Source organism: Pan troglodytes, chromosome 7 (genome assembly GCF_028858775.2).
Source record: "Pan troglodytes isolate AG18354 chromosome 7, NHGRI_mPanTro3-v2.0_pri, whole genome shotgun sequence".
In the NCBI taxonomy this organism is placed as follows: domain Eukaryota; kingdom Metazoa; phylum Chordata; class Mammalia; order Primates; family Hominidae; genus Pan; species Pan troglodytes.
In genome coordinates, this window is record NC_072405.2 from 51,686,576 (window position 1) to 51,830,754 (window position 144,179).

Below are 144,179 nucleotides of genomic sequence, written 5' to 3' on the forward strand. Positions count from 1 at the left end.
TCATTCCATGTGAATCTTAAATTATTTTACTAATTCTTTGAAAAATGATGGTAATAGTTTGACCAGAATGCATTGAATTTGTATATTGCCTTGGACAGTATGGTCGTTTTAATGACATTGATTCTTTCAAATCCATGGTTATAGGATATTTTTTATATGTTTGTTTCATCTATGATTTCTTTCATCAGTGTTTTGTCTTTGCCTGGAGTGTAGTTCTCCTAACACAGATCTTCCACCTCCTTGACTAAAATGAACTTCTAGGTATTTCATGTTTGTGTGGCTATTGTAAATAAGATTGAGTCCTTGATTTGGTTTTCAATTTGAACATTAATGATGTATAGAAATGATACTTCTTTTTGCACATTGATTTTGTATCCTGAAACATTACTGAAGTCATTTATCAAGTCTAGGAGTTTCTTGTAGGAGTCTTTAGGGTTTACCAGGTATAAGATCAATAAGCAAACAGAGATAATCTGACTTTCTCTTTTCCAATTTGGATGCCTTTTATTTCTTTCCCTTGCTTACTTGCTTAGTCTAGGACTTCCAGTAGTATCTTGAATAGGAGTGGTAAAATTTGGTATCCATATCATGTTCCAGTTCTTAGGGAGAATGCTTTTAACTTTTGCCCATAAATATGATGTAGGGTGTGGGTTCAGCATATGTGACTTTTTTTGAGAAATGTTCCTTCAATGGCTTGTTTTTTGAGAATTTTTATCATGAAGGGATATTGGATTTTATCCAATACTTTTTCTGCATCTATTGAGATGATCAGATGATTTTCTTCTTAGTTCTCTGTGTGGTGAATCACATTTATTGATTTGCATATGTTGAACCATCCTTGCATCCCTTTTTTTTAAATTTCTGTGTTAATTTTTTTTTTGTTTACCCAAAGATCATTCAGAAATGGTGTTTAGTTTCCATATATTTGTGTAGTTTTGAGGTTTCCTCTTGGTATTGATTTCTAATTTTATTCAAAATTAGAATAAAATTACTGTGGTCTGAGAAGATATCTGATATGATTTTGGTCTTTTTAAATTTGATTTAAAGTTCATTTTAAGTGAAGACTTTCCTTGTGGATTTTTATCCTCGATGATTTGTCTACTGCTGTCAATGGGTGTTGAAGTGCCCTGCTATTACTGTATTGCTGTCTGTCTTTCCTTCAGTCTATTTGTATTTGGTTAATGAACCTAGGTTTCCAGTTTGGGGTGTATATATTTTAAGAATAGTTATATCTTTTTGTTGAATTGTTGAATTGAATCCTTTATCATTATGTAATAACCACCTTTTTTTCCCACTGTTCTTAATTTAACATCTGTATTATCTGATAAAAGTACAACTGCTTCTGCTCATTTTCATTTTCTGTTTGCATGGTACACCTTTATCCACCCCTTGACTTTCAGTCTAAGTGTGTTTATTCACTAGGTGATTCTCTTCTTGGCAGCAAATGGATGAATCTTGTTGTCTTACATTCAATTTGCCATTCTCTATCTTTTAAGTGGAGCACTTAGGTCATGTACATTCAAGGTTTTCATTGATACTTGAGATTTTGTTCCTGTCATAGTGTTGTTACCTAGTTTCTTCAGAGTCTCAATTGTGTCATCATATTGTTACCTAGTTTCTTTGGAGTCTCAACCACTTCATAGGATTTGTGAGGTTTGTACTGATATGTTTTTTTAAAATTTTAACAATTATTTATTTATATATTTGTGTGAGACATTGTCTCACTCTGTCATCCAGGCTGGAGTGCAGTGGCATGATCTTGGCTCACTGCAACCTCCACCTCCTGGGTTCAAGCAATTCTCCTGCCTCAGTCTCTTGAGTAGCTAAGATTACAGACATGTGCCACCACACCTGGCTAATTTTTTTTTGTATTTTTAGTAGAGATGTGGTTTCATCATGTTGGCCAGACTGGGCTCAAACCCCTGACCTCAAATGATCCACCCACCCCAGCCTCCCAAAGCACTGGGATTACAGGCCACTGCTCCTGGCTAACAATGATTTTTGATGCAGAGGTACATGTGCTTGATCATTGCAAGGGTATATTGCACCCAGTTAGTGAGAATAGTACTCAGTAGGTAGTTTATCAATCCATACTCCTCTTTCTTCCTCCTCACTCTAGTAGTATATATATTTTATTCCCATGTTTATGTCTCAGTGTGGTGAATGTTTAGCTTTCACTCATAAGTGAGAACATGTGGCATTTTATTTTCTGTTTCTGTGTTAATTTGCTTAAGATTATAGCCTCCAGTTTTATCCATGTTGCTGATAAGAACATGATTTTATTCTTTTTATGGTTGTGTAGTATTCCAAGGTGTATATGGACCACAATTTCTTTTTTTTTTGTTTGTTTAATTATGCTTTAAGTTTTAGGGTACATGTGCACATTGTGCAGGTTAGTTACATATGTATACATGTGCCATGCTGGTGCGCTGCACTCACTAACTCGTCATCTAGCATTAGGTACATCCCCGATGCTTTCCCTCCCCCCTCCCCACACCCCACAACAGTCCGCAGAGTGTGATATTCCCCTTCCTGTGTCCATGTGATCTCATTGTTCAATTCCCACCTATGAGTGAGAATATGTGGTGTTTGGTTTTTTGTTCTTGCAATAGTTTACTGAGAATGATGATTTCCAATTTCATCCATGTCCCTACAAAGGACATGAACTCATCATTTTTTATGGCTGCATAGTATTCCATGGTGTATATGTGCCAGATTTTCTTAATCCAGTCTATCATTGTTGGACATTTGGGTTGGTTCCAAGTCTTTGCTATTGTGAATAATGTCGCAATAAACATACGTGTGCATGTGTCTTTATAGCAGCATGATTTATAGTCCTTTGGGTATATACTCAGTAATGGGATGGCTGGGTCAAATGGTATTTCTAGTTCTAGATCCCTGAGGAATTGCCACACTGGCTTCCACAATGGTTGAACTAGTTTACAGTCCCACCAACAGTGTAAAAGTGTTCCTATTACTCCACATCCTCTCCAGCACCTGTTGTGTCCTGACTTTTTAATGATTGCCATTCTAAATGGTGTGAGATGGTATCTCATTGTGGTTTTGATTTGCCTTTCTCTGATGGCCAGTGATGGTGAGCATTTTTTCATGTGTTTTTTGGCTGCATAAATGTCTTCTTTTGAGAAGTGTCTGTTCATGTCCTTCGCCCACTTTTTGATGGGGTTGTTTGTTTTTTTCTTGTAAATTTGTTGGAGTTCATTGTAGATTCTGGATATTAGCCCTTTGTCAGATAAGTAGGTTGTGACAATTTTCTCCCATTTTGTAGGTTGCCTGTTCACTCTGATGGTAGTTTCTTTTGCTGTGCAGAAGCTCTTTAGTTTAATTAGATCCCATTTGTCAATTTTGGCTTTTGTTGCCATTGCTTTTGGTGTTTTAGACATGAAGTCCTTGCCTATGCCTATGTCCTGAATGGTAATGCCTAGGTTTTCTTCTAGGGTTTTTATGGTTTTAGGTCTAATGTTTAAGTCTTTAATCCATCTTGAATTGATTTTTGTATAAGGTGTAAGGAAGGGATCCAGTTTCTGCTTTCTACATATGGCTAGCCAGTTTTCCCAGAACCATTTATTAAATAGGGACTCCTTTCCCCATTGCTTGTTTTTCTCAGGTTTGTCAAAGATCAGATAGTTGTAGATATGCGGCATTATTTCTGAGGGCTCTGTTATGTTCCACTGATGTATATCTCTGTTTTGGTACCAGTACCATGCTGTTTTGGTTACTGTAGCCTTGTAGTATAGTTTGAAGTCAGGTAGTGTGATGCCTCCAGCTTTGTTCTTTTGGCTTAGGATTGACTTGGCAATGTGGGCTCTTCTTTGGTTCCATATGAACTTTAAAGCAGTTTTTTCCAATTCTGTGAAGAAAGTCATTGGTAGCTTGATGGGGGTGGCATTGAATCTGTAAATTACCTTGGGCAGTATGGCCCTTTTCATGATATTGATTCTTCCTACCCATGAGCATGAAATGTTCTTCCATTTGTTTGTATCCTCTTTTATTTCCTTGAGCAGTGGTTTGTAGTTCTCCTTGAAGAGGTCCTTCACATCCCTTGTAAGTTGGATTCCTAGGTATTTTATTCTCTTTGAAGCAATTGTGAATGGGAGTTCACTCATGATTTGGCTCTCTATCTGTCTGTTGTTGGTGTATAAGAATACTTGTGATTTTTGTACATTGATTTTGTATCCTGAGACTTTGCTGAAGTTGCTTATCAGCTTAAGGAGATTTTGGGCTGAGACAATGGGGTTTTCTAGATATACAATCATGTCATCTGCAAACAGGGACAATTTGAATACCCTTTATTTCCTTCTCCTGCCTAATTGCCCTGGCCAGAACTTCCAACACTATGTTGAATAGGAGTGGTGAGAGAGGGCATCCCTGTCTTGTGCCAGTTTTCAAAGGGAATGCTTCCAGTTTTTGCACATTCAGTATGATATCGGCTGTGGGTTTGTCATAGATAGCTCTTATTATTTTGAAATACATCCCATCACTACCTAATTTATTGAGTATGATATTGGCTGTGGGTTTGTCATAGATAGCTCTTATTATTTTGAAATACATCCCATCAATACCTAATTTATTGAGAGTTTTTAGCATGAAGGGTTGTTGAATTTTGTCAAAGGCTTTTTCTGCATCTATTGAGATAATCATGTGGTTTTTGTCTTTGGCTCTGTTTATATGCTGGATTACATTTATTGATTTGCGTATATTGAACCAGCCTTGCATCCCAGGGTTGAAGCCTACTTGATCATGGTGGATAAGCTTTTTGATGTGCTGCTGAATTCGTTTTGCCCATATTTTATTGAGGATTTTTGCATCAATGTTCATCAAGGATATTGGTCTAAAATTCTCTTTTTTGGTTGTGTCTCTGCCTGGCTTTGGTATCAGAATGATGCTGGCCTCATAAAATGAGTTAGGGAGGATTCCCTCTTTTTCTATTGATTGGAATAGTTTCAGAAGGAATGGTACCAGTTCCTCCTTGTACCTCTGGTAGAATTCGGCTGTGAATCCATCTGGTCCTGGACTCTTTTTGGTTGGTAAGCTATTGATTATTGCCACAATTTCAGCTCCTGTTATTGATCTATTCAGAGATTTGACTTCTTCTTGGTTTAGTCTTGGGAGAGTGTATGAGTCGAGGAATTTATCCATTTCTTCTAGATTTTCTTTTTTATTTGCGTAGAGGTGTTTGTAGTATTCTCTGATGGTAGTTTGTATTTCTGTGGGATCGGTGTTGATATCCCCTTTATCATTTTTTATTGCGTCTATTTGATTCTTCTCTCTATTTTTCTTTATTAGTCTTGCTAGCGGTCTATGAATTTTGTTGATCCTTTCAAAAAACCAGCTCCTGGATTCATTAATTTTTGGAAGGGTTTTTTGTGTCTCTATTTCCTTCAGTTCTGCTCTGATTTTAATTATTTCTTGCCTTCTGCTAGCTTTTGAATGTGTTTGCTCTTGCTTTTCTAGTTCTTTTAATTGTGATGTTAGGGTGTGAATTTTGGATCTTTCCTGCTTTCTCTTGTGGGCATTTAGTGCTTTAAATTTCCCTCTACACACTGCTTTGAATGCATCCCAGAGATTCTGGTATGTTGTGTCTTTGTTCTCGTTGGTTTCAAAGAACATCTTTATTTCTGCCTTCATTTCGTTATGTACTCAGCAGTCATTCAGGAGCAGGTTGTTCAGTTTCCATGTAGTTGAGTGGTTTTGAGTGAGATTCTTAATCCTGAGTTCTAGTTTGATTGCACTGTGGTCTGAGAGATAGTTTGTTATAATTTCTGTTCTTTTACATTTGCTGAGGAGAGCTTTACTTCCCAGTATGTGGTCAATTTTGGAATAGGTGTGGTGTGGTGCTGAAAAAGATGTATATTCTGTTGATTTGAGGTGGAGAGTTCTGTAGATGTCTATTAGGTCTGCTTGGTGCAGAGCTGAGTTCAATTCCTGGGTATCCTTGTTAACTTTCTGTCTCATTGATCTGTCTAATGTTGACAGTGGGGTGTTAAAGTCTCCCATTATTAATGTGTGGGAGTCTAAGTCTCTTTGTAGGTCACTCAGGACTTGCTTTATGAATCTTGGTGCTCAAGTATTGGGTGCATATATATTTAGGATAGTTAGCTCTTCTTGTTGAATTGATCCCTTTACCATTATGTAATGGCCTTCTTTGTGTCTTTTGATCTTTGTTGGTTTAAAGTCTGTTTTATCTGAGAATAGGATTGCCACCCCTGCCTTTTTTTATTTTCCATTGGCTTGGTAGATCTTCCTCCATCCTTTTATTTTGAGCCTATGTGTGTCTCTGCACGTGAGATGGGTTTCCTGAATACAGCACACTGATGGGTCTTGACTCTTTATCCAATTTGCCAGTCTGTGTCTTTTAATTGGAGCATTTAGTCCATTTACATTGAAAGTTAATATTGTTATGTGTGAATTTGATCCTGTCATTATGATGTTAGCTGGTTATTTTGCTCGTTAGTTCATGCAGTTTCTTCCTAGTCTCGATGGTCTTTACATTTTGGCATGATTTTGCAGCGGCTGGTACCGGTTGTTGCTTTCCATGTTTAGTGCTTCCTTCAGGAGCTCTTTTAGGGCAGGTCTGGTGGTGACAAAATCTCTCAGCATTTGCTTGTCTATAAAGTATTTTATTTCTCCTTCACTTATGTAGCTTCTTTTGGCTTGATATGAAATTCTGGGTTGAAAATTCTTTTCTTTAAGAATGTTGAATATTGGCCCCCACTCTCTTCTGGCTTGTAGAGTTTCTGCTGAGAGATCCGCTGTTAGTCTGATGGGCTTCCCCTTGAGGGTAACCCGACCTTTCTCTCTGGCTGCCCTTAACATTTTTTCCTTCATTTCAACTTTGGTGAATCTGACAATTATGTGTCTTGGAGTTGCTCTTCTCGAGGTGTATCTCTGTGGCGTTCTCTGTATTTCCTGAATCTGAACGTTGGCCTGCCTTGCTAGACTGGGGAAGTTCTCCTGGATAATATCCTGCAGAGTGTTTTCCAACTTGGTTCCATTCTCCCTTTCACTTTCAGGTACACCAATCAGACGTAGATTTGGTCTTTTCACATAGTCCCATATTTCTTGGAGGCTTTGCTCATTTCTTTTTATTCTTTTTTCTCTAAACTTCCCTTCTCACTTCATTTCATTCATTTCATCTTCCATTGCTGATACCCTTTCTTCCAGTTGATTGCATCGGCTCCTGAGGCTTCTGCATTCTTCACGTGGTTCTTGAGCCTTGGTTTTCGGCTCCATCACCTCCTTTAAGCACTTCTCTGTATTGGTTATTCTAGTTATACATTCTTCTAAATTTTTTTCAAAGTTTTCAACTTCTTTGCCTTTGGTTGAATGTCCTCCCATAGCTCAGAGTAATTTGATCGTCTGAAGCCTTCTTCTCTCAGCTCGTCAAAGTCATTCTCCATCCAGCTTTGTTCTGTTGCTGGTGAGGAACTGCTTTCCTTTGGAGGAGGAGAGGTGCTCTGTTTTTAGAGTTTCCAGTTTTTCTGTTCTGTTTTTTCCCCATCTTTGTGGTTTTATCTACTTTTGGTCTTTGATGATGGTGATGTACAGATGGGTTTTTGGTGTGGATGTCCTTTCTGTTTGTTAGTTTTCCTTCTAACAGACAGGATCCTCAGCTGCAGGTCTGTTGCAGTACCCTGCCGTGTGAGGTGTCAGTGTGCCCCTGCTGGGGGGTGCCTCTCAGTTAGGCTGCTCGGGGGTCAGGGGTCAGGGACCCACTTGAAGAGGCAGTCTGCCCATTCTCAGATCTCCAGCTGCGTGCTGGGAGAACCACTGCTCTCTTCAAAGCTGTCAGACAGGGACATTTAAGTCTGCCGAGGTTACTGCTGTCTTTTTGTTTGTCTGTGCCCTGCCCCCAGAGATGGAGCCTACAGAGGCAGGCAGGCCTCCTTGAGCTGTGGTGGGCTCCACCCAGTTCGAGCTTCCTGGCTGCTTTGTTTACCTAAGCAAGCCTGGGCAATGGTGGGTGCCCCTCCCCCAGCCTCACTGCCGCCTTGCAGTTTGATTTCAGACTGCTGTCCTTGCAATCAGTGAGACTCCGTGGGCGTAGGACCCTCTGAGCCAGGTGCGGGATATAATCTCGTGGTGCGCCGTTTTTTAAGTCCGTGGGAAAAGCACAGTATTCGGGTGGGAGCGACCCGATTTTCCAGGTGCCATCCATCACCCCTTTCTTTGACTCAGAAAGGGAACTCCCTTAACCCTTGCACTTCCCAAGTGAGTCCATGCCTCGCCCTGCTTCAGCTCGTGCATGGTGTGTGCACCCACTGACCTGCGCCCACTGTCTGGCACTCCCTAGTGAGATGAACCCGGTACCTCAGATGGAAATGCAGAAATCACCCGTCCTCTGCGTCACTCACGCTGGGAGCTGTAGACCGGAGCTGTTCTTATTTGGCCATCTTGGCTCCTTGGATCCACATTTTGTTTATCCAATCTACTGTTGTTGGGTACCTGGTTTGATTTTCCATGGCTTTGCTATTGTGAATAGCACAGTAATAAACATATGAGCACAAGTAGGTTTTGGTATAATAACTTATTTTCTTTTGGGTATATTCCCAGTAATGGGATTCCTGGGTCTAATGGTCTCTCTGTTTTAAATTCTTTGAGATATCTCAAAACTGCCTTTCCCACCAACAGTGCATAAACATTCCCTTTTCTCCACAGCCCCACCAGCATCTGTTGTTTTTTGAGTTTTTGGTAATAGCCATACTGACTGGTGTGTGATGGTATTTATTGTGGTTTTGATTTGGATTTGTCTTATGATTACTGATGCTGAGCAGTTTTTTATATATTTTTGGCCACTTGTATGTGCTTTATGATGTTATGATTCTTTTGTTTCCATGTTTAGAATTATTTTGAGCATTTCTTGTAGGGTTGGTGTAGTGGTGACACATTCACTTAGCATTTGCCTGACTTTGAAATACTTTATCTCTCCTTCATTTGGCAGGATATAAAATTTGGGGCTGGCATTTTTGCTTTAAGAAGGCTTAAATAGGTCTTTAATTTACTGGTCTGTAGACTATCTGCTGAGAAATCTGCTGTTAGTCCAATGGGATTTACTTTATAGATGATTTGATGCTTTTTTCTATGTGCTCTTAAGATTTTTTTCATGTTGACTTTGGATAGGCTGATGACTGCATGCCTTGGTGATGTTCACCTTGTAAAGTATCTTCTAGTTATTCTCTGAGCATCTTGCATTTGCATGCCTACATCTTTATCAAGACCATGAAAACTTTCCTAAAGTGTCTCCTCAAATACGTTTTCCAAGCCTTTAACATTTTCTCCCTGAGGCATGCTTATAACTGGTGGGTTTGGTCACTTTACGTAATCCCATATTTTTCAAAGGCTTTGTTCACTTTTGAAAATTCTTCTCTTATTTTTATGTGAGTAGGTGAATTTGAAAGACCACTCTTTATGTTCTAAAATTCTTTCTTGTGCTTGATCCTAGGACAGTGTGAAAACTTTTGACTGTATTTAACTTTTCATTTTCAGAATTTCTGCTTTTTCAAATTTGTCTTTCCTTTTACATTTTAAACTGTTTTTGGTGTTTTGATTTTTTAAAAAATTTTAACTTTTATTTTAAATTCAGGGGTACATGTGCAGGATGTGCAGGTTTGTTATATAGATAAACGTATACCATGTTGGTTTGCTGCACAGATCATCCCACCACTCAGGTATTAAGCCCAGCATCCATTAGCTATTTTTCCTAATCCTCTCCCTTTTTCCACCCCCTGCCCTCCTACAGGTTCCAGTGTGTCCCCCTGGCCAGTGTGTTTCCATGTGTTCTCATAATCTATCTCCCACTTAGAAGTGAGAACATGCAGTATTTGGTTTTCTGTTCCCACATTAGATTGCTAAGGACACTCACCTCCAGTTCCATCCATGTCTCTGCAAAGGACATGATCTCATTCCTTTTATGGCTGCATAGTATGCCATGGTGCATACTTAACATATTTTCTTCATTTAATCTGTCATTGATGGGCATATATGTTTCTTCCACACCTTTGCTATTGTGAATAGTGCTTCAATGAATGTATGCGTGCATGTGTTTTTATAATAGAACAATTTATATTCCTTTGGGTATATACCTAGTAATGGGATTGCTGGGTTGAATGGTATTTTTGCCTCTAGACCTTTGAGGAATCCCCATACTGTCTTTTAAAATGGTTGAACTAATTCATACTCCCACCATCAGTGGAAAATCATGCCTTTTTCTTCACAACCTCACCAGCATCTGTTGTTTTTTTGACTTTTAAATCATAGCCATTCTGACTGGTGTGAGATTGTATCTCACTGTGGTTTTGATTTGCATTTCTCTAATAATTAGTGATTTTTTTCCATATGTTTGTTGGCCACATGTATGTTTTCTTTTGAGAAGTGTCTTTGCCCACTTTTGAGTGGGGTTGTATGGTTTTTTTCTGATAAATTTGTTTAAGTTTCTTATAGATCCTGGATATTAGACCTTTGTCAGATGGGTAGATTGCAAAATTTTTTTTCCCATTCTGTAGGTTTCCTGTTTACTCTGCTGATAGTTTCTTTTGTTGTGCAGAAGCTCTTTAGTTTAATTAGATCCCATTTTTCAATTTTGCTTTTGTTGCAATTGCTTTTTTGTCTTCATCCTGAAGTCTTTGCCCATGCCTATTTCCTGAATGATATTGCCTAGGTTTTCTTCTGGAGTTTTTACAGTGTTTGGTTTTTCATTTAAGTCTTTAATATTGAGTTGAATTTGTATATGGTGGAAGGAAATATTCCAGTTTCAATTATCTGCATATGGCTAGCCATTTCTTCTAGCACTATTTGTTAAATAGGGAATTCTTTCCCCATTGCACATTCTTGTTAAGTTTGTCAAAGATCAGATGGTGGTAGGTGTGTGGTCTTATTTCTGGGTTCTTTATTCTGTTCTTTTGGTCTGTGTGTCTGTTCTTGTACTAGTACCGTGCTATTTTGGTTACTGTAGCTCTGTAGTACAGTTTGCATTCAGGTAGTTTGATGCCTCGAGCTCTTTTTTTTTTCTTTTTACTTGGGATTGCCTTGGTTATTCAGGCTCCTTTTTGGTTTCATATTAATTTTAAAATAGTTTTTTCTAATTCTGTGAAGAATGTCAGTAGTAGTTTAATGGGAATAGCATTGAATCTGTAAATTGCTTTGGGCAGCATATTAGTCTGTTTACACACTGCCATATAGAACTACCTGAGACATAGTAATTTATAAAAAAAGAGGTTTAATTGATTCACAGTTATGCATGGCTGGGGAGGCCTTAGGAGACTTATGATTATGGCAGAAGCTGAAGGGGAAGCAAGGCACATCTTATCTAGTGGCAGGAGGTAGATAGCAAGGGGGGGAATGGCCATACACTTTTAAACCATTAGACCTTGTTAGAACTCACTATCATGAGAACAGCATGGGAAAAACCACTCTCATGATCCAGTTACTTCCTACTAGGTCCCTTTCTTGGCATGTGGGAATTACAACTGGACATGAGATTTGGGTGGGGACATAGAGCCAAACCTTATTATTTAACTCCTGGATTCTCCTAAATCTCATGTCCTTCTCACGTTTTGAAACCAATCACACCTTCCAAACAGTCCCCCAGCCTCTTAATTTATTCCAACATTAACTCAAACGTTCAAGCCCAAAGTCTCATGTGACACTATGCAAGTTCCTATCACCTATGAGCCTGTAAAATAAAAAAAAACAAGTTAGTGATTTCTTAGATACAATGGGAGTACAAGCATTGGGTAAATGCTCCCATTCCAAATGCAAGAAATTGGCCAAAACAAAGAAGTTACAGGCCCCATGCAATCCAGAACCCAGCAGGGCAGTCATTAAATCTTAAAACTCCAAAATAATCTCCTTCAACTCCATGTCTCACATGCAGGCCACACTGACACAATGCACGGCCTTCTAAGGCCTTGGGCAGATCCTCCCCAGTGATTCCACAGGGTAGAGCCCCTGTGGCTGCTTTCTTGGGCTAGCATTGAGTGCCTGTGGCTTTTCCAGGTGCATGGTGCAAGCTGTCAGTGGATCTATCATCCTAGGTTCTGGAGCATGGTGGCCCTCTTCTCATGGCTCCACCAGGCAGTGCCCCAGTGGGCACTCTGTGTGGGGCCTTCAACCCCACATTTCCCCTCTGCACTGCCCTAGTAGAGGTTCTCCATGAGGGTTTTGCCCCTGCAGCAGACTTCTGCCTGGATGTCCAGGCGTTTCCATACACCCTCTGAATTCTAGGCATAGGCTCCCAAACTGTTGCCTTCTGTGCACCCACAGGCTCAACAGCATGTAGAAGCCACCAAGACTTGGGACTTGCATCCTCTGAAACTACTGTCTGAGCTGTACCTTGGCCCCTTTTAGTCACAGCTGGAGCTGGAGCAGCTGGTACACAGGGCACCATATCCCAAAGCTGCACAGAGCAGCAAGGTCCTCGGCCCAGCCCACAAAAGTATTTTTCTCTCCTAAGCCTTCAGGCCTTTGATGGGAGTGGCTGCCATAAAGATCTTTGAAATGCCCTGGAGACATTTTTCCCATTTTCTTGGTTATTAACATTCACCTTCTCTTTTCTTATGGAAATTTCTACAGGCAACAGCTTGAATATTTCCCCAGAAAATCCATTTTTGTTTTCTAACACATGGTCAGGTTGCAAGTTTTCCAAACTTTTATGCTGTTTTCCTTTAAAACATAAGTTCCAATTTCAGACCATCCCTGTGAACACACATGACTGTACACATTCAGAAACAGCCAGGTAATGTCTTGAATGATTTGCTGAGCTGCTTAGAAATTTCTTCTTCAATGGGTACCGTGGATCATGCCTGTAATTTCAGCACTTTGGGAGGCCAAGGTGGGGATGACTTGAGGTCAGGAATTTGAGAACAGCCTGATCAACATGGTGAAACCCCATCTTTACAAATCATACAAAAATTAGCTGGGTGTGGTTTCATGTGCCTGTATTTCCAGCTACTCAGGAGGCTGAGACATGAGAATTGCTTGAATCCAGGAAGCAGAGGTTGCAGTGGGCCATGATCACACCACTGTACTCTAGCCTGGGTGACAGAGCAGAACTCTCTCAGAAAAAAAATTTGTTCTGCAAGATACCCTAAATCATCTCTCTGAAGTTCAAAGTTCCACAGTTCTCTAGTTTAGGGGCAAAATGCTGCCAGTCTCTTTGCTTAAGCATAGCAAGAGTGACCTTTACTTTACATCCCAATAAGCTCCTCACTTCCATCTGAGTTCACCTCAGCCTGGACTTCATTGTCCATATCACTATCAGTATTTTGGTCAAATCCATTCAAAAGTTTGTAGGAAGTCCCAAACTTTCCCCAATATTCCTGTCTTCTTTTGAGCCTTCCAAACTGCTCCAACCTCTGCTCATTACCCAGTTTCTATGTTGCTTCCACATGTTCAGGTACCTTTATAGCAGTGCCTTACTCCCAGTATCACTTTTTTGTATTAGTCTGCTTTCACACAGCTATAAAGAACTACCTGAGCCTGGGTAATTCATAAAGAAAAGATGTTTTGTTGACTCACAGTGACACATATCTGGGGAAGCCTCAAGAAATGTACAATCGTGGCAGAAGGTGAAGAGAAGCAAGGCACATTTTACACAGTGGCAAGAGAGTGAGGGGGGAACTGCCACACACGTTTAATCCATCAGATCTCATGAGAACTCAGTATCATGCAAACAGCATGCGGGGGTGGGGGTTGCTCCCATGATAAAATTACCTTGCACCAAGTTCCAATCTCCATGTAGGGATTACAATTCGACTTGAGATTTGGGCGTGAACCTAGAGCCAAACCATATCAGGTAGTATGGCCATTTTGATGATATTGATTCTTTATCCATGAGCATGGAATGTTTTTCCATTCGTTTGTGTCATCTCTGGTTTTCTTGAGTAGTGTTTTGTAGTTCCTGAAGAGGTTCTTCACTTTTCTTGTTAGCTGTATTCTTAGGTATTTTCTTGTATGGCAGTTGTGAAGGAGAATTCATTTACTATTTGGCTCTTGGCTTGCCTGTTGGTGTATAGGAATGCTGGTGATTTTTGTACATTGATTTTGAGTTCTGAGACTCTGCTGAAGTGGCTTTTCAGTTTCTTCTGTGAAGTTATTGGGCTGATATGATGGGGTTCTGTGAAATAGGAATAGAATCATGTCATCTGCAAACAAAGATAGTTTGACTTCTTCTCTTTTTATTTGAATATGCTTAATTTCTTTCTTTTGCTTGATTGCCCTGGCCAGAACTTCCAATACTGTGTTGAATAGGAGTGGTGAGAGAGGGAAACTTTCTCTTATGCCAGTTTTCAAGGGAAATGCTTCTTCTTCTTCTTCTTTTTTTTGAGACAGAGATTTGTTCTTGTTGCCCAGGCTGGAGTACAATGGTGCTATCTCAGCTCACTGAAACCTCTGCCTCCAGGGTTCAGGAGATTCTCCTGCCCCAGCATCCTGGTGTTTTGGGTAGCTGGGATTACAGGCATGAGGCATCATGCCTGGCTAATTTTGTATTTTTAGTACAGATGGGGTTTCTCCATGTTGGTCAGGCTGGTCTCAAACTCCTGACCTCAGGTGATCCACCCACCTCGGCCTCCCAAAGTGGTGGGATTACAGGCCCGAGCCACTGCACCTGGCCCTCAAGGGGTCAAGATAGATTAAGCTTCTATCTTTTGCTTATTCAATATGATATTTGCTGTGTGTTTGTCATATATGGCTTTTATTATTTTGAGGTTTGTTCTTTCAATACCTGTTTATTGAGAGTTTTTAAAATGAAAGGATGTTGAATTTTGTCAATGGCATTTTATGCCCCTATTGAGATAATCATGTGGTTTTGTCTCTAGTTCTGTTTATGTGATGAATCACATTTGATTTGCATGTGTTGAGCCAGCCTTGCATCCTGGGAATAACTTCTGCCTGATTATGTGTTGCGGGAAGTCAGGGACCCCAAACAGAGAGACAGGCTGAAGCCATGGCAGAAGAACATAAATTGTGAATATTTCATGGACATTTATTAGTTCCTCAAATTAATACTTTTATAATTTCTTACACCTGTCTTTACTGCAATCTCTGACATAAATTGTGAAGATTTCATGGACATTTATCCCTTCCCCAATCCATACTCTTGTGATTTCCTATGCCTGTCTTTACTTTAATCTCTTAATCCTGACATCTTTGTAAGCTGAGTATGAATGATGCCTCAGGACCCTGTGATGATTGCGTTAACTGCACAAATTGTTTGTAGAGCATGTGTATTTGAATGATATGAAATCTGTGCACCTTAAGAACAGGATAACCGTGATTTTCAGGGAACAAGGGAGATAACCTTAAAGTCTGGCTGCCTGTGGGCAGGAAGGACAGAGCCATATTTCTCTTACTACCAAAAATGGGTAAGATAAATATCACTGAACTCTTTCCCCAGTAAGGAATATTAATAATTAACAGCCCTGGGAAAAGAATGCATTCACAGAGGAGGCCGCTGAAGTGGCCGCTCTGGGGGTGTCTGCTTTATGCAGATGTAGATAGGGATGAAACATGCCCTCGTCTCCTGCAGTGCCCCCAGGCTTGCTAGGATTAGGAAATTCCAGCCTGGTGAATTCTAGTCAGACCAGTTCTCTGCTCTTGAAGCCTGACAATGCGTGCACAGTGGGACATAGAAGTTCATTAGTGATTCTAGTTTCACCCTGACCTTCTGCCTTGTGATCTTTTGTTGCCCTTGAAGCATGTGATCTCTGTGACCCACACCCTATTTGTGCACTCCCTCCCCTTTGAAAATTCCTAATAAAAACTTGCTGGTTTTACAGCTCAGGGGCATCATGGAACCTGCCGACATGTGATGTCTCCCTGGGCACCCAGCTTTAAAATTTCTCCTTTTGTACTCTGTCCCTTTATTTCTCAGACTGGCTGACAATTAGGGAAAATAGAATAGAACCTACATGAAATATTGGGGGTGAATTTTGCCCAATAATTATGGTGGATAGGCTTTTTGCTGTGGTGGATAAGCTTTTTGCTGTGGTGATGGATTCAGTTTGCCAGTATTTTGTTGGGGATTTTTGCATTGATGTTCATCAAGAATATTGGACTGAAGTTTTCTTTTCTTGCTATATCTCTGCCAGGGTTTGGTATGTTGGCCTCATAGAATGAGTTATGGAATTTTTTTTTAATGTTTTTTTTTTGGAATAGTTTTGGAATAGTTTTTTTTTTAATGTTTTGGAATAGTTTCAGTAGGAATGGTACCAGCTCTTCTTTGTACCTCTGGTAGTATTAAGCTGTGAATTCATCTGTTCCTGGGCTTTGTTTTTGGTTTGTAGAGTATTTTTTACTGTCTCAAGTTCATAACTCATTATTGGTCTATTCAGGATTCAGTTTCTCCGTGCTTCAGTCTTCAGAGCATGTATGTGTCCAGCATTTTATCCATTTCTTCTCAATTTTCTAGTTTATGTGCATAGAGGTTTTTGTAGTATTCTCTGATATTTGTATTTCTTTGGGGTCAGTGGTGATACACTTCTTATTATTTCTGGTTTTGTCTACTTGAATTTTCTCTCTTTTCTTCATTAGTCTAGCTAGTAGTCTCTATTTTAATAATTTTTTTCAAAAAGCCAACTCCTGGATATGCTGATTTTTGTTAAGGGTTTTTTGTGTCTCTATCTCTTTCCGTTCTGCCCTGATCTTGACTACTTCTTGCCTTCTGCTAGCTGAGGGGTTTGTTTGTTCTTGGTTCTCTAGTTCTTTTAGTTGTTATTTACATTATTAACTTGAGATCTTTCTAGCTGTTTGATGTGGGCATTTTAGTGCTACAATTTTCCCTTTTAACACTGCTTTAGCTGCATCAAGGAGATTCCCAGATGTGTTGTATATTCTCATTAGTTTGAAAGAACTTCTTGATTTCTGCCTTAAGTTTATTATTTACTCATTCAGAAACAGGTGGTTCAACTTCCATGTAGTTATATGGTTTTGCATGTATTTCTTAATCTTGAGTTCTAATTTGATTGTGCTGTTCTCTGAGAGACTGTTTATTATTATTTCAGTTCTTTTGCATTTGCTGAGGAGTGTTTTACTTTCAATTATGTGGTCAATTTTATACTAAGTGCCATGTGGTGATGAGAAGGCTGTATATTCTGTTGTTTGGGTGTGGCGAGTTCTGTACCTATCAGGTTCACTTGATTCAGAGCTGAGTTCAGGCCCTGAATATGTTTCTTAATTTTCTGTCTTGATGATCTGTCTAATATTGTCAGTGGGGTGTTAAAGTCTCTCACTATTATTGCCTAGGAGTCTAAGTCTGTTTGTAGGTCTCTAAGAACTTGTTTTATGAATCTGGGTGCTCCTGTACTGGGTTCATAGATATTCCAGATAGTTAGCTCTTCTTGTTGAATTGAGCCCTTTACCATTATGTGATGCCCTTCTTTGCCTTTTGGATCTTTGTTTGTTTAAAGTCTGTTTTTTCAGAAACTAGGATTGCAACACCTGCTTTTTGTTTGGTAAATTTTCCTCCATCCCTTTATTTTGAGCTTATGTGTGTCTTTGCACATGGGATGGGTCTCTTGAAGGCAGCATACCATTTGTTCTTGGTTTTTTATACAGCTTGCTATTCTGTGTGTTTTAATTGGGGCATTTAGCCCATTTACATTTAAGGTTAGAATTATTATTTGTGGATTTGATCCTGTCATCATGATCCTACCTGGTTATTTTGTAGACCTGTTTATGTGGTCTACAGTGTCACTTCATAGTGACACTGGTCTGTGTACTTCAGTGTGTTTTTATAGTGGCTGGTAATGGTTTTTCCTTTCCATATTCAGTGCTTTCTTCAGGAGCTCTTGTAAGTCAGGTCTGCTGGTAACCAATTACCTCAGCATTAGTTTGTCTGAAAAGGATCTTATATCTTATTTGCTTATAAAGCTTAGTTTGGCCAGATATGAAATTCTGGGTTGGAAATTCTTTTAAGAATGCTGAATAGTGGCCTTCAATCTATTCTGGCCTTTAGGGTTTCTGCTGAGAAGTCCACTATTTGTCTGCTGGGCTTCCCTCTGTAGGCAATGTGGCCTTTCTCTCTGGCTGCCCTGAGCATTTTTTCCTTCATGTGGACCTTGGAGAATCTGCTGATTATGTGTCTTGAGGATGATTTTTTTTGTGGATTATCTTACTGGGGTTCTCTGCATTTTTGAAATTTGAATGTTGGCCTGTCTAGGTAGATCAGGGAAGTTCTCCTCGATGGTATCCCAAAATGTTTTCCAAATTGGTTTTATTCTCCTCATCTCTTTCATGTACCTCAGTCAGTTGTAGATTCAGTCTCTACATAACCCCATATTTCTGTGAGGTTTTGTTCATTCCTTTGTTCTTTGTTTTTATTCTTGCCTGCCTGTCTTATTTCAGGTCAGTCTTCAAGCTCTGAGATTCTTCCCTTTGCATGGTGTATTCTGCTACTAGTACTTGTGATTGCATTATGAAGTTTGTTAGTGTGTTTTTCCGCTCTATCAGGTCAGTTATGTTTCTCTCTATGCTGGCTATCAGCTCTTGCATTGTTTTATCATGATTCCTATCTTCCTTACAAGGGGTTGCAAGTGGCTTTTTTAGCTCAGTGCAGTTCATTTTTACCCACATTGGAAGCCTACTTGTGTCATTTCAGCTATTTCTAGCCTCAGTCCAGTTCTGAATCCTTGCTGGAGAGGTGGTGTTGTGGCTATTTGGAGAAAAGGGGGCACTCTGGGTTTTTGAATTTTTATATTTTTGCACTGATTCTTTCTCATCTTTGTGGACTTATCTACCTTTGATCTTTGAGGTTCCTGATCTTAGGTTTTTTTTTTTTTTTGGATGTTTATTTGCTTGGGTGCTTTTCTTTCAGCAGTCTGGCCACTGTTTCATAGGGGTGCTGCAGTTTGTTGGGGTTCCATTCTAGACCCTTGTTGCCTCAGTTTTTCCAGTACCTGGAAGTATCACCGGAGAAGGCTGTGAAACAGCAAAGATGGCATCCTGCTTCTTCCTCTGGTAGCTTCATTCCAGGGAGCCTGAATGCACCTATAGGAGTGGGCTGGAGGCCTGGGTTGGAATACCTCACCCAGTCAGAGGGAAAGGGATCAGGGACAAACTTGAAGATGCAGTCTGGCTGAATTTTGTAGAGCAGCTATGCTGTATTGGGGATCCCTTCAGCCTCCCAGTTGGTTTGGATCCTTTAAGGTTCACAGGTTGGATCAGCTCAGATGCCCAAATAGGAAAGGTGGTGGCCTGCTTCACCCATCAGGCACTCCATCCCAGGGAGAAATTAGAACTTTGTTTGCAATAGAACATGAGCAGTGGTGACCAGAGGCTTTGGCTGGGAGAGCCAGCAAGGAGGAATGGATCTGAGTCCTGTTTAAAGAAGCAGTCTGGCCACTTCTCAACAAAACAGCTATATCATGCTGTGGAATTGCTTTTTGCCTTGTCTGCTTATACTCTCCAAAGCCCACAGGCTTGAATGGCTGAGTCATCCAAACAGCAAAGATGATGACCCACCCTTCCCCACAAGCACTTTTTGGCAGAAAGATATCAGAACGCTGTCCATAGTATACAGGTGAGGGTGGCCAGAGGCCTTGGCTAGGAGGACTGACCTTGTGAGAAGGAGTAGATCAGGGACCCATTTAAAGAAGCAGTCTGGCCATGCCTCAACAAAACAGTCATGACAGGCTGTGGAACCACCTTTGCCCTGTTGGTGTTGGACTCTCCCTAGGCCTAAGGCTGGAATGGCTGAGTTGTCCAAACAACCAAGGTGGCAGCCCATCCCAAGGAGAGATCAGAACTCTGTCTATAGAATATGAGTGGGAGGGGGTGGCTGGAGACCCAAGTTGGGAGGTCTCACCCAGTGAGGAAGAATGGATTGAGGTTTCACTTAAGCAGTCTGGCCACGTTCTGGCAAAGCAGCTGTGCTGCACTGTGAGGACCTTTTCTCATTTGTACCATCTGGACTCTCCAAATCCTGCTGGCTGGAACAGCTGGGTTGACCAAACAGCAAAGATGATAGTGTGCCCCTTGTCTTGGGGGTTCCATCCCATCTCAGGCAGGCTCCACCCTGTTTTTAGTGGCTGGCTGGAATTCCAAGCCAATGGGTCTTATCTTGTGACATGCCATGGAAGTGGGGCCCGCAGACTGCTGCTGCTCAGCTCCTTCAATTCTGCCCCCTTCCTAGGGGTATGTACGGACCTTTGACCTTGCCTGAGTTGCAGTCACCTTTGTCAGGGATCCTGGGCTCAGAGTCTATAAAGCTCCTGGGTTTCTGTGCATGCCTGAGCAGTTGCTCTGCCAAGACTCCACACAGCTGTGTGTTGGACCCAAGGCCCCTGTAGTGTGGGCTCACAAGGTAATCTGCTGATTGGAGGGTTGCAAAGATCTGGGGGAGAAGTGTAGTTTCCCTGGGGTTGCACATTGACTCACTGCTTTTCTTGGCTGGGGGTGAGGGGCTCCCTTTCCAAATTGTTAATCTGATTTCTTTGTGGTGGTTTTCAACTCTCTTGGATCTCATTGGGCTTTCTTACAAGCCATAGTTTGCCATTTGTGGAATTGGTGGAATTTGTCCTTTCAGAATTTTAATTTTGTTTAGGACCCATGTCTAGACCGCTAGTGTGATCCTTATGGGTGCTGCAACACTCTGTTTTTTGTGATGCCAGAGTTCTTATTCTGATTTTTTTTCATCTGGAGAAGCTGTCATTTATTGTTTTTGAATTTACTTCTGTTCAGATGGGGATTTTACCCCCTCGAGGGTTTATTTCATATTTTGAGTAGCATTTTTTTTGGCTTTGCTTCTTTATGCTATTAGGGGGCAAAGCTTTGTTTGAATTCCTTGGTAGTAGATAGGCTTTGTGTAGTGGTGTTCTCAGATGCTGGTTGTTTTGTAGCATGTAGTAGTGGTGTACTGTGCATGTGAGTAGGCTTGCTGTCTTCTGCAGAGATGGATAGGAGGCTCATCATTTTTTATAGCAGTGTGAACTTCTGTCAGCAGGAATTATTTTAAATTCTGCCGTCCATCCTATAGACCAGTAGGTGGCACTTGTAAGAGCTAGCCGAATGCTGCACAGATGTGTCAGCATAAGCTGTAATCACTTCTGCAGACTGGCATCAAAGTCAGTAGGTTGTACTTGCAAGAAAGAGGCAGCTTCAGTGGTGGCAGTGAGATTTTTACTTGGCCATTTAAAACCAGGAGAAGTGCCAGGGTATCTCAGTGATGGGCAGGGCTGTGGAGCTCCTGGGGATCCCTGTCCAGTTCTTTGCTACCAAGGTGACTAGAGTGGGCAATGCTGCTCATGGCTGGGTTGGTATGTCAGTGAGCAGGCTCTTGAAGGCAGGCATAAGTATCAACCTTTGCAGCAGTCTAGGCACAGCTCCCAGGCTGCTGGAGCAACTCTTAAGGGAGGAATAGAGGTGTCTGTCCACCACAGAGCCTACTGAGGGGAAGAAGGGCATGGCCCAGAGTGTTCAGCATAGTAGGTGGCTGTGGGATCCACCTAATTCCCACACCCCTGACCTGAAAGTTCTCCCTCCAGGCGCTAGCTGCCAGAATGCTTAGACTGGTTCCAAAGAGTCTACATTCAGATTGTTGAACAGTTCCAGAAACTGTAGCTATGAGGCCACACCCTCTCAGGACTAGTCTTGTGATGAAAGGCGGGCCCAGCTCCTATGCCACAGCATACATTCACACAACAGTCTTCTCTGTGTTCTGTCAGTGGGAATTCCTCCCCTGCTGGAGGTCACATCACAAATCTCATCTTCATGCACCTGAGTGATTGTGTTGAGTCCTGGGGAACTGGGATAAAGTCAGTAGGTTTTTCCCCTGGCCACACAGGCTGTAGCACCTGCTGTGATCAGAAGGGGTAAACAGCTTCCAGGCCACCAAAAGAACACTCAGGTGTGGCAACAGCAACTGTGCCACATATCTCAACTTCCTGTGAGAATGGGAAGGCAGGCAGTCTTGGGATGAACTGGCAGGCATGGGATGTGTGGCTTGAATGTACTTCAGTCCCACCACAATGGTGGTGGAACCTGTTTAGGGAGCAAGAGAGTGCCTTGGGCCCCACTCATTCCCTGGCCTGACAGGCAACAGCAGCATCACCTCAAAGTAGGATGCAAAGCCTTCAGGGATGGGCACCAAAATTGTGCTTTGCTACAGCAGCCCAGCACATGGAAGTCCTTCATGTTTTGTTTAAATGCATACATTTGTAAACATTGCCAGCAGGAGTTTGAGGGATGGAGAAGGTGTACTTATATACCTCAGCATGTTTCATTTTTCTTTTTATCATGCAAGGAGTTGATTTGGTTCAGGCAAATATTCATTGAAGTTTAAAATGTACATACCTCACCATGCAGTAAACACCTGTTTAATGTCTGACCTGCTCAGATTTCATTTACTTGCACTGATAATGCTTTTTTGTTTTATTTATTCATAACATTTTACATATTTATCAGGTACCTGTGATTGTTACATTCATAGAATGTATTATAAAGCCAGGAGTATTTGAGGTATCCATCAACTTGAGTGTTTGTCATTTTTTGTGTTGGTACCATTTCAAGTCTTCTAGCTACTTTGAAATATACTCTGCTATCTGAAGTCACCCAACTCTGCTATCAAACATTAGAATTTATTTCTTCTAACTGTATGTTTGTATCCATTAACCAGCCTCTCTTCATCCTCCCTTCTACCCTCACATCTTCCCAGCCTCAGGTAGTTATCATTCTCTGTCTTCATGAGATCAACATTTTTAGCTCCTCCAAATGAGTGAGAACATACAAGATTTGTCTTTCTCTGCCTGGCATGTTTCACTTAGCATGGTAACCTCCAGCTACATCCATGTCATTGTAAATGACATCTTATTTTTTCAATTACTGAATAATAATCCATAATGCATATATACCACATTTTCTTTATCTGTTTTATTGATACTTCTGTTGATTTCATAGCTTTGCTGTTGTGAAGAGTGCTATAAACAATTGAGTGCTGGTATCTCTTGGATATACTGTTTTCTTCTCTTATGGATAAATACCCCATAGTGGGATTGCTAGATTGTATGATAGTTCTACTTATAGCTTTTAAATAAATGTTTACGCTGTTTTTCATAGTAGTTGTACTAATTTACATTCCCACAAACAGTGTATAAGCATTCCCTTTTTCCGCATCCTTGCCAGTATCTGTTTTTGTTAGTTGTTGTTTTTGCTTGTTTTGTCTTTCTAATCATTTTAGCTGGGGTAAGATGATGTCTCATTGTGGTTTCAATTTGCATTTCCCTGATGATTAGTGATGTTGAGCGTTTTCTATGTAACTATTGGTCATTAGTTTATTTATTTATTTATTTATTACTTTTGATTATGAATCCTCCTGGAACTTGATTTTTTTTAAATTTATTATTATTATACTTTAAGTTTTAGGGTACATGTGCACAATGTGCAGGTTAGTTACGTATGCATACATAGTCATGCTGGTGCACTGCACTCACTAACTCGTCATCTAGCATTAGGTATATCTCCCAATGCTACCCCTCCCCCCTCCCCCCACCCCACAACAGTCCCCAGAGTGTGATGTTCCCCTTCCTGTGTCCATGTGTTCTCATTGTTCAATTCCCACCTATGAGTGAGAATATGTGGTGTTTGGTTTTTTGTTCTTGCGATAGTTTACTGAGAATGATGTTTTCCAATTTCATCCATGTCCCTACAAAGGACATGAACTCATCATTTTTTATGGCTGCATAGTATTCCATGGTGTATTGTGCCACATTTTCCTAATCCAGTCTTTCATTGTTGGACATTTGGGTTGCTTCCAAGTCTTTGCTATTGTGAATAATGCCACAATAAACATACGTGTGCATGTGTCTTTATAGCAGCATGATTTATAGTCCTTTAGGTACATACCCAGGAATGGGATGGCTGGGTCAAATGGTATTTCTAGTTCTAGATCCCTAAGGAATCACCACACTGACTTCCACAAGGGTTGAACTAGTTTACAGTCCCACCAACAGTGTAAAAGTGTTCCTATTTCTCCGCATCCTCTCCAGCACCTGTTGTTTCCTGACTTTTTAATGATTGCCATTCTAACTGGTGTGAGATGGTATCTCATTGTGGTTTTGATTTGCATTTCTCTGATGGCCAGTGATGGTGAGCATTTTTTCATGTGTTTTTTGGCTGCATAAATGTCTTCTTTTGAGAAGTGTCTGTTCATGTCCTTCACCCACTTTTTGATGGGGTTGTTTGTTTTTTTCTTGTAAATTTGTTTGAGTTCATTGTAGATTCTGGATATTAGCCCTTTGTCAGATAAGTAGGTTGTGACAATTTTCTCCCATTTTGTAGGTTGCCTGTTCACTCTGATGGTAGTTTCTTTTGCTGTGCAGAAGCTCTTTAGTTTAATTAGATCCCATTTGTCAATTTTGGCTTTTGTTGCCATTGCTTTTGGTGTTTTAGACATGAAGTCCTTGCCTATGCCTATGTCCTGAATGGTAATGCCTAGGTTTTCTTCTAGGGTTTTTATGGTTTTAGGTCTAACGTTTAAGTCTTTAATCCATCTTGAATTGATTTTTGTATAAGGTGTAAGGAAGGGATCCAGTTTCAGCTTTCTACATATGACTAGCCAGTTTTCCCAGCACCATTTATTAAATAGGGAATCCTTTCCCTATTGCTTGTTTTTCTCAGGTTTGTCAAAGATCAGATAGCTGTAGATATGCAATGTTATTTCTGAGGGCTCTGTTCTGTTCCATTGATCTATATCTCTGTTTTGGTACCAGTACCATGCTGTTTTGGTTACTGTAGCCTTGTAGTATAGTTTGAAGTGAGGTAGTGTGTTGCCTCCAGCTTTGTTCTTTTGGCTTAGGATTGACTTGGCGATGTGGGCTCTTTTTTGGTTTCATATGAACTTTAAAGTAGTTTTTTTCCAATTCTGTGAAGAAAGTCATTGGTAGCTTGATGGGGATGGCATTGAATCTGTAAATTACCTTGGGCAGTATGGCCATTTTCATGATATTGATTCTTCCTACCCATGAGCATGGAATGTTCTTCCATTTGTTTGTATCCTCTTTTATTTCCTTGAGCAGTGGTTTGTAGTTCTCCCTGAAGAGGTCCTTCACATCCCTTGTAAGTTGGATTCCTAGGTATTTTATTCTCTTTGAAGCAATTGTGAATGGGAGTTCACTCATGATTTGGCTCTCTGTCTGTCTGTTGTTGGTGTATAAGAATGCTTGTGATTTCTGTACATTGATTTTGTATCCTGAGACTTTGCTGAAGTTGCTTATCAGCTTAAGGAGATTTTGAGCTGAGACAATGGGGTTTTCTAGATATACAATCATGTCGTCTGCAAACAGGGAGAATTTGACTCCCTCTTTTCCTAATTGAATACCCTTTATTTGCTTTTCCTGCCTAATTGCCCTGGCCAGAACTTCCAACACTATGTTGAATAGGGGTGGTGAGAGAGGGCATTCCTGTCTTGTACCAGTTTTCAAAGGGAATGCTTCCAGTTTTTGCCCATTCAGTATGATATCGGCTGTGGGTTTGTCACAGACAGCTCTTATTATTTTGAGATATGTCCCATCAATACCTAATTTATTGAGAGTTTTTAGCATGAAGCGTTGTTGAATTTTGTCAAAGGCTTTTTCTGCATCTATTGAGATAATCATGTGGTTTTTGTCTTTGGTTCTGTTTATATGCTGGATTACATTTATTGATTTGTGTATATTGAACCAGTCTTGCATCCCAGGGATGAAGCCCACTTGATCACGGTGGATAAGCTTTTTGATGTGCTGCTGGATTTGGTTTGCCAGTATTTTAGTGAGGATTTTTACATCAATATTCATCAAGGATATTGGTCTAAAATTCTGTTTTTTGGTTGTGTCTCCACCTGGCTTTGGTATGAGGATGATGCTGGCCTCATAAAATGAGTCAGGGAGGATTCCCTCTTTTTCTATTGATTGGAATAGTTTCAGAAGGAATGGTACCAGTTCCTCCGTGTACCTCTGGTAGAATTCGGCTGTGAATCCATCTGGTCCTGGACTCTTTTTCGTTGGTAAGCTATTGATTATTGCCACAATTTCAGCTCCTGTTATTGGTCTATTCAGAGATTCAACTTCTTCCTGGTTTAGTCTTGGGAGAGTGTATGTGTCAAGGAATTTATCCATTTCTTCTAGGTTTTCTATTTTATTTGCGTAGAGGTGTTTGTAGTATTCTCTGATGGTAGTTTGTATTTCTGTGGGATCAGTGTTGATATCCCCTTTATCATTTTTTATTGCGTCTATTTGATTCTTCTCTCTTTTCTTATTAGTCTTGCTAGCGGTCTATGAATTTTGTTGATCCTTTCAAAAAACCAGCTCCTGGATTCATTAATTTTTTGGAGGGTTTTTTGTGTCTCTATTTCCTTCAGTTCTGCTCTGATTTTAGTTATTTCTTGCCTTCTGCTAGCTTTCGAACGTGTTGGCTCTTGCTTTTCTAGTTCTTTTAATTGTGATGTTAGGGTGTCAATTTTGGATCTTTCCTGCTTTCTCTTGTGGGCATTTAGTGCTTTAAATTTCCCTCTATACACTGCTTTGAGTGGGTCCCGGAGATTCTGGTATGTTGTGTCTTTGTTCTTGTTGGTTTCAAAGAACATCTTTATTTCTGCCTTTATTTCGTTATGTACCCAGCAGTCATTCAGGAGCAGGTTGTTCAGTTTCCATGTAGTTGAGTGGTTTTGAGTGAGATTCTTAATCCTGAGTTCTAGTTTTACTGCACTGTGGTCTGAGAGATAGTTTGTTATAATTTCTGTTCTTTTACATTTGCTGAGGAGAGCTTTACTTCCAAGTATGTGGTCAATTTTGTAATAGGTGTGGTGTGGTGCTGAAAAAAATGTATATTCTGTTGATGTGGGGTGGAGAGTTCTGTAGATGTCTATTAATTCCACTTGGTGCAGAGCTGAGTTCAATTCCTGCATATCCTTGTTGACTTTCTGTCTCATTGATCTGTCTAATGTTGACAGTGGGGTGTTAAAGTCTCCCATTATTAATGTGTGGGAGTCTAAGTGTCTTTGTATGTCACTCAAGACTTGCTTTACGAATCTGGGTGCTCCAGTATTGGGTTCATATATATTTAGGATAGTTAGCTCTTCTTGTTGAATGGATCCCTTTACCATTATGTAATGGCCTTCTTTGTGTCTTTTGATCTTTGTTGGTTTAAAGTCTGTTTTATCTGAGACTAGGATTGCCACCCCTGCCTTTTTTTGTTTTCCATTTGCTTGGTAGATCTTCCTCCATCCTTTTATTTTGAGCCTATGTGTGTCTCTGCATGTGAGATGGGTTTCCTGAATACAGCACACTGATGGGTCTTGACTCCTTATCCAATTTGCCAGTCTGTGTCTTTTAATTGGAGCATTTAGTCCATTTACATTTAAAATTAATATTGTTATGTGTGAATTTGATCCTGTCATTATGATGTTAGCTGGTGATTTTGCTCATTAGTTCATGCAGTTTCTTCCTAGTCTCGATGGTCTTTACATTTTGGCATGATTTTGCAGCGGCGTGTACCGGTTGTTCCTTTCCATGTTTAGCGCTTCCTTCAGGAGCTCTTTTAGGGCAGGCCTGGTGGTGACAAAATCTCTCAGCATTTGCTTGTCTGTAAAGTATTTTATTTCTCCTTCACTTATGAAGCTTAGTTTGGCTGGATATGAAATTCTGGGTTGAAAATTCTTTTCTTTAAGAATGTTGAATATTGGCCCCCACTGTCTTCTGGCTTGTAGAGTTTCTGCTGAGAGATCCACTGTTAGTCTGATGGGCTTCCCTTTGTGGGTAACCCAACCTTTCTCTTTGGCTGCCCTTAACATTTTTTCCTTCATTTCAACTTTGGTGAATCTGACAATTATGTGTCTTGGAGTTGCTCTTCTCGAGGAGTATCTTTGTGGTGATCTCTGTATTTCCTGAATGTGAATGTTGGCCTTCCTTGCTAGATTGGGGAAGTTCTCCTGGATAATATCCTTCAGAGTGTTTTCCAACTTGGTTCCATTCTCCACATCAATTTCAGTTACACCAATCAGACGTAGATTTGGTCTTTTCACATAGTCCCATATTTCTTGAAGTCTTTGCTCATTTCTTTTTATTCTTTTTTCTCTAAACTTCCCTTCTCACTTCATTTCATTCATTTCATCTTCCATTACTGATATCCTTTCTTCCAGTTGATCACATTGGCTCCTGAGGCTTCTGCATTCTTCACGTAGTTCTCAAGCCTTGGTTTTCTGCTCCATCAGCTCCTTTAAGGCCTTCTCTGTATTGGTTATTCTAGTTATACATTCTTCTAAAGTTTTTTCAAAGTTTTCAACTTCTTTGCCTTTGGTTTGAATTTCCTCCCATAGCTCGGAGTAATTTGATCATCTGAAGCCTTCTCTCAGCTCGTCAAAGTCATTCTGCGTCCAGCTTTGTTCTGTTACTGGTGAGGAACTGCGTTCCTTTGGAGGAGGAGAGGCGCTCTGCTTTCTAGAGTTTCCAGTTTTTCTGCTCTGTTTTTTCCCCATCTTTGTGGTTTTATCTACTTTTGGTCCTTGATGATGGTGATGTACAGATGGGTTTTTGGTGTGGATGTCCTTTCTGTTTGTTAGTTTTCCTCTAACAGAGAGGACCCTCAGCTGCAGGTCTGTTGAAGTATCTGGCCATGTGAGGTGTCAGTCTGCCCCTGCTGGGGGGTGCCTCCCAGTTAGGCTGCTCGGTGGTCTGGGGTCAGGGACCCACTTGAGGAGGCAGTCTGCCCATTCTCAGATCTCCAGCTGTGTGCTGGGAGAACCACTGCTCTCTTCAAAGCTGTCAGATAGGGACATTTAATTCTGCAGAGGTTACTGCTGTCTTTTTGTTTGTCTGTGCCCTGCCCCCAGAGGTCGATAATTATTTATTAATATCCTTAGCCCACTTTTAGATAGGGTTTTTTAAAATTGTTGAGTTCCTTGTATATTCTGGATATTAGTGCCTTATTTGATGAATAGTTTTTAAATATTTTCTTCCATTCAACAGGCTGTCTCTTCCATCTATTGATTTTTTTTTGCTGTGCTGTGATTGTTTCTTTTCCATTTCTTTGTATCATCTATAATTTCTTTCATCAATGTTTTATAGTGTTTTCTTGTAGAGATCTTTCACGTCCTTCACTAAATATAGTCCTCGGTATTTTATGTTTTGTTTCTATTGTAAAGAGGATTGAGTTATTGACTTGGTTTTCAGTTTGACCATTATTGGTGTATAGAAATGGTACTGATTTTTTGTATTTTTGTATGTTAATTTTGCTGTACCTTGTAACTTTACTGAATTTGCTCTCAGCTCTTAGAGGGTTCTTTTTGGTGAAGTTCTTTGGTTTTTCTAAATATAAGTTTATGTCATCTACAAAGAGGTATGAGAAAGGTTTAATTGAAAAAGCTTATCCACATCTTGGAAATTTATGGAGCCATTAGCGGTGGGCTTTTTGCAGCTGTGACATGTTAGCTACAACTCTCATTGTAAAATGGGAAAGGCTTTTCTGACCCATAAGGGCTGTCTGATACATGAAGATAAAAACCTAATGTTTGGCCACTTTGTTGTTGTTTCTTGTTCTGTTGTTAATTTTAGGGAATTTATTAAGCCTCATATATTTATGGGATAAATGGAGGCTCCTAGGTTAGGGGTGATGCCACTGTGAGATTCAGAGTCACTTCAGTGTAAGGAGGCTGCAGCAGTGTTTAGAAAGTGTGTCATAATTATAGCCATATTTTGACTTCTGGAGGCAAGGGGAGGAAGTGTGGCTTTTCCCTGACATACAGTTGCCAGGTAGGCAGTTATTTGGTTGCATAAATAATTGTAATTTTATGGAAAAATTTTGGAGATTGAAAATAGAAATTAAAATTACTCCACCACTCAAAAGCAATTGTTATTACCATGTTTGTATAATTTACTTTAGAGTTTAAAATTTTCATGTGTATATATTTTTAACTTACAATGTAGATTAAATAAATAGAGATGAGGTTTTGCCACATTGCCCAGGCTGGTCTTGAACTCCTGGGCTGAAGCTATCCTCCCACCTCAGCCTCCCAAAGTGCTAGGATTAAAGGCATGATTTATTGTGCCTGGCCTCATGTATATTATGGAAACTGTTAAGATTATTTTACATGAGAGCTTTATATTTGCTTAAGGTTTGAAAGGCTTCAGAGTTTATGTAGGAAGTTACAGACAATGTTTCTGTTCATGTATCAAAAGAAAAATAATATTCAGAGACTGAAGTTTTTGTAGGGCAGTGCCACAAGGGTTCATGTCCTTAGAAGTTAGCAGTGGCCTATCTAGGGCAGTGTAATTGTGGTGATTGTTTTTTGTTTTGTTTTCCCTATTATCTCTTATCCCTGGAAAACATCTTTCAGCATTAGGCAATGTGCTATTTGACATTGATCAGTCCCTTAATTTATGGCCACTTTTCCTGCAGGTTTTTATGCAGCCAGTGTTAAACAGCTGCTGGTCTTAAGCTAAAGGTGGGCAGGTCATGGCACGCAGTGTGGGCTGGATTTAGAATATGAATTGCTACAGTTTTATTTTGAAGAACATAGAGCATCAGTAGATGATGGGCATTTAGGGCCTCCATAAAGAGTGCAGCTGAGGAAAAGATTCACTTATAAGTACAGGAGCATCATGTTGGGAGGGGTCAAGGTAATTATTGACCACAGCTTTTACAATCTGCTTTATCAACCAGGGCTGCAGGCTGGGAACTTAGTACAGCTAAATTTTATGTATAAAGAACTAGTGTGTAAGTGGGATTTATATTATGTGTGCAGAGGTAGGCTGGCACTCACTTTTTGCACTATTTTTGGCTGAATTAAGGGCCTAAAGATGGGCTAATTCATGGATATACATGGCTTCCACATAGGCTTTTAAAAGCCACTCCCCACTCTGTAGTTTCAAGTTGGCCATGGATTTGTTAATCAAAGTCAACTGTGATCTTAGTACTAGACCATTCTGAGACCTACAATGCACCCTTGTCCACAGAAGGGTGGTAGAATTTTATTAACAATCTTGCAAAAAGACATGAGACTTATTATTAAAAATGGTCCCTTTTTGGGTTGAAGTAGAAAAACACCTCAGTGAAGCCATTACCACACCAAAGTCTAGAAAGCCGGTGCCTGGAGGACTACATCTCAAGAATCAGCTTTGCTGAGGAAGCCAGAGATGAGTTTGAAGAGTATGCTTCAACCCTTCTATAAGAACAAGTGCAACAGAATACTGAGAATAACAGAATAAAGACATTTAGGAATATTTAACTGAAGGAAGCAAAGGATTTCCTTATGAGAAAGGTTGAGGTTTTATTGGTTAAAATCAACAGATGTGAAGGGGAAGCAAGAACTGTAAGGACAGACAGATCTAGATGTTCTAGATGTTCTCAGAAGGTTTCAGAAAATGCGTTGTGCTTTCATTGTTGCTATATCAGAAAGAAAGACCGGAGCCTGACAAAATTTAGAGAGGAAGCAAGGCAGGATCTCATAAAGTAGAGTGATCCCTGAGAGGGTGTGCCCAAATGCTGCAGACTGTCTCATAAGTGTTAGGAGAAACCAATTCTCCAAGCATATATTGGGACAACTGTATGACTTGATCCAGAATGTTAGGACAAATTTGAGGGGGGGAAGGTGGGGCAGAGCAGAGAAAAACTCAAAACGTAAGAGGTGACTTAACTATTATGTACCGTATTAACAGTATTATATGCTGTTCCTTGAAGAAATATCCCCAAGCAATTTTTGGTTAGGACTCAAGGTAAAGCACAGAAAAGATGAGTTATATTGGAGGGATGTAGACAGAAGAACTATAATATGTACTGAGCCCATTATAGATGTTGAGTGATGGAAGGGTATCTTCTGGGATGGATAATCTTCCTAGGAGCTTGAATGTACACAAAATATGTTTAAACAGCAGGTATTTTTGGCAGACCCAGACCTGATGTTTTCATGTATCTCACCATGGAAAACTCTATAACCACAATCTAACAGAATACACTAGTAAAATGTCTGGGCCTGAGAGCAATGCCAAGGTAAAAAGAAAGAACTCGGATCTTACAAACATTGTGATCCTACTTGGCAGAAGAAAAGAAACCTCTGAGGTAGGTTAATCAGCTAAGTCTTCTTGAAACTACTAGAGGGGAAAATGAAAACACTTGAGGCATATAGCATAAAAGACATAGCATACAGAAATATTCAGAGCTGGTAGCATCCTAAACCAGAGGAAATGTCATTTCTTGGGGAGTAATCATGAGGGAAATTTTTTCCGTGAGGGTGCTAGGGGTGCAATTCACCAGAAACAGCTTTATTTAAGGAAGTTGCTGAAGGTGATTCTCCAGCTGGAACACTTTTAGGGACTGAGGGACAGGAGGATCTTCACTGGGAGGCAGGTTTCACAGGTCCAAACAATTCTGTAGTGAGTGACAGCAGCCACTGTGGCTCAGGACCAAAACTACCAGTTCCTGGGATACAGTGTTAGCTACCTGGCCAGATGGAGTCCACTCTTAATATAGCATTAGAAGGGTACTCAGTGGGGAGATTGAGACTAAAAGGCTGAGAAAATACTGAATGGGAAGAACTTCTCAGTAGGACCTGATGCCCAGTGGGTGGGGTGGGGGGTGATTTCATTGCAAATTTTAGAGATTAAAAAGCCAGGAGTATCTCAGATGACAATAATTGGGAAAGAAGATAAGCGAATAAGCCTTTAACCCACTCTGGTGCCATAGTTATGATAAATCCCATATGGTCAAATTTAATCTCTTATGACAGGTTTCTCTCAATGTAAGTGTTTTTTTTAATGTGATATAATCTATATAACGTAAAATTCACTGTTTAAAAGTGTAGAATTCAGTGATTTCCAGCATATTAACTATGTAGTGCAACCATCACTATTGTCTCACTCTAGAATATTTCTGCCACCCCCCCAAAAAAACCCTGTACCAATTAGCAGTGAGTCCCAATTCTTCCCTTCTCTCATCTCCTAATGACCAGAAATCTGCTTTTTGCATCTACAAATTTACATAGTCTGGATAGTTCATGTCAATTGAATCACGTTATATGTAGCCTTTTGTGACTGGCTTCTTTCCATTAGCACAGTGTTTTCAAGATTCATCTATATTGTATCACATAGCAATATTCATTTCTTTTTATAGCTGAATATGTTTTGGATATATACCACATTTTATTCATTTATGCATCAGTTGATGGGCATTACATTGTTTCAGTTTTTTAGCAATTATACATAATGCTGCTGTGAACTTTTCTGTACAACTCTAATGGAGTTTTAGGGTAATGCTCATATACCCCAGACAAGCATCTCCTATAGAGATCTTTTACCTCCTTGGGCAGATGTATTCCTAGGTTTTTATTTGTTTTATTGTTTGTTTTGGCTATAAGTGGGATTGCATTCTTGATTTGGTTCTCAGCTTGAATGTTGATGGTGTATGGAAATAATACTGATTTTTATATGTAGATTTTGTATCCTGAAACTTCACCACATCATTTGTCAAGCCTAGGAGTCTTTTGGAGAAATCCTTTGGGTTTTCTATGTACAGAATTATATGTTCAGTGAAGAGAGATAGTTTGACTTCTTTTTCTATTTGGATGCCTTTTATTTCTTTCTCTTGGCTGATTGCTGTGGTTAGGATTTCCAGTACTACATTGAATAGGAGTGGTGTAAGTGGACATTCTTGTTTATTCCATTTCTAAGGGGGAATGTTTCTAAATTTGTCTCTTCAGTATGATGTCAGCTGCAGGTCTGTCACAGATGGCTCTTAATATTTTGAGGTATGATGCCTAGTTCATTGAGGGGTTGTATTATAAAGGGGTGAGTTGATCAGCTAATTAGTAAAGTTGAAACTAATATTTCTTTTTCAGATACTTTTGAGTTTCTATAATGACCTTCACAACAGTATATACTAGGTTCTAGAACATAATTATGTTTACGATAACATTACTAGCAAATGGGATTGCTTTATTTTCTAAAACGTGTGGGTGCAGAAAACATGATATTCAGTTTTGTATGTTCTAGTAATGCATTTGATCCTTAAAAATGAGGCTTCTGTGTTGACTTAGGAGTGAACAAACACAATTTCTGAGGTCCTGAAGAAACTGCAGCCACTCCTGAGAAAGAGTCAGGCTGTAGCTGCTGAAAGAATGCAGATATGGAGAAAATTCATCTAACTGAAACTGAAGAGAATGAGAAGTTGGAGAGAATAAGTTTAGAATTTAAGTTGGGATTTGAGACTTTAATTTCTTTGGATTCATACTGCACAACAAAGACAGCAGGAATTTTTCAGACTTTAGCTTTTATGGATTTTAAGGTTAAGAATTTGAATTTTTTAAAGCTTTTAATATTTGAATTTAATTATAATTCCTGGGAAACTATTAATGAGAGGGAAATTATATTTAATTTTGGAGTATCAATATGTGGTGACATAAGATTATTGGACTATCTTACGGTCATTATTTAATATCATTTCAGAAGCTTTGAAAGGATATATTAGGTAACATGGCTGGATACAATTTAAGATAGGAAATAGAACAGAAGTGAAGTTCCAGATTTACTGATCTCTCAGCAGAAACTCTACAAGCCAGAAGAGAGTGGGGGCCAATATTCAACAACATTCTTAAAGAAAAGAATTTTCAACCAAGAATTTCATATCCAGCTAAACTAAGCCTCATAAGTGAAGGAGAAATAAAATACTTTACAGACAAGCAAATGGTGAGAGATTTTGTCACCACCAGGCCTGCCCTAAAAGATCTCCTGAAGGAAGCACCAAACATGGAATAGAACAACCTGTACCAGCCACTGCAAAAACATGCCAAATTGTAAAGACCATCAAAGGCTAGGAAGAAACTGCATCAACTAATGACCAAAATAAACAGCTAACATCATAATGACAGGATCAAATTCACACATAACAATACTAACCTTAAACGTAAATGGGCTAAATACTCCAATTAAAAGACACAGATTGGCAAATTAGATAAAGAGTCAAGACCCATCAGTGTGCTGTATTCAGGAAACCCATCTCACGTGCTCAAGACACACATAGGCTCAAAACAAAGGGATGGAGGAAGATCTACCAAACAAATGGAAAACAAAAAGAGGCAGGAGTTGCAATCCTAGTCTCAGATAAAACAGACTTTAACCAACAAAGATCAAAAGAGACAAGGCCATTACATAATGGTAAAGGGATCGATTCAACAAGAAGAGCTAACTATCCTAAATATATATATGCACCCAATACAGGAGCACCCAGATTCAAAAAGCAAGTCCTTAGTGACCTACAAAGAGACTTAGACTCCCACACAATAATAATGGGAGACTTTAACACCCTATTGTCAACATTAGACAGATCAACAAGACAGAAAGTTAACAAGGATATCCAGGAATTGAATTCAGCTCTGCACCTAGCAGACCTAATAGACATCTACAGAACTCTCCACCCCACATCAACAGAATATACATTCTTTTCAGCATCACACTGCACCTATTCCAAAATTGACCACATAGTTGGAAGTAAAGCACCCCTCAGCAAATGTAAAAGAACAGAAATTATAACAAACTGTCTCTCAGATGACAGTGCAATCAAACTACAACTCAGGATTAAGAAACTCACTCAAAACTGCTCAACTACATGGAAACTCAACAACCTGCTCCTGAATGACTACTGGGTACATAACACAATGAAGGCAGAAATAAAGATGTTCTTTGAAACCAACGAGAACAAAGACACAACATACCAGAATCTCTGGGACACATTTAAAGCAGTGTGTAGAGGGAAATTTATAGCACTAAATGCCCAAAAAAGAAAGCAGGAAAGATCTAAAATTGACACCCTAACATCATCATTGAACGAACTAGAGAAGCAAGAGCAAACGTATTCAAAAGCTAGCAGAAGGCAAGAAATAACTAAGATCAGAGCAGAACTGAAGGAGTTAGAGACACAAAAATCCCTTCAAAAAATCAAGGATTCCAGGAGCTGGTTTTTTGAAAAGATCAACAAAATTGATAGACCTCTAGCAAGACTAATAAAGAAGAAAAGAGAGAAGAATCAAATAGATGCAATAAAAAATGATAAAGGGGATATCACCACCGATCCCACAGATATACAAACTACCATCAGAGAATACTATAAACACCTGTACATAAATAAACTAGAAAATCTAGAAGAAATGGATAAATTCCTCGATACATACACCCTCCCAAGTCTAAACCGAAGAAGTTGAATCTCTAAATAGGCCAATAACAGGCTATGAAATTGAAGCAATCATTAATAGCTTAGCAACCAAAAAAAGTCCAGGACCAGATGGAATCACAGCCAAATTCCACCAGAGATACAAGGAGGAGCTGATACCATTCCTTCTGAAACTATTCCAATCAATAGAAAAAGAGGGAATCCTCCCTAACACATTTTATGAGGCCAGCATCATCCTCATACCAAAGCCTGGTAGAGACACAACCAAAAAAGAGAATTTTAGACCAATGTTCCTGATGAACATCGATGCAAAAATCTTCAATAAAATATTGGCAAACTGAATCCAGCAACATATCAAAAAGCTTATCCACCATGATCAAGTGGGCTTCATCCCTGGGATGCAAGGCTGGTTCAATATATGCAAATCAATAAATGTAATCCAGCATATAAACAGAACCAAAGACAAAAACCACGTGATTATCTCAATAGATGCAGAAAAGGCCTTTGACAAACTTCACAGTGCCTCATGCTAAAAACCTCTCAATAAATTAGGTATTGATGGGACATAACTCAAAATAATAAGAGCTATTTATGACACACCCACAGCCGATATCATACTGAATGGGCAAAAACTTGAAGCATTCCCTTTGAAAACGGTCAAAAGACAGGGATGCCCCTCTCACCACTCCTATTCAACATAGTGTTGGAAGTTGTGGCCAGGGCACTCAGGCAGAAGAAAGAAATAAAGGGTATTCAATTAGGAAAAGAGGAAGTCAAGTTTTCCTGTTTGCAGATGACATGATTATATATCTAGAAAACGCCATCATCTCAGCCCAAAATCTCCTTAATCTGATAAGCAACTTCAGCAAAGTCCCAGGATACAAAATCAATGTGCAAAAATGACAAGCATTCTTATACACCAATAACAGACAGACAGAGAGCCAAATCATGAGTGAAGTCCCATTCACATTTGCTTCAAAGAGAATAAAATACCTAGGAATCCAACTTAAAAGGGATGTGAAGGACCTCTTCAAGGAGAACTACAAACCACTGCTCAAGGAAATAAAAGAGGATACAAACAAATGGAAGAACATTCCATGCTCATGGGTAGGAAGAATCAATATCATGAAAATGGCCATACTGCCCAAGGTAATTTACAGATTCAATGCCATCCCCATCAAGCTACCAATGACTTTCTTCACAGAATTGGAAAAAAACTACTTTAAAGTTCATATGAAACCAAAAAAGAGCCCACATCGCCAAGTCAATCTTAAGCCAAAAGAACAAAGCTGGAGGCATCACACTACCTGACTTCAAACTATACTACAAGGCTACAGTAACCAAAACAGCATGGTACTGGTAGTAAAACAGAGATATAGATCAATGGAACAGAACAGAGCCCTCAGAAATAACGCTGCATATCTACAAATATCTGATCTTTGACAAACCTGAGAAAAACAAGCAATGGGGAAAGGATTCCCTATTTAATAAATGGTGCTGGGAAAACTGGATAGCCATATGTAGAAAGCTGAAACTGGATCCCTTCCTTATACCTTATACAAAAATTAATTCAGGATGGATTGAAGACTTACATGTTAGACCTAAAACCATAAAAACCCTAGAAGAAAACCTAGGCAATACCATTCAGGACAGAGGCATGGGAAGGACTTCATGTCTAAAACAACAAAAGCAATGGCAATGAAAGTCAAAATTGACAAATGGGATCTAATTAAACTAAGAGCTTTTGCACAGCAAAAGAAACTACCATCAGAGTGAACAGGCAACCTACAGAATGGGAGAAAAGTTTTGCAATCTACTCATCTGACAAAGGGCTAATATCCAAAATCTACAATGAACTCCAATAAATTTACAAGATAAAAACAAAGAACCCCATCAAAAAGTGGGTAAAGGACATGAACAGACACTTCTCAAAAGAAGACATTTATGCAGCCAACAGACATATGAAAAAATGCTCATCGTTACTGGCCATCAGAGAAATGCAAATCAAAACCACAATGTGATATCATCTCACACCAGTTAGAATGGCAATCATTAAAAAGTCAGGAAACAACAGGTGCTGGAGAGGATGTGGAGAAATAGGAACACTTTTACACTGTTGGTGGGACTACAAACTAGTTAAACCATTGTGGAAGACAATGTGGCGATTCCTCAGTGATCTAGAACTAGAAATACCATTTGACCCAGCCACCCCATTACTTGGTATAAACCCAAAGGAATATCAGTCATGCTGCTATAAAGACACATGCACACGTATGTTTATTGCAGCACTATTCACAATAGCAAAGACTTGGAACCAACCCAAATGTCCAACAATGATAGACTGCATTAAGAAAATGGGGCACACATACACCGTGGAATACTATGCAGCCATAAAAAAGGATGTGTTAATGTCCTTTGTAGGGACATGGATGAAGCTGGAAACCATCATTCTCAGCAAACTATCACAAGGACAAAAAGCCAAACACTGCATATTCTTACTCTTAGGTGGTAAATGAACAATGAGAACACATGGACACAGGAAGGGGAACATCACACACTGGGGCCTGTTGTGGGGTGGGGGAATGGGGGAGGGATAGCATTAGCAGATATACCTAATTTAAATGAGGAGTTAATGGGTACAGCACACCAATGTGGCACATGTATACATATGTAGCAAACCTGCACGTTGTGCTCATGTACCCTAGAACTTAAAGTATAATAAAAAGAAAAAAAAGTATGTGTATGTATATATACATATATATAAAAGAAGGCAACATAGTGACAGCCTGTTAGAGACCCAATTTGCATAATAAAAGATCAGGGTGGGGTGGCCAGCCTCTTCACGTACTATATAAAGGGCACACCTGGTTTAACCAATCCTCTGTGCCCTATGTAAGGCAGACAGGACTTCCTCAAGCTCATCTATAAACCAACTGCATCTTGCTATGAACCTGGAAACCATTTGGGATCTCTTCCTCTGCACCAGAAAGCTCTCTTCTTTGTTTCACTTATTAAACTTCTGCTCTTAAACCCACTCCTTTTGTCTGTGTCTGTGTCCTTGATTTCCTCGGTGTGAGGCAATGAACCTTGTGTATTACCCCAGACAAATGAGGCAGCTTCATTGTGGGGGCTTGTCCAGGATTATCAAAAGGGTGAGTATAGGAGTGGACCTCAACTCTGTCCTTTTATTTCAGGGCTCTCAGCCTCCATTTTAATTATTTAATTATTTTATTTTTTTGAGACAGAGTCTCACTGTGTCACTCAGGCTGGAGTGCAGTGGCATTATCTTGGTTCACTGCAACCACCATCTCCCAGGTTTAGGTGATTCTCATTTCTCAGCCTCCTAAGTAGCTGGAATTATGACACATGCCACCACACCTGGCTAATTTTTGTATTTTTAGTAGAGATGGGGTTTTGCCATATTGGGCAGGCTGGCACCAAAGTTCTGGGATGAGGTGTGAGCCACCACACCTGGCCCTTAACCTCCATTTTAAAGTCAAATCAAACCATATACTGTGTGTCTGATGGCCACCTAGATACCTCTAGTGTGAGCCATGCTTCTCAAGGCTCAGATGACAGGCTTGTTGGGCTGTCATGATAGTGAATCCACTAGTGCCCTCAGGTTGCTGGGCTTGTTGGTTATGTTTCAAACCAGTTTTCCTTCATGGAGGAACTAGCCATCTCACGGGGCTTGAAGAAGTCCTAGGGCAACTGACGATTTCTGGCCAGGGCTAAACCTTGATGTTATTCAAAAGCTTTGGGACTGTACTCAGCCTCCAGCTGCTCAATCGGATCAGCAACAGAATCTCCAGCTTTTCTATTGCAAATGTTCTCCTTTCCTATCCACCACCATCATGTCTCCTATCCTCTCTCTGTATGCAATATCATGGGAATTTTTACAGTTCAGAGACATAGTCCTGTTAGGAAAGATCAGAAAATGCTATAGTAACTACAAATATAGCTCAAGGGAATGCCACTTTTGTAACTTTCTAGAAGCAGAGGTCTCCCCCAGCAAGTGTTTCTACCCTTCCTCTGGCAAGCATATGGTATTTCTAGGTCAGCAGCGTCAACTAGTGGAGTATCCTTACCATGAGTCTCATTGTTGGTCCTTTGCTGAGACACTCCAGCTTCCCAATTCTCCCTTTTTGTGCCCCTCTACCAGATTCCAGGGTTTATGGCTTTCTGTAAATGGGAAAAACTGTGCCATGAAAGATCAAGAGGAAAATGTCCTCTGAAACCGTTTTAGTCTGAACACTGTCCCATCAGCAGGAAAACCACCATTTGATCCCTATGTTCTTTTAAGACACCAATCCTGCTTGCAGTTAAAACAATACTTAAATAGTAAGGGAATTTTAAGTCCAGAAGTTAACCACTACCATTCTCTAGGGGTAAATCCTTTAGCACGACCCACAATAGCAGGATATAGAGTTCAATCTTGTACACCCCCTCCATTAAAGGGGCCATGCCCAAATTCAACTATTACATAGTCTTTCCTGAGATCCACTTTTCAGGGAGCCATGAAGATCATACAAGTCTAGGAAGTCAGGGTAATCAAAAACAGAGAACTAGGGCTGCATGGGTACACATGACTAAACTCATCACTTAATTCCTCTGGTTCCATGGCTGGGGAATCATGCCTGCAACCATGGATAGCATGTTTAACAAGGTGCCAGGAGCCCAGGAACCAAAGAGAGAAAACAGTAGGGGGAATGCCCCCACTGTCTTCCCCTCCACCCTGGGCCATCCCAAGGAAAGGATCCTTTTTTTCTCAGTTCTCTTTCTAGATGGGTAACAGACCATCTTTGGCCTGTACTCCTCTCAAGTGTATTCTAAAGCACTGGGACTCATTTAACCCCAAAACTTTGAAGAAAAAAGCAGCTCATTTTTCTTTGCACAAGGGGATGGCATTCTTTCTAGACCTTTGCAAGCATTGCAAAATCAACCCAGCTTTTTTAGCAGTCATATCAGTCAGGTCTGTAGAGAATGATTTCCCACAGTAAGAGAAGAAACTTTTGAGGGAACCATCTGAGAATTCCCCTTATCTGAGGCCCCTTTATGTTCCCTTCTCATTACGGAACCTTAGGCAGATTAAGGGAGTCTTAGGCCATGCTGCTCCTAAGCCAAACCCTCACTGCTACTCAAAAACAGGCAGCTCTGTAGGCAGTAGAACATTTTGGAGATGAACAATATATCTCCTATAATAGGCCAAAAAGGAAAAAAGGAGATAGGGAAGGTGATATGGTTTGGTTCTGTGTTCCCACCCAAATCTCATCTTGAATTGTACTCCCATAATTTTCATGTGTTGTGGGAGGGACACAGTGGGAGATAATTTGAATCATGGGGGTGGTTTCCCCTATACCGTTCTCATAATAGTGAAGGAGTCTTAAGAGATCTGATTGTGCTATCAGGGGTTTCTGCTTTAGCATCTTCCTCATTTTTTCTAGCCACCACCATGTAAGAAGTATCTTTCACCTCCTGTCATAATTCTGAGGCCTTCCCAGCCATGTGAAACTGTAAGTCCAATTAAACCTCTTTTTCTTCCCAGTCTTAGGTATGTCTTTATCAGCAGGATGAAAACATGGTACATCCTACATCAGCAAGATGTAAATTGGTACCAGTAGAGTTGGCGTTGCTGAAAAGATACCCAAAAATGTGGAAGTGACTTTGAAATTGGGTAACAGTTTGCAGGGCTCAGAAGAAGACAGGAAAATGTGGGAAAGTCTGGAAATTTTGTAAAGACTTGCTAAATGGCTGTGACCAAATGCCTGATAGCAATATGGACAATAAGGTCCAGGCTGAGGTTGTCTGAGATGGAAGTGAGAAACTTGGGAACTGGAGCAAAGGTGACTCTCATTATGTTTTAGCAAAGAGACTGGTGGCATTTGGCCCCTGCCTTAGAGATTTGTGGAGCTTTGAACTTGAGAGAGATGATCTAGGGTATCTGGCAGAAGAAATTTCTAAGCAGCAAAGCATTCAAGAGGTGACTTGGGTGCTGATAAAGGCATTCAGTTTTATAAGGAAAACAGAGCATAAATGTTTGGAAAATTTGCAGCCTGACAATGTGATAGAAAAGAAAAACCCACTTTCTCAGGAGAAATTCAAGCCAGCTGCAGAAATTTGCATAAGTAATGAGGAGCCAAATGTTAATCCCCAAGCCAATGGGGAAAATGTCTCCAGGGCATGTTAGAGGTCTTCCTGGCAGCCGCTCCCATCACAGGCCCAGAGGCCTAGGATAAAATGGTTTTGTGGCCTGGGTCCCAGGGTCCTTGTGCTGTGTGCAGCCTAGGGACTTGGTGCCCTGCATCCCAGCCACTCCAGCTGTGGCTGAAAGGGGCCAACATAGAGCTTCAGCCATGGATTCAGAGGGTGCAAGCACCAAGCCTTGGCAGCTTCCATGTGGTGTTGAGCCTGTGAGTGCACAGAAGTCAAGAATTGGCTGGGCATGGTGGCTCATGCCTGTAATCCCAGCACTTTGGGAGGCCGAGGCAGGCAGATCATGAGGTCAGGAGATCGAGACCATCCTGGCTAACACAGTGAAACCCCATCTTTACTAAAAATACAAAAAAATTAGCTGGGCATGGTGGCGGATGCCTGTAGTCCCAGCTACTTGGGAGGCTGAGGCAGGAGAATGGCGTGAACCTGGGAGGCAGAGGTTGCAGTGAGCAGAGATCGTGCCACTGCACTCCAGCCTGGGCGACCTTCACCTAGATTTCAGAAGATGTATGGAAACACCTGGATGCTCAGGCAGAAGTTTGCTGCAGGGGCAGGGTGATCATGGAGAACCTCTGCTAGGGCAGTACAGAAGGGAAATGTGGGGTCCCATACAGAGTCCCTACTGGGGCACCACCTATTGGAGCTGTGAGAAGAGGGCCACCATCCTCCAGACCCCAGAATGGTAGATCCACTGACAGCTTGCACTGTTTGCCTGGAAAAGCCGCAGACACTCAATGCCAGCCCGTTAAAGCATCTGGGAGGTAGGCTGTACTCTGCAATGCCCCAAGGATAGAGCTGCCCATGACCATGGGAACCCACCTCTTGCATCAGCGTGACCTGGAAGTGAGACCTGGCGACAAAGGAGATTATTTTGGAGCTTTAAAATTTGACTGCCCCTCTAGATTTCAGACTTGCCTGGGCCCTGTAATCCCTTTGTTTTGGCCAATTTCTCCCATTTGGAATGGCTATATTTACTCAATACCTGTACCCCATTGTATCTAGGAAGTAACTCACTTACTTTTGATTTTACAGGCTCATAGGCAGAAGGGACTTGCCTTGTCTCAGATGACATTTTGGACTGTGGACTTTCGGGTTAATGCAGAAATGAGTTAAGACTTTGGGGGACTGTTGTTGGAAAGGCATGACTGGTTTTGAAATGTGAGGACATGAGATTTGGAGGGGCCAGGGGCAGAATGATATGGTTTGGCTCTGTGGCTCCACCCAAATCTCATCTTGAATTGTACTCCAATAATTTCTGCGTGTTGTGAGAGGGACTCGGTGGGAGATCATTTGAATCATGGGTGCGGTTTCCCCCATGCTGTTCTAGTGGTAGTGAATAAGTCTCATGAGATCTGATGGTTTTATCAGGGGTTTCTCTTTTTGCATCTTCCTCATTTTCTCTTGTCGCTGCCATGTAAGAAGTGCCTTTCACCTTCCACCATGATTCTTAGGCCTCCCCAGCCATGTGGAACTATAAGTCCATTCAAACGTATTTTTTCCCCCTTGTCTCAGGTATGTCTTTATCAGCAGTGTGAAAACACACTAATACAAAACACAAAGAAATAATGGAAACACCTTTCCCAATAGGAAGGGAAACAGTCCCTCCTGACAATCCCTATTGAAACTCTGGTAGCTCTGCAAAAGAATGGAAAAGGCAACACTTTTTTTTTTTTTTTTTGAGACGGAGTCTCCCTCTGTCGCCCAGGCTGGAGTGCAGTGGCGCAATCTTGGCTCGCTGCAAGCTCCACCTCCCAGGTTCATGCCGTTCTCCTGCCTCAGCCTCCCAAGTAGCTGGGACTACAGGCACCCGCCATGACGCCCAGCTAATGTTTTGTATTAAAGGCAACATTTTTTAATGTGCTTATGAGAGGGCTTACAAAGAACTACGGCTAAACCTATTAATTACTCTAAGCTGTCCTTGATAGACAAATAGCCAGATAAGAATTACACAGCCTTTATGGAAAGGCTGAGAGAGCTACTAACAAACCACCCCTCCTTATCCCTTGATTCAGTTGAGGGACAGCTCATCCTAAAGGACAAGTTTATCACACAGGCTGCTCCTGATATTAGAAGGAAACTGTGAAAGGAGGCTATAGGAGGATATACCACCTTGGAAAACCTCCTGAGGGTGGCCACTTCAGTCTTTTATAATAGATGTCAGGAGGAGGCCCAGCAGCAGAAAGAGAAGAAGCACAAGAAAATGACAGAGGCTGTAGTATCTACCTGCTTTGCAGGCTTGCAAAATTCAGGATCCCCAAGGTACATCTGCTAGTGGCTATCAATGTGGCAAGTCAGGGCACTTTAAGAAGGAGTGCTCAGGCAGCAAGGAAAAGCCACCTCAATCTTGTCCGGCTTGTGGCAAAGACCACTAGAGATCAGACTGCCCCCAGTGATGGAGGTCACTGTGTTCAGAACCAGTCTCACAGATGGTCCAACAGGACTGATGGGTTCTGGGGCTCAAACCCGTGGCTCCAGTGGCTCAAACTGCCATTACAGCACAGAAACCCCAGGTGATTCTGGAAATTGAAGAAAGGAAGGAAGACCTCCTCCTGGACACTGGAGCCAGCCTCTCTCTCTCTCTCTCTCTAATCCAGGCCTTCCCACTTCTTGTAGCACCACCATAAGGGACATCTTAGGAAAAACTCTAATATTTTTCTCGACCCCTTAGTTGCAGCTAGAGGGACCTATTATTTACAAATACCTCCAAGCCATTGTCACAGTGACCCTACTGGTCCTAGATGCCATAAATTAACCTCGGAAATGACTTAAATGTTTACACCTCACATAATGTGGAAGGATTACTGTCCTCTAGGGGGAGCCTTTGGCTAATAGTCGGCTCCTTAAATATTAGGCTCTGCTCTTAGAGGGTTCCACAATCCAGTTAAAAACTTGTTCTCACCTAAACCTAGCCACTTTCCTCCCCAAGGAAAGTGGGGAAAATGAACATGACTGTGAACAAGTTATAATACAGACCTATGCAGCCAGGGAAGATCTCAGGGAAAATCCCCTAGAAAATCCAGACTGGATCCTCTTCAAAGATGGGAGCTCCTTTGTAGAGAAAGTAATCAGTATGGCAGGATTATGCAGTAGTCACTCTAAATGGCATCATTGAAAATGTGTCTCTCTCTCCAGGCACAAGCGCTCAATTAGCTGCACTGACAGATCTTAAAAGACCACTTGAATTAAGCAATTGAAAGGTAGGTAACATTTACACTAATTTGAAGTATGCTTTCTTAGTTCTCCATGCTCATGCTGTCATTTGATAAGGAAAGACATTGTCTTACAGATAATTTATGGCCTATAAAATACCACCCCAAAATTAACTGGTTATTATCCTCAGTTTTCCTTCCATGAGAAATAGCAGTAATGCATTATAAAGGGACATCAAAAGAGAGCAGATGAAGTAGATGAAGAAAATAGGTTTACTGATCAGGTAGCTAAGTCAGTGGCAAGGAAGCCTTAGCACATCAATATACTTCAAGCCCCTCTAATCTGGAAAGGCTCCATAAGAAAAATTAAACCTCAGTACTCCCTTGCAGAAATATAATGCATCACTTCTCAAACGTATACTTTCCAGCCTTCAGGGCGGCTACACTCAGAGGATGGCAAACTCAACCTGCCAGCCTCCAGCCAATGGAAAGTCCTTAAATCCACCAAGCATTTCACTTAGGAAAGGATAAAATTTATCAGTGTGTCCAGAAATTATTTTCAAGAGAGAATTTATTAAGAACAGTGAAACTGGTTGTTAACACTTGTGAAGGTGGCTTTTTTCTTCTCAAACCCAAAGGATGGGAAGCTTTCCAGGGGAGGACTGGCAGACTTCACCCACATGCCAGAGATGAAGTGTAGTCATACCTCCTGGCATGTGTAGAAACTTTCACTAACTGCATAGAAATCTTTCCATGCCATACAGAAAAGGCCTCTGAGGCAATAAAATTGTTAACGAAATAAGTCCTCACTTTGGTCTACTTAAGTACCTCCAAAGAGGCAATGGCCCCCCATTTAAGGCAGGTGTCATGGGCGGGGAGGTGGGGTGGATCTCAAACACACTAGGCATACAGTGTCATCTCTGTTGTGCTTGGAGACCCCAGTCCTAAGGAAAGTTAGAGAAGACAAATGATACTATCAAAAGACACCTCAGAAAATTGTCCCAAGAAACTCACTTTCCTTGCACTACTCTTCTTCCCATGGTCTTACTGTGGGCAAGAAATACCCCTTCAAAGTTAGGTCTGAGCCCTTTTAAGATGCTGTATGGATGCCCTTTTCTTACCAATTATTTTCTGTTAGATCAGGAAATATCTGAGTTAGTTAAGCATGTAACCTCTATGGCTCACTTTCAACAGGAATTAACACAGTTAGCAAAAGCCCAACCCCAAGAAATAGGACCACCTTTATTTAACCCTGGAGATTTGGTATTGGTGAAGGCTCTCCCTTCTCTTTCTTTCTCCCTGAGCCCAAGCTGGGAAGGGCTCTACACTGTTCTTCTTTCAACCCCCTCAGTGGTAAAAGTTACAGGTATCAACTCCTGGATACATCACACTGGAGTCGAAGCCTGGAAAGCTGTGGGAGCAACCCCTGACAGCCCTGAGGAACATCCTGAATATCAATGTGAATAAATAGGAGATCTGAAGCTACAAACCATAAAAGGTAAGTGAGGGCTACCCATCTTACTCAGTCCCACCTTTATCTCATGAAATACTTTCAGTCATTTCTACTTTTCTGTTTAGATTTGCCACCAGATATTAGAACTTCTTTTTAATGCATATTTGCAGAAAGATTTTAATTATCCTTGGGATTACATGTACAACTTCATAGACCCCCAGACAGAAGTTCTATGTCTTGGCAAGTAAAAATTTTCGATGGAAATTATCTACTACACCACCTTTGCAGAACTGTATACTCACTCTATTTGCAGTAGGACTATATACTGTAGCATGCCCAGAGTGGAATGCTGGATAAAGAGTCTTAACTACTGTAATATTTTGCTGAATTATTATCCTTATAGCAGGCATAATAGTTACCTGACAGGAAGTAAACATAAAAGTTTTACTATCACTAAGTCTGCTAGGATGTTTTATTGGGTTTGTCAATATGTCACACCCTAGTTATTCAAAGAAGGTTATAAAGAAAGGTGATTTTATATAAGAAAGGATCTTCTATGGTAAATTATTGTCCTAAAAGGAAATAACTGGTAGTTCAAAGAGGGATGTTTAGCACAAATCAGAAAGTTTAAGCATGTCATAGGTAGTCTGTGGAGGTTGTGAAAGTATTAATAGTTGCTGGAAAATTTAGCCAAAGTTAACACTAAAGTTACTCTAGCCACCCAAATCCAATGCCACTTATCCTAAAAAGAATGTTCCTTTTTTTTTTTTTTTTTTGAGACAGAGTCTTGCTCTGTTGCCCAGCCTGGAGTTCAATGGCGTGATCTTGGCTCACTGCAACCTCCACCTCCCAGGTTCAAGAGATTCTCCTGCCTCAGCCTCCCAAGTAGCTGGGATTACAGGCACCTGCCATCATGCCCAGCTAATTTTTGTATTGTTGTAGAGACAGGGTTTCACCATGTTGGCCAGGCTGATCTTGAACTTCTAACCTCAGGTGATTGGCCTGCCTAAGCCTCCCAAAGTGCTGGGATTGCAGGTGTGAGCCACTGCACCTGGCCAAAGAATGTTACTTTTATATTAACATTTCTGCTAAGGTACAGCAACATTAGGTGGAGGCAAACTAGTATTACAATCCATTAGAATAGCTAACAGATATCAAACTCTACTGCCATGGTTATCACCTATAGTACCTCCACTAATAATGGTAATCTCAATACTTATATTCAAACCCTATATTCTAAATCTTCTTGTAAAATTTATCTCTTTTCATCTAGAAGTAATCAAACTCCAAATGGTGCTGCAGACAGAACCATCCATGGACACGCCTTTCTTTTGAGGACCCTTAGATTGACCCCAGGAGGAGCCCTAACTGCTGTTCCCTACACAACACTCCTTTTCAGCAGTAAGTACCAGAAAGACTCATCATCCAACACCCCCTAACAGCAGTTAGGGATACCACTCCTGAGGGGGAAATGATACAGGAGCTAAACATAAATTATTTAGGCAGATTGCGAGGACAAAAGAGTCCTCAGTAAGGTTTCCTTTTAACAAATAGCAGCCCCAAAATTATTTCTAACAAAAAGCAGCCTGAAAAATCAAGCTGCAAGCATACATAAGCAAGCTGGAAGCTTGCGCTGGCAGCTCTTCCAATAGAAAAGGGATAGCTGGAAGCCGGCTATAGTCAGCATGGAGGTTCCTTTTCCCCTTTTTCACCACATGTGCAGTAAAAAGCAGACAACATGGTACCAGTCCAGTAGAGACCCCATTTGCATAATAAAAGATTACAGTGGGGTGGCCAGTCTCTTTATCTGCTATGTAAATAGCACACTTGATCCAATGAATCCTCTGTGCCCTACATAAATCAGACAACACTTCCTCAAGCTCATATATAAAACCAACCCAGAAACCTGTTTGGGACCCCCTTCTCTGAATGAAGAAGCTCTCTTCTTTCTTTCAACTATTAAACTTCTGCTCTTTAACCCACTCCTTGCATGTCTGCATCCTTGATTTTCTTGGCATGAGGCAACGAACCTCAGTTATTACCCTAAACAATGCTGTGTCAACTCCTCTCGTAATGCTAGTTTGCACAGCTCATGGCTCCAAAAGAGACCCCTTCCTTTTGAGGAAAGGAAGAGAGAAGAGCACGGAGAAGTTTGTCTTACATCTTGGATATCAGCTTAGCCACAGCAGGACAGGAACTGGTCAGTCATAAGACCCCAATTCCAGGCCCTAGCTTCCAGATGACATTTCTAGACACACCCTGAGCCAGAAGGTAACCCACTGCCTTGAAAGAAAGAATCAAGTTTTGGCAGCATTTATCACCTGGTAACTGAGGAGCTCTTGGGCCATGAATAATCAGCAGTAATACCCAGGTACTCTGTTGAGGACATTTGGTGATTCTCTGAGACTTACTGGCTTCAGGTGAGATCCAGCACATTGCCAACTGTGTTGACTACGAGGCAAAACTCCCGCTTGAGAAAAGCAGCAGAAAAAATAAAAGGGATTTTGGCTCACACCTTAGGTACTAGCATGGCCACAGGGTTGTAGAGCACCAAGAAGGCTCATGGGGTCCCTATTCCATGACTTCACTTTTGAATTACATTTCTGGATCTGCCCTGGGCCAGAGGGGAGCCCACTGTCCTGAAGGGTGAGTCCCAGACCAGGAAACATTTACCACAAGCTGACTGAAGAGCCCATGGGCCTTGAGGGAACACTGATGGTAGTCTGTCAGTACTCCGTGTGGCCTGGTGTGGTGGTGGCAATGAGGTGAAACTTTTCTTCCTTTGGAAAGGGGAAGGGAGAGTGAGAAGAACTGCCTCTTGTGCTTTGAGTGCCACCTCAGCTGCAGTATAATAGAACACCAGGCAGACCTCTAAGGTTTTTTACTTTAGTCTCTGACACCCACATGGCAACTCTGGACCCACATGGGGCCTGGGGGAGCTGGCTGTCCTGAAGGGAAGAACACTGGCCTGGCTGGCTTGCCATAAGCTGATTATAGAGCCCTAGGGCCTTGAGTGAGCATAAGTAGTAGCCAGAAAGTGGTCACAGCAGACCTTGGGTGAGACCCAGTACTCTGTGGGCTTCAGTTCTGACCCAGGACAGTCACAGTAACAGCAGGGAGAGTCATAGTGTTGGTGGCCATAGGGGTGCTTGTGTCACTCCACCTTCAGCATTAGGTGGCTCAGAACAGAGAGAGATTGTTTGATTAGCAGAAAGTAAGAAAAGCTAACAAAAGCCTCTGCCTGGTAATCCAAAGAATTCCCACAGATTGTGTTTAAGACCATCAAGGTGGTACCTCTCTGAGTCTACAAGAACCATAGTGTTACTGTGCTTGGGGTGTCCCCTAAAGCAGATACAGCTTAGATCACAACACCCAAGTTCTTTCTAATATCTGGAAGGCCTTCCAAAGTAAAATGGCTACAAATAAGCCCAGACAGTGAAGACTACAATAGATACCTAACTCTTCAATGCCCAGACACAAACTAACATCTACTTGCATCAGTATCATTTAGGAAAACATTACTTCATCAAACGAACTAAATAGGGCACCAGGGACCAATTTGCCTTAGTATCTGTTTTCTTTTGGTTACTCTTTAGTGCCTTCAGGAAGGTTTATTTTTGTTGGTTTGTCCAGAGTTTATAGTTGTTACCTGTGTGTATGTGTTGAGAACAAGGGACAGAGAGGTCAGTCACTTTTAGAAATGGAAACTTAAAGAGCTTTTTTTGTGTCATATCATGTGCAAACCTGTTAGAATTCATGTTAAAATTAGACATGAATGATACCAAAAACATTTCAGCACTGTGGTATAAAACCATACCTTACTGTTGACCTTTCTTTTGCCTATTTTGTTCATACTTACTATTTATTTACTTAAATCCCTCCTCAGTTTTAATTATTGTTTTCTAATGAGTTACTGAGTACTTACCAGATGGAAAGCACTATGCTAGATTCTCCATCTGTTGAAATATTGCTCATTCAAAATCCAAATCAAATGCAAACACCCTCCAAGGATCACTCCCTTGCCTCCTCCTAAGCAGACGTGATTTACTTTTATCTGAATGCCTTTGGTACTTTGTTTTTACCTTATGACATTAGATTTATTAATACACTTGCTTTCTCCCCACCACTATCAGTTCTTTGTCCCTATTAGATCATACACTTCATCAGTAAGGGCAAGTCTCACTCATATTTGCATCCATCCATGCTGCCTTAAACATGCTTTCTAAAGTCAGGAACTAAAAAATAAAAAGAAAGAATATCTTTGCAGCTGCTCAGAAAGAAAAGAAAATAGGACATTAGTTTCCTGTCTGTGTTCTCAATAGTAGGATCGGACATCAGTTAACAATGCATTCTTTATTTTTAGCGAACATCTAGACAGAGAAAACTCTCTTTTCCCTTCTCCTCGTTATTTTTCCTCTTTCTTCTTCCTCCTCTTCCTTCTTCCTTTTTCTTCCTCCTTTTTTTCATCTTGTCCTCTTCCTCCTACTTACCCTTCCCCCTTTATCTTCCTTTCTCCCTCCTCTCTTCTCACTTTCTTTTTCTCACTAATTATAGTCTCATTTAAACTTTTTTTGTATGCTTAGTCTCATCTTTAAAATGGGGAAACATATATGTGTCATTATGAAATTTTTTTTGCTTTAAATTGTTAAAGATCAGTAAGGGAGTCTTTTTTCTTCACCTTTGAAATTGTAGTGCCAAAACTCAGACAAACCAGTGATGTTCCAAAAGTTGATGGGAGAAGAACCCAAACATTTGATTCTTCCTTCATTGATTTTTCTTTCATTGGTAAGATATTTTAGTGAAATATTATATGTTGAATTGTCAATAACAAAAGCCATCTACAAGCATTCTTTTTCCTCTTTTAGCCATAGCAACAAACATGCCATAAAATGGAAGTTATAGAAATAAGGTTAAGTGAATTAAACTAGGTTTTGTAATAAGCTCACTTTTTCCTTAGACTCAGGTCAGAAGACATTTAAAAGAAGAGGATCTATCATAAACTGGGGCTGTTGCTGGGGTTCTAGCACTTGCCTGGACAATGTGTCTGCACCATCAACATCACCTATGACTGGACAGCTCTCTGGAGTTTCTCTGCCAAATATTTGTGAGAATGACAATCTGCTCAAACCTGTTCTGGTAAGGCTCACTTGACCTGTTAGCTAATGGGAAAGGGGGTTTGGGAAAGGAGAGCTCTGAGACGTAAATATGTCACCAAATGGAAAAATTATAGACACCACTGCCTTTGGCTAAAAATCTGATTTAACTACTGTAGAATCATAAGGAAGACATATAGGGAGAGATCATGTAGTTTCCTGATTTCAGGAAAGACCCACATAAACCTACTCAGATAAATTAGAATTTTCTCTTTAGACAGAGAATTCACATTCTCTCACACAAATCCTTTCTTCAACTCCACATTGTTATGAAAGTCCTCTTTTATCAGTGTAGCAGCAGAGACTACTCAATGTTATGCTTAAGTTTTAAAAACTTTTATTATTTATATGTCAAGTACTTAAAGCATAAAGGTACGTTCCCTGGCATTCATTTATCTTTTGTCTGTAGAATGGGTCAGATGAAAGCCACTGAGTTATTTCCAGTTGACATATTAAAGAATCACTACTAAGCAGCATTTATTGAGTATTCATTATCCTTCAGGTGTTATACTAGATGTGTGGCATTTAATGCTATATTGTTCATCTATAAGTGCCAGACACTCATCTAGCCACCTTATTATTTATCCTTCACAGCAAACGTAGGAGGTGGTTCTTACTATGTCACCATCTCTACTTCATGGTCTGTGTTTTCAAAAGCCTCAGTACTTTACTCAAGGATACACAGTAGCTAAGTGGCCTAACTAGGTTTTAAATCCTACAGATTGCTTGTCTCCAAAACCCATTCTCTTCCTGCACTGTAAGTAGAGGACATACTGATAGAAAGAAAGCAAAATTAGAGAACACTTAAAATCCACTCTCTTAGCCATTTTTAGAAATGCAGTACCTTGTTATTGAGTATAGTAATCATGTTATTTAATAGAGCACCTGACCTTACTTCTGCTATCTAACTGAACTTTTGTATCCTTTGACCAATATCTCCCCAACCTCACCACCACCCCAGCCCCTGGTAACCACCATTGCGCTCCCCCCAAAAATTGACTTGAATCTTTCTAGCTGTTCTTTTAGTCCCAATCTTTTAGTACTTTTACCCTAGCAAAACCCCATAGCCTCTGGTAGCCAAAGGGGGTAAGTATGTGCCAAAAAGGATAAGTATTCCCTTGTCTGTATGTGTGAAATGCCATTTTGCTTATCTCCTTTGTTTCCCTATTGGATGTACTTTTCTTTCTTAATCAAAAAGGACCCCTCACCAAAGGTGTCTTCAGGAAAGCAGCCAGTTTAAAATCCTGCAGAAAATGAGAAATTAAATTCTGGAAGTGAAGTAAACCTAGTTTGTGAATCTATTTTTGAGATAGCCTCTGTATTGAAAGTAAGAAAAATTTTCTTTTAATCTACCTGATGGTATAGCTCTGGAGCAAGAAAAAGGTGTTTTTATTTTTTTTATGAACATTATTTATATTTGCAAAGACCCATAATCAATTTATAACTTTAACACTAAAAGAGTGTTACAAACACTTTTATAAAGTCAACATTGGACTTTAAAAACTACCACCAATGATATGACATATCAAATATGTTTAAAAATTTTTTTTCCCACACTAACCTCATCTTTACTTCTGCAACCCCATGTAAAAAATAAAACTTTGTTAAAATAATAAAAAGACACACACATTTACCAAAACAAACATCATGCCTATTAGTATTTTCTGTCTTGGCCAGGCATGGTGGCTCACACCTGTAATCCCAGCACTTTAGGGGGCTGAGGAGGGGCAGATCAGTTGAGGTCAGGAGTTTGAGAACAGCCTGGCCAATAATGGTGAAACCCCATCTCTGCTAAATATACAAAAATTTGCATGGTATGGTGGCTCACGCCAGTAATCCCAGCTACTTGGGAGTCTGAGGCCTGGGAATCGCTTGATTCTTGGAGAGGAAGGTAACAATGAGCCGAGGTCACACCACTGTACTCCAGCCTGGGTGACAGAGCAAGACTCCGTCCCAAAAAAAAAAAAAAAAAATTCTGTCTCACTACCTTCATAATAAAGGCAGTTTTCAAAACTAAACTTTTGTTACATGCTTGAAAATAGTTACAGAGGTTTGCCATAATAAACATTTGCCTCACAACTGAAACAAAAAAAATTGCTGAGATCACTGAAATTTTTGTTTACATAACCATTACGCCTGAAAATACTCTTTTCCTTGTTCCCTAATGCCTTTTACTCTAAAAGCGGAGTGGGAACAATCTCAGCATCTGAGTTCCTTTTACCTTTACCACATTTGATATTCTTTGTGGTTCTTACCCTTTAGCCATGGCTACAAAAGTCACATATATAGTTACAGAGATAGAGTTCTAATTTTTTTTCTGCCCCACATTCTTGCAAATGCCCTAACTTTTTGGAAAACCTCAAGTCAAAACTAGCTTAAAGCAGAGATTTTGACCCTACAGTATCTTCTGCAGACCTGCCTCAGGCTCCCACCTTCCAAAGGGCTGAAATGCACCAGAGCCCGGAGTAGAGACAAGGCCCTAGCCCATATCTCAGGGCCTGCAGCATAAAAACAAAATTAAGGAAAATGTGGTGAAGAAGACTCTTGCATACCCCTACTTCAGCTGAGTGGCTAGATGCCGATAGAATCTTATGTCATGACTTCATGTACAATCAGACATTTTTTGATAAACGAGCCATGTCTTTTCTTAAACCCAGCCATAGACTTTTGCAATTAAATATTAGGCAAGAGAACTGAAGGGCTTGAGCTAAGGTCATTTAACCTGTTTGCAGAGGGTTTGTGATTACTCTTCAATCCTGCAAAACAATAAAGACTTTTTTTTTTTTTTTTTTTTTTGAGACGGAGTCTGTCTCTGTCGCCCAGGCTGGAGTGCCTTGGCGCGATCTCTGCTCACTGCAAGCTCCGCCTCCCGCATTCACGCCATTCTCCTGCCTCAGCCTCCGCAGCATCTGGGACTACAGGCTCCCGCCACCACGCCCGGCTATTTTTTTTTTTTTTTTGTATTTTTAGTAGAGACCGGGTTTCACCGTGTTAGCCAGGGTGGTCTCGATCTCCTGACCTCGTGATCCACCCACCTCGGCCTCCCAAAGTGCTGGGATTACAGGCATGAGCCACCACGCCCGGCCAATAAAGACATGTTTGATTTATTTAGCCCCAGATATATATGCCAAGGATTTTTATGCATAATGAATTTTTTTTTCTTTCCATATAATTAGGTTTTCTTCTACTTCTTAGTTTACAAAGGTAAAGCCTGTGTTTCATGGAATAATTTTTTGAAAACCAAAAATGTCTGCAAAAATTTATCTTACTATGCTATTTTTCATAGCACCATACTTCTTAAAATTTTGTGCTATTGATGCTGTTGTAAAGAAGCATGATTCTTGAAGGTTAAATGTGTTACAAATTGGAGAAATATTTGTCCAAAAATAATGAAAAGACAAAAAATGATCCACATGATTGAAGAGTCTGTTTAAATGGGTTCCAAGTAAATGACATTTTATCATATAAGTAGGTTTTACTCACTTTTCTTCCAAGTGGTTGCAGGAAGGGACATAATTTTTGCCAAAGTTTTTGAGTTTTTGTTTTGTTTCTTGTTTTAAAGTCTATTTTGAAGTGGCACTTAAGTTTTCTTGTAATTTTTCACTTATGCACTGGTTATGCTTAGATATAAGTTTAGTTTAAGCCTCACCTTGACTTTTCAAACTATAATTGGACAAAAATGCTTGAGATACTATAGCTTGGATCCATCAGATTTTGAGAAAAAGTTCATATTTAATCCTGCACTATCTCAACTCATGAGTTTGGGAATTCTGCCGATGATCTGGGCTCTGGTTTTGGAGGAGAGGAGACTTTTAGTTACATGCTGTGAGTTGGTGATTGCAATTCAGAACCAGCTTTCACATCCTTCTCAGCTGTGATGGTGGCTGAATTTCAAAACTTGTTATTTCACCTGTGGGAGAGTTCATTGAGATGTTATGAGTTATTTTCTTTCAAGTGTAGGTTTAAGATTTAGTGGTGTTTTTCTTTAAGACAGATCATAAGTATATTTTTCACTGAGATTTAAAAGGAAAGCTATTGTCACTATCCCGTTTTGAAATAACAGATTTTGCTGCTTCTAAACTGGACTTCTAATGTGCATACAGCAGCTAAAATTAGTTTGGAATTATGAAAATTTAATAGCTGTATCCCCAAAGAGGTAACTTTTGTAATTATATCCCTGAATCACAAATATTCAGGTACATTTCTACTACCGGAAGATATAATAGAACAAAGGAAGAGTTTGAATCAGTCTTCTTTCTTTCTAAAAAAGGTATAGCAATAAATTGATACCACTACAAAGAGGTTCTTCAAATTGTTTTAGAATCTCAGTTCCAGTTGATTGGCTTTTTCTTGGCTCTCATTAATATTTGGCCATATGACATATGACAGCAGTTCACTAATGACCTCCACTATGGCTGGGACTGTGCTTGACATTGACATGTACAAAGAAGGTTAAGAGTCTGCTCCTACCCTGGAGGAGCTCATAAGCAAGTGGGAAAGATGCCCACACAATCAGCCAACTGTAACAATAAGTTATCACAGCTTCCATATTAGTGTTAGAAACATGATATCTAAGTAAAACGTGGTGTGTTGTCTTTCATAAGACATATAGAGAAAGTTATTGATTTGGTTTTCCAGCAAGAGTTAAAAGTGCCCAATTGAAGACTTTTACCTGTCCCCATGTTGTAATCAGGAAATTGCAAGAAGGTAAACAACCATGGGTACAGTGCTTAAATATGATATTGAGTTCACTCTGCCTAAAGTTTACTGAGGTGGAGAACAGACTGCGAGCTTGATCTTGGTAATGTCATGCCAACAGCAACAGAGAGAGTTGGCCTAAAATCAACTCTCTAGGATCAGGACAAGAATTGAATTTAGTTATTTTTAAGCTTTTTGTAAACAAAAGCCAAACAACAAATGCCATTGGTCATATCCTTTTGTGTCATAGTGTGGTTTCATCACACTCAGCCCTGCCAGTGGTCTCAGCATAATAGAATCTCCAAGAAAAGAATATACTGTGGACATGTTATTTAGTGTACATCAAGCGTGAGAATGCTGCCCCCATGCTTCCAAATACAGCCATCACGTGGAATGCTTTCTCTCTCCAAATGTAAGAGAACTTTTCTATGGGGAATATAGGGAAAAAGCTTACATACCTCATGATGCAACCATGGAATACTGCTGGATATAAAGTTCTAAGATAATAGGGACTGTGTTTTATTTACTACTCTATCCCTAGTGACTCAAATAGTGGTTGGCACAAAAGAATAAATGCACATAGAATGATTGACTGAATGACCACCAAATTATTAACCTCATAGATACCTTAGTGCATTTCCATGAACTAGCCATCTAAGGAAAGAGAAAAAAAATGATTTAGGATAGTTTACTGCCAGACCCTGTCAGATTTGACTAGTTTGCTAAAATGTATGCAAACAGGAGGTTTCAGCCAAATTGGTTGTTCTTTGCCTTTCCCATCATAATGCAGACTTCAATTATTTCTATAATTTTTTTTAGAAGAAAACAAAAAATACTTCTGTTTCCACAAGTCAGCGGAGAGTTGGCACAGAGGTCTGTGTAGTTCCCTGAAGAGAGTACTTAAGTGAACTTTTCAAGAAAATACTTTCTGATTTATCTAACACATACTTGGCATGAGAATAATAATTTAAAATACCTGTTTTTCCATCAATGTAAAGATTTTCTGCGAAGTATTCCAGGAAGTGTTTTTTGTCAGATCTCTGTGATCACTGGGTCTGGGTAATGGATGAGGAAAATGATGAAAAGAAAATAAATTCTGTTCAAATGTAATTAGTCTAATTTGGTCGTGTCTCAAAAATACTATTAAAAAGATTTTATAAGCTTGTTTATTGAAATAATGACAAATATCAAAGTCACATCCATGGGGACCAGATTACAATATATTTATGCTGGCTTATCATTGTTATTGTTTTTCTCCTTTAGCTTATTAACATGAAATATTTAAGCATTGTATACCTTCTGTATATCCGAATCTGATAGGAGTTGATATTCATTAGTCTACTAGCTAATACTGTAGGCCCAATCTACAGTTTATTATTGTAATTTTGGTAAATATTTAACCAGACAACTCATCATATATTTCATTCACCAGGTGAAGTCATAGAGATTATGACTTATTCTCTCTTCTCAGGGAACTCACACTCTGGTAAAGTAGATAGATGACCAAGAATTACAATTACGATGCAGTATAATCAGTGCTGTAAGAGATATTTGGAGAGTGCTGTGGAAGCATGGTAGAGAGGCAGTTAGCTACTTAAAAAGTGTCAAGGAAAAGGGGGATTGCTACTCTCTCTACTCATGCAAAAAAACAAAAATGCTGGTAGAACTCAGGACCCCATGCCTAAATATTTCCTGCATTATAAAAGAATAGGAAAGAAATATCCATTAACAAAAAGCAATACTTCTAGTTCTATGAAAACTCAATATTTTTCACTTGCATGTTCTTATTTAGTACTGTGTGTTTTTTTTCTTGAGCAATTTTCAAATATGAATTATCTACATCTTTCACCAATAGGAGAACATAGTACAGCTGCTGAGGACACCAGAAACCAAGGGCATTTATCAAAACACTATCTTCACTTACATTATAGTTTGGTGTAAATCATTCAGATAGTGAGCATCAAATTCTATACTTTATTTCTAATTGTCTAAAACCTTATATATCCTATAAGCTGTTAAAGGATTTTTTAAAGTAAAATTATGACTCTCATGTAAAATAAACACATGAAAGATTTTATTTAAGTCATTTATGAGGGAACCAGTAAGATGTTACAACCAGTTCAAAGGAGACTTCAAAGTTGAAATATTATATATATAGTTGAATCAGAAGTGCTAAAATGTGGGGCCAGGCATGGTGGCTCACGCCTGTAATCCCAGCACTTTGGGAGGCTGAGGTGGGCTGATCACCTGAGGTCAGGAGTTCAAGACTAGCCTGGCCTACATGGAGAAACCCTATCTCTACAAAAAATACAAAAATTAGCTGGGCATGGCAGTGCCTGCCTGTATTCTCAGCTACTTGGGAAGCTGAGGTTAGAGAATTGCTTGGACCCGGGAGGCTGCAGTGAGTCAACATCATGCCACTGCACTCCAGCCTGGGTGATAGAGTGAAATTCCATCTCAAAAAAAAAAAAAAAAAAAAAAAAAAAAAACACTCCCCAAACAAACAAACAAACAAACAAAATGCTAAAGTAAATTTACAAATTGATACAAACAAAACTGGCCTTTTCTACCAGGGCAGGGGTACATGCGGCTAAATCACTTGTCTCTCCACCAGACATACTTTTCACATCATTAGACCAGTGTTAGATGGGCTGCTGTCGTTATTTATAACTTGTAAAGTTACAAAATAACTCTTCTTGTGAAGAAGCTTAGGGCCCCGTAGAAGCAGATAACCCAGACGCTTATGCTAGATGTCTTATTTTCCATTGAATACACCCAGTAATTTTTTTGTTCTATTTCAAAGTCTTTCATAATTTATCCTTACAAAAACTATATTCATTGTTAGTCCATTGTATTGGAAAAGACCTGCCTGCTATTTGTGGAGCATTATTCAGACTACCTTGTTTGCCCTAGCTTGCAGGTTTTTATTGAAAAAAAGAACAGCCATCAATATCAGCATGCACACACACACATACACACACAAGCATCTATATATATACACACACACACGCACGTATACATATATATGTTTAAATAGTAGTAATCATTTTTGGTGAGTGACCATTTCAAAATCCCTTATCAACTACAAAATGAGAACTGTAGAAAATATAATACTATAAGCAACTCATATGTGAAAATGGTACAATGAGACAGATTTAGGACAAAATTGACCTTAAGGTTTCGATTCTTTCCAAGACAGCATTTCTGGGTTACTGCTTGGAAATAAAGATACACTTTAAATTTCATTGCTGTCTAATTTGATCAGAAAGCTTTTTGTGGGTTTTAGTTGTTAATATTCTGAAATGTTAAAGGGTTGACCTAAGTTTAAATGCATTGTACTAGTTTCAGGGAAATATTTCAGGCATCATTTTTATGAGGCATTTTCTGCATTATTTTACATTTTTGAGTTGTGAAGACAGTGTACAAAAACAAAAAAATTCCCAGTGCTTATTTTTTCTTTCTGTCCAGACAGTCCTCACTTGTGTGGTATCATGTTAACTGAAACTTCTGCATATATGAACCATGTTGTTGATTTGCACTCTTCCCCATGCAAAGTGAAAATTGCATGCCTTTGCAAGTTTTTAAATACAATGTCTTGCTTAAAGAGTGCATTTTTCTTTCTTTACGCTATGAGACCAGCTTCTGAGTGCCAATGTTGTTAGCCTAAGGTATCTCTTTGGTATATTACACAATACTGAGCAACAATCCTCAATCAATCACATGAATGCATATAATTTAGTGGTATGTGTCACTTCAAGCATTATTTAGTCTCCTACCTCCCCCATCCAAGAACTAAAAGATGAATTTAAAAGAAAGGTAATAAAGTTTTTCACTTTTATGCCTTGGGGGACTGAGCCCCCATTTTGAAACTGAAATCCAGAGTATCAATTCTGAAAGATGATTTCTTACATAACTTAAGTACACATACTTCTTATAAATTTGATTTTACTGATAAACTATAGGAAAGTGATTTGTTAAGTAGAAAAGTGATCACAATCAGGTTGCTTCTTTCTTCCCTTTAAGGAGTCTAAACACTAAGAGTAAATTAATCATAAAGTGATAAAACAGTTGATATGAGTTTTCAGATTCAAAAAACAAGAGAACTTTGGAGTTAGGCCAGCCCAGATTCAATTCTCAGTCCCACTTCTTGCCAGGCGTACAATCTTGGGCATCATTCGTTACATTGACCTAAAGTGTTATCTGAAAAAAAAAATGGGGTTGGTGATAATAGAGTAGTTACTTGAAATCACAGTTTTGCAGTGCCTGACAGTTAATAAGGGGCTTGGAGATATCAGTTGCCTTTGCTCTCAACGTTTCTCCTGCCCCTTGGCCCCAGTCCTGGAGCACAGAAACTACAGAAAGGTTCCAGTGCATCTCAGTGGAGGCACACAATGTCCCTAGTAATCTCTGACCTCTCCCCCAAGTGCCACTAGTTAGGGAGTCTAGTGAAATGCCACACAGGGGTAGACCAGTCAGTCCAATGCATGCATGGGTAGAGACTAGACAGGGAAAATACAAGTTTTTTTCCTAGCTGTCTTTCTTTTTCACGATGCACCCACAGATGAGCCCTCCTCCCAAGTTTATGACAACCTGCCCTTTATATAAGGAATACTTTTCATAAGCCTTTGTCTAATGTTGCTTTATAAACATTAATAACACAGTATATTTGTTTACCCCAAACACCCTATGGAGAACACTTATATCCAAATTTTAAAGACAGAGTCACTGGTATAAAATTGTAGCATTAAGCCAAGGCCAGAAGTAAAAACTTTAGTCCACTAATTAAATTTCTATGCGCAAACTACCTTTGAGAGTATCAAAGATTTTTTTGGGGAAAGTGTTTCATGTACTTTTAAACAGATATAATTTTTTTCTGAGTACATTTGCTTTTTTTGCTGTTAAAATTAGGATTCATAAATGAAAAGGGATTTATAAACCTAATGTGAAAAGTAATACTTCATTTGTTCTTTTTTTATACAGTATTGCTGATTATACAATTTCCGATTGAAAATTGTTGTATAATACTCGGAGAAAAAATCACTTTTCTCTTGGGAGAGGTTTCAGTGAGATGTGACACTGGGGAGAATGCCTCAGGTATTGTGAATAATTGGATTGGTTTTTGTGAATAATTAGGTTGGTTTTCAAGAGAAACAGACACATGTCTGTGAAGATGCTGGGGCAAGAGTGTTCCTGAAGCCCATAGCAGCTAAAGTAAAAGTAGCCTCTGACCTGGGTCACTGGGGCCCAGGGCTTCTGATCCTTTCTTAGAAAATCTGCTAATAGGTCAATGTATATGAACAATATAGTGGCAATAAGAAATGTATAAGACCGGGTTCCAGCTTTAAAGTCGTTAGTGGCAGCATGCTATAGTACTAAGGTTTGATGCTTTTTTTGAACAAAACATTACGAGTAACCCTAATACATATAATAATAGAAATGCTGTGGTTGAAACTCAAGTAGAAAACCCAGAGCTAGAGGGGCAGGTATGTTTTTTTCTTTCTCTCCTTCCTTGTACTGGTCCCTGAGACACATCAGAATTCTAGTGTGCTATGAAACAGTTTGACAACTACTGGCATCATTTGGTTGGTGGGGGTAGACAGAAATTTCAGATATACAACCTTCCAGAAAACGACTTCTTGTATCAGCCATTCCTAAATATGTTATCTTTGGCCAGGAACATCACTGTTTTCAACCCTAAAATATGAGTAAAAATAATGTCGAATTTTTATGGTTGTTGTAAAGATTAAATTAATTAAATAAAAAATTATTAAAGAACTTTTTAGAAGAGATATTGATAGGGTAGTAAATAATTTTTTTTAACAACAGTTAATATTAGTGTGTAACCACAAGCAATTGATGTTGGAAGCCAGAGGCTTACTTAGAATCTGGGTATACTTGGCCTTAATTCTTTCATATTTTACACTATTTCTTGGTTATATGACATGTTCATTGCTTTAAGAAATTCTTACTTATGGAAAGCCCATTGATCAGAAACTGAGATAAATCTCTTGTATCCTAACAGTTTTATTTTTATTCTGCACTAACAATTGGGAAAATTATAAAATATTTTCTCTTTCTTTTCTTTTTTTTTTTACTATGCTTTAAGTTTTAGGGTACATGTGCACAATGTGCAGGTTAGTTACATATGTATACATGTGCCATGCTGGTGTGCTGCACCAATTAACTTGTCATTTAACATTAGGTATATTTCCTAATGCTATCACTCCCCCCTCCCCCCACCCCACAACAGGCCCCAGTGTGTGATGTTCCCCTTCCTGTGTCCAGGTGTTCTCATTGTTCAATTCCCCCCTATGAGTGAGCACATGCGGTGCTTGGTTTTTTGTCCTTGCGATAGTTTGCTGAGAATGATGGTTTCCAGCTTCATCCATGTCCCTACAAAGGACATGAACTCATCCTTTTTTATGGCTGCATAGTATTCCTTGGTGCATATGTGCCACATTTTCTTAATCCAGTCTATCATTGTTGGACATTTGGGTTGGTTCCAAGTCTTTGCTATTGTGAATAGTGTTGCAATAAACATACGTGTGCATGTGTCTTTATAGCAGCATGTTTTATAATCCTTTGGGTATACACCCAGTAATGGGATGGCTGGGTCAAATGGTATTTCTAGTTCTAGATCCTTGAGGAATCACCACACTGTCTCCCAAAATGGTTGAACTAGTTTACAGTCCCACCAACAGTGTAAAAGTGTTCCTATTTCTCCACATCCTCTCCAGCACCTGTTGTTTCCGGACTTTTTGATGATTGCCATTCTAACTGGTGTGAGATGGTATCTCATTGTGGTTTTGATTTGCATTTCTCTGATGGCCAGTGATGATGAGCATTTTTTCATGTGTCTTTTGGCTGCATAAATGTCTTCGTTTGGAAGTGTCTGTTCATATCCTTCGCCCACTTTTTGATGGGGTTCTTTGTTTTTTTCTTATAAATTTGTTTGAGTTCATTGTAGATTCTGGATATTAGCCCTTTGTCAGATGAGTAGATTGCAAAACTTTTCTCCCATTCTGTAGGTTGCCTGTTCACTCTGATGGTAGTTTCTTTTGCTGTGCAGAAGCTCTTTAGTTTAATTAGATCCCATTTGTCAATTTTGGCTTTTGTTGCCATTGCTTTTGTTGTTTTAGTCATGAAGTCCTTGCCCATGCCTCTATCCTGAATGGTATTGCCTAGGTTTTCTTCTAGGGTTTTTATGGTTTTAGGTCTAACATTTAAGTCTTCAATCCATCTTGAATTAATTTTCGTATAAGGTGTAAGGAAGGGATCCAGTTTCAGCTTTCTACATATGGCTATCCAGTTTTCCCAGCACCATTTATTAAATAGGGAATCCTTTCCCCATTTCTTGTTTTTGTCAGGTTTGTCAAATATCAGATGGTTGTAGATATGTGGTATTATTTCTGAGAGCTCTGTTCTGTTCCATTGGTCTATATCTCTGTTTTGATACCAGTACCATGCTGTTTTGGTACCAGTACCATGCTGTTTTGGTTACTATAGCCTTGTAGTATAGTTTGAAGTCAGGTAGCATGATGCCTCCAGCTTTGTTCTTTTGGCTTAGGATTGTCTTGGCAATGCGGGCCCTTTTTTGTTTCCATATGAGCTTTAAAGTAGTTTTTTCCAATTCTGTGAAGAAAGTCATTGGTAGCTTCATGGTGATGGCATTGAATCTATGAATTGCCTTGGGCAGTATGGCCATTTTCACGATATTGATTCTTCCTAACCATGAGCAAGGAATATTCTTCCATTTGTTTGTGTCCTCTTTTATTTTGTTGAGCAGTGGTTTGCAGTTCTTCTTGAAGAGGTCCTTCACATCCCTTGTAAGTTGTATTCCTAGGTATTTTATTCTCTTTGAAGCAATAGTGAATGGGAGTTCACTCATGATTTGGCTCTGTTTGTCTGTTATTGGTGTATAAGAATGCTTGTGATTTTTGCACATTGATTTTGTATCCTGAGCCTTTCCTGAAGTTGCTTATCAGCTTAAGGAGATTTTGGGTTGAGATGATGGGGTTTTCTAAATATGCAATCATGTCATCTGCAAGTAGGAACAATTTGACTTCCTCTTTTCCTAATTGAATACCTTTTATTTCTTTCTCCTGCCTGATTGCCCTGGCCAGAGCTTCCAACACTATGTTGAATAGGAGTGGTGAGAGAGGGCATCCCTGTCTTGTGCCAGTTTTCAAAGGGAATGCTTCCAGTTTTTGCCCATTCAGTATGATATTGGCTGTGGGTTTGTCATAAATAGCTCTTAGTATTTTGAGATACGTCCCATGAATACCTAATTTACTGAGAGTTTTTAGTATGAATGGCTGTAGAATATTGTCAAAGGCCTTTTCTGCATCTATTGATATAATCATGTGATTTTTTTCTTTGTTTCTGTTTATATGCTGGATTACATTTATTGATTTGCATATGTTGAACCAGCCTTGTATCCCAAGGATGAAGCCCACTTGATCATGGTGGATAAGCTTCTTAATGTGCTGCTGGATTCGGTTTGCCAGTATTGTATTGAGGATATTCTCATCAATGTTCATCAGGGATATTGGTCTAAAATTCTCTTTTTTTGTTGTGTCTCTGTCAGGCTTTGGTATCAGGATGATGCTGGCCTCATAAAATGAGTTAGGGAGGATTCCCTCTTTTTCTATTGATTGGAGTAGTTTCAGAAGGAATGGTACCAGCTCCTTCTTGTACCTCTGGTAGAATTTGGCTTTGAATCTGTCTGGTCCTGGACTTTTTTTGGTTGGTAAGCTATTAATTATAGCCTCACTTTCAGAGCCTGTTAGTGGTCTATTCAGGGATTCAACTTCTTCCTCTTTAGTCTTGGGAGGGTGTATGTGTCCAGGAATTTATCATTTTCTTCTAGATTTTCTAGTTCATTTGTGTAGAGGTGTTTATAGTATTCTCTGATGGTAGTTTGTATTTCTGTGGGATTGGTGGTGATATCCTCTTTATCATTTTTTTATTACATCTATTTGATTCTTCTCTCTTTTCTTATTAGTCTTGCTAGTGGTGTATCAATTTTGTTGATCTTTTCAAAAAACCAGCTCCGGGATTCCCTGATTTTTTGAAGGGTTTTTTGTGTCTCTATCTCCTTCTTTTCTGCTGTGATCTAGTTATTTCTTGCCTTCTGCCAGCTTTTTCTCCTGTTTCTCCTGCTTCTCTAGCTCTCTATGTTTGCTCCTGCTTCTCTAGTTCTTTTAATGGTGATGTTAGGGTGTCAATTTTAGATCTTTCCTGCTTTCTCTTGTGGGCATGTAGTGCTATAAATTTCCCTCTATACACTGCTTTAAATGTGTCCCAGAGATTCTGGTATGTTGTGTCTTTGTTCTCGTTGGTTTCAAAGAACATCTTTATTTCTGCCTTTATTTCGTTATGTACCCAGTAGTCATTCAGGAGCAGGTTGTTGAGTTTCCATGTAGTTGAGCGGTTTTGAGTGAGTTTCTTAATCCTGAGTTCTAGTTTGACTGCACTGTGGTCTGAGAGACAGTTTGTTTTAATTTCTGTTCTTTTACATTTGCTGAGGAGTGCTTTACTTCCAACTATTTGGTTAGTTTTGGAATAAGAGTGATGTGGTGCTCAGAAGAATGTGTATTCTGTTGATTTGGGGTGGAGAGCTCTGTAGATGTCTATTAGGTCCACTTGGTGCAGAGCTGAGTTCAATTACTGGATATCCTTGTTAACTTTCTGTCTCGTTGATCTGTCTAATGTTGACAGTGGGTTGTTAAAGTCTCCCATTATTATTGTATGGGAGTCTGTCTCTTTGCAGGTCTCTAAGGACTTGTTTTATGAATCTGGGTGCTTCTGTATTGGGTACATATATGTCTAGGATAGTTAGTTCTTCTTGTTGAATTGATCCCTTTACCATTATGTAATGGCCTTCTTTGTCTCTTTTGATCTTTGTTGGTTTAAAGTCTGTTTTATGAGAGACTAGGATTGCAACCCCTGCCTTTTTTTGTTTTCCATTTGCTTGGTAGATCTTCCTCCATCCCTTTATTTTGAGCCTATGTGTGTCTCTGCATGTGAGATGGGTTTCCTGAATACAGCACACTGATGGGTCTTGACTGTTTATCCAATTTGCCAGTCTGTGTCATTTAATTGGAGCATTTAGCCCATTTACATTTTTAATATTGTTTTGTGTGAATTTGATCCTGTCATTATGATGTTAGCTGGTTATTTTGCTCGTTAGTTCATGCAGTTTCTTCCTAGCATCGATGGTCTTTACATTTTGGCATGATTTTGCAGCGGCTGGTACCGGTTGTTCCTTTCCATGTTTAGCGCTTCCTTCAGGAGCTCTTTTAGGGCAGGCCTGGTGGTGACAAAATCTCTCAGCATTTGCTTGCCTGTAAAGAATTTTATTTCTCCTTCACTTATGAAGCTTAGTTTGGCTGGATATGAAATTCTGGGTTGAAAATTCTTTTCTTTAAGAATGTTGAATATTGGCCCCCACTCTCTTCTGGCTTGTAGAGTTTCTGCTGAGAGATCTGCTGTTAGTCTGATGGTATTCCCTTTGTGGGTAACCCGACCTTTCTCTCTGGCTGCCCTTAACATTTTTTCCTTCATTTCAACTTTGGTGAATCTGGCAATTATGTGTCTTGGAGTTGTTCTTCTCAAGGATTATCTTTGTGGCATTCTCTGTATTTCCTGAATTTGAATATTGGCCTGCCTTGCTAGATTGGGGAAGTTCTCCTGGATAACATCCTGCAGAGTGTTTTCCAACTTGGTTCCATTCTTCCCGTCACTTTCAGGTACACCAATCAGATGTAGATTTGGTCTTTTCACATAGTCCCATATTTCTTGGAGGCTTTGTTCATTTCTTTGTATTCTTTTTTTCCTAAACTTCTCTTCTTGCTTCATTTCATTCATGTGATCTTCCATCACTGATACCCTTTCTTCCAGCTGATGGAATCAAGTACTGAGGCTTGTGCTTTCATCATGTAGTTCTCTTGCCTTGCTTTTCACCTCCATCAGGTCCTTTCAGGAGTTCTCTGCATTGGTTATTCTAGTTAACCATTTGTCTATTTTTTTTCAAGGTTTTTAACTTCTTTGCCATGGGTTCAGACTTCGTCCTTTAGCTCAGATTAGTTTGATCATCTGAAGCCTTCTTCTCTCAACTCATCGAAGTCATTCTCCATCCAGCTTTGTTCCATTGCTGGTGAGGAGCTGCATTCCTTTGGAGGAGGAGAGGCACTCTGATTTTTAGTTTCCAATTTTTCTGCTCTGTTTTTTCCCCATCTTTGTGGTTTTATCTACCTTTGGTCTTTGATGATGGTGACATACAGATGGGGTTTTGGTGTGGATGTCCTTTCTGTTTGTTAGTTTTCCTTCTAACTGTCAGGACCCTCAGCTGCAGGTCTCTTGGAGTTTGCTGGAGGTCCACTCCAGACCCTGTTTGCACGGAGGCTGCAGAACAGTGGATATTGGTGAACAGCAAATGTTGCTGCCTGATCGTTCCTCTGGAAGTTTTGTCTCAGAGGAGTACCTGGCCGTGTGAGGTGTCAGTCTGCTCCTACTGGGGGGTTCCTCCCAGTTAGGCTACTCGGGGGTCAGGGACCCACTTGAGGAGGCAGTCTGTCCATTCTCAGATCTCCAGCTGCATGCTGGGAGAACCACTACTCTCTTCAAAGCTGTCAGAGAGGGACATTTATATCTGCAGAGGTTTCTGCTGCCTTTTGTTTGGCAATGCCCTGTCCCCAGAGGTGGAATCTACAGAGGCAGGCAGGCCTCCTTGAGCTGCTGTGGGCTCCACCCAGTTCGAGCTTCCCAGCCACTTTGTTAACCTACTTAAGCCTTGGCAATGGCGGGCACCCCTCCCCCAGCCTCACTGCCACCTTGCAGTTTGATCTCAGACTGCTGTGCTTGCAATGAGCCAGGCACTGTGGGCATAGGACCCTCTGAGCTATGCATGGGATATAATCTCCTGGTGTGTCACTTGCCAGGACTGTTGGAAAAGCGCAGTATTCGGGTGGGAGTGACCCAATTTTCCAGGTGCTGTCCATCACCACTTCCCTTGGCTAGGAAAGGGAATTCCCTGACCCCTTTTGCTTCCTGGATGAGGTGATGGCTTACCCTGCTTCGCCTCATGCTCAGTGGGCTGCACCCACTGTCCTGCTGTCTGACAAGCCCGAGTGAGATGTACCCAGTACCTCAGTTGGAAATGCAGAAATCACTCATCTTCTGCGTCGCTCATGCTGGGATCTGTAGACTGGAGCTGTTCCTATTCGGCCATCTTGGAACCCAGAGCCCCAGGAAATTTTTTTATTTTCTGGATTCAGGTGAATAATGACAAGACCCCACAATTTGAAAAGACGATTACTGTTGTTCCTTGCACCAACTTTTTTCACCCATGAATTATTCTTGACCTCGACTAAAAGGGCATAATGCATTCAATAAGAATGCTTTTTAATGAATGCCAGGTGCCCAGCACTATGATGGACATCATGGCACACACCAAAAAAGTGCAAAAGAAAATCTTATTTATTCTGAAATTAAAAGTATATAGGAATGGAGGACATACATGTGTGAAATAATTTGATAAGACATGTCTGTGATTCTCAACCATGTTATTTACTCTACATAAAAATACATATTTCTGCACCTCCCATTTTACCTCTCCACTTTATCCTTATTTAACTTTAAACTAGATTTTCAACTTTAGGCTTGAAACATCATTTTTTCTGGAAGACCTTATCTAGTTCCTCAGGGTAGATGTTACAACAGTATGTTAAAATACCTCTCTGAATTTTTATATTTTTTTATTTTTGCAATTTTTTCAATGTCCATCTTCTGGTATGAGTGTATTCTACACAGCGACAGGGACTGTATTGACCTTTGGAATACACCAGTGAATAGCACTTGTCATTAGTGAGTACATGAAGGATTAAGAGATCATTTATGCCATTCCCCTTATTTAAGGGAGTCAACAAAAGTTAAATGATGTGTTGCACAGACAGGTGTAACAGACCCACCACTACAATCACAGCTACAGACCTTCTCCAGCTGTCCTTTCCACTCCAACATGATGCTTCCCCTGCATTATACAAGAGGATATACGACAGAATGAGCAAAGGAGGATGTTTTCCAGGGGAGAAAAGAGTGAATAGGCAGGACTTATTTGGGAATGGTGGGAGATCTGTGCTCTTTTTTAAAGCACTCAACATTTACACCAACAGATTAGCAAAGTACATTAAGTATAGTATGAAATGTACCAGTCATTTCCCACTAACATCTTCAATCAGAGTGTTCACAATCTTCCTTTAATACTTAAATCAGACTCCATTTTTCATGGGAACACAATCTTGTTTCCCATTTATAAACAATTTTTTTCTCTAGACCTTGTGTTAAAATGATCCAAAAATTTCTCCATTACATATTTTTAAGCTCATTTAATACTTACATTTTATTCTACTTAAGAATAAAGAAACATATATTTGGTCAGATTTTTCTGGAAAAAATCAAGTTCTGTTTTAGAAAACAGACTTAATATATGTGAAAATTTAGATCATTTAAAAGTTGGAAATAACTAGAAGTTAATAAAGAGAAAAATATGTGTTAAAATATTGCAACTTCAAAGCAAACAGAAATTTTAGTTTTTCTTCTCAGCAGATCTGAATATTGCAAAAATATTTCAAGTTTGTAGAAATAATTAAAACATTCAAAAAGAAGTAACACAAATATTAATATCAGTTAATGAAGAGAATTTCAAAGAACTTCAAGGAAAAATTTCAAGAGCATACAATTTATGTAAATCATTGTCTTCTAAATACAGAAACAGTGTGTGAATATCCTAAAACATTGTGAAAAGAAGTTATCTAAAAAGCAATTTGGAGGAAAGAGACTATTCCAATGAACATTTTGCAAACTGGGGAGATGCAACCTTCTGTGTAAAATAAAGATGTGTTCCAAAGGACAAATGAAGGGTTTGGCTTTTATAGAGAAAGTTCCCACTCAGATTCCAAATTAGGTCCTTTTAAGCAAATAAAGGGTCCAGATTTACTTAATTCTGGTTGTTCAGCACAGTTGGGTTCTGATTGGAGGATGCAGGCCACAGCCTATCTGTTGGTTTAGGTGACGTAAACAGGAATAGTAAGGTATAAAATTCTCAAAGTTAGGCAAGTGTGTGGATTTTCTGGTAACTCAGAGTAATGTGTGACCTCTATTTAGCAAATGGCCATTGGCTTCTTTTTAAAGTTATGCCCAGTTAGCCACCCAGGCTTTCTCATGAAGGATGGGTTCTTTCCAGTTCTCTGCTTTCAGGGACTCTCCATATCTTGCATAACTTTTCTTTTTGCTTGTTTTCTTTCTTCTCTTCTCAAAAACCTTTCATTAATGGCAATGCTTCATCCCTTAGGAAGAATGTCACATCACCGAGCACAGAAATTTCAGGCAGGAAGAGATTTGGAATTTTAAATCATCAACAAGGAAATTTACATAACAGGAGAAGGAAGAAATTTAAGAGTCTAGTACTAAAAAGCTTCTCCTTCTAAACCCATAAAACGTTCACACCTATTTGCTATTTTGACCCAGAAGGGCTAAAAGAAACTAAATAAAACAACTCTACATATGGAGTTAATCTAACAAAGTAATACATATCTATTCTGAGTTTTCAAGATAACCTTTTAGGTGATTTGATTTTCTGTTGGATAAATAAAACAAGCATGCTCCAATGTCACACAACACACAAAAGTGAATAAAAGGGAAAGTTAACATAGGCTGGAGATGAGTACTGGTGAGCGCTCTTGACAAGAGAAGCTCTTGATGAATTTTAATGTATGGATGGCACATTTTATTATTTTATGATGTCACTTAGACAAAAAATTAAAGCAGAATGGAGAGCTGAATTTGTGCTTGTTATGATGGAAATCAGAGAGATATGTTGGGGTGTAACTGTATATCATGAGAAGATTGCAATTATAGATGATGCAATGAAAGATGAAGCCGAAGCATGATTGCTACATCTAACCTGAAGTGCATGATGACAATGCTAATTTTGTGGCTTCAAACATAATAAAAACCAGTGCATCCCTCACCTGCATGTTTACTCAGAAATCATTTAGTGAAGGCTTACCATACTCAAAGCACTATAAAAATCTTCCTAGGAGAAACAGATATGGCACCAAGGGACAGTGACTGATTTCAGATTCATGATATATTAGCTGCACCCTGGTTAGCATTATTCACTCTCCACAACCAGGAAATGTAGTTTGACAGTGGCCTTTCTGTTCAGTTTATTTATGCTTTCTCATGTTCAATTTTTATTTTAATCAGTACAATTTTTTAAAGAAGCCTAACCAAAACTAAGAAAGAAGGGTATGGCTTTTTAGAAAGCAAAGACAAATAGCATGTTAGGAATTAAAATGTCCATGTAGAATTTACTGATATATAAATCACTGTATTAGCCAAGATTCTTTTCATTGCAAATGACAAACCTTTGAATACATTTACTTTAGACCAAATGGAAAGTTTACTTGTCTGTAGGGTCCACAGGAATGGTTAAATAATATGAGCAGGGAAACCATGATAAAAAGAAATTTTGTGGCCAGGCGTGGTGGCTCATGCCTGGAATCCCAGCACTTTGGGAGGCCAAGGTGGGCAGATCACAAGGTCAGGAGATCGAGATCATCCTGGCAAACATGGTGAAACCCCATCTCTACTAAAAATACAAACTACAAAAGAAATTAGCCGGGAATGGTGGTGGGTGCCTGTAGTCCCAGGTACTTGGGAGGCTGAGGCAGGAGAATGGCATGAACCCAAGAGGCAGAGCTCGCAGTGAGCTGAGATCGTGCCATTGCATTCTAGCCTGGGCGACTGAGTGAGACTCCATCTCCAAAAAAAAAAGAAAGAAAGAAATTTTGTAAGGATTTGAACTGTGGACTCAAATGCCAACAATGCTGTCTGTATCTCTCTTTGATTGGTTTCTGTCAGAATACCAGCTCAATTTTTATCACACTCAGTATATTTATATTGTGGAAAATATAAACATTTATTGTTCACAATTTTATAGTCTATGACTTGAACAACCAAATAGATTTCTTCATTGGCCTCATGGATACTACACTTGCTAAAATAATCCCCTCTAGTAAATGTCATGGGCCACTTAGTGTATCGCAAAAATTCTCCAATAATAAAATACATAAATAAAAGTAATATTTTGGTTGTCATCTTAGTCCATTTGCACTGCCATACCAAAATACCATGGACTAGGTGACTTATAAACAAGTTTAAAAACTCAAAATAAGTGACCAGATTTTTTTCTCTTAGACCAATGACTTGCAACCAAGTAAGAATGCAGTGTCTTTCACTGGAGCCTCTTGGTTGGAGCTGAGGGAGAAGCATTTTCTTAAAGAAGGGGTTGGAAGTGTTAAAAATAAAAACAACCTACTAGATTATGTGTTTGCAGAACAATATTCACCATGTTATTCAGTTCCTCTCATAAAAAGATTCAAATGATAAATGCTCATAATTTAAAACTGAAAAAGGACTTTTTTCCCCAAAGCTATTTTTATTGGGCAATAAAATGACAGAGCCCATTATTTTTCCTATTTTTGCTGTTGCTACCAAAAGCTTCAGAATTAAATCATAATATAACATCAATAACCAACTTGCATCAGGTTTATGGAAACCATTTCCACTATTTTCTATAAGGTTTTTAAATTTTTCTAATTTTTAAATTATTTCTGTGCCTTAAAAATGCTTTTGGATTACTTTCAGAAACAGATGAAGAAAAATAAGCAAGTAATTGACAAAGAACTCACAACAATGGCCTCATGGGTACTACACTTGCTAAAATAATCCCCTCTAGTAAATGTCATGGGCCACTTAGTGTATGGCAAAAATTCTCCAATAATAAAATACATAAATAAAAAGAATATTTTGGTTGTCATCTTAGTCCATTTGGACTTCCATACCAAAATACCATGGACTAGGTGACTTATAAACAACATAAATTTATTTCTCACAGTTCATGATTTAAAATACAAATGTCATTAGGTTGTAAACACAGTAGAATACCTTCAACCACTCAAGCTTAATTGGTATGTTCCATCTCACAGACAACATGCTTAAATATATTATTTAATATTAATTATTGCAGACTGGTTTAAAATATAAAATCTTCAAGAAATACTTTAATTTCCCTTGGTGATGGAAAGTCTATCCCTCTGAAATATAACACCTTGCAATTTCCTGTCTCTCTACACAATGCAGCTGTGCGGATTTTTGAGAAAGTGACAAGAAATGTCTTCTTGCCCTTGTTGACAGGGTTTTATGGTGATTGAATAATATTTTCAGTTTAAATATGTAAAACACATATTACTTCAGTAAAATGCTTAGTACTTGAAACCTACCAGAAAAAAATGAAGGTAATGTAAATCAGTGCATAGCAGTTTGAGTTGAATTGTGATTTAAATCCTCCTGCTCTCTTATAGAGGAAAAACTGTGTAGACAGTAGTTTTATATGGACCTCATCCCAGTTTCACCATGTCTGATAACAAAACTAATGCAAAGATGCTTCTAGTCATAGGCTTGTGTCCTCTAAAAATAAGAAAAGTTAATTGTGACTGTTCATCTTTCCAAGACACCCCACTCCTATGCTTCTGATATGGGTAAATATTTGTAAGAGTATTAGCAACAAAACATGAATAAGCCCCACCTCCACTCTCAAAGGTCTAAAGCTGGAAAGGAGTAGTGAAATTGAAAAGAGACTAAAATCTATTAAACATTTACTATAAACAAAACACTGTGTTAAGTGTTTGGATTATATATAATTCCTGAGTTTATAGAGACTGATTCTTGTAAAGAACATCATTATTTAAATTTAAAAATAAGTATAATAAATGTATAAATAAGAAATAAATATTATTATAAGTTTTTCTATCTGGGGCCAGTGAACTAAAGCTCATAAACAATCTCATCTACAACCCATTTTCATGTAGACCACAAACTAAGAATGGTTTATTAAATTTTTAAGAATTGCATTAAATGGTTATATGGGTACCTGCATAATATATTTGATTTTGCCTATTGGCTCACAAAGGCTAAAATACGTTCTATCTGGCCCTTTACAAAAATAGTTTATAGATCCTATTCTATAGAGATTTGACCTAGTCAGAATAGTAAATATTATAGATGAATGACAAATTAAGAATATAAATAAAACATTTTATTAATATATTTTTATCAGTAATTTCATAGAAAAGTATACACTCAGAATTAATGTGAAAATAGATTACTTAGTTATTTGGCATATGCAACTAAGTGGAAGGCCATATAGTATGCTGGATTCTTGTCGTGCGTGACATGGGGTCTTGGATATTAGGCTTTTTGACATATATCTATTGCAGAAGCAATTTTTATGGAAATGAAGTATATTAGTCTGTGCTCACACTGTTATAAAGAAATACCTGAGACTGGGTAATTGATCAAGAAAATAGGTTTAATTAGTTCACAGTTCTGCAGGCTATACAGGAAGCATGGCAGCATCTTCAGGGCGGTGGGACTCTGGGCCTGGCCCACAAAACCATTCTTTCCTCCTAGGCCTCTGGGCCTATGATGGAAGGGGTTGCCAAAAAGTTCTCTGAAATGCCTTTGAAACTTTCCCCCCATTGTCTTGGCTACTATAATTGGGTTCCTCTTTACTTATGCCAATTTCTGCAGGCTGCTTGAATTCCTTCTTGAAAAATCGGCTTTTATTTGCTACCATATGGCCAGGTTGCAAATTTTTCAAACTTTTATGTTCTGCTTCTCTTTTAAATATAAGTTCCAGTTTCAGATCATTTCTTTACTTCTGCATATGATCATAGGCTGTTAAAGGCAGCTAAGGCAAACCTTGATTGCTCTGTAAATTAGAAATATCTTCTGCCAGGTATCCTAAATTATTAATCTCAAGTTGTAAGTTTCACAGATCTCTAGAGCAGGGTACATTACTTCCAAGATTTTGCTAAAGAATAACAAAAGTGATGTTTGTTCCAGTTTCCAGTAAGTTCTTCATCTCCATCTGAGACCCCCTCAGCCTGGACTTCATTGTTCATATCACTATCAGTATTTTTGTCATAACAATTGAACAAGTCCTAGGAATTCCCAAGCTTTCTCTCATCTTCCTGCCTTTTTCTGAGCCCTTCACACACTATCAACCTCTGCCCACTAACCAGTTCCAAAGTCACTTTCACATTTTTACATATCTTTATAATTATGACCCACTCCTGATACTAATGTTCTGTATTAATCTGTATAAAAAATACCTGAAATAGGGTAATTTAAATAAAAGAGGTTTAATTGGTGCATGGTTCCACAGGTTATACAGGAAGCATGGCAGCATCTGTTTCTAGGGAGGCATCAGGGAGTTTTTACTTATAGCAGAAGGCAAAGCTAAAGCAGGCATTTACACATGGCTGGAGCAGGAGAAAGAGAGAGTGGGGAGGGGCCACATACTTTAAAAAAAAAAAGATCTTATGAGAACTGACTCACTATACAGTACCAAGGGGGAATGGTGCTAAACCATTCAGGAAAACTGCTCCCATGATCCAATCATCTACCACTAAGCCCCACCTCCAGCATTGGGATTCCAACTCAGCATGAGATTTGGGCAGGAACACATATCCAAACCATATCATAGAGTTTTTCATAGAAAGCATCCCTGTAGCATGGGATGAAGTTCAATTTAAAAAAAAAAGGTTGAAATTATTGTAGGAAGCAAAATAACTTACTTACTGTCTTATTAGAGAATCAGCAAAGCTCACAATGTCCTTGGAGGTTGGAATAGGAGACTGAGTTTTTGGATAGGCCTGCTGAAACATGACAGCAGGAGTGGTGGAGGAAGAACAGAGGTCTCTAGGTTTGCAATGAAAGAGATGTTTTGCTTTCTCTATATATCTTCTGATATAAAATAAAAATTTTGTCAGTGTAAAAAGAATCATATTATTAAGACTATCAATCACTAAAATAACAAAGAACAAAATCAACTATTGTGATATCACTGATGATGTTTGGGAAAGTTTGTGTTTCTCTTTCACTTTTGAAGATAACTTGATGAGTATGGAATTGTAGGTTGATGTTTGCTTTTACCTCTCAGTAAATTCATTTACTTTGAATATTTTCCTTCTCTCTAGTCTTACTCACATGATTTCTGAGCAGAAGTCAAATGCAGTTATTATATTTACATCACTATAGATAACATGTGTTTTATTCCTCTGTGTCCTTTCAGAATTGTCCTAAATCTCTGATTTTTCCTTAATTTGAAAATGATATGCTGAGGTGAACTTTTTTAGCATTAATCCTGGTTGGTGTTCTTTGAGCTTCTTAGATCTGTAGTTTGGTGTCTGACATTAATTTAGGAAAATTCTGTCATCATTATTTCAAATTTTTTTTCTGCTTTTTTTCTCTCATGTCTGTCTGGAATTCCCATTATGCATATTTACAATTTCTGTAGTTGTCCCACTGATTTTGGATAATATATTCTGTTTTTTTTTCAACCTTTGTTCCCTTTGCTTTTCAGTTTTGGAGGTTTCTATTGACAAATCTTCAACTCAGAGAGTCTTTCCCCAACTGTGTCCAGTCTAGTATTAAGCCCATCAGGGACATTCACAGTGTTTGTATCTCTAGTATTTCTCATTGGTTCTTTCTTGGGATTTCAATCTCTCTGCTTATATTTCCCATCTGTTCTTGCATACTATCTGCTTTATCCATCAGATCCCTTAATATATTAAACATAGTTCTTTTAGATTTCCTATCTGATAATTCTAAAATCCAGGCCATCTAGTTCTGGTGTTAGCTCTTTCTCTTTAAAGTGTTTTGTGTCTGGGAGTATGCCTTATAATTTTTCTTGATAGCTGGACATGATGTAGTGTATTAAGTAAACCACAGTAAATAGTTCTTTAGTATTGTGACAGTAAGGTTTTAGGAGATGAAACATTTTCTGTAGTTCTACAATTAGATCTCAGTCTTATAGTGAGCCTGTGCTTCTGGACTGTAAGCCTTACAACTTTTTCCGTTTTTTTTTCTCCCATCTTAGGTGAGGCAAGATGGTTAGAGTGGGCTGAAGTTTGGTATTTCCATTCTCCCTCATGACAAGGTAGAGCAGCCTGGAGTTGAGTATTTTATTCCCCCAGTTTAGTTAGCCTTTGATAAAACTGCAGTAGGTTAGTATCTGGTTAACTAATTTATCCTGACAAGAGATTAAAACAACAACAACAACAACAGAGTGTTCTAGTATATTTCAAAATGGTCTCTTTTTTTTCTTCCCCTGCTGGAAGCATGAGGAAATTTTTCTGCTATATTTACTGTGGCTAAGCTCCTGGAGGTAAAACTTAGAAAAGGGTGGTGTCTGTTCTGACTAGGTCACCTTGGATGTATTAACAGAGACATGTTCACACCTAGTGTCCAGCGAGTTATCAATCATAGTTCAGGGTTTCCTACCTTGACACTGGTTCCCATTAAGGCCTCTGTTCTAATATGTGGTGATTCTCTGTATTTGCCTGCTTGTGTCTTCTATTCTGGGCACAGTGGTTTGGTCTGTGGATCTAAGAAGAGTTGTTATTTATTTATTTTTTTGTTTGTTCAGTTTTTTACTTTGTTTTTACAACATAGTGGTGGCTTCCAAGCTTTTTAAATGTAGAATTGGACACCAGAAGTCCCATATTCTTTTCAAGTGCCCATGTAATAGATATCCAATTGAGCCATATTCTTATCATAGCACAAACTTTAATACATTTAAGGAATTGCAATCTTGCAGAATAATGTATATTGTAACAACAGTGGAATCTAACTAGAAATGAATAATAGAAGATTACAGAAAAATCTGAAGTACTTGGAAGCAGAACAGCACATCCTAAATAATCCATGAGTTTAAAAGGAAGCTTCCAAGGAAATCTAAAATCACACTGAACTGAATGAAAATGAAAATACAAATTATAAATTGTGAGATAGAGCTAAAACAGTGTTGAGAGAGAAATTTATAGCATTGAGTACATCTTTAATGAAAGAGAAAATGTATTCAATCAATTATCCAAGCTCCCATCTCAAGATCCTAGGGAAAAATAAACCACATGACACAGAACAAAAATAAAAAAGTTAAGAGAGAAAATTAAGAAAACATAAATACTAAAACAATAAAGAAACATGATGAAAAAATCTGATACAAATATCACTAAAACTTCCAAACCTCTAGAAAAACATAATAAAAAAGAGAGAAGACACAATATCAGAAATTAAAGAGAGGATATCACTACTGGCTCTATAGGCATCAAAAGAATAATACTAAGGATAGTAATGAACACATAAATACAAAAACTTAGTCAAAATAGATACCTACATTACACCTACTATGATGTAGATTATTTCAACAGGGCTATGATTATTAAGAAAATTGAATTTATAATTTTGAATTTTTAAAGAAGTATCCAGACCAAGTTGGATTTGCTGGAAAATTCTATCAAACATTTAAAGAATTAACAATGTTACACAATTTCTACTAGAAAATAGAAGACTAAACACTTCACAATTTTAGGAATTTAATATTACTCTGATACCAACATCAGACAAAGACAGTACAAAGATAGAAAACACATATCAGTATGCCTTATAAGAATGGACTCAACAGTCTCTCACAAAATATTACTAAATGGAATTAGTAATATATAAAAAGACATTCACCATGAACAAGCAGGGATTTTTCCATGAATGTAAGCTTAGTTCCATATTTGAAAATCAATCAATATAATCCATAGTATAAACCAAAAAAGAGAAATTACATTACCATAAGAAATAATGTAGAAAAAAATTGACAAATTTAACACAAATTTGTGATAACTCTCAGAAAATAGAAATTGAGGGGAGCTACCTTAACATGATGAACAGTATCTACAGAAAGCCTGGAGCTTATGTTATGCTTGATGATATAACACTGTTTTTCCCCTAAGATATGGAATGTAGCAAGGATGTCTACTGTGAAATTCTTATTCATAATAGTGTTGGACAATCAATACAAAAGATAAGGAAATAAAAGTCTTACAGATGGGAAAAAAAGAAACAAAACTGTTCTCAATTTCAGATGGCATGTGTTTCTAGGAAGAAAATCTCAAGGAATATACAAATATAAATTATAGAACTAATATCTTATCTCCTGCAACCTTCAGTAAAGTCACCAGATATAAGATAAACATTTAGACATCATATTTAAATATATTAGCAATAAATACATGACATCAGTATTTAAAATGTGATATTACTTACAATCACTAAACAAAATTTGAAATAACTATAAATCTAACAAACCATGTACAGGGCTTGTATGCAGATAAATACAAAATACTGATGAAGCAAGCAAGGAAGAACTACATAAATGGAAAGATATATGTGTTTAGAGATTGAAGGAATCAACATATTGAAGATGTAAATTCTCCCTCAAGTTAACATACTGATTTAGCACAGTTCTCATCAAAATCCCAGCAATACTTTTTGACATATAGGTAATATTATTGTAAAATATATCTGTATAAGACAAAATATTAGAACAGCTGAAACAATTTTGGTGTGTAAAAATAAAGTGGGAGGGATCAGTCTATCTGGTGTTAAGACTGATTAGATAGTTGTAGTATCCAAGGCTGCATGAAATTTTTGAAGAGAGAGACACACAGATCAAGAGAAAGGATAGAAAACCAGAAATAGACTTATGCAAATTCTGCTCAAGTGATTTTTTTTTTTTGCAAAAGTGAAAAGGAATTCAAAGGAAAAAAGATAACATTTTAAACAGATAGTGTAGGGGTGATTGGACATTCATGATGAAATAAATAAAATAATTAATTTTTAGAAATTTTGCCTCACATTTTATACAGAATTAAAACAAAATGTATCATAGACTTAAATGTAAAATGTAACATTATAACATTTTAGATAAAAATTCATCTTCATGATATGAGATTAGGTGATGAGTTTTTAAATTTGACAACAAAAACAGGATTCATAAAGGAAAACTGATTATAATTTGACCTTATCAAAATTAAGCAAATTTTATGTGAAAAATCCTGGCAAGAGGATGAAAATACAAGCCAGAGATGCGTAGAAATACTTAAAAAACACATATCTAACAAATGGGCTAGTTTATAGCATATGTAAATAACTCTCAAACTCCCTAGCATAAAAAGAAACAATTCCTGCAGGGTGCAGTGGTTCACGCCTGTAATCCCAACACTCTGAGAGTCTGAAGCAGGCCGATCACTTGAGGTGAGGAGTTTAAGAGCAGTCTAGCCAACATGGCAAAAACCCTTCTCTACTAAAAATACAAAAATTAGCCAGGCATGGTGGCACATGCCTGTAATCCCAGCTATTCGGGATGCTGAGGGAGGAGAATCATTTGAACCCGGGAGGCGGGGGTCGCAGTGAGTCGAGATCGTGTCACAACACTCCAGCCTGGGCAACAGAATAAGTAGCTGGTGGAAGTAAATTGTCAATCTTCTCCTAGTAAGAAAGTGATTGAAGGTGGTAACAGAAGAAATAATCTTGGGAGATAAACTGAAAATATTAACTGCTTTATGTTCTTAGTCAAAAATTCAGAATTTACGCAGCATGCTAATCCCTATAGCTTTTCTGTTTGAACAAAAGTGACAATGATCTAATCTTTAACAATACTCAAAAATGTCACAAAACTCCTTTTATTCAAAAATCTACTTTGCAATTGTTTCTAAATGATTTCCAAAAACCCTGTCAGTCATTAACAAGAGTAAATCTTAAATACACATAACTTTATACTATCTCCTTGCATTATGTTCTTTCGATTTGACATTCTGAGTGTCAGAATGATTTAACTTAACATAAATTACATCAGGAATATTTTTATATTGTACTTGGTTGTTTACATATTAATGACATTGACACAAAAAAATACTTGTTTTAATTCAATCTTTGTGAAAAGACATTACTCCAAAAGGATATTGACCTTCCACTTGCTATCTAGGGTGACGTCTGCAGTAAAAATTTGGGGAATGGCCATTTCCTTAAATGCTGGCTGGCCTTAATGCACCCTCAGATATTCTATGTCCCATCATAATAGCCAAGGTATGGGAATGGTATTTCTAATATGTAGGGTAAGAAAGGATGACAGGTCTGCTTTACTAGTAGGAGAATCTCATTTTGGGTAGTGGAGGATATAAAAGGAAAATTAGTCCAGACATTAGAAACTTGGAAGATTTCATTATTGTAATGAAGCCAACATAGGAAATGTGCTACCTTAATCCTGCTGAGGTTAAATATTTCTGAGAAAATGTGTGTATTTCAGGAAAAAATCTTCACTGAAAATACTTTAGAGTCATTTCTTAATTGTGCCTCTTCTCATCCATTAGATGGGAGTGAATATTTAATTCCTTTAATGGATTAAAGTACCAATACCAGTAAAATACCAATAATCTATATTAGGGATTTTAAAAAGTAGATAGTAAAGTTCATATGTAAAAACAGATAAGAAAAGCTCAGAAAACACTGTAAGAGAAATCTGTGAAGGGGGATTTGCCCTAAAAGGTAAAAACAAATCAATATAAAATCTGTATAATAAAGCCAGTGTGATATCAGAGCAGAAATAAACAGACCAGTGGAATAGAATAGGAAGTCCGTAAATAGGCTTATGTGCATATGTCACTTTTTAAATAAGGGATAAGTGGCATTTCAAATCACTAACATACAGATGAGCATTTAATAAAGGGTGCTGGAGCAACTGGGTAGCCATGTAGAAAATGATAAGGTTAGATGTACATCTAACATCATAGAAAACAATAAGCTCCAAATGGATTAGGAATAAAATGTAAATTAAAATCATAAAAGTGTGAGAAAAAAAGATGGGTGGATTTGTCTCTGAACTTGGTATAGGGAAAACGTTCCTAAGGATAACTCAAAATCAGAAGCAATCAAATAAAAGATTAATATATTTTACTACATAAAACTATTTAAAATGCATGCCCCAAAGACCGCAAGAACAGTCAAAAGATAACTGAAAAACAGAAAGTATATGTAACATACACCATGGTTGAAGGGCTAACATCCCCATTATATAAGGAACTCCTAAATGTTAAGGGACAGAGTAGTAAAACTTAGATAGAAAAATGGAAAACCAAACATTATCAGACAACTGATAAATAAATATTTTAAAATAACCTTCAAAAAGGTAAAAAGTAAAAACTAAATCATAGTAAGGAAAATGTTATTTAAAACAAACTAAGATACTGTTTTCTATTTATTATATAGGTGAAAATTTAAAGTGTCCTGTTGGTGAGTCTGGAGAAACAGGTACTCTCACATATTGCTGGTAGAAATGATCATCAGTCTAAAAGTGTAAAAGGGACATTTGAATACACACACATACATGTATTTCTCTCTTCTCTCTTTCTCTCGATGATAGATAGATAGATAGATAGATAGATAGACAGACAGATGAATGATAGATCTATATCCTTGCTTTCTGACCAGGAATCCCACTTCTAGGAATCTACCTTAAAGACATACCCCAGTAATATGGAAATACATATGCCTAAGATCATTTGTGTTTTATTCACAATCACAAAATATTAGAGACAACCTAAATGACCATACTTAGGAGAGTGGTTGAATAAATTATGGCACATCTACACAAAAGAGTTTTTGGCATGAGGGCAAGCTCTATGCACTGAGCCGGGTTCATGTATAGGATATATTATTAAGTGAAAAAAGTAAAATGCAAAAGAATGTTTGCAGTATGCTACCTCTCATGTAAAAAAAGCAGTTTATATATTTATATGGTTCCATTTATGTGAAGTGTTCAAATTAGTCACACTGATAGAATAAGTAGATTTGTAGTTACCTAGAGCTGGAGTGGAGGGGATGGGGAGTGGCTGTTAAATGGCTACAAGGCCATTTTGGGGGAAGATGAAAATGTTCTAATTAGATCATAGGGATGCTTAGACAACTCTGCTAATACACCAAAACCCACTGAATTGTATAGACTTTGCAGAAGTAAAGCTCATGACATGTAGATTATATAGTACTAATAAATGTTCTAAAATTTAGAAAAAACAGAGGATTTAAGAAAACATACATGTATCAGATTTTTTGTGCCAAAAAATATAGGGAGGAAAAATCACACTTTAAAGAGATTGGTTACCTATTGAGGGGATGGAAATATAGGAGAAGAGTGAAAACAAAGGGAGAAATAAATATAGAATATTAGTGATGAAAAGAAACTATCACATTTCTGAATATACATGGGATATGGGATATAGTTTGGATCTTTGTCTTCATCCAAATTTCACGTTGAATTTTCACCCCTAATGCTGGAGTTAGGACCTGGTGGGAGGTGTCTGGATCATGGAAGTGGAGCCCTCATGGCGTGATGCTGTCTTCATGATAGTGACTGAGTTCTCATTGGAATCTAGTGGTTCAAAAGTGTGTGGCACTGTCTTCCCTACCACACTCTCTCTCTCTTGCTCTTGCTCCTGCTCTTTCCATGTGACATGCCTGTTCCCGCTTTGCTTTCTGCCATGATTGTACGCCTCCTGAGGCCTCCCAGAAGCAGATGCCACTATGCATCCAGTGGGGCTTGTAGAACCATGAGTCAATCAAACCTCTTTTCTTATAATTTACTCAGTCTCAGGCATTTCTTTATAGCAATACGGTAATAGACTAGTACAATATGTTTGTATATTTTTGATTTGTAGAACTATAGTAGTTGTTCACATACTTGAAAAATAAAAGAATAAATAAAATCAACCACAATGTGTGGGAAGTACAAAATCAAATACAAATATTAAAAATGAACTAGCTGTATTACAAATGAAAAACATAAGGAAACAAAAATTTGGGAAAAAGTGAACTAACCTAAATAATTTCAGGAAGCAATAGTTTTTGACTGGATATTATAATGCTAAAGATGAAAATAATTATAAATAAATATTGAGCTCTAGTTAGTAAAGTTGTTTCTCACGGGTTATGTGTAGGTGATTCTGAAACCATGTGTAGACTAGGATTAATCAAAGAATAAATGTATTGGAAGTAATTAGAGCTAGGTGTCTCAATATTGAAGAAAGAATTAAAAGAAAGGGAAGGTTAGATAAAACACTATTTTGGTGGAATGGAATTAGAGTTGTCAGTATGAACTCTTGGTTTATAATATACACATACATAGGTAGATATAGAAATAAATATAGCTGTATAACAATGTGTGGATTAGTATTTATATCTCTGTTTCTATCTACTGAATCTATTTATCTATCTCTATATCTATCTTTCTATCTATCTACATATAATCTATCTATTTCCTAGGTCTATATGCTAAAAGGGCCTAGGAAAATGATGTCCTGGTAGCAATGAGGACACCAAACAGAGAGCTCTTTGTTTCTAAGTATCATTCTCCAATTCAAAACGAAGAAACAACAACAATAAACCAGAGATTTGTGGAGAAGTGGTTGATCTAGACCTAGCGCTAGGAAAGTATGAGATGAGCCTGGAAATTAAGTGTTCATAAAAAATAAGGAAATGTCAAAACCTGACAGAGATCCCATTGGCCAAACCAAGCACAATCTGAGCAACAAAATAAGTAATGACAGTGTTGGATTATAACTCATAAAATAGAGGTCCATGGATTGGTCCTAACTTAAATAAATAATGGAATAAATGAATAATTCATCCTACAAAAGAATTCTAACTAATACATATAGAAGGCACAAGGGAGATACAGAAGTCATCATTAAGTAATCATTAATGCAGGCAAGATCCACTGCTGAATGCTAATGTGAGTAAACAGAAGTATGAGGAAAATCAAAATATTTGAATAGTCTCAAAGTACCTATCTCAAGATATGCATTAGTTACACAAGGGAAAAAATAGTAACTTTAGGCTGGGCATGGTGGCTCATGCCTGTAATCCCAGCACTTTGGGAGGCCAAGGTGGACAGATCACCTGAGGCCAGGAGTTTGAGACCAGCCTGGCAAAGATGGTGAAACCCCGTCTCTACTAAAAAAGTGAAAATTGGCAGGGCATGGTGGTGCACAACTGTAATCCCAGGTACTTGAGAGGGTGAGGTAGGCGAATCACTCAAACCCAGGAGGTGAAGGCTGCAGTGAGCTGAGATCATGCCACTGCACTCCAGCCTGGGTGACACAGTGAGACTCCATCTCAAAAAACAAAGTAACTTTATAGTAGAGAAATACAGCAAACAAAACTATAAGCAAGTAATGATGCTTAACATCACCAGTAACAAAACATATATTTCACAAATCCTAATATGATACACTGAAAAGGGAATACCTCTGTTGTATTCTCATATCATCATCCCAACCACAAGTAAATAAATAAAAGCAAGAAGCATAACCTCAATATAATCATGAGAAAACATCAGAGAAACCCAAATTGAGAGACATTTTACAAAATAACTGAGGAGTACTCATAAAATGAGTCAAGTCATAAAAAGACAAGAAAAAACCTGGAGATTGTGTCAGAAATTGGACAAGACTAAGGAGACACAACTAAACACAACATGGGGTATTGATTTATATCCTGGAACATGAGAAGATCTTAGTGGAAAAAGTGGTAAAATTCAAATAAGACATTGCAGTGGGATAATTAAGGAATCAGAGAGACCGAGGGGTTGAGGAGGAATTATTTAATTATATATGTGCAACAACTCAGTTGGATTAACATCCAAAGGACTGAGCCCGAAACAAAGAGTCTGGTTACCTTTTAAGCATTTTGGGGTGGTGGTGGTGGGAGATCTGTGCAGGGGGAAGTATATTACAGAAGCGAGAAACAAAGACAGTTATTCAATTAAGACATGCATTACATCATTTCTTACTTTTCAAGGAACAGCATGTTTTACGACTTGAGTTTATCTACCTAGTGACCTTGCAGCTGCACAACTAGAGAAACAAGGTCTTACAATGCCTGGGAAAGGGAGAGATAAGGCTCACTAGCCACAGAAAAGCAGGCAGTTAATTTTAAAGGACTCCAGCTCTTTCTCTTCTTCAGGGGGAATTGGGTTTTCTTACATACCACTGAGTTATTGCTTACACATTCTTTAATTTGTTTTAATTCCTGTTCCAACATGTTACTTGGTCAATAGTGCTGAACCAATTTAATTTTCCTAAATGTATCTTGGTTATGTAAGTTGCTACCATGAGGAGCAATGAGGTGAGGGGTACACATGAATTCTCCTTATTAACTTTGCAACTTTTCTGTAAACATAATATTATTTCAAAACAATAAGTAGAAAAAGAATGAGGTGCTTTTTACATTTTGGAGATTCAAAAGTTGAGCAAAGAAAAGGGAATGCAAACTGCCCAAGCTGAAACAGTTGTTCATCCGTGATTTAAAATCCAAAAGCCTGAATTCAAAAGCCATTGTCCTAAAACATTCACACAATGTTTAGAATGATGAAGGCACTCAATAACTGAAGGCATTTATAAATTCCAATACCTCAAACTACATAGAAATTTCATATGAACCAGAGAGCAGTTTTCACTGGGTGTCAGTGGAAATGCAGTGAGAGGTTTTTTGGTGGCCCAAAATTACTTGAAGCATTGGCAGTGGGAAAGGGTCAAGAATGTGAATAGCTCTTCAGAGCATGGAAAGATGAGCATAACAACAATAAACACATCTAAAGACCAATTGTGAATTGTGAATCATCAACTGGGGAACACTGAGGAACCAAGAAAGGCATTCTAAATCTGAAAAAGTTGAGTTTGTTTATTAGATCAACACAGACAAATATGTGTAGTGTTTCCAAAGGTAGACTAGCAAGGTGCTGTCTTCTTGCTGAACTTTAAAGCTAATTGTCAGATGCTAAAGTTTGGAGTATATAATTTGTATTCAATTTAGTTACATGTTTGGAGAAAAGATTGTCAATTATTATGATTATTCCTTAGTATTTAATAAAATAATAGGTGATACTTTTATTTGGCCCATATTTGTATATTAAAATTAGACATCTATAATTGAATCAGACCTCAAACCTATATTTTGATTATTTAATCTAAATGTTTTCCAATAGAAAAATGTTACTTTTTCTTCTCATCTTATAGCACATGGAAAAAGCACCACACTACCCTGAGAAGAGATGAGAAAAGGAACTCAAGGTGCCTCAGTGATTCAGAATGTTATCTTCATGCAATCAGGTTCCCTTTGTAGGTGTGTTGTTTGTGTGATTCACTGTCAGCTCCCATTAATTGTATCTCCTATATTCCTTGTAGATGCTTCCCTCAATGGTGACAGCTTGTTTTAGCAGTAGTCCTATTAACAGCGACTCTCACAAGAAATATCATCTTCAATTGAAATGGCTTCCATTCAGAACAACTCTTAGTTTTGGCATTCTGTTCTATCCATAATGAATATAGCTTTCCCCAACTAGCACTCCAAGCAACATGTGTCATATCTCCAGTGTCTCTCACCTCCTTACACATGCCTAATTTCTTCACAGTTAACTCTTGCTACTCCAAATGGATACTGTAGAGTCTTTTAGAAATGCAGAATCTCAGGCTCTATGCTAGATCTACTAAATCAGAGACTGCATTTTAACAAGATCCCCACATGATTTATTTGACCATTAGTTTAAGATGCACTGACCTAGGTGAATCAGTGTGGCAGTTTTAGTACCATATTCAAAGGCCAACTCATATTGGGGTCCCTAAAAGTTTTTCAGCGACAGCCTGCTGCAAAACTTCTACAAACTATGCAGAAAGACTCTAGACTAACCAGATATTCAAAAAAATGTTCTAATCAAAATTCCTTATATGTCATTTAAAACTTGATTTTTAGGCCATTATGTAAATACCTATGATTTTACTTTTTGTAAAAAAATTCTGAAAGATGCCATCACAAAATGTGTTTGCTTGCACTAGTCAATAAGCTCTTTCAAGACCAGTGTACATGAGTTACTGAGATAGCTGAATATAAAATACTGATTTGGAAGGACCTTCAAAGATTTTGTTATATATTGCTTCCACTTTCTGAAGAAGTTTTAATACTTAGTATGCATTTGGAAAAGACCTTCAAATAGTCACCTCACTCAATTATTAATTATTTAATGTACACAATAGATTTACTTCCAGTCAGCCATGCTTTTATTATCTCCTTAAAAATATTATTCTATATTATCCAGAATATTTGATTCTTCTCATAGACATATTTTAAATCTTTAAGATTGTGAATTCAATTGAAGTCTATCCAATTGGAATAATAATTAGGATTTCTCCTTAAGAAACTTACCCATGAGAGGTGGAGCCAAGATGGCCGAATAGGAACAACTCTAGTCTATAACTCCCAGCGAGAGCGACACAGAAGACGGGTGATTTCTGCATTTCCAATTGAGGTACTAGGTTCATCTCACCGGGGAGTGTTGGAAAGTGGGTGCTGGATATTGGGTGGAGTGCACTGAGCATGAGCCAAAGGAGGGCAAGGCATTGCCTCACCCGGGAAGTGCAAGGGGTCAGGGAATTCCCATTCCTATTCAAAGAAAGGGTGACAGATGGCATCTGGAAAATTGGGTCACTCCGATCCCAATATTACACTTTTCCAACAGTCTTAGCAAATGGCACACCAGGAGATTATATCCTGTGCCTGGCTCAGAGGGTCCTACACCCATGGAGCCTCATTCATTGAGAGCACAGCAGTCTGAGATCAAACTACAAGGTGGCAGTGATGCTGGGGGAGGGGTGACCACAATTGCTGAGGCTTGAGTACGTAAACAAAGGGCCAGGAAATTCAAATTGGCTGGAGCCCATCACAGCTCAAGGAGGCCAGCCTGCCTCTGTAGACTCCACCTCTGGGGACAGGGCATTGCCAAACAAAAGGCAGCAGAATCCTCTGCAACTTAAATGTCCCTGTCTGACAGCTTTGAAGAGAGTAGTGGTTCTCCCAGCATGCAGCTGGAAATCTGAGAATGGACAGACTGCCTCCTCAAGTGGGTCCCTGACCCCCAAGTAACCTAACTGGGAAGCACCCCCCAGTAGGGGCAGATGGACACTTCACACAGCCGGGTACTCCTCTGAGACAAAACTTCCAGAGGAACGATCAGGCAGCAACATTTGCTGTTCACCAATATCCGCTGTTCTGCAGCCTCTGCTACTGATATCCAGGCAAACAGGGTCTGGAGTGGACGTCCAGCAAACTCCAAGAGACCTGCAGCTGAGGGTCCTGACTGTTAGAAGGAAAACCAACAAACAGAAAGGACATCCACACCAAAACCCCATCTGTATGTCACCGTCATCAAAGACCAAAGGTAGATAAAAGCACAAAGATGGGGAAAAAACAGAGCAGAAAAACTGGAAACTCTAAAAATCGAGTGCCTCTCCTCCTCCAAAGGAATGCAGCTCCTCACCAGCAACAGAACAAAGTTAGATGGAGAATGACTTTGACGAGTTGAGAGAAGAAGGCTTCAGATGATCAAACTACTTTGAGCAAAAGAAGGAAGTTCAAACCCACTGGAAAGAAGTTAAAAACCTTGAAAAAAAATTAGACAAATGGCTAACTAGAATAACCAAGGCAGAGATGTCCTTAAATGACCTGATGGAGCTGAAAACCAAGGCAAGAGAACTACGTGATGAATGCACAAGCCTCAGTAGCCAATTCGATCAACTGGAAGAAAGGGTATCAGTGATGAAAGATCAAATGAATGAAATGAAGCAAGAAGAGAAGTTTAGAGAAAAAAGAATAAAAAGAAATGAACAAAGCCTCCAAGAAATATGGGACTATGTGAAAAGACCAAATCTACATCTGATTGGTGTACCTGAAAGTGATGGGGAGAATGGAACCAAGTTGGAAAACACTCTGCAGGATATTGTCCAGGAGAACTTCCCCAATCTAGCAAGGCAGGCCAACATTCAAATTCAGGAAATACAGAGAATGCCACAAAGATACTCCTCGAGAAGAGCAACTCCAAGACACATAATTGTCAGATTCACCAAAGTTGAAATGAAGGAAAAAATGTTAAAGGCAGACAGAGGGAAAGGTCAGGTTACCCACAAAGGGAAGACCATCAGACTAACAGCTGATCTCTCGGCAGAAACTCTACAAGCCAGAAGAGAGTGGGGGCCAATATTCAACATTCTTAAAGAAAAGAATTTTCAACCCAGAATTTCATATCCAGCCAAACTAAGCTTCATAAGTGAAGGAGAAATAAAATCCTTTACAGACAAGCAAATGCTGAGACATTTTGCACCACCAGGCCTGCCCTAAAAGAGCTCATGAAGGAAGCACTAAACATGCAAAGGAACAACTGGTACCAGCCACTGCAAAAACATGCCAAATTGTAAAGACCGTCAAGGCCAGGAAGAAACTGCATCAACTAATGAGCAAAATAACCAGCTAACATCATAATGGCAGGATCAAATTCACACATAACCATATTAACCTTAAATGTAAATGGGCTAAATGCTCCAATGAAAAGGCACAGACTGGCAAATTGGATAAAGAGTCAAGACCCATCAGTGTGCTGTATTCAGGAAATGCAACTCACATGCAGAGATACACATAGGCTCAAAATAAAGGGATGGAGGAAGATCTACCAAGCAAGTGGAAAACAAAAAAAGGCAGGGGTTGCAATCCTAGTCTCTGATAAAACAGACTTTAAACCAACAAAGATCAAAAGAGACAAAGAAGGCCATTACATAATGGTAAAGGGATCAATTCAACAAGAAGACCTAACTATCCTAAATATATATGCACCCAATACAGGAGCACCCAGATTCATAAAGCAAGTCCTTAGAGACTTAGACTCCCACACAATAATAATGGGAGACTTTAACACTCACTGTCAACATTAGACAGATCAATGAGACAGAAAGTTAACAAGGATATCCAGTAATTGAACTCAGCTCTGCACCAAGTGGACCTAATAGACATCTACAGAACTCTCCACCCCAAATCAATAGACTATACATTCATCTCAGCACCACTTCACACTTATTCCAAAATTGACCACATAGTTGGAAGTAAAGCACCCCTCAGCAAATGTAAAAGAACAGAAATTATAACAAACTGTCTCTCAGACCACAGTGCAATCAAATTAGAACTCAGGATGAAGAAAGTCACTCAAAACCACTCAACTACATGGAAACTGAACAACCTGCTCCTGAATGACTACTGGGTACATAATGAAATGAAGGCAGAAATTAAGATGTTCTTTGAAACCAAGGAGAACAAAGACACAACATACCAGAATCTCTGGGACACATTCAAAGCAGTGTGTAGAGGGAAATTTATAGCACTAAATGTCCAAAAGAGAAAGCAGGAAAGATCTAAAATTGACACCCTAACAACATCATTAAATGAACTAGAGAAGCAAGAGCAAACACATTCAAAAGCTAGCAGAAGGCAAGAAATAACTAAGATCAGAGCAGAACTGAAAGAAATACAGATGCAAAAAACCCTTCAAAAAATCAGGGAATCCCGGAGCTGGTTTTTTGAAAGGATCAACAAAATTGATAGACCACTAGCAAGACTAATAAAGAAGAAAAGAGAGAAGAATCAAATAGATGCATTACAAAATGATAAAGGGGATATCACCACCAATCCCACAGAAATACAAACTACCATCAGAGAATACTATAAACACCTCTATGCAAATAAACTAGAAAATCTAGAAGAAATGGATAAATTCCTCAAAACATACACCCTCCCAAGTCTAAACCAGCACGAAGTTGAATCCCTGAATAGACCAATAACAGGCTCTCAAATTGAGGCAATAATTAATAGCTTACCAACCAGAAAAAGTCCAGGACTAGATGGATTCACAGCTGACTTCTACCAGAGGTACAAGGAGGAGCTGGTAGCATTCCTTCTGAAACTATTCCAATCAATAGAAAAAGAGGGAATCCTCCCTAACTCATTTTATGAGGCCAGCATCATCCTGATACCAAAGCCTGATAGAGACACAACAAAAAAAGAGAATTTTAGACCAATATCCCTGATGAACATCAATGCAAAAATCCTCAATAAAATACAGGAAAGTGAATCCAGCAGCACATCAAAAAGCTTACCAACCATGATCAAATGGGCTTCATCCCTGCGATGCAAGGCTGGTTCAATATATGAAAATCAATAAACATAATCCAGCATATAAACAGAACCAATGACAAAAACCATATGATTATCTCAATAGATGCAGAAAAGGCATTTGACAAAATTCAACAACTCTTCATGCTAAAAACTCTCAATAAATTAGGTATTGATGGGACATATCTCAAAATAATAAGAGCTATCCATGACAAACCCACAGCCAATATCATACTGAATGGGCAAAAACTGGAAGCATTCCCTTTGAAAACTGGCACAAGACAGGGATGCCCTCTCTCACCACTCCTATTCAACATAGTGTTGGAAGTTCTGGCCAGGGCAATCACGCAGGAGAAGGAAATAAAGGGTATTCAATTTGGAAAGAGGAAGTCAAATTGTCCCTGTTTGCAGATGACATGATTGTATATCTAGAAAACCCCTTCATCTCTGACCAAAATCTCCTTAAGCTGATAGGCAACTTCAGCAATGTCTCAGGATACAAAATCAATGTGCAAAAATCACAAGCATTCTTATACACCAACAACAGACAAACAGAGAGCCAAATCATGAGTGAACTCCCATTCACAATTGCTCCATAGAGAATAAAATTCTTAGGAATCCAACTTACAAGGGAAGTGAAGGACCTCTTCAAGGAGAACTATAAACCACTGCTCAATGAAATGAAAGAGGATACAAACAAATGGAAGAACATTCCATGCTCATGGGTAGGAAGAATCAAAATCCTGAAAATGGCCATACTGCCCAAGGTAATTTATAGATTCAATGCCATCCCCATCAAGCTACCAATGACTTTCTTCACAGAATTGGAAAAATCTATTTTAAAGTTCATATGGAACCAAAAAAGAGCGCACATTGCTAAGTCAATCCAAAGCCAAAAGAACAAAGCTGGAGGCATCACACTACCTGACTTCAAACTATACTACAAGGCTACAGTAACCAAAATAGCATGGTACTGGTACCAAAACAGAGATACAGACCAATGGAACAGAACAGAGCCCTCAGAAATAATGCTGCATATCTACAACTATGTGATCTTTGACAAACCTCAGAAAAACAAGCAATGGGGAAAGGATTCCCTATTTAATAAATGGTGCCGGGAAAACTGGATAGCCATATGTAGAAAGCTGAAACTGGATCCCTTCCTTACACCTTATACAAAAATCAATTCAAGATGGATTAAAGACTTAAGTGTTAGACCTAAAACCATAAAAACCCTAGAAGAAAATGTAGACAATACCATTCAGGACATAGGCATGGGCAAGAACTTTATGTCTAAAACACCAAAAGCAATGACAACACAAGCCAAAATTGATGAATGGGATGTAATTAAACTAAAGAGCTTCTGCACAGCAAAAGAAACTACCATCAGAGTGAACAGGCAACCAACGGAATGGGAGAAAATTTTTGGCATCTACTCCTCTGACAAAGGGCTAATATCCAAAATATGCAATGAACTCAAACAAATTTACAGGAAAAAACAACCGTATCAAAAAGTGAGCGAAGGATATTAACAGCCACCTCTCAAAAGAAGACATTTATGGAGCCAATAGACTCATGAAAAAATGCTCATCATCACTGGCCATCAGAGAAATGCAAATCAAAACCACAATGAGATACCATCTCACACCAGTTAGAATGGCAATCATTAAAAAGTCAGGAAACAACAGGTGCTGGAGAGGATGTGGAGAAATGGGAACACTTTTACACTGTTGGTGGGACTGTAAACTAGTTCAACCATTGTGGAAGTCAGTGTGGTGATTCCTCAGGGATCTAGAACTAGAAATACCATTTGACCCAGCCATCCCATTACTGGGCATATACCCAAAGGACTATAAATCATGCTGCTGTAACGACACATGCACACGTATGTTTATCGAGGCACTATTCACAATAGCAAAGACTTGGAACCAACCCAAATATCCAACAATGCTAGACTGGATTAAGAAACTGTGGCACATATACACTATGGAATACTATGCAGCCATAAAAAATGGGGAGTTCATGTCCTTTTAGGGCATGGATGAAGCTGGAAACCATCATCCTCAGCAAACTATTGCAAGGACAATAAACCAAACACTGCATGTTCTCACTCATAGGTGGGAATCGAACAATGAGAACACATGGACACAGGAAGGGGAACATCACACACCATGGCCTGTTGTGGGGTGGGGGGAGGGGGAGGGATAGCATAAGGAGATATACCTAATATTAAATGATGAATTACTGGGTGCAGCACATCAACATGGCACATGTATACATATGTAACTAACCTGCACGTTATGCACATGTACCCTAAAACTGAAAGTATAATAAAAAAAATTATCCACCAGGCGTGGTGGCTCATGCCTGTAATCCCAGCACTTTGGGAGGCCAAGGCAGGTGGATCATGAGGTCAGGAGTTTGAGACCAGCCTGTCCAATATGATGAAACCCCGTCTCTTCTAAAAATACAAAAATTAGTTGGGCATCATGGCAATTGCCTGTAATTCCAGCTATTCAGGAGGCTGAGTCAGGAGAATCACTTGAACCCAGGAGGCAGAGATTGTAGTGAAATTAGATTGTGCCACTGCACTCCAGCCTGGGTGACAGAATGACACTCTGTCTCAAAAAAAAATTGTTAAATTTTCATAACAACCTATTGAAATAAGGCAGCAAAATCCTCACTTTGTAGAAGAAGACATTGAGCCTATGAGAAGTAGGTTCTCCAAGAACAAATAGCTGTTCATTATGGAGCTAGGCCTTATGCAGAGAAGGAACACTTTCTATTATGTCAAGCTAATGCAAGTTAATTTACTGAGTCACAGTGCCCTCGATTTATGAGTATTTCACCTTTTTTTCTCTTTAATTAGAAGCTTATTGAGAAGTTTGTGGAATATAAGTGTAAGTGTATTGGATAATTAAAGTTTTGATATTCTGATATTGTTGGAACTACTTGAAGAATTTAACATTTGGTAAGTATTTTTCATATGAGTATTAAAATAGTAATTTTACTTATTATATGTTTATACATAGAATTTGTCAATTACTTTCTGACTACAAAGACAAACAGATACAAAAAAGCCATTCTCTCAACAGCAATCCAGGTAAGACTTCTGACAGTGAATTACTTTAGGTCAGTGGTTCCCACTCTTTTTGGCACCAGGGACCAGTTTTGTGGAAGACAATTTTTCCATGGACTGGAGGAAGGAGAGGATGGTCTTGGGATGATTCCAGCACATTACATTTATTGTGCTACTTTATATTATTATACTGTAATATATAATGAAATAATGATACAACTCTCCATAATGTAGAATTAGTGAGATCCCTGAACTTGTTTTCCTGTCACTGGATGTTCTCATCTTGAGGCAATGGGAGAAAGTGACAGATCATCAGGCATTGGATTCTCATAAGAAGCACACAACCTAGATCCCTAGCATGTACAGTTTATAGCAGGGTTCATGCTCCAATGAGTATCTAATTCTACCTCTGATCTGACAGGAGGTGAAGCTCAAGTGGGAATAGGAGAAATGGGGTGTGGCTGTACATACAGATAAAGCTTTGCTGGCTTACCTGCCACTCACCTCTTGCTGTGTGGCCTGGTTCCTAACAGACCATGGTCTGGTACCAGTTTGTTGCCCAGGAGTTGTGGACCCCTGCGCTAGGTGGTCCTACCATAGATAAGAAAGTAAAAGTAAGGAAGTTTTTATCACAAAAAAAAAAAACAGTTTGAAAAATCACTGTGTATAAATTGCATGTATATATTTTACAATTTTTTTTGAGAGTAGGTTTGATTTCAGAATTATTTAAAAATTTCATTTTAGGTGATTTATAATTTCAAATATCTGAAAAATTTAATTATGGTCTCTAAAATCTTGTACAATATTTTTATATAAATAAGAAAAACACAAGTTAGTGCATGGTATATCTTTTTTACAGTCACATGATAAACTGGACTTGTTATACAATTGAATCTTCTATTTAATTATTTAAATAAATGGTTTGCTTTGAGCAAATGAATGTTAATTACAGTTGACCCTTGAACAGTGTAGGACTTAGGGGTACCAATCCTCCATGCAGCCAAAAATCTATGTATAACTTTTGACTTCCCTCATAACTTAACTACTAATAGCCTACTGTTGACCAGAAGCCTTATTGGTAACACAGTCAGTTAAGATGATATTTGGTGTGTTATAAGTATTGTATATAGTATTTGTACAATAAACCAGAGAAAAGAAACTGTCAGGAAGAAAAAATATAATTAATATCAAGTGGAAGTGGATCATCATAAATGTCTTCATCCTTATTCTTCAAGTTGAATAGGCTGAAGAGGAGAAAGAGGGACGTTGGGCTTGCTGTCTGAGGTGACAGAGGTAGAAGAAAATCTGCATATGAGTAGTAGACCCCCACAGTTCAAGCCTGTGTTGGTCAAAGGTTAGCTATATTACACTGTGGTTTGTGTCACTAAAAAAGTAACTATCTTTAAAAGTGGAAACTCAGCAATACCTTTCTAATACCATAAGCAAATGAGAATGAGAACTGCAAGACTTAGTCAGTGTGCAGCAACACCAATGGGAAATTATTTTTTTAAAAGATACCTACAGAAATGTCCCTGTCTGACAGCTTTGAAGAGAGCAGTTGTTCTCCCAGCATGCAGCTGGAGATCTGAGAATGGGCAGACTGCCTCCTCAAGTGGGTCCCTGACCCCTGAACCCTAAGCAGCCTAACTGGGAGGCACCCCTCAGCAGGGGCGGACTGACACCTCACATTGCTGGCCAGGTACTCCAACAGACCTGCAGCTGAGGGTCCTGTCTGTTAGAAGGAAAACTAATGAACAGAAAGGACATCCACACCAAAAACCCATCTGTACATCACCATCGTCAAAGACCAAAAGTAGATAAAACCACAAAGATGGGGAAAAAACAGAGCAGAAAAACTGGAAACTCTAAAAAGCAGAGTGCCTCTCCTCCTCCAAAGGAACACAGTTCCTCACCAGCAATGGAACAAAGCTGGACGGAGAATGACTTTGACGAGCTGAGAGAAGAAGGCTTCAGATGATCAAATTACTCCGAGCTACGGGAGGACATTCAAACCAAAGGCAAAGAAGTTGAAAACTTTGAAAAAAATTTAGAAGAATGTATAACTAGAATAACCAATACAGAGAAGTGCTTAAAGGAGCTGATGGAGCTGAAAACCAAGGCTCGAGAACTACGTGAACAATGCAGAAGCTTCAGGAGCTAAAGCATTCAACTGGAAGAAAGGGTATCAGCGATGGAAGATGAAATGAATGAGATGAAGTGAGAAGGGAAGTTTAGAGAAAAAAGAATAAAAAGAAACGAGCGAAGCCTCCAAGAAATATGGGACTATGTGAAAAGACCAAATCTACATCTGATTGGTGTACCTGAAAGTGATGGGGAGAATGGAACCAAGTTGGAAAACACTCTGAAGAATATTATCCAGGAGAACTTCCCCAATATAGCAAGGCAGGCCAACATTCACATTCAGGAAATACAGAGAACGCCACAAAGATACTCCTCGAGAAGAGCAACTCCAAGACACATAATTGTCAGATTCACCAAAGTTGAAATGAAGGAAAAAATGTTAAGGGCAGACAGAGAGAAAGGTCAGGTTACGCACAAAGGGAAGCCCATCAGACTAACAGCAGATCTCTCAGCAGAAACTCTATAAGCCAGAAGAGAGTGGGGGCCAATATTCAACACTCTTAAAGAAAAGAATTTTCAACCCAGAATTTCATATCCAGCCAAACTAATCTTCATAAGTGAAGGAGAAATAAAATACTTTACAGACAAGCAAATGCTGAGAGATTTTGTCACCACCAGGCCTGCCCTAAAAGTGCTCTTGAAGGAAGCGCTAAACATGGAAAGGAACAACCGGTACCAGCCACTGCAAAATCATGCCAAAATGTAAAGACCATCAAGACTAGGAAGAAACTGCATGAACTAATGAGCAAAATAACCAGCTAACATCATAATGACAGGATCAAATTCACACATAACAATATTAGCTTTCAATGTAAATGGACTAAATGCTCCAATTAAAAGACACAGACTGGCAAATTGGGTAAGGAGTCAAGACCCATCAGTGTGCTGTATTCAGGAAACCCATCTCACATGCAGAGACACACATAGACTCAAAATAAAAGGATGGAGGAAGATCTACCAAGCAAATGGAAAACAAAAAAAGGCAGGGGTTGCAATCCTAGTCTCTCATAAAACAGACATTAAACCAACAAAGATCAAAAGAGACAAAGAAGGCCATTACATAATGGTAAAGGGATCAATTCAACAAGAAGAACTAACTATCCTAAATATATAAGCACCCAATACAGGAGCACCCCAATTCATAAAGCAAGTCCTGAGGGACCTACAAAGAGACTTACACTCCCACACATTAATAATGGGAGACTTTAACATCCCACTGTCAACATTAGACAGATCAACGAGACAGAAAGTCAATAAGGATACCCAGGAATTAAACTCAGCTCTGCACCAAGTGGACCTAATAGACATCTACAGAACTCTCCACCCCAAATCAACAGAATATACATTTTTTTTCAGCACCACACCACACCTATTCCAAAATTGACCACATACTTGGAAGTAAAACTCTCCTCAGCAAATGTAAAAGAACAGAAATTATAACAAACTATCTCTCTGACCACAGTGCAATCAAACTAGAACTCAGGATTAAGAATCTCATTCAAAAACGCTCAACTACATGGAAACTGAACAACCTGCTCCTGAATGACTACTGGGTACATAACGAAATAAAGGCAGAAATAAAGATGTTCTTTGAAACCAATGAGAACAAAGAAAGAACATACCAGAATCTCTGGGACGCACTCAAAGCAGTGTGTAGAGGGAAATTTATAGCACTAAATGCCCACAAGAGAAAGCAGGAAAGATCCAAAATTGACACCCTAACATCACAATTAAAAGAACTAGAAAAGCAAGAGCAAACACGTTCAAAAGCTAGCAGAAGGCAAGAAATAACTAAAATCAGAGCAGAACTGAAGGAAATAGAGACACAAAAAACCCTTCAAAAATTAATGAATCCAGGAGCTGGTTTTTTGAAAGGATGAACCAAATTGATAGACTGCTAGCAAGATTAATAAAGAAGAAAAGAGAGAAGAATCAAATAGATGCAATAAAAAATGATAAAGGGGATATCAACACTGATCCCACAGAAATACAAACTACCATCAGAGAATACTACAAACACCTCTACACAAATAAATTAGAAAATCTAGAAGAAATGGATAAATTCCTTGACACATACACTCTCCCAAGACTAAACCAGGAAGAAGTTGAATCTCTGAATAGACCAATAACAGGAGCTGAAATTGTGGCAATAATCAATAGCTAACCAACCAAAAAGAGTCCAGGACCAGATAGATTCACAGCCGAATTCTACCAGAGGTACAAGGTGGAATTGGTACCATTCATTCTGAAACTATTCCAATCAATAGAAAAAGAGGGAATCCTCCCTAACTCATTTTATGAGGCCAGCATCATCCTGATACCAAAGCCGGGCAGAGAAACAACCAAAAAAGAGAATTTTAGACCAATATCCTTGATGAACATTGATGCAAAAATCCTCAATAAAATACTGGCAAACCAAATCCAGCAGCACATCAAAAAGCTTATCCATCATGATCAAGTGGGCTTCATCCCTGGGATGCAAGGCTGGTTCAATATACGCAAATGAATAAATGTAATCCAACATATAAACAGAACCAAAGACAAAAACCACATGATTATCTCAATAGATGCAGAAAAGGCCTTTGACAAAATTCAACAACCTTCATGCTAAAAACTCTCAATAAATTAGGTATTGATGGGACGTATCTCAAAATAATAAGAGCTATCTATGACAAACCCACAGCCAATATCATACTGAATGGGCAAAAACTGGAAGCATTCCCTTTGAAAACTGGCACAAGACAGGGATGCCCTCTCTCACCACTCCTATTCAACATAGTGTTGGAAGTTCTGGCCAGGGCAATTAGGCAGGAGAAGGAAATAAAGGGTATTCAATTAGGAAAAGAGGAAGTCAAATTGTCCCTGTTTGCAGACGACATGATTGTATATCTAGAAAACCCCATTGTCTCAGCCCAAAATCTCCTTAAGCTGATAAGCAACTTCAGGAAAGGCTCAGGAGACAAAATCACTGTACGAAAATCACAAGCATTCTTATACACCAACAACAGACAAACAGAGAGCCAAATCATGATTGAACTCCCATTCACAATTGCTTCAAAGAGAATAAAATACCTAGGAATCCAACTTACAAGGGATGTGAAGGACCTCTTCAAGGAGAACTACAAACCACTGCTCAAGGAAATAAAAGAGGATACAAACAAATGGAAGAACATTCCATGCTCATGGGTAGGAAGAATCAATATCATGAAAATGGCCATACTGCCCAAGGTAATTTACAGATTCAATGCCATCCCTATCAAGCTACCAAAGACTTTCTTCACAGAATTGGAAAAAGCTACTTTAAAGTTCATATGGAACCAAAAAAGAGCCCACATCACCAAGTCAATCCTAAGCCAAAAGAACAAAGCTGGAGGCATCACACTACCTGACTTCAAACTATACTACAAGGCTACAGTAACCAAAACAGCATGGTACTGGTACCAAAACAGAGATATAGATCAATGGAACAGAACAGAGCCCTCAGAAATAACACCACATCTCTACAACTATCTGATCTTTGACAAAACTGACAAAAACAAGCAATGGGGAAAGGATTCCCTATTTAATAAATGGTGCTGGGAAAACTGGCTAGCCATATGTAGAAAGCTGAAACTGGATCCCTTCCTTACACCTTATACAAAAATCAATTCAAGATGGATTAAAGACTTAAACATTAGAGCTAAAACCATAAAAACCCTAGAAGAAAACCTAGGCATTACCATTCAGTACATAGGCATGGGCAAGGACTTCATGTCTAAAACACCAAAAGCAATGGCAACAAAAGCCAAAATTGACAAATGGGATCTAAGTAAACTAAAGAGCTTCTGCACAGCAAAAGAACCTACCATCAGAGTGAACAGGCAACCTACGAAATGGGAGAAAATTTTCGCAACCTACTCCTCTGACAAAGGGCTAATATCCAGAATCTACAATGAACTCAAACAAATTTACAAGAAAAAAATAAAGAACTCCATCAAAAATGGGTAAAGGATATGAACAGACACTTCTCAAAAGAAGAAATTTATGCAGCCAACAGACACATGAAAAAATGCTCATCGTTACTGGCCATCAGAGAAATGCAAATCAAAACCACAATGTGATATCATCTCGCACCAGTTAGAATGGCAATCATTAAAAAGTCAGGAAACAACAGGTGCTGGAGAGGATGTGGAAAAATAGGAACACTTTTACACTGTTGGTGGGACTGTAAACTAGTTCAACCATTTTGGAAGACAATGTGGCGATTCCTCAGGAATCTAGAACTAGAAATACCATTTGACCCAGCCATCCCATTACTGGGTATATACCCAAAGGAATATCAATCATGCTGCTATAAAGACACATGCACACGTATGTTTATTGCAGCACTATTCCCAATAGCAAAGACTTGGAACCAACCCAAATGTCCAATGATAGACTCGATTAAGACAATGTGGCACATATATACCATGGAATACTAGCAGCCATAAAAAATGATGAGTTCATGTCCTTTGTAGGGACATGGATGAAATTGGAAATCATCATTCTCAGCAAACTTTCGCAAGAACAAAAAACCAAACACCGCATATTCTCACTCATAGGTGGGAATTGAACAATGAGAACACTTGGACACAGGAAGGGGAACATCACACTCTGAGGACTGTTGTGGGGTGGGGGAAGGGGGGAGGGATAGCATTGGGAGATATACCTAATGCTAGATGATGAGTTAGTGGGTGCAGCGCACCAGTATGGCACATGTATACATATGTAACTAACCTGCACATTGTGCACATGTACCCTAAAACTTAAAGTATAATAATAATTAAAAAAACCAGCTAAAGGAAAAGAAATATTTTGAGAGCATTGAAAATATCAAAAAAAGAATGATAATCTTCTAAAAGCTATAAAACTGAATGAGGAAACTTTAACAAAAGAGGTATTTCACTACAATGAACAGCTTAGCATTTTGACAACTGAGAATAAAATGCTTGGTTTTAAACTGGGGGATGTAAAGCCCCACAAGGAAAGACTGGAAGCAGAAATTCAATCATATAATTGTAGACTGGCCACTGCTGTATATTATTGTGACCAAAGTGAGAAAGCAAAAAGAGACCTCTTTCCAGAGAATAAGACATAAATAGGTTCATTTACAGGAGAAAATGAAGTTTGATATGCCTACCCTAAAAGGTAACAGTGAGGTTCTTTCTGAACAACTCTCTAATGCTGACAGTAAAATTAACAGCTTAAAAATTAAGCTCCATCACACAAGATAAACGCTCAGAGAAAGGACTTCAGTTTTAGAACATTTCCAAAGAGATCTATGCCAAACACAGACAGTGTCAAAAGAAAGAAATTGAACAAATGTGTCAAAATGAACAAAGCAGAGTAAATAAATATACTGGAGAGCAGAAACCTATGAAGACAGATTTTCTCAACTACAAAGTGAAAATAATTTGCTTTGGCAGCAACTGGATGATGCTGACAAGAAAGCTGAGAGTTAAGAAAAGACAATCAGTACTATCCAAGAGCAATTCCATGCTGTTCTCAGAAATCTTCTAGCTGAGAGTATAAAGTCTTCTGCTGGAAGAGGAAAACGAGGAGATAATCAATGTACGTAATCCCTTGAAAGAAAGAATATATCAATGTGAAAAAGAGAAAGTGGGAAAAAAGTAAGTATTAACAAAGATATTTTTCAAACTTCCTGAAAGAAAATTTAAAGTAATATTTGGTTATGGTAAATGTTATATGTATTTGAATATAAAAATATGTAGACCATAAAATATATTTGCTGTATGGCCTAGAAACATACCAGCAAAAAAAGGTAGACCTGAAATTTGCCTTATTTTGAACAATGAAATTGTATCACCTTTGAAATTTTAAGACTTTAATTTACAAATTGTTACTATATATAGACTAATAGTTCTAATGTAGACTTCTGCTGAAATAATTTTAATATCTCTCTGTGGACTAATTTTAAGACCATGATGAGACAGATAAACAGAAATGCTTTTTACCTGAAATGAACTTTTTGAAATTAAGATTCAATCATGTGGGTTACTTTGACAGTTATTTCCAGGTTTCCCAGGTGAACTGAAATATACTGCTGTATCTCATAGTACTTTTTTAAAGTAGCTTTTTATGTATTTATGTTGGTGTAGTTTTATTTTTATTTTTACTGTTTTGACTTAAATCTGAGACTTTAAGTCTCACATTATTGTTATGACCTCTCAATTATTTGAAGGCATTTACTTTTTATAAAATCGTTATTTGGAACAGATGTGAATTTCCAGCAAAACCATATTTGATTTAATCTTACCTCTGGTGTTTATTTTAATGTTCTTAAAAGTAATTTGCTCATGATTTTTATCTTATGGCTCAATGACTGTCATTTGGATATAACCTTGTCCAGTACAAAGATAATTGTGGTTGTCTGCAGTTGCTGTGTTTAGCATTGGGTTTTCATTTTCAAACTAATGAGGGATGGCAGAATTCACATATAGTTGGAATGGAGTGAGTAGGGGAGAGAGTTATAGGAACTGAGGTAAGGGAGGGAGGTGGAGGCCAGGTTACCTAGGGCCTCCAAATGTCATTGGAATTTTACTTTTATTCTGAGGTAGAAAGCTATTACAAGGATCTGAGCAGGCAATTGAATATGTGAGGAGTGGGGAGGTTTATTTGAGGTTCTGATAAAAATGAGGAAAGACATTTTACACTCCAGCATTTTCCACCACTAATCCCACCCACATACCGAATTTTTGGGACTTCAGTAGGTTGTTAAGCATTGTAAATGTATCAGGGATTAATGAATAGTGGGCTGATTCTGTCATCTAGCAGAATACTGATTTGGAAGGAATATAACACCTGTGTCCTTAACTGAATTCAGTAATAAGAATGTATACACATGAGGAAAAGAAGGTGAATCCATGTATGTGGTGCTGTTTTTCAAAGTATATGTTGAATGTTATGATCATGATTTAATAATAAGGTGATATATGAAATCAGTAACAAAAATATCTTAACACGTAATTATGAGACAACTTCTACAAGAACCGGCTGATACCCTGAAAAAACACCTGTCAGAGCCTTCCCTAGAGGCTACACCACATTGTCACATTAATTTAGAAGAGACACAAGATTCAAAGAAGGAATTAGGTAAAATCAGAGTCAAGTATGTATGAAATGTAACATGTCAACAGTTAATCTGTAGGTGGTGGAGGAATACATAATGTTGTAGGATGCTAATTGCAGTGGATAGATTTCTTTTGTATTTTCATTACAATTAATTTTATTATCTTTATCATGCACTTATTTCTTCTGACTTTTCAGTCTGTCATGTTTTTCTCATAAGTATGTACATTTTAAAGATAATATTTACCCTTAAGAAAGCTAGGAATTATACATCATTCCTCACAGAAGTTGAGAGACGTTTTTTTTGTGTGTGAAACAGTATTTTTCAGGGATTTCTGTTGCCATGTTGAGGCAAGCCAGATTACATCAGAGGATAATGTTTAATAGAATGTTCCAGAAAAGCATCTTATTGCTTATCTTACTTTCTTGAATGGGTGCAGAATCTTTGTATATTTATTGCATGAATTTTAGGATAACTTGTACAGAAAGGCCATTATACTTTTCTCCAAAATGCAGATGTTTTAGGTTAATTTACAAAGTACTTGAAATGTTAGGCATTCCCTTCTTTTTTCTTTCATTTTAAGTATATTGTAAAAGCATGGAAATGCTCAGTTTGTGTAGAGTATATACATCCAAATTAGAGGATTAAGAAACGTATCTAGATCCTACCACTGGGATTTTAAAAGACAATTGTATTGATGTATAATTTGAACACCATACAGTTCACATGGTCTCTTAGTATATTCACAGAGTTGTATAGCCATCACCACCATCAATTTTAGAACATTTTCATGATCCTAAAAAGAAACAGTGCATCATTTTGCTATTATCCACCAGTTTGCCCTTCCTCAGCTCTGGGGAACCACCAGCCTACTTTGTCTTTATAGAGTTGCCTATTCTGGACATTTCATATCAGTTGAACCACACAATATGTGGTGGTCTTTTGTGATTGGGTTCTTTCACATAGGATAAGGTTTTAAGGTTCATCTGTGTTGTAACATATGTCAGTACTCAATTCCCTCTTATTGCTGAGTAATATTCCACTGTATGGATATATCAGTCATTTTATTTACTCATTCCTCAGTTGTGGACCTTTGAATTGTTTCCATTCTTTGGCTGTTAATCATGTCTGCTTTTATGTACAAGTTTTTGTGTTTTCATTTCTCTTGGGTGTATACATACAAGTGGAATTGCTGGGTCATATTGTAACTCTATATGTAACCTTTTGAGGAGCTGCCAGTCTGTTTTCCAGAGTGGCTGTATCATTTTACATTCCTATCAGAATTGTGTAAGGGTTCTAACTTCTCTATATCTTTGCCAACATTTTCCACATTTTTGATTAAGAAAAGATTTCCTCTTAGTGGAGTGAAATGATACCTCATTCTGGTTCGATTTGCATTTCCATAATTCCCTATGTTACCTCATTTTGGTTCAATTTGCATTTCCCTAATGATTAATTACTTTAATCATCTTTTTACATGCTTCAGAGTGACTTGTGTATCTTCTTTGGAGAAATGTCTATTAAAATGCAGCCTATTTTTAAATGTGGTTGCCTTTTTGTTTGTGAATCCATAAGATCCTTAACAGATATGATTCTCAAGTATTTTCTTTCACTCAATAGGCTTTTTTAAAACTTTCTTGATGATGTCTGTTCACGTGCAGGCATTTCAAATTTTGATAGTCATTAATCTTTTTTTGCAGTCACAAAGATTTATGTCTATGTTTTCTTCTAAAAATTTTATAGTTTTAACTCTTATATTTAGTGATTCTATTTTGAGTTAATTTTAGATACAGCATATGCCAGGAGTCTATTTTTATTCTTTTGCATGTAGATAGCCAGTTTTCCCAGCACCATTTGTGGAAAAGACTATTCTTTTAAACAAATTAATATTCTTTTTTAAGTGTTGTTCTTTTTGGCACCCTTGTTGAAAATCAATTGACCATAAATGTGAGTTTATTTTTGGATTCTCAATTCTAATATGTTGATTTATGTCTACTGTTATGCCATTACCAAAGCAAATTTTAGAATTGCTTTCCAATCGTGTTACTTATTATTACCAATTGCCTAAAGTAAGAATAGAAATTCAAGTACTAGGTTGCCTTTAATTTCACTGTTTGCTTCTTGAAGGAACATGTGGTCAGCTTATATTATGGTAACTTCATGCTTAACCTTTTGAGGAGCTGCCAGTTTGTTTTCCAAAGTGGCTGCACCACTTTACATTTCCAGCAGCATTGTATAAGGGCTTTAATTTCTTTACATTTTTGCTAACACTTATTTTCTATCTTTTTTATTGAACAAATATTTCATTCTGTGGTGTGAAGTGACACCACATGGTGGATTTTATTTATATTTTCCTAATGACATTAAGCATCGATTAATGTGCTTATATCCATCTTTTCTTCTTTGCAAAATTTCTATTCAAAATCTTTGCCCATTTTTAATTGGGTCATCTTTTTATTTATGAATTGAAAGGTTCTTTATATATCCTAGATATAAATCCCTTATCAGATATATGCTTTCCAAATATTTTCTTCTACTCGTTGACTTGACTTTTCACTTTCTTGACTGTTTTCTCACACACAGCATTTTTCAGTTTTGAAGTCCATTGAATCCATTTTTCCTTTGGAGTCAGAGCTAAGAAAACACTGCCAAATGTAGTTACAAAGACTTATGCCAGTGTTTTCTTCTGAAAGTTTTAGAGTTTTAGCTGTTACAGTTAGCTGTTTTATTTTGAGTTAATTATTAAATATGGTATTTAGTGAGAGTCCAAATTTATTATGTTTTTGCATATGGATACCCAGTTGTCCCAACACCATTTGTCTAAAAGACTATTCTTTTCCCATTTCATTGTTTTGTTAACCTTGTAAAAAATCAATTGACTGTGAATACGCAGGTTTATTTTTTAATGATCAGTTCTTTGTTTATGTCTATTCTTATGCCAGGGCCAAATTGAATTTAATAAGTTTTTTTCAATCATGTTGCATATTACCAGTTGTCTTATGTCATAATAAATATTAAATATAGTGGAACATCTTTAACTTCACCTTATGCATCTCCAGAGAGTCTGTGGTCAGCTTATACTTTACTTATCCTAAGACATGATGAGAAGTCAGGCTTACAAGACACAATTCATTTCTTTTTTTTCCTCCATTCAAGCCTTTAGTCTCTTATCCAGTGCCTCCCTCTGTAGTTTCATTTTCAGTAAATTTTGGTCACAGGATCCACTGACATAGCCTACTATTTAGTGCATTATGTCTTATTAACTCATTATAATTCATAGAATCATCCATAGATGCTTACCATCTAGAAAGGAGAAGTTAAAGTCTGAGCTGCCAGCTTTCCTCAGTGGAAATCAAGTGAAGTTATCATCTTTCAATTCGCAGATCCTTTTCCCACCTGGTAGCTGGTTCTCTTGTGTAGCACTGTGGCTGATCCTTTTCTTGGTGCAGATCCTGCATTCTCAGAAACCACAGTTCCCTGTATTGACCTCATTTTACTGAAACAGAGATGCACAGCTGTGCTTTCTAGCTTAGTAGAAGATTCTTGGAATAAAAAGTTTAACTCATTGCAAGAAAAATATTTAGGAGTTGCAGCGCTTAAAAATCTGGTAATGTTCAGGAAATTTATCAGTAGTAGATTAGTAATATGAATTTTAAAATTTCAGAGTCAACTTGTGTGCTATAGAGAAGCGTTGTGGTATAACATAGAGTTGGGATGGTCTTAACCTCTCCATACAATCAAGCTTGAAGTAAGGATGAAGGAGAAATCGCATTTGATTTCTTAACACTCAAGGCACACTACATTTATTTTACTTCTGTGAAGATTAAAAATAATTCCATCGTGTTCTCCTTGTTTCCCCACTGAGTAAAGGAAAATGAAAATGGAATACTAGATTGATTAATAAATACTCAAAGCTGCTTACTTTTAGAATTTTTAGTTAATTGAAATCAGGTAAACTGTCTGATTTTGGTTATTTAACCAAGTAGTTCTAGTTGTTTTTCCAAATCACGTCTTCTTGCTTTCCAGTCTTATTTCCTAACTTGAGGGGAAATTCTAAGGAGACACCCTTGCCTTGTTTTCAGAGTTCATAATTGAAGGGAGTTTTAGGAAAAGTTCATCCTCAGGAACTTATGTCTCTCTCCTAGTTATCTGCTGCTTCTCAATAATGCTTGTCATCAATAAATTAATCTCAACATTTATTTGATTCTACTTTAAAAGAGACTCTTTTCTGCTGCGTAAGTTATGTTTCCTGTTGTCTCTTTTTTAAAATCATTTTTTTCTAACAATTACCCAGAGTTTAGTGGCTTAAAAGAGAAACATTTAGGGCTGGGCATGGTGGCTCATGCTTGTAATCCCAGCACTTTGTGAGGCAGAGGTGGGTGGATCATGAGGTCAGGAGTTCAAGACCAGCCTGGCCAAGATGGTGAAACCCCGTCTCTAATAAAAATACTAAAAAAAGAACAACATTTATTTTGCTCATGAATCTGTGGCTTGGAAAAAGCTTGGCCAGTACAGCTTGTCTCTGCTTCCCTCAGCTTCCCTAGGAACAGCTGAATGACTGGGGAAATGGAATCATCAGATGCTTTGTTCAACCATGTGTTTGATGGTTGATGCTGGCCATTGGCTGGAACCTTGGTTTGGGCAGGCAGCATGAACACTGACACTGGCACTCCCAGGCTCTCTTTGTGGCCTGAGCTCTCTCTTGGTCTGGGGGCTGGGTTTGAAGGGAAAGCAGTTGGAGATAGAGAAGCCACATGGAATCCCTTATTACTGCATTCTTTTCATTAGAAGGAAGTCAGTAAGGTTGGCCCATATTCTGTTTTTTTAGTGGGATGAATTTATCTTCTCTTTTGTTTTTAATTGACATGTATATACAAAATTATGAGCTATAAAGTTATATTTTGATACATGTATATAGTGTGTAATGATCAAGTTATTACTAGCATATTTATTACCTCAATCATTTTTCAAAAAGTCTTCCAGCTTTTTGAAAATATACAATAAATCATAGTTAAGCATATTCACCCTACAATGCTACAGGACACCAGAACTCATTCCTTTTTTATAACTGTAATTCTGTATCTATTAACCAGCCTCCCCTCCCTTACTTCCTTGAGCTTTTTTGTTGTTGTTAAGAGAGAGGGTCTTGCTAGTCTAGTCTGGGCTCTGGGCAACTGCAGTCACCCAGGCTATAGGCAATGATTTGATCATAGCTCACTGCAGCCTCAAACTCTTGGGCTCATGTGATCACCCCACCTTAGCCTCCTGAGCAGCCAGGATTATGGGTGTGCACCACTGCACCTGTCTGATTTTTTACTTTGTAGAGATGAGGTCTCATGATGTTGCCAAGGCTGGTCTGGAACCTTTGGCCTCAAGCAGTTCTCCTGCCTTGGTCTTTTAAAGTGCTAGGAAATTGCAGGCATGAGCCATGTTGTCCAGCCTTCAATTTTTCTTTAGCTCCCACACATGAGTGAGAGTGTGCAGTATTTTTCTTTCTGTGCCTGCACTTAACATTCTCCAGACTCATCCACGTGGCCACAAATAACAAGATTTCATTCCTCTATGTGTGGAATACTATTCCATTTTGTATGTATACTACATTTTTTTGTCCATTTGTTGATGGACATATAGGTTGATTCCATACATTAGCTGTTGTAAACAGTGCTACAATAAATGTACGAGTACAGTTATCCTTTTGATCTTTTGTTTTCGATTGGCTGAATACTCAGTAGTGGGTTTGCTGGATCCCTCAGCAGTTCCAATACTAGTTTTTTGAGAAATACTCATGTTGTTTTGTGTAGTGGCTGCACTAATTTACCTTCCTACCACCAGCATATAAGAGTTTACTGTTCTCTGAAACCTTAACTGCATTTGTTATTTTTTGTCTTTTCAATGATAGTCATTTATTTGAACTGGAGTGAGATTATACCTCGTTGTAGGTTTGATTTGTGTTTCCCTGAGGATTAGTGATACTGAGCATTTTAAAATGTATTTATTTGCCATGTGTATTTCTTTTTTTAAAAAAGAAATGTGTATTCAGATCTTTTGCCTTATTTTGAATTCAGATTTTTTTTTAATGTCAAGTGTTTGCATTCTTCTATATTTTGGATATTAGTCCTTTATTAGATGAATAGTTTGAAAGTATTTTCTCCCATTCTACAGGTTTTCTGTTTACTCAGTTGTTTTCTGGGCAAAAGCTCTTTAGCTTAATGTGGTACCATTTGTCTATCATTTGTTTTTTGCCTATGCTTCTGATGTCTTATCCATAAAAATCTTTGTGCAGACTAATGTCCTGAAGCATTTTTCCTATATTTACTACTAGTAGTTTGATAATTTTGGGCCTGACATTTAAGTCTTCAATTCATTCTGAGTTTATTTTGGTATTGGTGTTAGATAGGAATCTATTATCATTGTTCTCCATATGTATATTCAGTTTTCCCAGTGGCATTCATTTGAAGAGGGTGTCCTTTCTCCATTGTATGTTCTTGGCATCTTAGTCCAAAATCAGCTGGCTGTAAATATGTGGATTTATTTCTGGGTGGTGTATGCCATAGACTTTACCCCAAGAATCATTACTTCTTAAAATGCAATTCAAATTAGCATAAAACATTTGCATTTTAGGGAAAGGCTTATGACATTAGAATCCTTATTTACAGGATTCATTATTTTGTCTCTTTTTTTTTTTGAGATATGGTCTTTGTCTGTTATCCAGGCAGAAGTGCAGTGGTGTGGTCATAATTCACTGCAGCCCTGAACTCTGTGTCCAAGCCACCCTTTTGCCTCATTCTCCCAATGAGCTGGATGTACAGGCATGAACCACCATGGCTGGATAATTAAAAATAATTTTTTTGTAGAGATGTGGAGTCTCACTATGTTTCTGTGGCTGCTCTCAAATTCCTGGCCTCAAGTGATCTTTCTGCCACAGACTCCTAAACTGCTAGGATTACAGGCATGAGCCACCATGCTTAGCATAGAGTGTTATATTATTTTCAGTGTCTTATTCTGAGAGCCATTTTTTGACTTTGGCCTAAATATCTTAATATGATATCTCTGAAACTGTTTTTGACAAATTATGGGGAATGATGATGAGGGAAGAGGTTTATAAACTTTCTCCTAAGAGATAACTTAGAGCCATTTAAGGAGGAACAAAAAGAAACAATCAGAATAATAAAAGATCAAGTGCAAAAGTTCTGCATCAAAGATGATGATAGTAAAGAATATATTTTTGTGACTCATGGTGGTCTAATTTTGTTCTTGAATTTCTGAGTAATTTAAGGGTTAACATTTGAGGAATCTGCTACATTACTGGTAATATTTTATTCCAAGTAAATGTATTTCAAAAATTTTATTGGTTTATTATTAAACCAAAATTTTTATTGGTTTTATTATTCTCAGCTACTTAATTATCAAGCTGTATTATTTCATTCATGCAGTTTGATGATCTCACAGCAGAATTGGAAGCTGTATCTTTACAATGTGTCTATTTGGCTGAAAACAATCAAGTTACTCAACAGGAGTTATCTATGAAAAAAGTACAACAGGAATGTGAAAAACTTGAGGAAAATAAAAAGATGTTGGAAGAGGGAATAGTAAATCTTATGACACATATGGAAAAATATGGTAGAACTTGGTAAAGTACAAGAATATAAATTGGAGCTAGAAGAAAAAGCAATGCCAGCAATAGAAAAAAAATAGAAGAAATCCATTAACAGGTTAGTTTTTAAAGTCAGGTAAGTTCATCTGTAATGTGCTTTCATTTATTTCACTGCAAATTACATTTGAGATATTATATGTATTGTGTTTACTCTGCCTCTCATAGCAATTTGTAGAGTTCTAGAAACAGGTGGCATCTGTGTTTTTCTTTTAAATATTTAAATTTCCATCATTATTATAACAAAATTGATCTTTCAGAGTAATGATTCTCACTATAGACTCACTTGATTGTTAAGACCTGTAGGCATAAGACTATTAGGAAAAGAGAAGATTGTGATTTAGAAATTAAATGATACTTTTGAATTGGTCTTAAGCTACATTGTTCATTGTTCAGTTTTTAAAATTATAAATAGATTCTATTACTTTTTAAATGACCAGATTGCATTAATACTAACACTACTAAACATACACTCATAGAAAATGGAATAAGCTTATTAATTTGTTTTGAAAGCATAATTTAGTGAGATGCCTTCAGGAGATTAGTAGGAAGTGAATGCTAACTTGACAATATAATTTTGGAAAATAATGTCAGTAAATAATCTTACCTTTAAAATGTTAGTCAGGGAGAGTTTCTGTGTCTCCTTCCTTTCTCTCTCTCTCTCTTTCTTTTGTATGGCTTTTTTTTCCTGAAAAAATCTCATGTAGTTAACTTGATCTATTAGTTTTTTTCACTAAGTATTTTTGAATCGTTATAATTAATAAAATGATCTTGTTATAAAATTACTTGTCAGAATTTCCCTAAGTAGAAATATTAATGAGTTTAATTTACTTTTTGGTACATCACAACCTAAACCCAAAGTGTCAAGTACTACTGCTACTCTGGGTATATCCTGGCCCTCAGGCATGGAACTGTCCTTGATTGTGATCTTTAGTATTATCACTATAGGGCACCTTAAGAAAGACTATTCTGTGTAACATTTTCAAACTACAGAAAGGCGTTCTTGTGAAATAGGGAATAATTATTACAGGAATGAAAGGAAGTGTGATTCACAAAGTGGTTTCAAAATAACACCTTGTTCAGCCTGAAGGGGTGTGTGGAAGACAGAAAGAAAAAACCCCATCTCCAGTGCCTTGGTCACAATGTTAGGGGCTAATTGTCTTCAGAGATGCTTTAGTTCTTTTTGATCACCAACCAAGCCATCTACTTCTCTACTATGAGTTGTTGCTCAGAATTATTCATCATTGCCAAATGCTTAATTGTTCCTAGATAATGGTTGAAATGTACAAGGGTGAAACGTGAAACTGGTTTACTAAACACAAGTATTTCTAGCGGTTTTTTTTTTGGTTCATTTTAGATTTCTTAAATGTATATTATTTAAGGAGTACAACAAGAAGTTTTGATATAATTATTTATAGTGAATTGGTTCTTATAGTCAAACAACTTAACATATTCATTTTGTCACATAGTTACCCTTTAAATACAAGTATTTCTAATAGAAATCTTCCAAATCTTACAAGTAGAGTCATTTTAGAAAGCAGCAAGTGTTACCTGTTCAGCCCCACATTACTGATAGCCATTTCTCTTCCCTCTCTACTTTGTTTGAATTGCTTATTCAGTAGAAATCACCCTAGAAACACATGTACTTCTTTTGAACCACTTTAAAATTATAATTGGTTACAACAGATATGCTCTCACACATCTTCGGTGAGAAAACACTTTAGTGGGTAATTTGGTTTACTCTCTCAGCAACTTTTAAAAAAGTTGAAGTCATTAAGACTCATTTAAGGAAAAATGAAATACTAAGCATTTGTCTTTGCTATCTTCACAGATCAAATAAGAAAATAACAGTGATCAGCACCAAGCTCCATATGGAGAAAGAGTGGATGAAAGCTTTTCTCAGTGCTCTATGAGGCCAGGCTCAGAGCCACCTTGTGTTGAAAATCTTAATAGTATAGGACTCAACAAAATGTATTCCCAAAACACCTGTAAGAATTCCTACTTCAAGCCCACAGACTTCAAATTACCTTTTCTCTTTTGGGTTTTATTTCACTAATAATATTCTTGTTTTTAATTTGGTGAAATACTGAGTTGTTCAGTTGACCTATGCATGTTAAGTAAAGATTATAGTTAGCCGTATTAACACAGAAAGGAAATGGGAACTTTCCTTTTTTTTAAAATTCCCCAGAGCTCTAATTTTCAAGAGACACCCATTTGCTAACTTTATTCAGTAAATGTAAATAAACTGACACATTTCAAGTTTCTTTAAAGGCTGCATTTAAGTTAGATTTTGGAAATTGCATGTTATTGCCTAATAACTGAAGGTATACTTTGAGATGCTTTGGCTTACGCTCTAATTGATTGTAGTTTGGCTGTGGTTCATGCCACTTTTAAGGTTTCTTTGTACCATCTCAACTCTTCCCACCCATACTCACAAGGGAATGATTGGCATCCAAACACTTAATCACACACGGGTATTTACTATTTAATAGAATCCAAAATAAGTGCATTTTATGAATTAAATAAACATAAAATACTAAAAGATTCATTTCCATTTTTATTTTAAAAGCCTTGTGCTCTTCTTACATAAGAGTACATACTCTGACTATAAAAATCCTGGAAGTAAACCTAGGAAATATTCTTCTGGCCATAGTGCTTGGCAATGAATGTATGGCTAAGTCCTGAAAAGCAATTGCAAGGATAACAAAAATTGACAAGTGTGATCAAATTAAACTAAAGAGCTTCTACACAGCAAGAGAAACTATCAAGGGATTGAACAGGCAGCCTACAGAATGGAAGAAAATATTCACAAACTATGCATACAGCAAAGGCCTATTATCCAGAATCCATAAGGGACCTAAACAAATAAACAAACAAAAAATAACTCCATTAAAAAATGGGCAAAGGACATGAACAGACACTTTTCAAAAGAACACATATAAGTAGCCAACAAATGTATTAACAATTGCTTATCACTAATCATCAGAGAAATGCAAAACAAAACATCAATAAGATACCATCTCACACCAATCAGAATGAATATTGTTAAAAAGTAAAAAAAAAACTGGTGTTGGGAGGATTGGAGAAAAGGGAACAATTACACACTGTTGGTGGCAATAAAAAATCAGTTCAGCTGCTATGGAGAGCAGTTTGGAAATTAAGAACTAAGAATGATCATTGGATGCAGCAACCCCATTACTATGCTGGGGGTATACCTAAAGGAACAGAAATCATCGTAACAAAAAGATGCATGCACATGTATGTTCCTTGCAGCACTATTCACAATAGCAAAGACATGGAGTCAACCAAGGTGCATCTAAGGTAGACCGAACATCCAAAGTAGATTGGAAAATTTCACATACACCGTGGATTACTATGCAGCCATAGAAACAACAAAATCATGTCCAACATGGATACAGCTGGAATCCATTATCCTAAGCAAACTATCATAGAAACAGAAAACCAAATATCTCATATTCTTACTCATAATGTGGGAGATAGGCATTGGGTTCACACTGTCATAAACATGGGAATAGTAGACACTGGGAAATAAGAACGGGGAGGGACAGAGTAGGCCAGGGTTGAAAAACTACTTATTGGGTCCTATGCTCACTACATGGGTGATGGGTTCAGTTGGACCCCAAACCTCAGCATTCCTCAATATACCTTTGGAAGAAACCTACACAGGTACCACCTTGATTTAGAATACAATCTAGAAAAAAATTTACTATAAAAAAGGTTACTGTAAGTGGAGAATAGAAATTTCTTTTTAAGGAAAAGTTTACTGAAGTGAAAAATGGATTAAACTTTTATAAAGGGCAGAATTTTGCTAAGAGTTTTGAAGCAATGTATTCATTGCAAAACATGACTTTAATTGTTTAACGTTTGTACTAATAAAACACCACCTTTCTAAAATTATTTATATACAATAGATCAATATTAATTTTATTTTTATCAGATAAATCTAAACAGCATTACACAGATATATCCTCTATTATCTAAACTTAAAATAAGTAGAAATTTTATTTTATTTATGTGATTATTTTTCTATTTAAACAAGTGTTCAAGTTATGTGTAGTCACTAAATATACTAAAGGCCACATTTTGTAAGTGATATATTATTCTCATGATAATGTCTCTTGTTTAACTTAAACATTATTATTATTTTTACTTTAGATGGAGTTGGACTGTGTAGAACAAATAATTAGAGAAACAAAGAAAAGTATGTTGCCAAAATTTATTAATTAAATTTAGACTTATTTTAGAAATAAACTGTAAATAGCAAATGGCATTCCTTTTCATTGTTGGGTTAGTAGATACTATGTTATTCTTTTGTTACATACATCTAATGACAGATGTGAAAACGAAAACTTTCACAATGAAGAGTATACTTATGCACCATTAATTCATCATGTTCCATAGCTTAAAAAATTCCCAAGAAGTCTATGCATCCCTTTTTTACTGGCTCTACACTTTATTCACTTTTGCCATTCTCATGGAACTGTCAGCCAGCACACTCAAACAATTCTCAGCAAACAAAGGCATCATCAGGTGCTCAGGGTTCTGGTAGAGATTTAAGACCAACAGACCTCATGCTCATTTAGAAATACTCAGCTGAGCCATAATCATTCATAAGCAGTCACTTGACAGGTGACATTTTAAATTTTCTGTCATTTACTTTGTCATTGGCTTACTTTTGTTCTCAGGAAAAGTTCCAAATTTTTCACCATGGAATAAAAACACCTACATCAATGTGATTCTTGTCAAGTTACTCAGCCTTGTCTCTAGCCACTTACCACACTCTGCCCTTTGCTCTAGCACCAAACTGGATGGAGTGGAACTCCACAGGGTTCTTCCTCACCTCAGGCTCTTTGCCTTCATCTCTTCCCTCTATCTGGCAATCTTTTCCTCGTCCTTCAGGCATCAACCTACCTATCTTCTCCACCAGAAAGCCTATGATATTGACACAAAACTGGGATAGATGACCCTTCTGTGTGTTCCAGTAGTGCCCTGCTATATACCTGTCATGGCATCTATGACTCTATGTGGACATTGCCTGCCTGTCTGTTTTTTCAGATTACAGCATATGATTGTTGAGAGGTGGACCATACTATCTTCATCTTGTAATTCCAGTGCTGGTTCTAGTACCTTAGCACATGGCTGTTGAGTATGTGAATGAAGACTAAAAAGCTCTCGTATTTAACCACAATTGTAATTAATTCCATGTGTAAATACAAGCAAATTCTATTTAATAGTAATTTTGTATTATAATTGTACATACATATTTCTCATTCTTATTAACCCTGATAAAGTTCTGAACTATTTATTTATTTATTTATTTATTTATTTTGAGATGGAGTTTTGCTGTTTTTGTCTAGGCTAGAGTACAATGGTATGATCTCAGTTCACCGCAACCTCCTCCTCCCAGGTTCAAATGATTCTCCTGCCTAAGCCCTCCGAGTAGCTGGGATTACAGGAATGTGCCACCATGCCTGGCTAATTTTGTATTTTTAGTAGAGATGGGGTTTCTGCATGTTGGTCAGGCTGGTCTCGAACTCCTAACCTCAGGTGATCTGCCCACCTCAGCCTTCCCAAGTGTGGGGATTACAGGTGTGAGTGACTGCACCTGGCCAACTCTTTAGTTTTTAAACTTACACATAGTTAACTGAAATGTTTTAGGTAAAGAACATAATTCTTTATTTTTCTTTCCAGCTGTTGCTGTGTTGGACATTTTCTCCCATCTGGTTTCTTCTTTAGAATCCACTGATGAGCAACAACTAATGAAGAGAATATCTAAACCATAAAATCTTAAGGAAAAAGTTTATGATTTAAAAGACCTAAAACATCTTAAAACTTTATTACTGATCTGTGTACATGACATTTTAATTGTTTCTCATAAAATATGTAACATCATGATCTTCACTAAAGTAGAATATGTTTGTATCATATGTGTGATGAAAATGTATATGGTATTTTAAATGATTTTTTAGCCTCTTTAAGTTTTAAGTTGATCTTGTAAATGAAAACCAGTATTGTTGAGTTTGACATACTCAAATTGCCCAGATTTCAGCTGTTTAAACAGCCAAACAATCAAGTCATCATTGATACTTCAGTAGAGGTCATTGATGGCTTATTGGCATTTTATAGCTTTTACTACTATATATAATAGGAGACTTGAGGAGTACCAGCCTGGTGTGTTCGTGCTAATGTTACTATTTCCTTTTTTTCTTTTTTTGAGATGAAGTTTTGCTCTTGTCACCCAGGCTGGAGTGTAATGGCGTGATCTCGGTCACTGCAACCTCTGCCTCCTGAGTTCAAGTGACTCTCCTGCCTTAGCCTCCTGAGTAGCTGAGGTTACAAGCACCTGCCACCACACCCAGCTAATTTTTTTTTTTTATTTTTAGTAGAGACGGGGTTTCATCATGTTGGCCAGGCTGGTCTCGAACTGACTTCAGGTGATCCACCCACCTCAGCCTCTCAGAGTGTTACTATTTCCTTTTTGTAGTTCAACAGTATTTTGTGTGGAGATATTTTGAGGCTCTGTAAATATCTGGTTGCTCCTCAAAACCCACTAGATTTAGCATTTCATGGATGACTTGTGTTTGAGCAATTATTACTGTAATGATTGCCAAATGATTACTTTCTTATTCTCTCCTTTGTTCTACATGGAGAAATAAAACCAATACATAACTGAGAAGGGAAAGCTCATGATTCTGGTCCTCAAATGCCCCAAGATTAGGCCAGTGGTAGACATTTCAAGCTCACTTCATCTCTTTTTTATTTGTCCCCATTAGTCTGTCCGCACTTTTTAACTTTCTGGCACAAGATGCTCCAAGCTTATTTTGTATTTTCTCTGCCCCAGCCAGGAATGAGTGATTTTTCTTAGAAGCAGAGGTGGAGCCACCAAGGAAGCACAGGATGAGCATTCCACAGCTCGCACTCACTGGTCCCCAGTAGGAAGAACCACTGCTGCATCCACTGAGGTACTAAGAAACTAGCAAAGAACCTTCTGACTGTCTGGGGACAGTCCTCATGTGGTCCTTGGCTCAGCCTGAAAGGTTCTGGATTAGTCTCCCTGAAGCCTCTGTGCTTTGTCTCTAGACCTGGGCTCTGCAGGAAGGGCCCTGGGAGACCAAGCAGCACAGGGTGTCTCATCTGCCAAATGTCCCTCCCTTCCTCCCACTCTGAGACTCAGGAATAGGCTAGATGATGTGTCCAGGCAGTGCCAGGCCACCTCACTGTCTCCTTTGAGATGGGCCCAGAGGACCTTGGGGGGTGAGTGAGAAGCTGGGCACATGGAGCCTGAGGCTGACTGTCCCTCCCTGTGTCTTGGAGGAAAGGCCTTGTCCCAAGAAGACCCACAGGGCCTGAACTGTGGGCACACATGCAGGGAGGGATGGTCTGTGGGCTGACTGGGACATTGGAATGAGACTTTGAGCACTGCTGCTCAGGGGCCTGATCAGTGGCCCATGGTCAGTGATGAACTGGTCATCAGGACCTGGCCAGTTGGGGCAGGATCAGGGACCTGGTTAGTGGTGGCCTCCTCAGTGAAGGCCTCATCAATGGGGACCTGGAGACCTAGTCATTGGAAGCCTGGTTAGTGGGGACCTGGTCAGTGGTGGCCTTATTAGTAGGGCCTGGTCAGTTGGAGCATAAACAAGGGAAAAGTAGTTGGTGGGATCTGTATACTTGGGGTCTGGTCAGTTGGGGCCTTAATGGGCTGGGACCTGGTCAGTGGGAGCCTAGTCAGGGGGGCCTAGCCAGCTAGGGACTAATTCATGGAAAATTGTTTAGTGGGATTTGGGTGAGCCGCAACCAGGTAAATTGTGGTCTTCTCAGTGGGGGCCTGGTCAGTGGAAAATTGGTCAGTGGAGTCTGGTCCATGGGGCCTATTAATGGGGGCCTAGTTAGGGAGAGATGGCCAGTGGGTACTTGGTCAGTGGGGACCTGGTAAATGGAAGAGTGGACATTAGGAACCTGGCTAGTGGGAACCTGGCCAGCTGGCCGCTGTGTGACCTCAGGCAGGGGGTTTGTCTGAGGAACCTCCTTGCCTCCACCTGTAGGGTAGGTGAGTCAGGTCACCCTGGAGGGCTACTGGGAAGAGGACTTGAGAAGTTGTATTGAATCCAGCATTGCTGGGCAGACCTAGCACTTTACACATGACCTGGATTCCACCTAGGGAGGGTGCCAGCCCTCTGCTGTACCCAGTGCCCCTCCTCTGTTTGCATCCCCATGACCACCCAGGGTGGGGAGGACAGAGATTGGGGAGCTCCTGTGGAGACACTAATGCTGGCCCCAGGCCCTGGTGGTGACAGTGATGAGGACCTGGGTGCACCTGTGAGTGGAGCACCTAGGCCTAGCCATAGAAGCAACACAAACACACACATGCACACAAAAACACACACACACATGCACAAACACGTTGCACACACACATCTCAGTTCAGGGGATAAGGGATACTCACTCTGTGCCCTGTTTATCCAAGCAGGCTCCCATTGTGATGGGTTATGTCGCCCCACGATGTCATCATTGCTGAGCCCCCAGTGCCTCTGTGTTGTGGAGCAGTTAGAGACACATGGCAGTGTCCTTGAGTGGCTCTGCGTGTGGGACCATTTTCTAGGTGATCACTCAGCATAGCTTACTGATCAGACTCAAGTGAATGGAACTTGCCCTCTTCCCTTCCTCCTGGCTTTGGAACAGTTGCTACCAGGTGGGTGGTTTTGCCCTCCAGACAGTTACTGAGAATAATCCCTGAGCACTCACTGGGTGCCTGTTCTGTGCTGACAGTCATCTCATTCATCCTAACAGCAATTCCATTCTGCATCTTCTCTGGACACCCCCAGGACCATCCAGGACAACCCTGCCTGACACCAGGCCTAGTGTGGCTCCATGATAACCAAGACGCAGGTCCAGAAACAATCCCCCTGCATGGTGCCTGCATCTGACTCCCCTTGGTGGGTAGTGACGATCACAACATGGAAGAAGCCAGGACAGCTTGCAGCCAGCTGCTGTGCAGCCCCAGATGTCTCCTGGGCCTTGGGAAGTAATTCTCAAAGGGGAAGCCGGTCACTTTGAGGTCTCTGGAGGGATGGGTGAATGTGGCATCCTGGCAACCCTGACAGCCAGCAGCATGCCATACATTTCACCTAACCTGTGGGACAGAGGCCCCCTCCAAGAGCACGAGGCCCCCTTCATACATGAAGCATCCTGTCTCAGGCCTCATCCTGAGCCCTAGGAGGGGAGGGGCACCGTGGGCCACCAGCAGCAGCCAGGATTACCACACGTGGGACTCAGTATTCTGTAGCCCTGGCCAGACTTAGAATTTGGCCCAAGACAGGACAATATCACTCGGAGCAGCATGTCGGTACTTGGGGTCTGTGCATGCCAGGCAAGGCCAACCTGGCTCAAAGAGCAATCAGCCACCTCTATAAGGGTGTCCCAGGAGCAGGTGGACCAGCCACCAACCTCACCCACTCAAGGAAGCAGGGATAGCCAGGTTCCCACAGCCTGAGTGGCCACTACGTAACAGCTGATGGTGTAGAGGCCTGAGGAAAGCAGATGGCACTGGGCCCTACCTCCAGGGTAGAGGAACTGATATATCTAGATTGGCAGCGTGTGAGGTTGGTGACTGGTCCACCTGCTCCTGGCACACCTTTGCGGAGGTGGCCGCTTGCTCTTTGAGCCAGTTTGGCCTTGCCTGGCATGCACAGGCCTCAGTGCAACAACTGTGCTGCAAATGGAGCCACATGGAGGAAATGAGCAGCAGGCTCAGGAGCAGGCTGTGTGCTGCCTTTGGGGCTCCAGTCCATGTATCAGGTCTCACACAGCACTGAGGGCTTCTTGGGTGCCAAGAGGCAGACCACAGGTCATTTTGAGGAGGACTTTATGTCCAGATGCAGAAAGGGCCCAATCTGGTGGATGAACCACATGCCAGCTTCTGGGTGCAGGCACAGTGCCACATCTTCCATCACTTCCTGATATGTGCCCCACCAGCACTGAAGAGACAGCCTGGAAACAGGACAATATAAAGGCTGAGAAGGGTGAGATGGTGAGTGCCAGCTTCCAAATGACCCTGAGTCCACCCCCATGGTAGCCTTCAACCTTTAGGAATCGAATGCTACACCAAGAAGATGGACAACAGGGCACTCAACTCAACTTCACAGCCAATGAGTTGACATGCAAGCAGATGATGGTGGCAGGCTTTAAGAAGGAGCGTCAGAAGGCAGGCAGTTTTTCTTCAGCCTCAGCCAGGCCTTGGAGCTGGACCAGGCCATCCACTTCACCAGAGGTGCCAGCAACACCATCAGTGAGCTCTCTGCCAATCAGTCCCAACAAGGCCTGGACCCCATGATGCACCTGTTATTGTTGTCTCAGGGACACCAGTCCAACGTCCTGGACATCATCCATGTACCCAAGGAAGCTCTTGCCAAAGTCATGGAAAGCAGGCAACATGTGGCAGAAAGGAAGCAGAAGTGCAGAGGCTGATGACATCAGGATCACGGTAACAGGATTTATTTGGCCACTTTGGCTGAAATTCACCACTTCCATCCAACTAAATTGAGAGACTTGAAATCACAAATGCAGTATTTCTTGCAACAAGAAATACTATTTTTCCAAAAAGTCACCCAGGAATTGAGAGTGTTGAATGACTAGATATTCAACTGCGGACTTTTTCCAGTTCAAGGATACCTTCTACAGCAGAATAATAACACTATCAAAGAGCCAGTGCCAGCTATTGTGGTAGTACAAGTATTGTTTTGTGTTAGACTAAAACCCAGCTGAATATTGACTTGTGCAGGAAACAGTTAATATGATGATAGAATAGAAACAGCACCAAACTAAATCATACTACAAATGCTTACACTACCTTTGTAACTTTTGGAAGAATGATAATACCATTTACTTCATTGCTTTTTGAAGTATGAATATTTTAGTGTATATGCTGTAGACCTTATATTTATGAAAAGTCTCAAAGAAGCTGGCTGGATAAAGCCTGCTGTAGATGGTTTTATACTGAAAGATTGATGATATGATTCAAATATGTGTCCCCACCAAATTTCATGTTGAATTATGTTTCCTAATGTTGAAGGTGGAACCTGGTATGAGGTGATTGAATTATGAAAACAAATTTCTCATGAATGGTTTAGCACCATCACTTTGCTACTCTCCTTGTAATCATGAGTGACTTCTTGTGAGATCTGGTCATACGCCACCTCCTTACTTTCCATGTTTTCCTCTTGCCATGTGAGAAAATTCAGTCTTTGTCTTCCACAATGATTGAAAGATTTCTGAGGCCTCCCAGAAGCAAAAGCCACTGTGCTTCCTGTACACTGCTGAATCAAGGGTCAGTTAAACCTCTGTTTCAAAATAAAGCAGACAGAAAATGGCAAATGAGGATTGAACGATTGCTATGAAGATACTTGAAAGTGTGGAAGTAGCTTTGGAAGTAAGTAATGGGCAGAGGTTGGAAGATTTGAGATGGCTCAAGTGAAGACAGATAGATGGGAAAATTTTTGGACCATCTTAGAGACTGTTTAAAAGGGTGTGACCAAAATGCTGACAGAAACATGGACAGTGAAGGCCAGGCTGAGAAAGGTCTCAGATTGAAATAAGAAGCCTTCAAGAAAATGTCTTCCTTTTGGATATGGAAATCTTACACAATGCCTGTACCACTATTGTACCTTAGAAGCAGTGAACTTGCTTTCTATTTCAGCACCTCATAGGCAAAAGAGACTGTAGCCTTGGCTCAGATGATACTTTGCACTGTCTAACTTTGAGTTAATGGTGGAATGAGTTAAGAATGTGGGAGACTGTTGGCAAGGGATGATTGTTTTTGCAATATGAGAAGGACATTAAATTCGTGGGAGGGACAGAATAATATGGTTTGTCTCTACTTCCCTACCAGAACTCATACTCCCTAATGTTAGAGGTGGGGCCTAGGTAGAAAAAGATTTAATCATAAAAGGGTGAGGGTGGATCCTTCATGAATGGTAAAGCAACATGCCCTTAATGCTGTCCTCCTGATAGTGAGTTCTCATGAGATCTGGTTGTTTAAAAGGGGGTGGAACCTCTTTTCTTGCTCTGCCTTGCTCCCACTCTTGTTGTAGGAGATATCTCATTGTCCCTAAGCTGTCTGGTGTGATTGGGAAGCTCCCTGACTCTTCCCAGAAACAGAAGACACAATGCTTCCTTTACAGCCTGCAGAACCCTCATTAAATTAAACCTCTATTATTTATAATACAGAAATTTGGTACTGCAGAGGGGAGCTGTGAAATGTCTTCAAGGCCTTTTCCCCTTTGACTTGGCTATCAGCACTGGGCTTCTTTATGTGCAAATTTCTGAAGACTTCTTGAATTTTTCCCCTTAAATGGGGTTTTGTGTTATTGCTACATAGTCAAGCTGTTACAGAGATACCTGAAAATGTAGAAGCATGTTCAGAAGTGGGTAACAAAGAATGGGAGAGTTTGGAGGGCTTAGAGGATGACAGAAAAATGAGGGCCTGGTGAGAATGATTTGATCAAGAACAGGAGGTGGGTGAGAGTGGAAGAAAAAAGGGGTGGGTAGGATGGGGAGAAGTAGGTTGGCAGTAGGGTGGTGGGAGGGTGGAGGGTAGTAGGAAGGGGGAGTAGCCTGCTGCAGAGGCAGAGCCTCATGGAAAACCTCTATTAGGGCAGTACACCTGTGGTTTTGCAGGGTTTAGCCTCCATGGCTGCTCTCATGGACGGGGTTGCTGTTGAGTGCCTGTAGCTTTTCCAGACTGAGGGTGCAAGCTGTTGGTGGGTATATGAATCTGGAATCTAGAGGATGCTGATCCCCTTTGTGGAAGCTCAAAGCCCACTATTTTCCTTCTGCACTGCCCTGGTAGAGGTTTTCCAAGAGGCTCTGCTTCTGCAACAGGCTTCTGCCTAGAAACCGTGGTGGGTGAGGGTGGAGGGTGGATCCTTTACTAATGGGTAAGCATCATCTTCTTGATGCTGTCCTCATGATATAGAGTTCTCATGAGATCTGGTTGGATTACAGGATGTGGCACCACTTTCCTCTCTCTGTCTTGCTCCTTTTCCTGCCATGTGACACATCTCCTTGCCCCTTGACCTTTTGGTATGATTGGGAGGTTTCCTGATTCCCTCCATAAGTAGAAGCCACTATGCATCCTTTACAGCTTGCAGAACCATGAGCCAATTAAACATCTTTTCTTTATGATCATACAGAAAATATAGTACCTTGAAGTGGACCTAGGAAATGACTTCAAGGACTTTTCTCCATTTTCTTGGCAATCAGCAGTCAGCTTGTTTTCATACAAATATCTGAAGCCTGGTTGAATTTTCCCCCTGAAAATGGATGTTTCTTCTTTTATGACATTCCCAGGCTGTGACAAAGCTGAAATGTAGAAGCAGGCTCAGAAGTGGGTAATGAACAGAGGCTGGAAGAATTTGGAGAGTTTAGAAGACAGGAAGATGAGGAAAAGTTTGGACCACTGTAGAGCATTTTACTAGTCATGTTCAGAAGGCTGACAGAAGCATGGATAGTGAAGGCCAGACTTTGAAAGTCTCAGATGAATATGAAAAGCTTACTGGGAACAGGAGCCAATGTCACTTTTGTTTTGCCTTAGCAAAGAAGGTGTCTGCTAGGTGAACCTGCCCTGGAGATCGGTGAAAGTTTGAACTTGCTGGTGATCATTTGGGGTGTATCTAGTAGAATGAACTTCTAAGCAGCAAAGCTCAAGAGGTATCCTGTCTGCATTGAACAGCCTGTGCTCTTAGGTGTGATCAAAGAAATGACTTCAAGTTGGAAATTATACTTAAATAAGAAGCAGAGCTTCAAAGTTAGAAAAATCTGAAGCCTCCTTAAGTGGTCAAAAATGAAAGCTGATTTTCAGAGGGAAAATCCAAGAAGGCTGTAGACATTTACATAAAATGGAGTCCAGTGCTAATAGCCAAGACAATGGGGAAATGGCCTTGAAGGCATTTCAGAGACCTTTGTAGCAGCCCTTGCTGTCACTGACCCTGAGGACTGTGAAAGAATAATGGTTTCCTGAAACAGCCATATGGCCTCACTGCTGTGTGCAGCCTCAGGACACTGCTGCCTGCATCCCTGCAGTGCCAGCTCCAGCTCTAGCAATGGCTGAAAGATGCACATGTGCAGCTTGGGTCACAGCTTTGGGGCCTGCAAGCTATAAGCTTTGGTGGCTTCCACATAGTGTTCAGCCAGGGGGTGTGTAGAGCATGAGACAAGAGGCTTTGGAGCCTTTGTATAGATTTTGGAAGATGTATGGAAATGCCTGGGTGTCCAGGCAGAAGACTGCCAAAGAAGGAGAGCCTCATGGAAAACCTCTACTAGGGCAGTGCAGAAGGAAAATATGGGGTTGGAGCCCCCACACTGGAGGCCACCACTCTCAAAATCTCAGATTCATACACCCCAACAGCTTGTACCCTCAGAGGGGAAAAGCTACAGGCACTCAACCCCAGCCTAGCCCATGAGAGCAGCCATGGTCACTAAATAGTGCGAAGACACAGGTGCAGGTCTGCCCAAGGCCTTGGGAGCCCAGCCCTCACACCTCTGTGCCCTGGATTTGGGACAGTGAAGCAAAAAGGATGATTTTGGAGCTGTAGGATTGAATTACCTGACTGCTGTGTTCTGGAATTTCATGAGGCCTGTAAGTCTCATCTGCTTTTGTTCTTCTTTCTGGCAAAATTCTTCCTTTTGGCTGGGAATGCTTACCCATTGCCTGTGCAACCATTGTACCTTGGAAGTAGATAACTTGCTTTATATTTCAGAGGCTCATGGGCAGAAGGGACTGTAGCCTGTGTCAGATGAGATTTTAAGCTATAAACAATTATGTAAATGCTGGAAAGGGTTAAGATTTGGGGGACTGTAGGGAAGGCAACATTGTATTGTGCAATGTGAGGAGGACATGAGATATTGGGGGCCAGGGCAAAATAATATGATTTTGCTCTGTGTCCCTACCAAAACTCATATGGAATTGTCGTCGGGAATGTTAAAAGTGGGGCCTGGTGGAAGGTGATGTAATCATGGATGAGAGTGGTGGTTGGAAGTTGGGAGGTGGTTGGGAGAATGGCAGGGATTATGGTAGTGGGGGAGGGAAAGGTCCGGGTGGTGTGAATCCTTCACAAATGGTTAAACACCATCTCCTTCATGCTGTCCTCATGATAGTGATTCTCGTGATGATTTTGGAGCTGTAAGATTGAATGAATAGTGGCTGGCTGGATTTTGGGCTTGCATTGGGCCTGTGGTCCCATTTGTGTTATTTTCCTGGGAAATTTCTTCCCTTTGGATTGAGAAAGCTTACCCAATACCTGTACCATCATTGTACCTTGGAAGAAAAGAACTCCTTTTTAAATTCAGGGACTCATTGGCAGCCTTATCTTATATGAGATAATGAACTTTTTACATTTGAATTAATGCTGAAATCAGTTAAGATTTTTGGAAACTTTTGAAAAGAAATGATTGTATTTTGCTCTGTGAGAAGGACATGAGATTCAGAAGGGTCGAGGTGAGAATAATACGGTTAGGGTATTTGTCCCTACCAAAACTCATGTGGAATTGAAATCTCAAATGCTTGAGGTAGGGCCTGGTGGGAGGTGATATAATAATGGAAGGGAGAGGGGTGGGGTTGCAAGGAAAAAGGGGTGGGTAGGGTGGGGAAAAGTAGGTTTTCAGTAGGGTGGTGGGAGGGTGAAGGGTAGTAGGAAGCAGAGTAGCCTGCTGTAGAGACAGAGCCTCATAGAAAACCTCTACTAGGGCAGTGCACCGTGGATTCACAGGGTTTAGCCCCCGTGGCTGCTCTCATGGGCTGGGCTGGTGTTGAGTGCCTGTAGCCTTTTCACATTGAGGGTGCAAGCTGTTGGTGGGTCTATGAACCTGGGGTCTGGAGGATGGTGGCCCCCTGTGTGGGGGCTCCTCACCCATATTTTCCTTCTGCAGTGCCCGAGTAGCAGTTTTCCAAGAGGCTCGGCCTCTGCAGCAGGCTTCTGCCTGAAAACAGTGGTGGGTGGGGGTGGGAGAAGATCCCTCACCCATGGTTAACCACCATCTTCTTGATGTGGACCTCATGATAGTTCTCATGAGATCTGGTTGTATAAAAGCATGTGGCACCTCTTTCCTCTTTCTGTCTTTCTCCTACTCCTGCCATTTGAAACATCTCATTGCTCCTCAGCCTTCTGGTATGATTGGGAGGCTTCCTGGGTCCTCCCAGAAACAGAAGCCACTCTTCTTCCTTTACATCCTACAGAAACCAGAGCCAATTTAACCTCTTTTCTTTATGATCACACAGAAAATTAGTACTGCAAAGTGGAGCTATGAAATGCCTTCAAGGCCTTTTCTTCATTATCTTGCCTGTTAGCATTGGCCTACCTTTTTTATGCAAAGATCTGAAGCTTTCTTGAATTTTCTCCCTGAAAATGGAATTTTCTTCTTTTACCACATTGCCAGGTGTGACTAAATTAGCTGAAAATGTAGAAGCAGTTTCAGAAGTGGGTAACAGCCAAAGATCAGAGAGTTTGGAGGGCTTTGAAGAAGATAGGAACATGACAGAAATTTGGACCTATTGTAGAAACGTTTTAAATAATTATGATTAAAAGGCTGACAGATGTATAGTGAAGGCCAGGCTTAGAAGGTCTCAGTTGAAAATGAGGAAGTTATACTGGGAATAAAAGCCCAGGTCACTTTTGTCTTACCATTATAAAGAACGTAGCTGCCTGGTGACCCTGCCCTCAAGATATGTGAATCTTTGATCCTGAGGGTAAAGATTTAGGGTGTATCTGGGTGGAATGAACTTCTAGGCAGCAAAGCTCAAGAGGTGTCCTGTCTGTGTCAAACAGCCTGTGCTCTTACATGTGACTGAGGAAATGACCTCAAGTTGGAACTCATATTTAAATGAGAAGCTGAGCTTAAAAGTTTGGAAAATTTGCTGCTGGCCAAGTAGTCAAAAAGAAAAGCTGATTTTCAGGAGGGAAAATTTAAGAAGTCTTCAGAAATTTGCATAAAAAAGAGCCCAGCGGTAATAGCCAAGACAATGAGAAAAAGGCCTTGAAGGCATTTCAGAGACCTTTGCAGCAGCCCTTAGTGTCACAGGCCCTGGGGCCTAAGAGAGAAGAATGGTTTCCTGGGCCAGACCCATGGCCCTGCTGCTGTGTGCAGCCTCAGGAAACTGCACCTTGCATCCCTACAGCTCCAGCTCCAGCTCCAGCTTCAGCCCTGGCTCAAAGATGCACAGGTACAACTTGAGTCACTGCTTCAGAGGGTGCAAGCTATAAGCCTTGGTGGCTTCTGCATAGTATTAACCCATTGGGCACACAGAGCCCATGACGAGAGTCTTGGGATCCTCCTCAAAGACTTCAGAAGATGTATGGGAATGCCTGTGTGTCCAGGCAGAAGCCTGCCCAAAAGGAAGAACCTCACGGGAAACCTCTACTATGGAAGTGCAGGAGGAAAATATGGGTTGGATCCCCCACACTGGTTTGTCAGTGGGAATGTTAAAGGTGGGGACCCGTGGAAAATGATTTAATCATGGATGAGAGTGGGGACTGGAAGATCGGGGGTGAGGAGAATGGGAGGGATGATGGTGGGGGTGCGGGGTGAAATTTGGAAGTGTGGGGGGGATCCTTCAAAAATGGTTAAACACCATCTCCTTAATGCTATCCTCATGATAGTGATTTCTCATAATTATTTTGGAGCCGTTAGAATGAATACTGTCTTGCCGGGTTCTGGACTTGCATTGTGCCTGTGGTCGCTTTCGTGTTATTTTTGTGGGAAATTTCTTCCTTTTGATTGAGAAAGCTTACCCAATGACTGTACCATCATTGCACCTTGAAAGAAAATAACTCCTTTTAAATTCAGGGACTCATCAACAGAAGGGACTGTAGCCTTGTCTCAGATGAGACTTTGAGCTTTTAACATTTGAGTTCATGCTGGAATGAATTAAGACCTAGGAAACTTTTGAAAAGGCATGATTGCATTTTGCTCTGTGAGAACAACATGGGATTTCCAGGGGTCAAGGTCAGAATAACATGGTTTGTCTGTGTGTCCCTACCAAACCTCATGTGGAATTGAAATCTCAAACCCCAGAGGTGGGGTCTGGTGGACGGTGATTTGATCATGGATGGGAGTGGGGTGGGGGTGGAATGAAAAAGTGGTAGGTGGGGTGAGGAAGAGTAGGTTTTTCAGTAGGGTGGTGGGAGAATGGGGGTAGTAGGAAGTGGGAGTAGCCTGCTGCAGAGGCAGAGCCTTATGGAAAACCTCTACTGGGGCAATGCACCTGTGGCTTTGCAGAATTTAGCTCCTGCAGCTGCCCTCAAGGGCTGAACTGGTGTTGAGTGCCTGTAGCTTCCTCACACTGAGGGTGCAAGCCATTGGTGGGTCTGTGAATCTGGTGTCTGGAGGATTGTGTCCTGTGCGGGGGCTCCAAACCCATATTTTCCTTCTGTATTGCCCAAATAGAGGTTCTCCAAGAGGCTCTGTCTCTTCCATAGGCTTCTGCCTGGAAACAGTGTTGGTTGAGGGTGGGGGGTATATCTTTCACCTATGGTTAAGCACCACCTTCTAGATGCTAACTTCATGATAGTGAGTTCTCATGATATCTGGTTGTATAACAGCATGTGACAACTTTTTCCTCTCTCTGTCTTGCTCCTACTTCTACCACATGAAACTTCTCATTGCCTCTTGGCCTTCTGGTATGATTGGCAAGCTTCCTGAGTCCTCTCAGAAGCAGAAACCACTCTGCTGTTTTTACAGCCTGTAGAACCCTGAGCAAATTAAACCTCTTTTCTTGGCCTGGCATGGTGGTTCATGCCTGTAATCACAGCGCTTTTGGAGGCTGAGGTGGGCAGATCATGAGGTCAAGAGATCAAGACCATCCTGGCAAACAGGGTGAAACCTTGTCTCTACTAAAAAAAAAAAAAAGAAACAAAAAAACCCCCCTGGGCCTGGTGGTGCACACCTGTATTCCCAGATACTCAGCAGACTGAGGCAGCAGAATCACTTGAACCTGGGAGGTGGAGGTTGCAGTGAGCCAAGATTGGACCACTGCACTCCAGCCTGGTGACAGAGGGAGATTCCATCTCAAAAAATAAATAAATAAAAACAAAAAACTCTTTTCATTATGATCATACCAAAAATTAGTATTGGGAAGTGGAGCTATAAAATGCCTTCATGGCCTTTTCCCCATTGTCTTGGTTATTAGCACTGGGCTGCTTTTATATGCAAATATATGAACCCTTGAATTTTCCCCCTGAAAGTGAACTTTTCTTCTTTTACCACATTGCCAGGTTGCGACAAAGATCACTGAAAATGTAGAAGTTGGTTCAGAATATTGGTAATAATGCTCAAAATCCTAAGGAAATTGAACACTCAAATAAAGGATTCTTAGCAAAGCAATTTTACTTCTGCACAGAGGGGTGCTTCTCCTTGGCCAGTCACCATGAGAGCACATCTGAACAAAGGGGCATGAGAGCCTTTATTCCTGATGCAATTCTTGCCCCTGTGCCCTTTTCCCATTGGCCAGGGTCAGGTCACACAATCTGAACTAATCCTGGTTGGCTAAACATTTGAACTTTCTTTAGATAAAGTGGGCACATAAGGGAGAGAGGGAAAAAGGGGAAGGGGTGTCTGCAATGACCTAGAGAGGTACTCTTTTTTCCAAATAAGGAAAGGAATGTGAACTTGTACTGATAAGCCTGGTACTGTGGTGTGTCTGGGCATGTAACAAAGGCAGAAAGGAAAAAAGATAAAAAGGAAAAGGGGGTGGGCATGGGTAATATAAATGAATAAAGGATTGATCAGGCTATTTGAAGAGAAACCTCATCATATCCCACAAGAAGTGAGTAATGGCCAGAGGTCAGAGAGTTTGGAGGGCTTGGAAGAAGACAGGAACATGAGGGAAAGTTCTGTTATGCCCAGACCGTTAGTTCCCCAAAGAAGACCACCAGAGTCCAGAGTCAAAGCCAAGCGGCAAGGATCTTTACTACAAGTTCGAACCTGGTCCCTCCATTCCACAGCATACAAGAGGGCCCTGAACAATGCGAGTGTTTGCTTTTTATAGCCTGAAAGTTACAGGGGAACAAAGGAATTCTTTTGGTTCCCGCTCTTTCAGTAAAACTTTGAACGGCTGTCCCCTTATCGGAGACTTTCCTGGTGGTGTTTGCACTGGGCTCAGGAAGTTTGAGAGATATATGGCGATATGTGGTGGGATGGGAGGATGGGATGTGTTTGTACTGGGCTTGTTTGTTTTGAGCCCGGGGCTGAGGAATGTGCCCGGCTCCTTTCAGTTTGACCCATTGTAGAGACTTGTTAAATAATTGTAATTAAAAGGCTGACAGAAGGACATACAGTGAAGCCAGGCTTAGAAGGTCTCAGATGAAAATTAGGAACTTACTGGGAACAGGAGCCAAGGTCACTTTTGTTTTGTCACAGCAAAGAATGTGGCTCCACAGTGACCCTGCCCTTGAGATCTGTCACTCTTTGAACTTGAGGGTGATGATATAGGGTGTATCTGGTGAAATGAACTTCTAGGCAGCAAAGTTCAAGAGGTGTCCTGTCTGTGTCAAACAGCCTGTGCTCTTATACATGACTGAAGAAATGACCTCAAGTTGGAACTCATATTTAAATGAGAAGCTGAACTTAAAACTTTGGAAAATTTGTAGCCTGGCCAAGTAGTCAAAAAGAAAAGCTGATTTTCAGGAGGGAAAATTCAAGAAGGCTTCAGAAATTTGCATAAAAAGGAGCCCAGTGCTAACAGCCAGGGCAATGAGGAAAAGGCCTTGAAAGCAATTCAGAGCTCTTTGCAGCCGTCCTTACTGTCACAGGCCCTGGGGTCTATGAGAGAAGAATGGTTTCCTGGGCCAGACCTATGGCTCCACTGCTGTGTGCAGCCTCAGTTCCAGCTCCAGCCATGGCTCAAAGAGGCGCAGGTACAACTTGTGTTACTGCTTCAGAGGATGTATTCTATACGCCTTATTGTCTTTTACATAGTGTTAAGCCAGCGGGCACACAATGCATGAGTCTACAGGCTTAGGAGCCTCTGTCTAGATTTCAGAAAATGTACAGAAAAGCCTGGATATCCAGGCAGAAGCCTTTCCAAGAGGCAGAGCCTCATGGGAAACCTCTGCTAGAGCAGTGCAGATGGAAAATATGGGGTTGGAGCCACCCCCAGAACCTGGGGTCTGGAAGCAGGCCACCATCTTCCAGACCCCAGATTCATAGACCCACCAGCAACTTGCACCCTCAGCGTGGGAAAGCTACAGGCACTCAACACCAGCCCCAGTCTGAGAACAGCCACAGGAGCTAAACCCTGCAAAGCCACAGGTACAAAGCTACCCAAGGCCCTGGGAGTCCCACTCTCAGTCCTGTGTGCCTTGGGTGTGGGATATAGGTTCAAAGAAGATGATTTTGGAGTTGTAGTGCAGCAGGACAAGCCTCAGACAAAACCCCTCAGATACCAAGTTAAAGAAGGAAGGGATTTATTTGGCCGGGAGCTTCAGCAAGATTCATGTCTCCAACAACCGAACTCCCCGAGTGAGCAATTCCTGTCCCTTTTAAGGGCTCACAACTCTAAGGGGGTCCACATGAGAAGGTCGTGATCGATTGAGCAAGCAGGGGGTACGTGACTGGGGGCTGCTTACACCGGTGATTAGAATGGAACAGAACAGGACTGGGATCTTCGCAGAACTTTTTTAACGCAAGTAACTGATTAGGTCAGGGGTCGATCTTTAACTACCAGACCCAGGATGTGGTGCCAGGCTGTCTGCTTGTGGATTTCATTTCTGCCTTTTAGTTTTTACTTCTTTTTTCTTTGGAGGCAGAAATTGGGCATAAGAAAATACGAGGGGTGGTCTCCTCCCTTAGTAGGATTGAATGACTGGCCTGCTGGGTTTTGGACTTGGAAGGGGCCTGTAAATCTCAGCTGTATTTTGTTCTACTTTCTCCAAAATTCTTCCTTTTGAATTTGGAATGCTTTCCCAATCCCTGCAGTCATTGTGTCTTGGCAGTAGTTAACTTGCTTTATATTTCAGAGACTCATGGGCAGAAAGAACTGTAGCACTGTCTCAGATGAGACTTTGGGCTTTGGACATTTGAGTAAATGCTGGAATGAGTTAAGATTTGGGGGACTGCATAGAAGGCATCATTATATTTGACAATGTAACTAGAACATGAGATTTGGGGGCCAGTGGCAGAATAATATGGTTTTGCTGTGGGTCCCTTCCAAATCTCGTGTGGAATTGTCATCCTGGATGTTGGAGGTGGGACCTAGTGGAAGGTGATTTAAAGATGTTCTGGAGTGTGGGGTGGAAAGTGGGGAAGGAGTGAGGAGCATTGTGAGGAGTATGGTGGGTGGTGGGGAGTGAAATGTGGGGATGGGATCCAGATCTTTCATGGGTGTTAAACACCATTTCCTTAATGCTGTCCTCACATGAGTGAGTTCTTGTGATGATTTTGGAGCTGTGAGATTGAATGAATACTGTCCTGCTGAGTTTTGGACTTGCATTGGTTCTGTGGTCTCATTTGTGTTATTTTTCTGGCAAATGTTTTCTTTTTGGATTGGGAATGCTTATGCAATGTCTATATCATCATTGTATCTTCAAGGAAGAGAACTTTGTTTTTAATTCAGAGGTTCCTTGGCAGAAGGGACTGTAGCCTTGTCTGAGATGAGAGTTTGTACTCTATACATTTGAGTTAATGCTGAAATGATTTAAGAATTTGGAAAACATTTGAAAATGCATGATTTTGTTTTCCATTGTGAGGAGGACATGAGATTTTGGGGGCCAAGGACAGAATAATGTGGTTTGGCTGTGTGATCCTACCAAAACTCATGTGGAATTGTAATCTCAAATGTTGGCGGTGTGGCCTGGTTGGGGGTGATTTAATCATGGACAGGAGGGTGGACCTGGAAGGAAACAAGAGTGGATAAAGCAGAGAGGAGTAGGTTGGTAGTAGGGTGGTGGGAAGGTAGGGGTTAGTAGAAAGAGGGACTAGCCTGCTGCAGAGGCAGAGGCTCATGGAAAACCTCTACTAGGGCAATGCATCTGTGGCTTTTCAGTTTCACCCCCATGGCTGCTCTCATGGGCTGGGCTGGTGTTGAGTGCCTGTAAGTTTTTCACACTGAGGGTGCAAGCTGGTGGTGGGTCTATGAATCTGGGGTCTAGAGGATGGTGGTCTCCCACGTGGGGGCTCCAAGTCCATATTTTTTTCTGCATTGCCTTAGTAGAGGTTTTTCAAGAGGCTCTGTGTCTGCAGCCAGCCTCCGCCTGGAAAGAGCAGGGGGTGGGATGGGGGTTGCATTCTTCACCAATGGTTGAGCACCATCTTCTTGATGCTGACCTCGTGAGAGTGAGTTCTCATGAGAATTGCTTATATAATAGGATGTGGCGCCACTTTCATCTCTCTGTCCTGCTCCTCCTTTTGCCATATGAAATATCTCTTTGCCCTTGGCCTTCTGTTATGATTGGGAGGCTTCCTGAGCCCTCCCAGAAGCAGAAGTCACTGTGCTTTCTTTACAGCCTGCAGAACCCCGAGCCAGTTAAACCTCTTTTTAAAATAACATGGCAGAAAACTGGTACTGTAGAGTGAAGCTATGAAATTTCCTCACGGCCTTTTCCTCCTTCTTTTGCATCAGCACTTGCCTCCTTTCTTATTCAAATATCTGAAACCTTGTTGAATTTTCCCCCTGAAAATGGATGTTTCTTCTTTTACCACATTGCCAGGCTGCAGCAAAGATACCTTGCAGGTTCAGAAGTGGGTAAAGGACAGACAATGGAGAGTTTGAAGGGCTTAAGAGAATACAGCGAAATGGGGGAAACTTTGAACCACTGTAGACTTGTTAAATAGTTGTGATCAAAAGGCTGACCGAAGAATAGACAGTAAAGACCAGGATTAGAACGTCTTAGATGAAAATGAGAGAGTTACTGGGAACAGAGGCCAAGGTTAGTTTGTTTTGCCACAGCAAAGAATGTGGCTGCATGGTGCCCCTGCCGGGGGGATGTGTGAAATTTTGAACTTGAGGGTGATGACTTAGGTAGTATGTGGTGAAATGAACTTCTAAGGAGCAAAGCTCAAGAGGTGTCCTGCCTGCATTGAACTACCTATGCTCTTATGTGTGACCAAACAAATGACCTCAAGTTGAAATTTGTGTTTAAATGAAAAGCTGAGCTTAAAAGTTTGGAAAATTTGCAGCCTGGCCAAGTGGCAAAAAAAAAAAAAAAAAAAAAAAAAAAGCTGATTTTCAGGGGGGAAATTAAAGAAGGCTTCAGAAATTTGCATAAAAAGGAGCCCAGTGCTAACAGCCAAGACAATGGGGGAAAGGCTTGAATGCATTTCAGAGACCTTTGCAGCACCCCTTGGTATCACTGACCCTGGGACCTATGAGAGAAGAATGGTTTCCTCTACCAGACCCCTGACCCTGCTTCTGTGTGTAGCCTGAGGACACTGCTGCCTACATCCTGCAGCTCCAGCTCCAGCTGCAACTCCAGCTCCAGTCATGGTTCAAAGATGTACAGGTACAGCTTGGGTTACTGCTACACAGGGTATAATTTGAGGGGGACCAGGGGCAGAATCATATAATTTGGCTGTGTTTTCCTACTAAAACTGACATCATATCATAATATTTCATGTTGGTGGTTGGGTCTGGATGCCAAGGTGAGGAGAGGTGAAAAGTGGAGAAGGTGTTCAGAGTTTGCAGGACTAGAGTGGTGGGCTCGGAGCTTATTTGGAGAGAGGGGTATTGTACATTTTCAGGGCATGGGGGTGGGGCGCAGATTCTTTACCAATGGTGAAGCACCATCTTCTCCTTGATGCTGTCCTCATGATATTGAGTTCTCATGAGATTTGCGGGGTTTTTTGTTTGTTTTTTTTTTTATAGTGTGTGGCACCACTTTCCTCTCTCTCTTGCTCTTACTTTGGCCATATGGGACATCTCTTTGCTCCTTGGCCTTCTGGGATAATTGGGAAGCTTCCTGAGTCCTGCCAGATGTAGAACCCACTTTGCCTCCTTCACAGTCTGCAGAACCATGAGGCAATTAAACCTCTTTTCTTTATGATCATAGAGAAAATTGGTACTGTGGAGTGGAGCTATGAAATGCCTTCAAGGCCCTTTTTCCATTGTCTTGGCTATTAGCACTCAGGTTTTGTTTTATGCATATATCTTAAGCCTTCTTGAATTTTACTTCTGAAAATGGACTTTTCTTCTTTTACCTCATTACCTGGCTTTGACAAATATACCTGAAAATGTAGAAGACGGTTTAGAAGTGGGTAACAGACAGAGGCAGAGAGTTTGGAGGTCTTAGAAGAACAGAATAAGATAAAAGAAAGTTTGGACCATTGTAGAGACTTGTTAAATAGTTGTGATTAAAAGGCCAACAGAAGAATGGACAATGAAGGCCAGAGTGAGGAGGTCTCAGATGGAAATCAGGAACTTACTGGGAACAGAAGCAAAAGTTACTTTTGTTTGGCATTAACAAAGAAAGTGACTGCATGGTGGCCCCGCCCTGGAGATCTGTGACACTCTGAACTTGAGGGTGATGATTTAGGGTATATTCGGTGAAATGAACTTCTAACTAGCAAAGCTGTAGATATGTCCCACCTGTGTCAAACAGCCTGTGCTCTTATGTGTGGACCAAAAAATGACTTCAAGTCAGAACTTACCTTTAAATGAGAAGTGGAGCTTAAAAGTTTGGTAAATTTGCAGCCTTTTTTCTCAAGTTATGCATTTTTAGAATGACATGAGGTTTGGAGGGACAGGGGCAGGGTAATATGGTTTGGCTTCATGTGCCTGCCAAAACTGATGTCAAATTTTAGTTTTTAATGATGAAGTTTGGACAGGTAGGTGTTGATGGACTCATGTGGGTGGGTTATTAATGAATGGTATAGCACCATCCCCTTGATGCTGTTTTCATGATAGTGAGTGAGTTTTTATGAGATCTGGTTGTTTATAAGTGGGTTGTACCTCTTTTTCTGTTTTGCTTCTGTGCTTGTTATATGAGATGTCTCAGTCTTTTTTTGCCCTCCTTTCTGACTTGAAGTTTCGTGAGGCCTCTCAGAAGTGGAAACTACTATGCTTTTTATACAAGCTGCATAACTATGAGGCAGTTAAAACTTATTTTCACATGATAACACTGAAAATAGGTGCTGAGGAGTGAAACACTTGACTAAAGATACCTGACAATGTGGGAAGAGGTTTGGGTCTGGGTAGTGGGCAGAGGTTAGAGTTTGGCATGCTCAGTAGGAGATGGGGATTTAAGGGGAATTTTGGAACATCTTTGAGATTGTTTAAATGATTATGATCAAAATGTTGACAGAAATGCTGACAGTGAAGGCCAGATTAGGTGGTCTCATAGGGAAATGAGGAATTTAGTGGGAATTGGAACAAAGGTCACTTTTGTCTTGCCTTAGCCAAAAATGTGGCTGCTTTGTGCCCATTTTATAGGGATGTTTAAAACTTTGAACTTAAGTGTGATAATTTAGAATATCTAGCATAATAAATTTATAAGCAGTGAAGCATTCAAGAGGTTGTGTGTCTGCTTCTAATTGCCTGTCTTCATATGAGTGAGCATAGAAATGACCTAAAGTGTGAATTTATATTTAAAGAGAAAGCAGAGATTAAAAGTTTGGAATATATGTAGTCTGGACATGTGGTAGAACAGAAAGCCCATTTTTAGGGGAGTAATTTTGGATGACTTCAGAAATTGGCATATGTAAAAAGGAGCCAAGTGGTAATAGCCAAGACAATGGGGAAAAGGCTTCCAAGGCATTTCAGAGAGCTTTGCAGCATCTGCTTTCATCACAGGTTCTGAGGCCTAGGAGGAAAGAATGGTTTCATGGACCAGGCCCAGGGCAGTACATCCCTGCACAGCCTCAAGAGACCACTTCTTGCATTTCATCTGCTTTCTCTCCAGCTCAAGACATATGTCAAAGGGGCCCAGGTATGACTCAGTTTACTTCATCAGACGTTTAAAGCCAGAAGCCTTGGTGACGTCTGTGGTTTTTTTTTTTTTTTTTTTTTTTGAGATGGAGTCTCGCTCTGTTGCCCGGGCTGGAGTGTGGTGGCATGATCTTGGCTCACTGCAAGCTCTGCCTCCCAAGTTTATGCCATTCTCCTGCCTCAGCCTCCTGAGTAGCTGGGACTACAGGTGCCCATGACCACACCCAGCTAATTTTTTGTATTTTTTAGTAGAGACGGGGTTTCACCATGTTAGCTGGGATGGTCTCGATCTCCTGACCTTGTGATCCACTCACCTTGGCCTCCCAAAGTGCAGGGATTACAGGCATGGGCCACTGCACCTGGCCCTCTATGTGGTTTTAAGTCTGCAGGTGCACAGAGTCTGCAGGTGCACAGAGGCTTGGAGCCTCCACTCGGAACCCCCACCTAGATTTTAGAGGATGTATGCAAAATACTGAGTGTCCAGGTAAGAGCCAACTCTAGGGATGTGGCTGTTATCAAGAATCTCTTCTAGGGCAGTGCAGAGGGAACATGTTGGGTTGAGCCCCCAACACAGAGTTTCCACTGGGGCACTGCCTAATGATGCTGTGAGAAAGGAGCTACCATCCTCCACATCCCAGAATGGTAGTTGCACCAGCAACCTGCACCCTGAGTGTGGAAAAGCCACTGGCACTTAATGCCTGCTCAGCTTGTTACTGCAGACATGGGGGTGGAACCCTGCAAAGCAACAGGAGTAGAGTGGCCCAAGCCCTTGGGAGTCCACCCCTTAGACCAGTGTGTCATCAAAGTGGGACATGGAGTCAAGATTATTTTGGATCTTCAACATTTTATGACAGCCCTGCTAAGATTTAGACTTGCATGGGGCCTGTAGTCCTGTCGGTTTTTTTTTAGAAAATTTTTTCCTTTTGGATTAGGAATGTTTTGCCACTGCCTGTACCCTTATTATATCATGGAAGTAACTAACTCATTTTTTATTTTACAGTCTCATAAGAGAATGGAAGTCTAGCCTTGTCTCTGATGAGACTTTGAACTTTGGACCTCTGAGTTAATGTTGGAATGAGTTAAGAATTTGGGAGAGTATTGGGAAGACATGATTGTATTTTTCAACGTGAGAAGGACATGAGATTGACGGGTCAGGGGCAGGATAATATGATTTGGCTCTGTGCCTCTCCCAAAACTTGTGTCAAACTCATGTAATCCCTAATGTTGGAGGTGGGGCCTGGTGGGAGGTGACTGAATCATAGGGGTGGATGCTTTATTAATGGTCTACCATCTTTGTTTCTGTCTTGCTCCGGCTCCCACCATATGAGACATCTTAGTTCTCCTTTGCCTTCTGCCATGTTTGGAAGTTTCCTGAGGTTTCCCCAGAAGTAGAAGCTGCCGTAATTCCTCTACAGCATGAGCCAATTAAACCTCTTTTCTTTATATGTTACCTAGTCTCAGGTATTTCTTTATAGCAATGTGAGAACATACTATACAATTGAAATTACCTAAATTCAGTCTGTTCTCTATTTAGGTCCTAGAGCAGCATTGCCACTCTGTGCTTTTAAATCTTGCTTTTACATTTATCTGCACACTTTTTTTTTCTTAGTGAAAGGCTGAAAGGTGAGTACACATAAAACAGAGTGATGATCATACATTGGCAGTGGAGGTCGTGGGATCGAGGATCAGCTGCCAACAAATTGGACAGCTAGTATTATGATCTGATAAAATGCTGGGACATGCAGAGGTGCGAGATTCAGTGCGCATCTTTTACATGAAGTCTATTAGAAAAGAAATAATGCACTGTGTTCCCTTAGAGGCAGCAGTAGCATCATCTCATCATGCAAGTGTCCTGAAACTTAGTTTGATAATTTCAGCAAATGTGTCTTCTGGTATGAGAAGGAGGATTCTCTTCTGTCAGAGAATTAAAGTGTAGAAGCAGTGATGACATGCACTCGGTTTCAGTTCTTAGGAGAGTTTTGTTTTTGATGTTTTAGCTTGAAGATTTTCCTTCCGTAGTGTTTTTAAAATAAATCTATACTGGTAACTGATAAAGACTCTACTATGCAATTCACTCATTGAATTAAAAAGTTTCCAAGGTTGTCTGTAAATCTCAGGGTTCTATGTCATGAAAACTGATATTGGTTGATGTAAGGAGGAACCAGAAATAATTTATTTCCAATACTGAAGAAAAAAATAATTGATTTATAGTTTGATTTTTAAAAAGTATTGATAAGTCCCCAGAACATTTAATCTTGAAAATATTTTAAATTTTAAAATGATTATAATGCAAATAAAAATAGCTGATAAATATGAAGATTCAAAAGGAGCTTAATTTAAAAAGCACAAAGAGATTGTCTTGCATTGCTGAAATCTCAATATCTTTATAGTTCCTGGGCTAAATAATTTGATGTTGAGTTCACATATTTAAAAATTGTGGCTGAAAGTTTAAAGTCTCTACTATTTATATGAAGTCCAACTTATGCTGCCCCAAATCCCTGGGTACTGAAATTGTAACAAGTCAAACATTGATGAATAACAATGATGAAATAAAATGATCCATTTGCAGATAGTCATAAAAAGAAGAGATTACTAAAATCATCATGCAGCAGCACATTGACTCTCAGAAGTAATTTCTTACGGGTTGAATTTTAAGATCAGATTCTCATAATTTTGATATTTGCTCAAAACTTCGTCCCTTAGGTTACTTAGAGCCAGATTTAACATCAGGTGGTGTTGTCTTTACTACAGACATGTGGACTGTAACCAGAAATATTGTTCTCTAAAAATAAGATCGAACAACTACCAAAAACTAATTCAGCTCCTAGGACTGAAGAAAACTGGGCAAGTGAGGTTCAGGAAGCCAGGTGCCTACCTCTGCCATCCTTGGCAGTTGCATTTTATGGTAAGAAAACATCAAGAAAGATGGCACCACTCACTGAAAGGAGGCTCCAAGTTGGGAACCAGAGGTACCAGCTTAGATTCCTTAATCCCTAAGAAGGCCTCCCTCTCAAAGACAAAGACCCCTTCCTTGGCCTCAAGTCCTCATTCTTGTTGGTTAAACACAATTAATTCTTCATCATTATCACCTGCCTGTTTTTTGACTTGCCCAGAGCTCTGAAAGAAACCCTGGACACTCTGCGGCAAGCACGAGGAGAGGGCTGTGCAGCCCAGGCCTCTGATCAGCTTCTCCCAGCCTTTCCCTCCCAAAGGCTATAGCAGGGCTGAGTGCCAACATGGACCTGCAGAGGCCTGGGAGGGGAGCAAATGGCTGGGGTTCTTGTGGCATTTGGGATGTTCATGACAGTTAGTGCAAAGCATCCATGGCAGGATCTGTTGTCACCTCTCTCCACCATCCCTGGATTGCCAGGCTCCAGTGGCCTTTCTTTCCTCTCTTCTTCCCTGCCCTCCCTCCCTCCATTTCCTCCCTCCCTCTCTCTTCCTCTCTCTCCTTCTGTCTTTTCTTCCCTCCTGTTTTCCCTTTTTCTTCCTTCACATCTATGCCTCCTCCCAGTATCTGGCAGCCCCATGTCCTGAGCCTGTGCTGGGTGAGTCTGATGAACTCAGACAGGATGTATAGGAGGGGCTTTCATCAGTTCATCCTGGGCAGCTGTTCTAGAAGTGACTACGATGGGGCAAATGCATGGGTACGTGTGTGTGAGTATGCACAAGTGTGTGTGTGTGCCTGTGCATGCCTGTTGACCCCATGTCTTCTCTAAGTTTGTGTCCATAACTCCAGAGGACCCCAGGTGTGCTCTCGATGTCATGTTCAGGGATCAAGCACAGCTCCTGCTGGTGGGAATTGCACTGTGTGACACTTTCCTCAGGGACCTGGGGTTGTCAGATCCCAGTAGTCTCCCAGTAGGCTTTCAGATAGGTCAGAAAGATGTTCTATTGTTGTTTTATTTTCTTTTTTTCATCCATGGTTTTACTACCTTCTTCCTCTTAGTGATTTTTCATGAAGGGACATCTGGGTCGGGGAAAGGTAGCTAATAAGAAATGATGTCACCATAAACTAGCAAAGAGTCTCCTGGCTCTGTGGGGACAGTCTTCATATGGTCCCTGGCCCAGCCTCGAGGACCCTAGTCCAGTCACCTTATGGCCTCTGTGCTGTGTCCCTAGATCTGGGCTCTGTGGGAAAGACCCTGGGAGACCCAGCAGAATGGAGTACCTTGTGGCCAAATGTCCCCCCTTTACTCTGGCTCTATGACTCTTTCTCCCTGTGTCCTGGAGGAGAGGCCCTGTCTGGAGAAGACCCTCAGGGCCTGGCCCTGTCGATTAAGATAGGAGGGAAGGGTCTGTGGCCTGAGGCGGGGCATTGGAAGGGAATTTTGAGCACCGCTGCTCAGGTGCCTGGTCACTGGGACCCAGTGTTTGCCTTGTCAGCAGGGGCCTGGTCAGTGGGACTGTGGTCAGGGGACTATTGATCAGTGTGGCCTATTCTGTGAGGACATGATTAGGTGGGACCT

At 39.5% G+C, this 144,179-nt stretch overlaps 1 long non-coding RNA gene across 3 annotated transcripts; it reads left to right on the top strand.

Annotated features, from left to right (window-relative positions):
* Positions 1-1,581: 1,581 nt before the first annotated feature.
* Positions 1,582-118,726, top strand: LOC134810857 (uncharacterized). Of its 3 annotated transcripts, XR_010159505.1 has the most exons (16): positions 1,614-1,653; positions 41,583-41,651; positions 45,484-45,548; positions 46,852-46,998; positions 48,227-48,354; positions 51,646-51,738; positions 51,911-52,089; positions 61,785-61,898; positions 83,034-83,075; positions 87,836-87,941; positions 89,011-89,121; positions 95,674-95,775; positions 112,567-112,845; positions 114,616-114,772; positions 116,961-117,006; positions 118,497-118,704. It is a non-coding gene; the product is annotated as an uncharacterized LOC134810857 (long non-coding RNA). The 3 variants fall into 3 exon arrangements; XR_010159507.1 differs by lacking the exons at positions 83,034-83,075; positions 114,616-114,772 and having other exon boundaries at positions 1,582-1,653; positions 95,674-95,704; positions 112,586-112,845; positions 118,497-118,726; XR_010159506.1 differs by lacking the exons at positions 1,614-1,653; positions 83,034-83,075; positions 114,616-114,772; positions 116,961-117,006; positions 118,497-118,704 and having other exon boundaries at positions 38,743-41,651.
* The last annotated feature ends 25,453 nt before the right edge of the window (positions 118,727-144,179 follow it).